Raw genomic sequence first — 121,896 nt, 5'->3', positions numbered from 1 at the left:
AGTTTGAAGCCATTGTTCCGCGTCCTAGTCTCCAGGGAAGCAGAAAACAAGCTTGCTCCCTCCTCCCTGTGGCTTCCTCTCACATATTTATACATGGCTATCATATCTCCTCTCAGCCTTCTCTTCTTCAGGCTAAACATACCCAGCTCTTTAAGCCGCTCCTCATAGGGCTTGTTCCGCAGACCCTTGATCATTTTAGTCGCCCTCATTGTATATTGTTGTTATATTACAATATTATTAGTATTGGGCTTTTGTAGGTTTTTCGGGCCATTAAAGGTAAAGGTAAAGGTAGTCCCCTGACATTAAGTCCAGTCATACTAGCTGTCCCCTGTCATGCGTTGCTGTGTCCCACATGGGGGTTCTGTGTGGGAGGTTTGGCCCAATTCTATCATTGGTGGGGTTCAGAATGCTCTATGATTGTAGGTGAACTACAAATCCCAGCAACTACAACTCCCTAATATCAAGATTCTATTTTCCCCAAACTCCACCAGTGTTCACATTTGGGCGTATTGAGTATTTGTGTAGAGTTGGTCCAGATCCATCATTGTTTGAGTCCACAGTGATCTCTGGATATAGTGATCTCTGAACTACAACTCTAAAATCAAAGGACACTGCCCACCAAACCCTTCCAGTATTTTCTGTTGGTCATGGAAGAACTGTGTACCAAGTTTGGTTCAATTCAATCATTGGCAGGGTTCAGAATGCTCTTTGATTGTAGGTGAACTATAAATCCCAGTAACTACAACTCTCACCTTAAGTATGGGGGTTCTGTGTGGGAAGTTTGCCCCAGTTCTGTCGTTGGTGGGGTTCAGCATGCTCTTTGATTATAGGTGAACTATAAATCCCAGTAACTACAACTCTCAAATGTTAAGGTCTATTTCCCCCAAACTCCATCTGTGTTCATATTTGGGCGTATTGAGTGGTTGTGCCAAGTTTGGTCCAGATTCATCATTGTTTGAGTCAACAGTGCTCTCTGGATGTAGGTGAACTACAACTCCCAAACTCGAGGTCAATGCCCACCAAACTGTTCTAGTGTTTTCTATTGGTCATGGGAGTCCTGTGTGCCAAGTTTGGTTCAATTCCATCGTTGATGGAGTTCAGGATGTTCTTTAATTGTAGGTGAACTATAAATCCCAGCAAATGCAAGTCCCAAATGGCAAAATCATAATTTTTTGAGTGATGGTCACTCCTTGTGTTGTGAGACGTTTTGTTGCCAAATTTGGTGTGATTTCGTTCATTGGTTCTTTTGTTTTTAAGATTAAAGAAAGCCTTTCCTATAACAATTCTTGGAAAAGATCTGCCCAATGCCAAGCTTGAGCTCCAACGTGTAAACACAGGCTGGTCACCTGTTTGCAAGAGAGCCAAAGCCAGCCTGTGCTCTTCTGGCCCTTCTTCTATTCCTTCTGACTCCACAACATGACACGCTGCCTTCTCCTTCCACGTGACCACCCGGGGCCACGCCCCCTTTCCGCTCCTGTAGTCTCAGAACGACACGTCACTCCTCCGCGCTCTCAACCTAGCTTGGCTCTTCCCTCGAGGCAGCCGCAACCACCCTTTGTCGGCGCTCTGCCTTTCTCCCAGCCAATCGGAGGACGGGGCCGGAGAGGCGCTTTCTCTCCCAACTTTCTCCTCGGCTGACAGGCAGGCGCTTCCTCCAGTCACCTCTTGGGAAATGACGTGGCGTCCAATCGGCGTTCGAAGGAGGCGGGGCCGGCGCAGCTGCAGGGAGTGGGTGCAACCGGAGCGGATGGCTGAGGAAGCGGGACGGAGAGCGGCTCCCGGGTTCCAGGTGAGGCCTGGTCGTGTGGGAGTTTGGCAAAGGCTTCACCAAAGCCACAAAGCCTGTGATTTTCATAGCTTAGAGCCAGGGCGGTTGAAGTGGGGTCAAACTGGGTTAAGTCTGCAGTGGAGACGCATCCTTGTCGAAAGTGTGCACATTTCTGCCCGCTGGAAGGCTCAGGACGGCTCAGCTGTGGGTGGAAACCTCGCTTCTCAGGGAGGAAGGCTGTCACTAGGAGCAGGGCTTCTTTAGGGCCCATTCAAGACCAAAGTAGGCCTCCAAAGCGAGATTGGCTGGAGATGTGGAGGTTCCTTCAAAGTAGGAGTCACCTTAAAATCTCTGGCATAGACAGTGAGAACTGGGAAGCCCTGGCCCTTGAGCGCTCCAGCTGGAGGTCAGCTGTGACCAGCAGTGCTGCAGAATTCGAGGAGGCACGAGTGGAGGGTGAAAAAGAGAAACGTGCCAGGAGAAGGCACGTTTTGGGCCTGCAATTCCTACCTTCCACACAGCCCTATACTTACTGGCCATCTGTCAGGGGTGATTTGAATGCAATATTCCAGCTTCTTGGCAGAATGGGGTTGGACTGAATGGCCCATGAGGTCTCTTCCAATTCTTTGATTCTATGATTCTATACTTACTTACTTAGGCGAGCCCTCCTTGGACGAGTAAGATGGTCTTCCATGATGGGTTTCCTTGTGGGTTCGTAGGTGGCTGTGGAGCCCTATTCTTGACCCACGTCTTCTCCCACAGTGAAGGCATTGGCTTCCAGGTGGAAGGGGTTGGCTTGACGTGCCTTCCTCCTGGCACGTTTCTCTCTTTCACCCTCCACTCGTGCCTCCTTGAATTCTGCAGCACTGCTGGTCACAGCTGACCTCCAGCTGGAGCGGTCAAGGGCCAGGGCTTCCCAGTTCTCAGTGTGTATGCCAGAGATTTTAAGGTTGGTTTTGAGGCCATCTTTCAATCTCTTTTCCTGTCCACCGACATTCCGTTTTCCGTTCTTAAGTTCGGAGTAGAGCAACTGCTTTGGGAGACGGTAGTCAGGCATCCGGACAACTCCACCAATGATGGAATTGAACCAGTCTTGGCACACAGTAGAGAGTGTTGCTGTAGTCTATACGGGATGTAAGCAGAGCATGAACCACCGGAGTAGAGCAACTGCTTTGGGAGACGGTGGTCGGGCATCCGGACAACGTGGCCGGCCCAGCAGAGTTGATGTTGGAGGACCATCACTTCAATGCTGGTGGTCTTTGCTTCTTCCAGCATGTTGATATTTGTCCGCTTGTCTTCCCAAGAGATCTGCAGGATTTTCCGGAGGCAGCGCTGATGGAATCGTTCCGGGAGTTGCATTTGACGTCTGTAGACAGTCCACATTTCGCAGGCATAGAGCAGGGTTGGGAGGACAATAGCTTTATTGCAGAGGTCCTGAAACTTTTTAAACAGCACTAAAAAATTCAGTTGAACTCCATCAAAACATATTCAGAGTTAAAGCCACAGCATCCCCTGACTAGATCTTAAACACCTTTTTCTTTAAAAGCCTATTGGAATAAAAAGGTTTTATTCTGCCGCTGGAAAGATAGCAGGGACAGCAGGGAAGGGGGTTCCATAGTTGAGGGGCAGCCACTGAGAAGGATGGCCTACTCTCTCATTCTCACCAACCAAGATGGAGGTGGGACCGAGAGAAGGGTCTCTTCTGAAGATCTCAGGGCCGGGGCAGGTTTGTACAAAGGGATGCGGTCGGACAAATAGCCTGGACCTGAACTGCTTAGGGCAGGGGTCCTCAAACATTTTAAACAGAGGGCCAGGTCACAGTTCCTCCAACTGCTGGAAGGCCGGATTATAATTTGAAGAAAAAAAAAACATGAATGAATTCTTATGCACACTGCACATATCTTATTTATAGTACAAAAACACTTAAATACAATACAGTAATTAAAATGAAGAACAATTTTAACAAATATAAACTTATTAGTATTGAATGGGAAGTGTGGGCCTGCTTTTGGCTTATGAGATAGGATTGTTGTTGTTGTTGTTGTTGTTGTTGTTGTGTGCTTTCAAGTCATTTCAGACTTAGGTTGACCCTGAGCGAGGGCCAGGTAAATGACCTTGGAGGGCCATATCTGGCCCCCGGGCCTTAGTTTGAGGACTCCTGCTTTATAGACAAGCACCTTGGTATCCCTACGGATGTCTCGGTCCTCAAACACTCTCTGCTTCATTCGGGAAAATGCTGCACTCGTAGAGCTCAGGCGGTGTTGTATTTCGGTGTCGACGTTGACTTTGGTGGAGAGGTGGCTGCCAAGGTAGCGGAAATGGTCAACATTTTCTAATGTTACACCATTAAGTTGTATCTCCGGCATTGGAGAGGGGTTGGCTAGTGACTGCTGGAACAGCACTTTGGTTTTGTCGATGTTCAATGACAGGCCAAGCTTTGTGTATGCTTCTGCGAAGGTGTTTAGAGTGGCTTGTAGATCTTCTTCTGAATGCGCACAGACGACATTGTCATCAGCATACTGGAGTTCTATAACAGATGTTGTTGTAACCTTGGTTTTGGCTTTCAGTCTGCTGAGGTTAAACAGTTTGCCATCTGTCCGATAGATGACTTCCACTTCGGTGGGAAGCTTCCCATCAACAAGGTGAAGTATCATGGCAATGAAGATGGAGAATAGAGTTGGGGCAATAACACATCCCTGTTTGACACCCGATTCCACCTTAAATGGGTCACTTTGGGAGCCATTGGTGTCCAAGATTGTTGCCATCATGTTAACATGGAGGAGCCGCAGGATATTCACAAATTTGTTAGGGCACCCGATTTTTTGGAGGATGGTCCTCAGAGCGCTGCGATTCACTGTGTTGAATGTCTTTGCAAGGTCAATGAATGCCATGTACAGAGGTTGATTTTGTTCGCTGGAGATGTGGAGGTTCCTTCAAAGCAGGAGTCACCAATTTGGGCCTGCAATTCCTATCTTTCACACAGCCCTATATCTCAGAATATCAAGGCAGAACATCCCACATTATGTGAGTGTGGGCTCAGATAACACAGTTCAAAGCAGATATTGTGGGATTTCCTGCCTTGATATTCTGGAATATAGGGCTGTGTGGAAGGGCCCAGAGTCCACACTGCCTTATATGTGTGAAAAAGATCTTGGAGTCCTCATGGACAACATGAGCCAACAATGTGATGCGGCGGCAAAAAAAAGCCAATGGGATTTTGGCCTGCATCGATAGGACTCTAGTGTCTAGATCTAGGGAAGTCATGCCACCCCTCTATTCTGCCTTGGTCAGATCACACCTGGAATATCAGGACTGTGGCACAGCTGACTGGGAGTCAGCTGCATAAAGATCACTACTGACTGAAGAGTCATGAGTTCGAAGCCAGCCCGGGTTGGAGGGAGCTGCTGACCAATTTGTGTAGCTTGTTGTTGGACCTTTTGCAGCCCAAAAGACAGTTGCATCTGTCAAGTAGGAAATTAAGGTACCACTTTGTGGGGAGGCCAATTTAACTAATTTATGAGGCCATAAAAATCTCTAGCAAGTATGCAAAGAATGAGGAAGTACTTCATCAGTGTCACAAATGGATGGTGAAGCGACAGCTCCCCTGTTGGCCAGAATATCCTCATCAAAAAGCTGGATTGTTAAATGGCCTTTGAGTGTCTGTCTATATATGTTGTGTGTCTATGGCATTGAATGTTTGCCATGTATATGTACATTGTAATCTACCCTGAGTCCCCTGCAGGGTGAGAAGGGTGAAATATAAATACTGCAAATAAATAAATAAATATTGTGTCCAATTGTGGGCTCCGCAATTGAAGAGAGATATTGACAAACTGGAATGTGTCCAGAGGAGGAGGGCGACTAAAATGATCAAGGGTCTGGAGAACAAGCCCTATGAGGAACGGCTTAAAGAGCTGGGCATGTTTAGCCAGAAGAAGAGAAGGCTGAGAGGAGACATGACAGCCATGTATAAATATGTGAGATGAATCTCCCCCTCAAAAGGAAGGGAAGTTCACTCCTGAAAGAGTTATCATCATGGGGGAAAGCGGTCTCCATTGTATGTCTTCTAAAAAGGCACACACAGCAAAGGAAACCCCACAGGGGTATTAAGCCTTCCCTGTGCTATCCAAAACGTATATCTCTCTCTCTCTCTCTCTCTCTATATATATATATATACTAGCCGTCCCCTGCCACGCGTTGCTGTGGCCCAGTCTGTTTATATGTGTTTAGTGTGTATATATATTTGTATATATGTGTATATATGTGTGTTTCTGTATATATATATCTGTGTGGTTTTGTGCATGCGTTGTAATGTTTTTTTTTGTTTTTTGGCTTTTTAAATCCCTTCCACTGTGTTTTTCAGTGTTTTTATGAGTGATGGCCACTCATTGGCTTGATATGTGTATTGTGTCCAAATTTGGTGTCAATTCGTCCAGTGGTTTTTGAGTTATGTTAATCCCACAAATGAACATTACATTTTTATTTCTATCTGTCTGTCTGTCTGTCTGTCTATATGGGTTGGAGTTACATTTTAAAAATGTACCTGTTGTGACTTGCATACAAACAAACCTATCTTGTTTGTAACTTGGGGATGGCCTGTACTGCTTGTTCTGTCACCACATGGCATGGTTAACTTCTGTTCTTTTGCTTCCTTTAACAAATGGAGGGAAGCACCTCTCTGGGCTGCCTCCTCACAGGTTTTTTAGCCTGAAAGAGTCTGTGATCATATGGCATTCTGTACTGCAAGAACTGCAGTCCTTAACTTGATGTTCTCCAGTTATGTTGGATACCACTCTCAAGTACTGCCAGCCACAAAACCATGCCCCAAGTTTATTTCCCAGGCTAGCTAATTAAAGACCTCTGACAATAGAAGATAAATCCATGTCCTGAGGCTGTGGAATGCTAATGCCAGACAGAATGAATAAGTATAGGGCTGAATGGGAGTGTTGACTTTACTCCGTCAGAAGCAACGTAATTCGCACACAGCAGTATACAGTTTCAACAAAAGTCCTTCCATTTCAAAAAACGTTTTGGCAAATACTTGTAAAATCACAGAACCCACTCAAGAATTTTATTTATTTATTTATTTATTTAGAACTTTTGTATCCCATTTTTCTCTACCTCCGTGGAGGGACTCAGAACGGCTAACAGCAAAATTCAATGCTATACAATAAATAATGTAATAAAACAACATACAATAAATAAGTTCTAAAATACATATAAAAACAATTCATCCCATTAAAAACAACATCCAACTCAGTCCAAAACACTGTGGCCAAATAACTCTTATTTATTTATTTCTTGTGTCAGGGCAGCCAGTCAATTATATTACATTTCTAACAGAACAAAGCAAACAAACAGAGAAAATACAAAATGTGTGAATTTGGTAGTTGATTAAATGTCCTTTGACCAGTATCTGGCTACTTGGAGTGCTTCTGGTGTCTGGCTACTTGGAGTGCTTCTGGTGTTGCTGCATGTGGCTGGGCTCAGGTTGCATTGCAGCAGGTGGTCTGTGGTTTGCTCCTCTCCGCACTCGCATGTTGTGGATTCCACTTTGTAGCCCCATTTCTGAAGGTTGGCTCTGCATCTCGTGGTGCCCGAGCGCAGTCTGTTCAGTGCCTTTCAAGTCGCCCTGTCCTCTGTGTGCCCAGGGGGGAGTCTCTCATTTGGTATCAGCCATTGGTTGAGGTTCTGGGTTTGAGCCTGCCACTTTTGGACTCTCGCTTGCTGAGGCGTTCCAAATAACTCTAAGTCTATATCAAATCATCCGTCAATCTGCAAATGCGTGATTCCAAAGCTAGGATTTTAACTGCTTCCTGAATGTCAGGAGAGAGGGGGCAGACCTAATCTCACCAGGGAGAGAGTTCCATAGCCGGGGGGCCACCACAGATAAGGCCCTGTCTCTCGTCCCCACCAAATGCGCCTGCAAAGATGGTGGGACCGAGAGCAGAATTTTCTTTTTGCACAGAAGCTGCAAACTCACAGATGATTGTGTGTAGATGGTCTCATCCCGCATAGGTTTCTGACAAGTATTCATCTTGGGAATGCTAGTATAGTCTTTTACATAGCACAAAGTGCTTTTCTGGCTGTGTTGCAGTATCTCCCCTCCACCTTATAAAATATTTTATAACTCCATAAAATATGTATCTGAAGTAGATACCTCCAGCACAGAAGAGCTATGGAAAGCATATTTGTCTACTCTTTTTAGGAATTATACTGCTTGAGATTTTTATGAGTGAAACACTGCATTGTAGTTATTTTCTAAAGCGCAGTCTATGACATTAATTCAACTACATGCAGTAAATAGGCACATTGTCTTGCTGTATCATAGTCATTTAAGACACATCTTCAGAAACAGAATACATCCCTAGTCTCCGAAGAGCTTGCTTAATAGGATGAATCGTTTGTATCAGTGAAGACATTGTCTTTTATGTTACTTTCTGCTGAGTCTGTGATGTCATTAAGATGATGAAAATGTGACAAAAAGCATGGAATATATTAAGATATTCTCCATTAATATCTTGGGAATGTATATATCTTTCCTCCAACCCAATGGCAAGAATGAAAAAAAAAACCTGTTGGTGTAGCAAGTGATGCAAGTTGGACATTGACCTGTTTTTGTTTGTTTTTGTCCAGATTGGGAAACTGTGGCTCTTGAGATATTGGATTGCAACTCCCATTAGCATCGTTAGCACAACCTATTATTATTATTATTATTATTATTATTTAAAACTTTTATATCCCGATCTTCTCACCTCCGTAGAGGGGCTCAGACCGGCTTACAGCAAGAACTCAGTGCTACTAATACAAATTAAAACATCATACAACAATACAAGATTAAAATACATATAGATAAAATACGTATAAACCAAATTGCCAAGATAAAATCGTGTTCAACTCAGTCTGCATATGTGGTCACTCACTTTGGTCTGTAACCAGTCTCAGGCATTATTCTGCGAATGCTTCGTTCCATAACCAGGATTTCACTAGCCTCCTGAAGGACAAGGGGGGGGGGGGGCAGAACTGATCTTGCTCGGGAGAGAGTTCCATAGCCGAGGGGCCACCACAGGGAAGGCCCTGTCTCTCATTCCCACCAGATGCGCTTGCGAAGGTGGCGGGACCAAGAGCAGGGCCTCTCCGGAAGATCTTAGTGTCCTTGATGGTTCATAGGGGAGAATACGTTCGGACAGGTAAACTGGGCCGGAACCGTATAGGGATTTATTGTGAATGTTGATGGGAATTGCAATCCCAAAACATCTGGATTAGCTTGGGTTTCCTTAGGCTGGGTTTGGAGAGCAAGAGGATTTGAAAGTGCCCAACGCAATTCTGTACAGTGCTTTGTATATATAAGTCTATGCAATATATCTATGCTCTTAAAGATGTAGCTGTGCCCTGGCATTTCATTGTCCTGATGCATAACGTATATTCAGGGCAAAAGGCTAATGCTAGGACAAAATATGAAAAAGGAATAGTTTGCAGTATTTATTTTGTAAATTTCTGCTTATATATCTTTGTTGTTTCCCTTCCAGGTTTTTAAGTATTGTTTGCTGAATTTACCAAAATGACCAAGTTCGGCTTCCTCCGCTTGTCCTACGAAAAGCAGGACACCCTCCTCAAGCTCCTCATTCTTTCAATGGCAGCTGTGCTGTGTAAGTTTAATGTCATGTCTGTGGAAGATTATGCATAGATATAACCTATTTGATTCATATTGAATCTTGGTGCTTGGCCTTCAGGTTTTTTTCTCCATCTAAATGTTTGTATTATGACTAATATTTTCCATCATATTAGGTTTCTTGACAGTAAAAAAACAAACAAAAACTCAGCATTAAAGTCAGTGAGTTGGTACAAGTTTGTAAATATTCCTTCCTTTTTCTGTTGCAGCTTTTTCCACAAGACTTTTTTCTGTGCTGAGGTTTGAGAGCGTTATCCATGAATTTGATCCGTAAGTCCTCTTGCTTTCTTTCAGTTTATTTTAATTTGCCGTACTCTATGTTACTCTATGTACTCTATGCTCCCCTCAACGCTTCTGTCACTGGAGTACAGCCCCCCCCCCCCCAAGGGAAGTTTAGTTTTACAACACTGTGTATCTTTATGAGCTCCCTGCAAATAACTTGCTCCTATTTTTATCTCATTAGAGTTTTTAACATTTTATGCTGTACATGTGGCCTGCCCACCGTTTACTGCGACTGTGTTTTTTGTTTATTGCAATGCTTTTTTGTTATTGTATTTTCTTTCCATGTAATTTTGATGATGATGCTTGTTGTTTATGTTTTGGTTTTATTTTGATGTAATATGTTGTTTGGGCTTGGCCCCATGTAAGCCGCTTCGAGTCCCCATCGGGGAGATGGTGGCGGGGTATAAATAAAGATTATTATTATTATTTTACTGACACAAAAGCACAGTATGTCACAGCAAACGAAATCTATATGCTGGATTTCGTATCACAAAATCACAAGTCGAATACTTCCCAGGACTGTGTGATTTATTATTATTATTATTATTATTATTATTATTATTATTATGTTAAAATATGACAAAGCAAAATGTTTGCTTCAACAAATACCAGTGAGAATCTTTCCAGATAAATTTTATGGGGTTACTCAATAAATTTGCCTGGTCAGATTTGTCTGAATATAATAGAGAATGGATTTTTTAATTTAAATGTGATAGAAATGGTGTTTTCCAAAGTACCTTTTAAAGTTGTGAGACCAAGTGGAATCACCTTTTGCAAAATTAATTGGCTGGAGAACAGTACATAAGGCAGATATGTAGATGCTCATAGGGAAACTTGTATGATGCAAAACTCTTTATACTGCTGCATGATAAACAATGCACAGTAACCCATTGGAAATGGACAATAGATTTTCTCTGCTCATTCACAGAGCAGAGTGGATCATTAGGCAAATATTTATTTATGACTTCTAGTGCTTGCAAATGGATTAAGTAAGGGCCCCATTTCCTGACTAGAAAAAATGTTTGGCAGACAAATTGGCACCCATTTGTACATTAATTTGGCAGTGATTCCACATAAGCAATTTAGTTGGAAGTTATAAATAGTAGAGCAACTAAATAAGTTGTGTTTCTGTTGATATAATAGGTATTTTAACTACCGCACAACTCGTTTCCTGTCAGAAGAGGGCTTCTACAAATTTCACAACTGGTTTGATGATAGAGCATGGTATCCGTTGGGAAGAATCATTGGTGGAACGATTTATCCAGGTAAAGTAAAAGTGGTTCTTGAATGTTAGTGGCACAGAATGTTGTAACACTATTAAATAAGCTAGATGAGTGGAAGCTTCTGGATGATGACAGAAGTAATTCAAGAATTGTTGCTATGTGCCTTCAGGTTCACCCATTATAGGATTTGCTTGGCAAGATTCATTCAGCAGATGTTTACTATTGTCTTCTACTGAGACTGAGAGAGTATGACTTGCCAAAGATTAACCTGTGGGTTTCCATGAGATTTGATCCCTGATGTCCCAGAATCCTAATGCATCTCTCAAATTGTGTATTGTGTTGGCTATTGGATTGAGGAGTATTTATCTGCATATTATTGTTTGTTGTTGTTCATTCGTTCAGTCATCTCCGACTCTTCGTGACCTCATGGACCAGTCCACGCCAGAGCTCCCTGTCGGCCGTCACCACCCCCAGCATATTATTGTTAGTATTTGACAAATTAGAATGGCTATAGGCTGAGTTCATTTACATAAAACTAGCCGTCCCCTGCCACACGTTGCTGTGGCCCAGTCTGTGTATATGTGTTTTGTATGTGTATCTGTGTGTATTTATATATTTGTGTATATGTGTATTTATGTGGTTATGCGCATGCATTGTAATGGTTTGTTTTTTTGCTTTTTAAGTCTCTTCCGCTGTGTTTTTCAGTGTTTTTATGAGTGACTGTGGCCAAACCTTCCCTCCCTCTTTCTTCCCTTTCTTTCTCTCCTTCCTTCCCTCCCTCTTTCCTTCCTCTCCTCTTTTTCTTTTCCTCCTTCTTTCCCTCTTTCTTTCTTTCTTTCTTTCTTTCTTTCTTTCTTCTCTACCTGTTTCTTTCCTCCCTTCCTTTGCTCTTTGGTTCCATCCTTCCTTCTTTCTTTCTTTCCTTCCTTCCTTCCCTCCCTTCCCCTTTCTCTCTTTTGTTCCTTCTCTCCTTCCTTCCCTCTCTCCTTCCTTTCACTTTTTTATTTCCTTCTCTCCTTCCTTCCTTCACTACCTTTCTTTCCTTCTCTCCTTCTCTCCTTCTTTCTATTCCTCCTTATCTCCTTCCTTCCTTCCCCTACTGTGTACATGTGTTTTGTGTGTGTATATATGCATATATGTGTGTCTATATATTTGTGTATGTGTGTTTGTGTATATATGTGGCATTGTGCATGCGTTGTAATGGGTTTTTTGTTTTGTTTTTTGGCTGAAACACAACAGAAGTCTCTTCTGCTGTGTTTTTCAATATTTTTATGGGTGATGGACACTCGTTGGCCTGATAGGCGTATTGTGTCCAAATTTGGTGTCAATTCATCCAGTGGTTTTTGAGTTATGTTGATCCCACAAACGAACATTACATTTTTATTTACATAAAATATCCTATCAGTATCTGAGAGCCCCTAATTTTTGGATTTTGTGACAAACGTCAACTCCTATCCTTGGTAGATGATATTACCTTATGTTTGTCAAGCCCTATGCCTGTTTCATTTTGCTGTTTTAGTTCTGGAAAATTATTGACACCATAGTAATGGCAACTCCGTTTCTCTTTATCTCAGGTTTAATGATCACATCAGCAGCAATCTATCATGTTCTACATTTCTTCCACATTACGATTGACATCCGAAACGTCTGTGTATTCCTGGCTCCACTTTTTTCCTCTTTCACTACCATAGTAACTTATCATCTCACCAAAGAGCTCAAGGTAAAAAGGATAAAGAATACTTGTGCTTCGCTGCAGAAATGCTTAGAATATTGGTTTTAATTTCTAGTTCTTGGTCTTTATTTAATCTGTCAATTTAATCTTTATTTAATCTGTCTTAAACTGTTCAGGAGACAGTTAATTTCAGGTATACAGACTTTTGTTGAGTATTGTTACGCAACAGTGAAGTTTCATCCTTGCAACAATAAATATTGGATATTGCACAGGGACATTCTTTTACCATGATAGCTTCTTGATCTGTCCAGATCTTACTATAGATAATTTGTTTTGAAACAGAAGGAGAAAGTGAAAAACTTTGTGTTGGTGTGCCTTGAAAAACAGACTTTGGTGATCAGTATAAATGTAAATTCTCAATATTTCAGTGTATTGGAGACACAAAGATCGCCTGACCTCCATGTAATCTACTTGGCGACAGCTCCAATTGTTTTTTGGGGGGTTTTTTTGTCATGTCAGGAGCGACTTGAGAAACTGCAAGTCGCTTCTGGTGTGAGAGAATTGGCCATCTGCAAGGACATTGCCCAGGGAATGCCCGGATGATTTGATGTTTTTACCATCCTTGGGAGGCTTCTCTCATGTCCCCGCATGAGGAGCTGGAGCTGATAGAGGGAGCTCCTCCCCCTCTCCCCGGATTTGAACCTGCGACCTGTCGGTCTTCAGTCCTGCCGGCACAGGGGTTTAACCTACTGCGCCACCAGGGACTCAGGTCCAATTGTTTTGTTTTTTTTAATATAATTTTTATTGTGCATTTTAATATTTACAACAAGACTGAGCGAGTGCCGGTAGCACCCTAAACATAACATCATAGACATTGAAAACATCCAAAACATCTAAAACATCAAAACATCAAAAACATCAAAACATCAAAAACATCCAAACGTCAGAGCATCAAAACTGTGGTCGCACAATCATCCCAAACACCCAAGACATAACATCACCACCACCATCCCCCACCGTTACATTAATAGAGTGAAGGCACTTCCCAAATTCTTCTGTGGATTAATTAACTTTTGGATTATCTTAAATAAGTTCGTTCTAATCTTCTCACGATCACTCAAGATTGTTTTCCTTAGTTCACAGGTTAGACAAATCTATCAAAACTGGAATCTTTCTGGATTTAATAAAGTCTCTGAAGCTTGACCAGTCCGTTTTTTTGCGGGTGTTGTTTAGTTTTTGAGTAAGACTGTCCATTTGTACTAGATCAAATACCTTGATTATCCAGTCTTCCTCTATGGGGACGTCTTCTTGCTTCCACAGTCTTGCAAGTTGTAATCTCGCTGCGGTACTAAGTAGAAAAAGCATCTTATCTTGGTTTTCAGTTAGCATTGCTTCAGATACACCTAATAGATAGGTCTCTGGTTTTAGGAGGAAGCTAGCTTTTAGAATTTTTTGGGTCAGAGAGTGAATTTCCTTCCAATATTTTTTGATTCGTTTGCATGACCACCATGCATGAATGAAGGTTCCTTTTTCTTCCTTACATTTCCAGCAGGTGCTGGATATCCCTTTGTTAAATTTGGCAAGTTTTTCAGGGGTATAATACCAGCGGTATAGCATTTTATACCCATTTTCTTTTAGATCATTGGCTGCTGTGTATTTTAATTTTTTGTTCCAAATTTCTTCCCATTGGTCGGTATGTATACTATGCCCTATATCTTTTGCCCATCGTATTTCGCAGTTTTTAATTCGTTCCTCTTCTGTGGACCAGGTTAGAAGTTTTTGGTATATTATTTTAATCAGTTTTTTATCCTTGTGTAGAATTGAATCCCAAAATCCCTCCTCCTGATTAAAGCTCAGGTCCAATTGTGAAGACATATAAATTGTTTTTCAATTTGTGGTGGAATAATCACCTAGTCATAAGTACCGTATATTCCGGGGTACTAGACGACGAGCTATAAGACGACCCCCCAAATTTTACATACAAAATAGAGAGTTGGTGATATACTCGCCGTTTAAGATGACTCCCCAAACCAGTCAGGTGGTTTCTGTCCTTGGACCTCTGGGCTGCTTCCTGTGCCGCTTCCAGAAGGGCCTCCCGCGCTCCTCAGGCTGCTCTCCTTCTTCCTGGCCAGGCCTCGCGTGAAGCACCTCTTCTCCCATGAGACAACTTTGTCTCGTAGGAGAAGAGGCGCTTCGTGCAAGGCCTGGCCAGGAAGGAGGGTGGCCTGAGCAGCGCGGGAAGCGGCCGCCAACAAAGGAGAGGCCTGGGCCTGAGCAAGGAAGGCAGCCAAGAAGGGAGAAAGGATGGGGAGCCTGCCCGGGAGGCCGCCATGAGCCAAGGCGGAGGAGGAGGAGGGGAGTCCGAGGCCAAGGCAGCCATAGTATGTAATTTTATTATTATTTTAATTTTATACCCGGTGTACTAGACGACCCTTAAAATTTTATAAGGTTTTACATGCCTAAAAGGTTGTCTAGTACCCCGGAATATACGGTACCTTAAGTGCTAAAATAAGGCACATTTATAGGAGATTCAGCTAGAATTTTCTTTTCATTTTATTGGTGGTTTTATACCTTCTGTGCATTTCTCTCCCTTCATATGCAAACATGGTCTTGCAAGATAATCCAGCTGTTGTCAGTTCTATGTATTGGGGATCACAACCAGACACAGTGAAGACATCTGCCCTTGTGCTGTGCTCCTCTGCTGCTGAGTATGCATGCCCAGTGTGGAACACATCTCACCACACTAAAACAGTGGATGTGGCTCTTATTGAGATATGCCGCATTATCACAGGGTGTCTGTGCCCTACACCACTGGAGAAATTACACTGCTTAGCCGGTATTGCACCACCTGACATCCGCCGGGAAGAAGCAGCCAATAGTGAAAGGACCAAGGCAGAGACATCTCCAGCTCATCCCTTGTTTGGGTATCAGCCAGCACGTCAACAACTTAAATCAAGAAATAGTTCTCTTAGATCTACAGAGACACTCGCTGGAACACCTCAGCAAGAGTTCAAAAGTGGCAGGCTCAAACCCAGCACTTCAATCCGTGGGTAATACCAGATGAGAGACTCCCCCCTGGGCACTCAGAAGACTGGGCGACTTGGAAGGCGCTGAACAGACTGCGCTCTGGCACCATGAGATGCAGAGCCAACCTTCAGAAATGGGGCTACAAAGTTGAATCCTCGACATGCGAGTGTGGAGAAGAGCAAACCACTGACCACCTGCTGCAATGCAACCTGAGCCCTGCCACATGCACAATGGAGGACCTTCTTGCAGCAACACCAGAGGCACTCCAAGTGGCCAGATACTGGTCAAAGGACATTTAATCAGCTACCAAGTTTGCAAAATTTGTGTTGTTTTTTTTATCTGTTTGTTTGTTTTGTTTTGTTTTGTTAGAAATGTAACACAATGTTCTGGTTGCGGATGACACGATAAATAAATAAATTATCTCACTGCTTATTTTTACATGTAACAATATACACATCTACTTACTGTTTCTCTTTTATTATAGATACTGTTAACAGTTTGATCATCAATGTGTATGTTTCTTTTTCTGGCTAGGATGCAGGGGCTGGTCTCTTGGCAGCTGCCATGATTGCTGTGGTGCCAGGATACATTTCACGTTCTGTTGCTGGATCCTATGACAATGAAGGTGAGATCATGTTTTTATGTGAACAGCACCAACAGTTCTTTCTTTTATATCATAAAAGACACTTTACTCATCTCTGTTAGGATCACCGTATCAGCCTGGGACTGGCTGCTTCGGTTCTCTGCCATAAAGAAGGGAGGTGGGGAGAAGGGAGGCTGGGTACAATGCGGGAAGGTAGCATAGATAAGACATCTATTTTGTGAGGGAAATTGAAACTGCAGTCAACAGACTGTGGCCATGGTGTTTGGCCACTAGGGGGCGGATGGGAGTTGAGGCTGATATATACAGGAGGTTTGAGTGGGAAAACTTTAGAACAGTCTTTTTAGGATTGTGTAAAGAAGGAATAAACCACTTGTCTCCAACATTTTGTTGTTGGGAGCTTGATTTTAACTCCAAGATCTTCCAGAGTCTGACAATCTCTTAGTACTGTATTCAGAGGACAGGAGCAGAATTCAAAACGATCTTGACAGATTAGAGAGATGGGCCAAAACTAACAAAATGAAGTTCAGCAGTGACAAATGTAAGATGCTCCACTTTGGCAGAAAAAATGAAATGCAAAGATACAGAATGGGTGACGCCTGGCTCGAGAGCAGTACGTGTGAAAAAGATCTTGGAGTCCTCGTGGACAACAAGTTAAACATGAGCCAACAATGTGATGTGGCGGCAAAAAAAGCCAATGGGATTTTGGCCTGCATCAATAGGAGCATAGTGTCTAGATCTAAGGAAGTAATGCTATCCCTCTATTCTGCTTTGGTTAGACCACACCTGGAATATTGTGTCCAGTTCTGGGCACCACAATTCAAGAGAGATATTGACAAGCTGGAATGTGTCCAGAGGAGGGCGACTAAAATGATCAAGGGTCTGGAGAACAAGCCCTATGAGGAGCGGCTTAGGGAACTGGGCATGTTTAGCCTGAAGAAGAGAAGGCTGAGAGGAGATATGATAGCCATGTATAAATATGTGAGAGGAAGCCACAGGGAGGAGGGAGCAAGCTTGTTTACTGCTTCCTTGCAGACTAGGACGTGGAACAATGGCTTCAAACTACAAGAGAGGAGATTCCATCTGAACATTAGGAAGAACTTCCTGACTGAGAGCCGTTCAGCAGTGGAACTCTCTGCCCCGGAGTGTGGTGGAGGCTCCTTCTTTGGAAGCTTTTAAACAGAGGCTGGATTGCCATCTGTCAGGGGTGATTTGAATGCAATATTCCTGCTTCTTGGCAGGGGGTTGGACTGGATGGCCCATGAGGTCTCTTCCAACTCTTTCTATGATTCTATGATTCTGTTTTTTGTTAAACATTTCAAGACCTCTGACAACAATTAATAATAATAATAATAATAGTAATAATAATAACAACAACAACAAACAACTTTATTTATACCCCGCCACCCTCTCCCAGATGGGGACTTGGGCCGGCTTACATGAGGCCAAGCCCAAACAATAAATTACAGCAAAATAAAACCAAAAACGAAAACAATAAACAATATAATGATTACATAAAACATATGAATGCATAACAATATAAAATTACAGTAAACACAATCACAGTGACAATTGGTGCCTCTTGATATAGCAAATTGGCTTGGTCTGTTATTCCTGTAATGTACTTTATATGTATGGAACATGGGATGCAAAACTGGAATAGTCTTGCTTTTGAACTAAATATTATGAAAAAGCAGACTGTCTTTTTCTCAGAAGAAAAAAAATCTTCATGTCTTTTGATATAATACATCTTTTATATCATGATATTCGTTTCTTTATTTTTTGGAAAATTCAGCTTTCAGGGATGTTTTGTTATTGTTTTGCTGTCAGCTTTTCTGTATGTGAAATACACCAAGTTGCATATGAACTTCAAATACAGCCTAGTTTAAAATCGATTACAAAAAAGCCATATATATTGTTTTAAAACCCTTCACATGAAAGTATAATCCTATATATTCCTTGGCATTACTACCACACTACACCAGCTCAAAAAATGTTTGAAAGGAAATCTGTATTTATATCGATTGTGAAGTGCTATAAAAAAGTGAAATAGTAAAACAAACAATGTATAACAAATGTATTAAATCATGATAAAATAATAAAAATATATTTTTTTTAAAAAAGTGAAATTGTCAGAAAGATGTGAACGTGTTATCTTATGATTTACTATGCTAAAAACCTTAAAACAGTGACATTTATTTGGTCCAAAATATACTAAACTTTACTTCTGTAACTAATTTTTCCAGGTATTGCCATATTCTGTATGCTTCTGACTTACTACATGTGGATTAAAGCAGTGAAAACGGGTTCCATTTACTGGGCAGCGATGTGTGCACTTGCATATTTCTACATGGTAAATGATAAATTCTGTCTAAGCGGCACTGTCAAAGTGGTTGTTTACCATTTATCAGTTATTTTAAACAGTTGATTGTTCTTCATGTTCACTACTGGGTTGAATTCATTAAATTTGGGCTATAACAGTTGCTTAAGTTGCATGTTTTGTGCTCTTGTTACCACTGTAACTCAACTTCACAGATACAATTGTTGTGTTAGAGATTAAATACTATAATAACGATTTCTCATGCAAAAATATTGTGCCTAGAGTTTTGATGCAAGAATGTGTTGGTGCCAGGACACTTATTTATAAAGCCAGGGAATCCTCCCAAATCACAAACAAATAAGATGGCCTTAAGTTCTGTGATTTTTGGATTGTTTGAACTGTTTTCTACTGGTCTAGAACAACTTTTGGGTAATCTGTCAGCAATTCTGTAAAGCTGTGTTGTAATATAGATGTTATTTAACATCTATATGCGACCACTTGCTCAGCTGGTTTGAGGTTTTGGGCTTGAGTGTTATCAGTACGCCGATGACACTCAGCTGGTGCTGAAGATGGAAGGCCGACCGGACTCTGTACCCGATTGTTTCCATCAGTGCCTCGAGGCCGTTACTGGATGGTTGTGTGCCAGCAGGTTGAGGGTGAATCCAGCAAAGACGGAGATCCTATGGCTGGGTGGACCGGGCAGTGGGGATATCCAGCTGCCTAACCTGGATGGCGAGGCGCTATGCCCGTCATCATTGGTAAAGAGTCTGGGAGTCCTTTTGGACCCTCTGCTGACGATGGAGGCCCAGGTCCCCGCCGTTAGCAGAACCGCCTTTTTTCATCTGTGGCAGGTTAGACGGCTGGCCCTCTCCCTGTCCAGGGACGACCTAGCTACGGTGATCCAGGCCACGGTCATCTCAAGACTGGACTACTGTAACGCCCTCTACTTTGGCCTTCCTCTGTCGGTGATCCGGAAGCTCAAGTTGGTACAAAACGCAGCTGCTCGGCTTCTTGCGGGAATTCCGATGAGATGCCACATAACACCAATCTTACTGCAGCTGCATTGGTTACCAATTGAGCACCGGATCACTTTCAAAGTGATGGTACTCACCTTTAAGGCCTTGCATGGTCTGGGGCCAATGTATCTGAGGGACCGCCACACCCCCTATCAACCCCAGAGATCCCTCCGTTCTGAGGACCAAGATCTATTGGAAGTCCCCAGTGTCAAGACCTTGCGTCTAACAGCAACCAGACGCAGAGCCTTCACAGCAGTGGCACCATCACTCTGGAATACTCTGCCACCTGAAGTCCGTGCCTTGCGGGACTTATCAGCTTTCCACAGGGCATGTAAGACATACCTGTTTCGACAGGCCTTTGATCTTTGATATTGCTGTTTTGAAATTGTTTTAAATTGTTTTTAAATTGTGTTCCATTTTAGCCTGTTCTTGTAAGCCGCTCTGAGCTTCAGGGGAGTGGCGGCATATAAGTTTAAATAATAAATAAATAAATAGTGCCACTTTGCATCTCAGTCAAATGATAAAAGTAAAATATAAATAAATACGATACAGTGCTACTTTAATGTGATAAGAAAAAGGCTCTTCTGGACTTCTCAGAAACAGCACTACTTTGTTTCATGGGACCAGTAAGCTGTTAAGCTGTTTGTGTTGATTACTGCCAACATTCCCATGCAAGACACATGAATCTTTGTTGTGTTTGGAAATGTACATCTTGTCTCTCATTTATCACCTTTCAGGTTTCTTCATGGGGAGGCTACGTGTTTTTGATTAACCTCATTCCCCTTCATGTCTTGGTTCTGATGTTGACTGGACGGTTTTCCCACCGGATATATGTTGCTTATTGCACGGTGTACTGCTTAGGAACCATCTTGTCGATGCAGATCTCTTTTGTTGGCTTCCAGGTGAGAAATCGGCAGTTCTTGCAGAGACCGGGAGGGGAAAATCAGTTATTTTTAATAGTGTGCATTCATATAATAATAATAATAATAATAATAATAATAATAATAATAATAATATATTTATATTCCGCCCTATCTTTCTGGAGGTACTCAGGTCGGACTCCAAACATAAAAGGGAAACATTCAATCCCTGAACATAATAATAATACACCCATAATAACGAAAATTGACAACCCAACATTTAAAAGCAAATTGCAACTTAACAACTAAAACTAAATGAAAAATGGAACCTATTATTGTTAAAAATAATAATAAACTTTGTTTATATTTTGCCACCATCTCCCAAAAGGGACTCAGACAACCACTATTTATACATCAAATGAAATCGTTTAAAACACAGAACGTCTGTAGTTAAAGCTAGCTGCCTTCAAATCATGACTAAAGTGCCAAAGTATCAACCTCATATGGATCCACTTCAACCTACTTTTATTATTTTAGTCTATTATTATTACATTTATCATTTTACTCTATTATTACTGTTAGTATTACATTTCCATTTTTTTAATCTATTATTATTGTTGTTACATTTATTATTTTACTCTATTATTTGAAGGATACGTGAGCACATTTACATTGAAGAAGGTTAGAATAATGATTTAATCAGAGTTGAATAGTCTGATCTTAAATTACAGTTTTATGAAAATATTCAAAAACATGTAACCTACTGATGCCTCAATTAATGTAATTTTATTGTTATCTACAGTATTTTTATTTTGAAATTTACCAGTAGCTGCCGCGTTTCCCAGTTTGGTTTTTTTTGTGGTAAAATTAGGTACCTCGGCTTATATTTGGGTTGGCTTATACTCGAGTATATACACTATTTGATTGTCAGGCAATCTAACTATGCTTATGTATTATTTTCTGCAGCCTGTCTTGTCATCTGAACACATGGCTGCCTTGGGTGTATTTGGCCTGTGTCAGATCCATGCCTTTGTGGATTATCTGCGCAGCAAACTGAACCCTCAGCAGTTCGAGATTCTCTTCAGGAGTGTGATTTCACTAGTGGGATTTGTCCTTCTATCCATCGGAGCTGTGCTGATGCTGACAGGTGCGGTGATGCTGATGCCAGTAATATTTTCTTGGAAAGGCAGATTTCTTATTACTGTTTTGTAAATGGCAAATACTCAGTCAGGTCCTTTCCACCAAGGGGGATGCTTTGCTTAAGTAACAATAATAATGACAATATACTTTATTTATTACCTGCCTCTCCTTTTATACTCAAGGCAGAATGCAACATAGTTATATACATCTATAAAATCACATATTAAAAAGTTAAAGTTAAAGGTTTCCCCTGACATTAAGTCTAGTTGTGTCCTACTCTGTGGGGTGGTGGTCACCTCCATTTTTAGACCGAAGAGCTGACATTGTCCGTAGACACCTCCAAGGTCATATGGCCAGCATGACTGCATGGAACACCGTTACTATCCTGCAGAAGTGGTACCTATTGATCTGCTCAAGTTTGCATGTTTTTGAACTACAAGGTTGGCAGAAGCTGGGCTAACAGCGGGGGCTCACCCTGCTCCCTGGATATGAACTGCCGACCTTTTGGTCAGCAAGTTCTGCAAATCAGCGGTTTAACCCGCTGTGCAACCAGGGGCCCAATGCAAGCAGCAAAATGCAACCATAAAACCATATAGGTGGATCTGGCCAGGGTGGTCCATGCCTTAGTCACCTCCAGATTGGACTACTGTAATGCACTCTATGTGGGGCTACTTTTGAAAACAGCCCGGAAATTTCAGTTGGTCAGCGAGCGGCAGCCAGGTTGTTAACTGATGCTCCTTACAGGGAGCGGTCAACCCTCCTGTTTAAGGAGCTCCATTGGCTGCCGTTCATTTTCCGGTCCCAATTCAAGGTGCAGGTGCTTACCTACAAAGCCCTAAATATTTTGGGACCCGCCTACCTGCGTGACCGCATCACTGTGTACAAACCCATGCGATCTCTTCGATCATCTGGAGAGGCCCAGCTCGCGCTCCCGCCTCCATTGCAAGCGCGATTGGTGGGGACGAGGGACAGGGCCTTCTCGGTGATGGCCCCTCGACTCTGGAACTCACTCCCCAGGGGCATCAGACATGCCCCAACACTGGCAGTCTTTAGGAGGAGCCTGAAAATGTGGTTGTTCCAGTGTGCCTTCCCAGAGTAAGGAAACTCCCAGCAATATGTCCTTAAACGCACTTTATTAGTGATCTAGTGATCTATTAGTCTGCACACTCTATCCCTCTCCAAAATTTCTATCCTGGTTATATGTCGCCTGGTCACACCCAGCATTATTTTTAAAAATTTTAATTAGTACATTTGGCCCTGCCATAGGTTTTTAAACGTCGTTGTGTTATTGTTAATGTTTATTGCTATTTTCTGTTAATGAGTTTTATTTATTGTTTGTATTATTGTTGCTATTGTTTTTATTGTTGTATTGTGGGCTCGGCCTCATGTAAGCTGCACCGATTCCCTTGGGGAGATGGTAGCGGGGTACAAATAAAGTATTATTATTATTATTATTATTATTATTATTATATATTAACATATACATACTGTATTAAGATACGAGACAAAAGTTAAAACACAATAAACATAGAATGTGATTTAAATGTTATGGCTAAAACAGACTGGGCATATGCCTGACAGGATGGAAAAATGCTTATTTATATGTAAATTTAACTTTTAAATCTTAATTTTGGAAACGTTATAGTGTATTATAAGATTGCTTTAAATGGGACATAATGAAAATGTGGTGCGACAACCCCTAAATATTTCAGTTCTGCTTGTAATATGCCTGTGTGATTTTAGATCGTTTTATTTTGCCAACAGGGAAAATCTCCCCATGGACTGGCCGCTTCTACTCACTCCTTGATCCTTCCTATGCAAAGAATAATATACCTATCATTGCTTCCGTTTCTGAGCATCAACCTACGACATGGTCATCTTATTATTTTGATCTTCAGCTTCTTGTTTTCATGTTCCCAGGTTTGTATGTCAGACTGTGTATAATAGCATAGCTGAGTTCTCCTTTAAAGAAGCAAAAACTTTACTTACCATCTTAAAAGGAGGATTTTTGCCTGGTTGCTAACTCATCTCTCCTTCTTCTACAGTTGGTCTGTATTACTGTTTTAGTAACCTCTCTGATGCCCGAATTTTTATAATCATGTATGGTGTGACCAGCATGTACTTTTCTGCTGTGATGGTGAGTAATTAAATTAGGTCTTGTATGAGATTTATTTATTTATGGTATTTCTATGATCGATTTGGTTTTCTAGCATTTGCTTCACTATATTGGCAAGACTGTTATAAAGAGCAATTTGGGGAGGGGGGGGGAGTATATTCCTGTGATTTCACAGGAATCAAGGAACATGAAAGGCACTGCAGACTACTCCAACCAGAGAAGTCAGCCATAGCAGAGCACCTGATGAACCAGCCTGGACACAGCATATTATTTGAGAACACAGAAATGCTGGACCACACCAACAACCACCATGTCAGACTACACAGAGAAGCCATTGAAATCCACAAGCATGTGGACAATATCAACAGAAAGGAAGAGACCATGAAAATGAACAAAATCTGGCTACCAGTATTAAAAAACTCTAAAATTACAACAGCAAAACAACAGAGAGGAAACAACCAGGCACATCTTAACACCTCTCAACAAAAGATTTTCCCAGGCTCAGCCAGGCCTTCAAATGCTAATGAAGGTGGTCAGTAGAAACATTCACACCTAGCTCCAGCAGAGAAGAGCTCTTTGCCCCACCCCAGCCATTCCACAGATATATAAACCCATTGTCCTAATTCCAACAGACCTCACTACCTCTGAGGATGCTTGCCATAGATGCAGGCGAAACGTCAGGAGAAATGCCTCTAGAACATGGCCCTACAGCCCGAAAAAACCCACAAGAACCTAATATATTCCTGGTTTGAAAGAGTTAAAGTAATGATAATAATAAACTTTATTTATACTCTGCCACCGTGGGGACTCGGGGCGGCTAACATGAGGCCAAGCCCAAAAATGCAATACAACACAATGAAATACAGAATACAGAAAACAAAAATTACGTCAGAAGATCATCACAATAGCAAAATAAAATAATAAAACAAATTCACACAAAATAAAATTGAACAGAGTGGGCAGGCCAAATAGACAAGATAACATGATAAAATAATAATAACACTCTGGGTGAGGTGGGAATACAAATATGTAGGTGGGGGGAAAGTACTTATCCTCCAAAAATGTCAGTTTTTGTGGCTGTCACAAACTGTGTTGTATTGGTTGAGATTCTGTGAAATATTCATTGAAAAACTATAGCAAAGCATGCTGCAAGATGTCCTGAAAAACTAAGTTTAATAAACCTTTTCCCATGCTTTTATGATAGAACCAGTTAGGAAATGACATTTTTAATCCAGGAACAAAATTATATAGAACCTAGTGGCTGCTAGCCTTACCTCTTTAGACCATATGTTCAGAAAGAGCCCAGAAACAGAGAAAAGCCTCCACCCAATCCTCCAAAATCACTATAAAAGAGTAATGCAGACACAGGGAGTGGAAGGGGCCGATAGTATTTAATGCTAACTAACATGGAAATGGCACTTTGTGGCTCCTTGTGTCTCCATGAACTGATTTTTGGGCTCCAGTTGTTATTTGACCAGATTCTCAGCACACCTTTGTCTTGTAGGTTCGTCTCATGCTGGTATTGGCTCCCGTTATGTGTATTCTGTCTGGAATTGGCGTGTCTCAAGTGTTATCCACATATATGAAAAATTTAGATATCAGCCGATCGGACAAGAAGTCGAAAAAGCAACAGGATTCTACTTACCCAATCAAAAATGAAGTGAGTGTCTGTGTAAGATCAGTTGTGAACTATCCAGGACCTTAACATCATCTGGGGAGGCCCTGCTCTCGTTACCGCCTTCGTATGTTTGACGGAGACGAGAGACAGAGCCTTCTTTGTCGTGGCCCCTCGGCTGTGGAACGCCCTCCCTATAGATATTAGATCGGCCACCTGCCTTTTAACATTCCGGAAAAAAGTCAAGACGTGGCTTTTTGAACAAGCGTTTGGAAATGCAGAGTAACTGACACTGGAAAATGGAATGGCTAGACAATGAGTCTGCACAACGTTTTTAACAAGGAGACACTATGGATTTATATTTTATGGGTTTGTTTAGTTTTTATTATAATTTATGTTTTTAATTGTATTTATGACATTGTAAACATTGAATTTTGCCCTGTTAACCTCCTTGAGTCGCCTACAGGCTGAGAAAGGTGGTATACAAATACAGTAAATAAATAAATAAACATTTGTTTGTGTTTATGGGACATGTGGAAGTGTAGATGCAGAGTGCTCCTGGAACTGTGGGGATCCCCGTAACTTGATGTTGGGATCACGAATAATTTGGCAACAGGAAACGGTTTCTGAATGCTACACGTTGATGGAAATCTGTCAGCAACAACATTCAATGTTTACAGTGGACTCTGCTTCAACTGTACTCCATAAAAAGTAATATCGTCCTGTTTAGCACAACTTGCAAATACTGATTTATTATCAATAAATGTTTGCTTTTTATTTTATATATCTGTATACCTGGGTCACAAATGGAAAATTTTAACACAAGATCTTTTGCTGTGTTTTTAGATATGAAACAGGTTCAAGCTTCTTAAATTTCATTTACAGTACTTTTTTTGGACTTCTGGTACCACTTCCGAATGACTGTGCCAGGAATGTGGGAATTAAATTTAATGTGGGAATTAAATTGAGAAAATCCCTGAACCACTTTAGGACCTTGGAAATGGCTGCATTTTAGCTCCTAGCGTTGTTTTCAATCACCATCTTGTGATCGAATGTGTTACAATCTATAACATTCTCCATTAGCTCGCTTTGATTATTATTGTTGTTGCTTTCATAGGTTGCTAGTGGCATGATCCTCGTCATGGCGTTCTTCTTGATCACTTACACTTTCCATTCAACTTGGGTGACAAGTGAAGCGTACTCTTCCCCTTCCATAGTGCTCTCTGCTCGCGGTGGGGATGGCAGTAGAATCATATTCGACGACTTCAGAGAAGCTTACTACTGGCTCCGTCATAATACGCCAGAGGTAAATGGGTGACGCCTGGCTCGAGAGCAGTACGTGTGAAAAAGATCTTGGAGTCCTCGTGGACAACAAGTTAAACATGAGCCAACAATGTGATGTGGCGGCAAAAAAAGCCAATGGGATTTTGGCCTGCATCAATAGGAGCATAGTGTCTAGATCTAGGGAAGTAATGCTACCCCTCTATTCCGCTTTGGTTAGACCACACCTGGAATATTGTGCCCAATTCTGGGCACCACAATTCAAGAGAGATATTGACAAACTGGAATGTGTCCAGAGTAAAATGATCAAGGGTCTGGAGAACAAGCCCTATGAGGAGCGGCTTAAGGAGCTGGGCATGTTTAGCCTGAAGAAGAGAAGGCTGAGAGGAGATATGATAGCCATGTATAAATATGTGAGAGGAAGCCACAGGGAAGAGGGAGCAAGCTTGTTTTCTGCGTCCTTGGAGACTAGGACGCGGAACAATGGCTTCAAACTACAAGAGAGGAGATTCCATCTGAACACGAGGAAGAACTTCCTGACTGTGAGAGCCATTCAGCAGTGGGACTCTCTGCCCCGGAGTGTGGTGGAGGCTCCTTCTTTGGAAGCTTTTAAACAGAGGCTGGATGGCCATCTGTCAGGGGTGATTTGAATGCAATATTCCTGCTTCTTGGCAGGGGCTTGGACTGGATGGCCCATGAGGTCTCTTCCAACTCTTTGATTCTATGATTCTGCAGAGTTGGTTACACTCAGTACAAAGTGATAGAGTGCAATGTCTAATACAAAACCCAGGTCATTATTTATATTTCTTCTCAGTCAATTCTTTTGTGATGAACAACAAAATTGCATTGTCATCTTGACAAAAGTCAGCGATAGTTAGATAAATAAATAAATAAATCTGTTAGCAGATAGAGAAGCTATGGCAAATACCAGGAATAAAATAACCAAAGGAGAATGAAAAGGGGAAATCTCAGAAATGTTCTGCTGGAACCCAAAGAGCTCTTTTTTTCATTGTCACTAGTAGAGCTTCAGAAGGCAGGAGCACAATGTGTAGTTTTTTATATTTAGGGCATCTCCATATATTGGCTTCCTTTAAAACAATGGTTCTCAACCTTCCTAATGCTGCGACCCCTTAATACAGTTCTTCATGTTGTGGTGACCTCCAACCATAACATTATTTTCATTGCTACTTCATAAATGTAATTTTGCTATGTAAATATCTGATATGCAGGATGTATTTTCATTCATTGGACATTTGATACAAATACCCAATACGCCCAAATTTCAATACTGGTGGGGTGGTGGTGGGCAGGGCCGTAGCCAGAGATGGGGGTTTAAGGGTTCTACCCCCCCCCCCCCCGCAAACCTGGTTTACTCAAGAATTTTAATTGGTTAACCAAATTATGAGTTCTTTAAAAATATTATAAATGTTATTTAAAAATTATTATAAATGTTATATGATACATGACCAAGTAAACCAGGTTTCTTTTTTAACCTGGCACATTTCAGGGAAGGTTTAAACTTTTAACCCCCCCACCCCCAAACTATGGGGATGGGGGATTGATTTTGTCATTTGGAAGTTGTAGTTGCTGGGATTTATAGATCACCTACAATCAGAGAGCATTCTGAACTCTACCAACAATGGAATCGAACTTGGCACACAGAACTCCCATGACCAACAGAAAATACTGGAAGGGTTTAGTGGGCATTGATCTTGCGTTCTGGAGTTGTAGTTCGCCTACATCCAGAAAGCACTGTGGACTCAAACAATGATGGATCTGGACCAAATTTGGCATGAATACTCAATATGCCCAAATGTGAACACTGGTGGAGTTTGGGGAACATAGGACTTGACATTTGGGAGTGGTAAGGTAAAGGTTGTCCGCTGACATTAAGTCCAGTCATGTCTGACTCTGGGGTGTGCTGCTCATCTCCATTTCTAAGCCGAAGAGCCGGCGTTGTCCATAGACACCTCCAAGGTCATGTGGCCGGTATGACCGCATGGAGCGCCGTTACCTTCCCGCCAGAGCGGTACCTATTGATCTACTCACATTTGCATGTTTTCGAACTGCTAGGTTGGCAGAAGCTAGGGCTGAGAGCGGAAGCTCACGCCGCTCCCTGGAATCGAACCTGCGACCTTTTGGTCAACAAGCTCAGCAGCTCAGTGCTTTAACCCACTGCGCCACCGGGGGGGCCCTTGGGAGTGGTAGTTGGTGGTATTTATAGTACACCTACACTCAAATTGTAATCTGTTTCCCACCAATGATAGAATTGGGTCAAACTTTCCATACTGTGGATAGGCCAGTGCCATCAAAAATACGTGTATTGTGATGGTCTTTGGTGACCCTTCTAACACCCCCTCATGAGCCCCTATGGGTCCCGACCCCCAGGTTGAGAAACACTGCTTTAAAGCATGTGACTGACTATACATCCACTATGTCCTAATTATTTTGAATTTATAATACCATGATATGAAAGGACTGGTGCCTTTTGAGAATGCTGGCTAATATTCCTGTTTCTGCCTGCTGTATGAATGTATGCTAACTCTTAGCATACCAAACAATTGATGTTGGTATCTCTGGTTACATCCGCTTAGACTACTGCAACGCTCTCTACGTGGGGCTGCCTTTGAAGACTGCTCGGAAGCTTAACTAGTCCAACGCTCGGCAGCCATGATACTAACAGGAGCGGCACTCAGGGAGCACACAACTCCTCTGTTGTACCAGCTCCACTGGCTGCCAATTTGCTACCGGGCACAATTCAAAGTGCTGGCGTTGGCCTATAAAGCCTTAAACGGTTCTGGCCCAAGGTACCTATCTGAACGCATCTCCGCCTATGAACCCACAAGGGCTTTAAGATCTTCTGGGGAGGCCCTGCTCTCGATCCCGCCTGCAACTCAGGCACGGTTGGCGGGGACGAGGGACAGGGCCTTCTCGGTAGTGGCCCCTCGGCTGTGGAACGCCCTACCCACAGACATCAGATCAGCTCCCTCCTTAATGGCATTTCAGAAGAAAGTGAAAACCTGGTTATTCGAACAGGTGTTTGAATAGGCAGTGCAATGAATTACAATGAATTATAGGAAATCGGTACAACGGATGACGAGCTTGGATTATGATTTTAGTTATGAGATGCCAGTGAGTTGTTTATTGATGTTTACTGATGGTTATTGATGTTAATTGCTTATTGTATTATTGTGTTAATTGTCTTTTAAATGGCTGTACGATGTTTGCATTGAATTTTTGCCGCTACTTGTTGTTAACCGCTCTGAGTCGCCTATTTGGCTGAGAAGAGCGGTATACAAATAAAGGAAATAAATAAATATCTCTTCCATAATGGTTCTCTAACTAATATGCTGTTCCTCCATTTTGCTGGCTTTTCCTAGTTAAAACTTCCTTAGTTATAAAATAATTTTCAGCATGTTACATTTTCATTATACTTGGTAAAATCCCCATCCAATTCCTAGGTTTGCACTGCCACTTAACATACAGATTTAGGATACTTGATTAGGAAAAAAAATCCTTAATATTCAGATTTTCCTTCTACCAGCACAATTTAGTTCAAAAATATTTATTGCCTTTTATGCATGTTAATTCTGAGAAAACATGTTAATTGTATTCTTGTGTTTGGTTCAGGATGCAAAGGTTATGTCCTGGTGGGATTATGGGTATCAGATAACAGCTATGGCAAACCGAACGATTCTTGTGGATAACAACACTTGGAACAACACCCACATTTCCCGAGTCGGCCAGGTAGGAAATTGCCTGTTTTCTTTGTCGCATTTGCAGTAAGCTATGAAATCGTGTTGCAATTTCTCGCATAATTAGAAATTCACGTCTTATTCCTTATTAAGTTGACTAAATGGCTTTGGTTCTTAAATTATGTATTGATAATAAATTTAAAGCATGTGATGAATATACAGAGAACTGAAGTTATTTCATTTTCAGGCCATGGCATCCACAGAAGAGCGAGCGTATGAGATTATGAGGGAGCTGGATGTCAGTTATGTGCTGGTAATATTTGGAGGCCTCACTGGATATTCTTCAGATGGTAAACTCAAGCTTATATTGTGTTATTTAAGCTTATGAAATAATTAGGCATACTGTGTTCAAGGGCCCTTAAGCTTTATCTGCCTAAATGATAGAATCATAGAATCATAGAATCAAAGAGTTGGAAGAGACCTCATGGGCCATCCAGTCCAACCCCCTGCCAAGAAGCAGGAATATTGCATTCAAATCACCCCTGACAAATGGCCATCCAGCCTCTGCTTAAAAGCTTCCAAAGAAGGAGCCTCCACCACACTCCGGGGCAGAGAGTTCCACTGCTGAACGGCTCTCACAGTCAGGAAGTTCTTCCTCATGTTCAGATGGAATCTCCTCTCTTGTAGTTTGAAGCCATTGTTCCGCGTCCTAGTCTCCAAGGGAGCAGAAAACAAGCTTGCTCCCTCCTCCCTGTGGCTTCCTCTCACATATTTATACATGGCTATCATATCTCCTCTCAGCCTTCTCTTCTTCAGGCTAAACATGCCCAGTTCCCTAAGCCGCTCCTCATAGGGCTTGTTCTCCAGACCCTTGATCATTTTAGTCGCCCTCCTCTGGACACATTCCAGCTTGTCAATATCTCTCTTGAATTGTGGTGCCCAGAATTGGACACAATATTCCAGATGTGGTCTAACCAAAGCAGAATAGAGGGGTAGCATTGCTTCCCCAGATCTAGACACTATGCTGCTATTGATGCAGGCCAAAATCCCATTGGCTTTTTTTGCCGCCACATCACATGTTGATGTTGATGCTGACTAGAAAAAAAACAATCTTTATTGACATTTGCTATTTTTCTTTGCTTGTGGCATGAGATTATTTATTTATTTATTTATTATTTAAACTTATATGCCGCCACTCCCCTGGGGCTCGGAGCGGCTAAAATCTAAAAAAAATTAAAAGCAATTTAAAACAATTTAAAAACAGCAGTATCAAACATTAAAAGTCTGTTGAAACAGGTATGTCTTACATGCCCTGCGGAAAGCTGGTAAGTCCCGCAAGGCACAGTCTTCAGGTGGCAGAGTATTCCAGAGTGATGGTGCCACTGCTGTGAAGGCTCTGTGTCTGGTTGCTGTTAGACGCGAGGTCTTGGCACTGGGAATTTCCAATCGATCTTGGTCCTCAGAACGGAGGGATCTCTGGATTTGGTAGGGGGTGAGGTGGTCCCTCAGGTACATTGGCTCCTGTTAACTGGAGCTCCTTACAGAGAGAGGTCAACCCTCCTGTTCAAGGAGCTCCACTGGCTGCCATTTATTTTCCTAGCCCAATTCAAGGTGCAGGTGCTTACCTACAAAGCCCTGAACGGTTTGGGACCATCCTACCTGCGTGACCGAATCTCCATCTACGAACCCACGCGTTCACTTCGTTCATCCGGAGAGGCCCTGCTCGTGATTCCACCTGCATCGCAGGCACGTTTGGTGGGGACATGAGACAGGACCTTTTCTGTGGTGGCCCCCCGACTCTGGAACACCCTCCCTAAAGATCTTAGACAGGCCCTTACATTGGCTGTCTTCAGAAAGAACTTGAAAACCTGGCTGTTCTGATGTGCCTTCCCAGAATAGGAAATCTCCAATACCAAGTCCCAGAAGCACTTTATTAGAACTAAGATTGCTACACACTGCACATTGCACCTACCCTATAATCCTTATGTATCACCTGTCACATCAGCACTTTTAATTCTGTACCCTTCACTCTGGCCCGGCCAGTTTTATTGTGTTTTGGTGTATTGTTTATTGCTTGTTGTTTTGTTGTTGCTTTAATTGTTTTAATTGTTTTAATTTGCTTTAGGTTGTATTGTTATGTTGTGTATTGAGGCCTTGGCCTTTGTAAGCCGCATCGAGTCCTTCGGGAGATGCTAGCGGGGTACAAATAAATAATAATAATAATAATAATAATAATAATAGTTTCTAACAGACCTCATGACCTCTGAGGATGCTTGCCATAGATGTAGGTGAAATGTCAGGAGAGAATGCTTCTGGAACATAGCCATACAACGTAGAAAACTCACAGCAACCCAATGAATGCAAATGTTTTCACTGTGCTTTACTCTGTTAGATTGATTTGGAGGAAGACTGCTTCTTCTCTTTACTTTCCTTTCTGTAGATATCAACAAATTTTTATGGATGGTACGAATTGGAGGGAGCACTGATACGGGAAAGCACATAAAGGAGCACGATTACTACACACCAACTGGAGAGTTCCGTGTGGACAGGGAGGGCTCTCCTGTGCTGCTCAACTGCCTTATGTACAAGATGTGCTACTACCGTTTTGGACAAGTCTACACAGAAGCCAGTGAGTGATTTTTAGAATCATAGGGTGGGAAGAGACCCCAGGGAGCATCCAGTCCAAACCTTTGCAATGCAGGAAAAGCACAACCAAAGTACCCCAGACAGATGGCCATCCAGCCTGTGTTTAAAAGCCTTCAAGTAAGGAGCTTCCACCGTACTCTGAGGCAGAGAGTTCCACTGCTCAACAGCTCTTACAGCCAGGAAGTTCTTCCTAGTGTTCAGGTGGAATTTCCTTTCTTGTTATTTGAACCCATGGCTCCATTGAGTCCTCCTAGGGCAGCAGAAAACATGTACTCCCTGATTCTCCCAATTTTTGGTCATTTTGTGATAGCAGTGGTGAACCTTGTCATAAATTTAATCACGTTTTCTTTGCTACTCCTTATTTCCCTTTGCACATTATGCTTACATTGTATTGCTGTGCATTGTTGAGGTGAGTAAAGGTTGAACATCCCTTATCTGGAAATCCGGAGCCCCAGGTGGCGCAGTGGGTTAAACCCCTGTGCCGGCAGGACTGAAGACCGACAGGTCGTAGGTTCGAATCTGGAGAGAGCGCGCATGAGCTCCCTCTATCAGCTCCAGCTCCTCATGCGGGGACATGAGAGAAGCCTCCCACAAGGATGGTAAAAACATCAAAAAATCCGGGCGTCCCGTGGGCAACGTCCTTGCAGACGACCAATTCTCTCACACCAGAAGCGACTTGCAGTATCTCAAGTCACTTCTGACACGACCAAAAAAATAAAAAAAATAAATCTGGAAATCCGAAATACTCCAAAATCTGCAATCAGTTGAGATTAGTGACACCTTAGAGCCCCCGGTGCAGTGGGTTACGCCCTTGTGGCAGCAAGACTGCTGATTGAAAGGCTGGTGGATCAAATCCGGGGGCCCATGCGTCAGCTCCAGCTTCCCATTCGGGCATATGAGAGAAGCCTCCCACAGGGTGGTAAAACATCTGGGCATCCCCTGAGCAATGTCCTTGCAGACAGCCAATTCTCTTACACCAGAAGCGACTTGCAGTTTCTCAGGTTGCTCATGTTGTTTAGTGCTTTTCTGATGGTTCAGTGGACATCCCCTTTGTTTCATATGCAACATTATTTAATATATTGCAAAGTCAGCCCTCTATGCATTCTGTATCAATGTTTTGAATACACAAAAAAACCAAACAAACAAAAAAACAAAAAACCTCCAGCCTTGATTTTGCCATTTCCTATCAGAGACACCAATTTTCAATACCATTGTATAGAATGTTACTTGAGCCTCCACAGTTTTGGTATCTACAGGGGTCCTGGATCCCAAATGTGGAAGATTACCATCAAGCTGTGTGTATGAAACATGAATGAATCTCACGTTTAGACTTAGATGCCATCTCCAAGATACTCCAATATGTAGGTAAAGGTATCATCTGACATTAAGTCAAGTCGTGTCTGACTCTGGGGGGTGGTGCTCATCTCAATTTCTAAGCTGAAGAGCCGGTGTTGTCCATATACACCTCCATGATTTCATGGAGTGTTGTTATCTTCCCACCGAGTTGGTACCTATTGATCTACTCACATTTTCATGTTTTTGAACTGTTCGGTTGGCAGAAGCTGGGGCTAACAGCAGGAGCTCACCCCACTCTCTAGATTCAAACTGTCAGTCTTTAGATTAGCAAGCTCAACAGCTCAGCAGTTTAAACCACTGCGCCACCAGGGTCCCCACTCCATTATATATGTATGCACTAATACTTGTATTCCAAAACAAGGGGGAGGGGGATCCCAAACAGTTCTAATCTCAAGTATTTTGGACATCGGATACTCAACTTGAATAACCTGATGTTTACAGATACTTCCTACAATTTTTTCTCTCCTAGGATGATAATGTTAACATAAAGATGTGAGAGGAGGGCATTAGAAAAGCTTCTTTTAATCATTTTTCTTCCCCCATTATTTCCAGAGCGCCCTCCAGGTTATGACAGAGTGCGAAATGCAGAGATTGGCAACAAAGACTTTGAGCTGGACGTATTGGAGGAGGCATATACTACAGAACATTGGCTAGTCCGAATATACAAAGTAAGCAAAAACTTACGATAGGGAGAGAAAAAAAAAACATTTGGATTCTGTGCAGGCAGTTACCAACCAATATCTTCTTGCAGCCTCTTTGCTCGAGGATGAAGTCCAGGTTATTTAAGTAGGCATTTGCAATGTGTTACATAAGCCGTGACACAATTTATTGGAAATTATATAGAGCTGAAACATTTTTAAACCTATGGGACTGTGGCGCAGCTGGCTGGGAGTCAGCTGCATTAAAATCACTACTGATCGAAAGGTCATGAGTCCGAAGCTAGCCTGGGTCAGAGTGAGCTTCCGACCAATTTGTGTAGCTTGTTGTTGAACTTTGCATCTGAAAGACAGTTGCATCTGTCAATTAGGAAATTTAGGTACCACTTATGTGGGGAGGCTAGTTTAACTAATTTATGAGACCATAAAAATCTCCAACAAGCATGCTGTAATAGATCTAACCTTTGCCGGCTAGGCTGAAGCCTAAGAGTCAGTGGGCTGAGTCTCCATCTTGATAGGGAAGCTTAGAAGAGCTGACATCTTGGGAGAGGCAAGTAGGCAGGGGAGGAGTCAGCCGACTCCTGATTGGTTTAAGCACCAAGGGGAGGAGTTGGGGGTGAGTGAAAAAGGTTGTCACTTCTGACAGGAGAGAAGAAGGGTTCTGAAAGAACAGAGAGAGAAGGGTTTTAACAGCAGAGAGAGAAGTAGGATTTTAGCAGAGAAGGATTTAGACAGGGAGAAGAAAGCTTTTGAGTGAGCCAAGCAGTTAGGGAATAAGAAAGGGACAAGGGCTTCAGTATTACTGTACTTGGAGGGTCAGTGAGGAAGACTTGTCAACTTGTATTAATAGAAAGTACAAGGGAGCTTATTACCCTGAAGAGTAGACTGGAGAAAGTCTGGTTACTCTGTGAGACAGTCAGGGGGACTGATCTCAGGACCACACTGTTTCTAAGAGTTGAATAGTGTGGGGAAGGGAACTCACTTCAAGTTAAAGCTACACCTTTTGTGGAAGTCTTAGATCTAATAAGCCAAAGCCTCAGTAACAGAATTACGCGTGTGTACCACTCATTTTATGAGTTGACATATTCTTGAAGTTCAATAAACCTGTTCCCAGTTTATCTTTAACTGGTGTCTGCCTCAGTCTGTCGTATTCAGTAAAACCAAGCCAGCCTAAAAACCTCTTTACAGTCCAGTCAGCAAATAAAGGAGCTCATAAAGAAGAACCTGAAGCCAAGGTGCATATTACCTAGAATACATTCACACCTTTGTTTCCTCAAACAATACAATTGAGGTGGCGGCGGCAAAATCTACCAGAATCATCGGTCTCTAATATCTTTACTAAAAGTCCTGTCACACAGGAGTGCTAAGGGACACCTCGGTCCTTTAGTCCTCCATACATTGGTGGCAGCGGTGGGATAGAGAGGTTTTCCCCCCTGCCAACAGCGGAACGGTCATTAGTCCTTATTACACATGCAAAGAATGAGGAAGCACTTCATCAGTTTCACAAATGGACTATGAAGCAACAGCTCCCCTGGTGGCCAGAATACCCTCATGAAAAAGCTGGAATGTTAAATAGCCTCTGTGTGTCTGTCTATATATGTTGTGTGTCTATGGCATTGAATGTTTGCTATGTAAATATACATTGTAATCTGCCCTGAGTCCCCTGCAGTATATGGCAGTATTGTTGGATTTTCTGCCTTGATATTCTGGGTTATATGTCTGTGTGGAAGGGGCCTAAGAATGAAAGGAAGAGGCTGTTTATGGCAGGTGAATGAGGCACATTAATAGGAAACGTAGTTCCAATCCCTGTCTGTTAGCTCATATTTCGTATTTGCCTATATTGAGCTATGTTGAGGAAGTAATTGCTGTCAAAACAATAATCTAGAAATCCTGCTTTTTAAACTAATTAGGGACCTTCTCCATGCTGAAACCGAAATGCAGAAAACTAATGTGGTTATTTTTTTCTTAACAGGTGAAGGACCTGGATAATCGTGGATTGTCAAGAACGTAATTTGCCTTCAGGTGTACCATAATAAGCACTGATAGAGCCTTTGCCTGTGAAGCAGATGATTTTTTTTATACTGTTGTCAATAAGGAACTGGGATCTAAACGTCCAGAAATGTCCCGTCCTCATGCATTGAAATCTGTATTAGATTGAATGATTTTTATAAATACAAACCAGCTACCAAAGCCAAGACAGTAGCTTTATGGTAAGATCATTAAAGAAGGAGATGGAAAAAAAATCCTTATTTATGTTGTTTATTTCCTACTGACTTGTCACTTGCAATTAATGGTCACAGTCCTCAATGAGCAAACGTCTTTAAAACAAAAATAGATATCTGTAAACAACTGACTTTCCTGACTACATTTGTTCCATCTGCCTTACTTTTCCTACCTATTCTATGTATTGAAATGGGTCGAGATCTTGTTTTTTGTTGTTATTGTGTGTCTGAGGCATTTATAACTTATGGTGACCCTAAGATAAATCCATCGTGCCATTTTGTTGGCAAAATATATTCAGATATGATATGCCTTTGCTTTTGTCTCGACACTGAAAATGTAACCAAAATGCAAATTTGAATCCTAGTCTTCAAGGTCATAATCTAATTCTCAAACTACTGGCTTTCTTTATTCACCATATCAAGCATGCCGAAGGAATCCAGATCCCCCTATATCACTGTTTCACAATATTCCTAATGCCGCAACCCCTTAATACTGTTCCTCATGTTGTGGTGACCCCCAACCATAAAATTATTTCCATTGCTACTTCATAACTGTAATTTTGTAACTGTTACGTATCGTCATATGAATATCTGATACGCAGGATGTATTTTCATTCACTGGACCAAATTTGGCAAAAATACCCAAATCTGAATACTGGTGGGGTTGGGGGAATTGATTTTATCATTTGGGTGTTGTAGTTGCTGGGTTTTATAGTTCACCTACAATCAAAGAGCATTCTGAACTCCACTTGAACCAAACTTATTAATGACTTAGATGAAGGGTTAGAAGGCAGGATCATCAAGTTTGCAGACGACACCAAATTGGGAGGGAGAGCCAATACTCCAGAGGGCAGGAGCAGGATTCAAAACGATCTTGACAGATTAGAGAGATGGGCCAAAACTAACAAAATGAAGTTCAACAGTGACAAATGCAAGATACTCCACTTTGGCAGGAAAAACGAAATGCAAAGATACAAAATGGGGGACAATGCCTGGCTCGAGAGCAGTACGTGTGAAAAAGATCTTGGAGTCCTCGTGGACAACAAGTTAAACATGAGCCAACAATGTGATGTGACGGCAAAAAAAGCCAATGGGGTTTTGGCCTGCATCAATAGGAGCATAGTGTCTAGATCTAGGGAAGTAATGCTACCCCTCTATTCTGCTCTGGTTAGACCACACCTGGAATATTATGTCCAATTCTGGGCACCACAATTCAAGAGATATTGACAAGCTGGAATGTGTCCAGAGGAGGGCTACTAAAATGATCAAAGGTCTGGAGAACAAGCCCTATGAGGAGCGGCTTAAGGAGCTGGGCATGTTTAGCCTGAAGAAGAGAAGGCTGAGAGGGGATATGATAGCCATGTATAAATATGTGAGAGGAAGCCACAGGGAGGAGGGAGCAAGCTTGTTTTCTGCTTCTCTGGAGACTAGGACGCGGAACAATGGCTTCAAACGACAAGAGAGGAGATTCCATCTGAACACGAGGAAGAACTTCCTGACTGTGAGAGCCGTTCAGAAGTGGAACTCTCTGCCCTGGAGTGTGGTGGAGGCTCCTTCTTTGGAAGCTTTTAAACAGAGGCTGGATGGCCATCTGTCAGGGGTGATTTGAATGCAATATTCCTGCTTCCTGGCAGGGGGTTGGACTGGATGGCCCATGAGGTCTCTTCCAACTCTTTGATTCTATGATTCTATGAAACTTGGCACATAGAACTCCCATGACCAACAGAAAATACTGGAAGGGTTTAATGGGCATTGACCTTGAGTTTTGGAGTTGCAGTTCTCCTACACCTAGAGAGCACTGTGGTCTATGAAACAATGATGGATCCAGACCAGACTTGTCACAAATAATATGTCCAAATGTGAACACTGGTGGAGTTTGGGTGAAAATAGACCTTGACATTTGGAAGTTGTAGTTACTGGGATTTATAGTTCACCTACAGTCAAGAGCATGCTGAACCCTCTAATGATAGAACTGGGCCACACAGAACTCCCATGACCATCAGAAAATACTGTGTTTTCTGATGGTCTTTGATGACCCCTCTGACACCCCTTTTGCAACCTCCCCAGTGTTCATACACTCTGTGCAAAGGGAGTAGCCACAGTTATGCCTCTTGTCAGTCAAATTGTGGGCCATCTACTAATATAAGGAGATTTAGACAGACTGCGCTCTGGCACCACGAGATGCAGAGCCAACCTTCAGAAATGGGGCTACAAAGTGGAATCCTCGACATGTGAGTGTGGAGAGGAGCAAACCACTGACCACCTGCTGCAATGCAACCTGAGCCCTGCCACATGCACGATGGAGGAACTTCTTGCGGCAACACCAGAGGCACTTTAATCTGCTACCAAGTTTGCAAAATTTGTGTTTTTTTTATCTGTTTGTTTTGTTCTGTTAGAAATGTAATACAATGTTCTGGTTGCGGATGACACGATAAATAAATACATCTACTGAACTGGACATGGCTCTCAATAAATGTAAAAATGGCAAAGCAGCTGGCCTGGATGATCTACGGATGGAACAAATCAAGAACTTTGGTCCAAAAGCAAGGCGCTGGCTGCTGGAGCTGATGAACAACTGCACTGCATTCTGTCAGATCCCCAAAATCTGGAGGAAAGCAAGAGTCATTGCCATCCTGAAGCCAGGCAAAGCCCGCAACGACCCAAAAAGCTACAGACCAATCTCCCTGCTGTTCCACCTCTACAAAGTTCTGGAGAGACTTATTTTGCATAGAATTACAGAAAAACTAGACCCCTGTCTGATCCCACAGCAAGCTGGCTTCAGAAAAGGCAAAAGCTGCACATCGCAAGTGCTGAACCTGATTCAGCACATAGAAGATGGCTTTGAAAGGCAGCAGATCACAGGAGCTGTCTTCATAGACTTGTCAGCAGCCTATGATACTGTGAACCACCGCCTCCTCCTGAGAAAAATGTATAATATCACAAAGGACGACCACCTCACCCGCCTCATAGGAAACCTGCTACAAATCTATAATATGATATGATTAGCATAGCACAGGAAACAAGGTCTTCTTATCTGTCTTCTTATCTGAGTCCACACTGTCTGGAAGGGCCCTGAGTTATCTGAGTCCACTCTGCCATATATTCCAGTTCAAAGCAGAAAACGTGGGATTTTACTCAGCTGTGTGGAAGGGGCCATAGTTTCCAGTGGTGTCAAACAAGGTGCGTTTCCCAAACTCTGGCCCTTTAAGAGTTTTGAACTCCAGCTCCCAGAATCCTCGGCCATTACAGAAGGCAGCTGAGGCTTCTGGGAGTTGAAGTCACAAACCAGTGGAGGGTGGCGGTGCGTGAGGCTTCTTCTTTGCCCCGCCTCCAGGGCCTCAGCAGGGGGCGGAGTCGGCGCTGCCGGAGTGACGCCATCGCTTCCTCGCGGCGCCTTCCTCCAATCGCTGCTGCGTTGCGGCTGACGTCAGTGTATGGCGGGAAACGGCTGCGAACTAGGCGAGCAGGTGAGGGCTTGGCTGAATGGCGGCGCGGGCAGGGAGAGTGGGAGCGTTTCTCTACCTGTTTCCCGGAAGGAAGAAAGGAAGGAAGGAAGAAGGGAGGCAGGAAGGAAGGAAGGAAGGAAGGAACTCCTCCTCCTCCACCTCAGGCCTGTCCTTCCACTTATTTTCAGGCAGGACTTGTGCATTCTCATATCATACTATTGCTATGCTGTTCTCTATATTATTGTTGTTGTTATCTATCTATCTCTATCTATCTATCTATCTATCTATCTATCTATATAAATGCTCTGTGCATAATGAGTACCTTAAAAACAAAAGAACCAATGAACGAAATCACACCAAATTTGGCAACAAAATGTCTCACAAAACAAGGAGTGACCATCACTCGAAAAATTATGATTTTGTCATTTGGGAGTTGTAGTTGCTGGGATTTATAGTTTACCTACAATCAAAGAGCATTCTGAACTCCATCAATGATGGAATTGGGCCAAACTTAGCACACTGGGCTCCCACGACCAACATAAAAAACTGGAAGGGTTTGGTGGACATTGACCTTGAGTTTGGGAGTTGTAGTTCACCTACATCCAGAGAACACTGTGGACTCAAACAATGATGGATCTGGAGCAAACTTGGCACAAGCACTTAATACGCCCAAATTTGAACATGGATGGAGTTTGCGAGAAATAGACCTTGACATTTGGGAGTTGGAGTTACTGGGATTCATAGTTCACTTACAATCAAAGCGCATTTTGAACCCCACGAACGACAGATTTGGGGCAAACCTCCCACACAGAACCCCCATGACGAACAGAAAATACTTAAGGCTATTCAATCCAACTCTCTTCATCAGGGCAAGAAAACGTAATCAAAGTCCTCCTCACAAAGAGCCATCCAGCAAATAGATATAAATAGATAGGTAGGTAGGTAGGTAGTTGTAGTTGCTGGGATTTATAGTTCACCTACAATCAAATAGCATGATAGAATTGAACCAACCGGGGCATACAGGACTCCCATGACCAACAGAATACACTAGAAGAGTTTCGTAAGCATTGACCTTGAGTTTGGGAGTTGTAGTTCACCTACATCCAGAGAACTGAAGACTCAAACAATGATGGATCTAGACCAAATTTGGCACAAATATTCAATATGCCCAAATATGAACACAGATGGAGTTTGGGGGAAATAGACCTTGACATTTGGGAGTTGTAGTTAATTGGATTTATAGTTCACCTACAATCAAAGTGCATTCTGAACCCCACAAACGAGAGAATTAGAGCAAACTTCCCACACAGAACACCCATGACCAACAGAAAATACTTAAGGCCATCCAATCCAACTCCATCAGGGCAAGAAAACATAAAGTCCTCCTGACAAAGAGCCATCCAGCCATAAAGATAGATAGATAGATAGATAGATAGATAGATAGATAGATATGATTCACACACAGAGATATAGTATCATAGATTTGAAAGGGACCCCTAAAGAAGGACAATGATATGTTGCATGTTCCAGGGTGGGCAAACCAGACACTCTCCATATCAACACTGACAAAAAAACAGCAAGAAATACTGTTGACTCACAAGCAGAAAGACATTACATATATTAGAAACCAACACTTTCTCATTACTTTATTTTCCAGATCAACAGACTGGGCCACAGCAACGCATGGCAGGGGACATCTAGTATAATATGTTGTATATATGTATAATATTAGAATGTAATGCAATATACTACTACTAATCATAATATGATATTATAATTATATATTTATATTACATGTAATATTACTAATAATATTACAATATAATGGTATAATGGTTTTAATTAGTTTTAATCAGTTTGTCTTATTAATCACTACATGTTTGTCTTATTAATCACTACATGTAGCCTGCCCATTATTACTGTTCCTGTTCATATTGTAATTTTTATATTGTTACTAGCTGTCCCCTGCCATGCGTTGCTGTGGCCCAGTCTGTTGATCTGGAAAATAAAGTAATGAGAAAGTGTTGGTTTCTAATATATATCATGTCTTTATGCTTGTGGGTAAACAGTATTCCTTGCTATTTCTTTGTCAGTGTTGATGTGGAGAGTGTCTGGTTTGCCCACCCTGGAATATGCAACATATCACTGTCCTTCTTTAAGGGTCCCATTCAAATCTATGATACTATATCTCTCTGTGTGTGAATCATATCTATCTATCTATCTATATCTATGGCTGGATGGCTCTTTGTCAGGATGATTTTCATTACGTTTTCTTGCCCTGATGAAAGGAGTTGGATTGGATGGCCTTAAGTATTTTCTGTTGGTCATGGGGTTCTGTGTGGCAAGTTTGCCCCAATTCTGTCGTTGGTGGGGTTCAGAATGCTCTTTGATTGTAGGTGAGCTGTGAATCCGTGACTACAACTCCCAAATGTCAAGGTCTATTTCCCCCAAACTCCATCTGTGTTCATATTTGGGCGTATTAAGTGCTTGTGCCAAGTTTGGTCCAGATCCATCATTGTTTGAGTCCACAGTGTTCTCTGGATGTAGGTGAACTACAACTCCCAAACTCAAGGTCAATGGCCACCAAACCCTTTCAGTATTTTCTCTTGGTCTTGGGAGTTTTGTGTGCCAAGTTTGGTTCAATTCCATCATTGGTGGAATTCAAAATGCTCTTTGAGTGTAGCTTAACTATAAATCCTAGCAACTCCCCCCCCCCCCCCCCCAACCCTACCAGTATTCAAATTTGGATGTATCGGATATTTGTGCCAAATTTGATCCAGTGAATACATCCTGCATATCAGATATTTACAATATGATTCATAACGATAGCAAATTTACAGTTACCAAGTAGCAACAGAAATAATGTTATGGTTGGGGGTCACACAACAGGAGAAACTGCATTATGGGGTCGCGGCATTAGGAAGGTTGAGAACCACTGGGGTAGCGGTTTTAAAAATGGCTTTGTCATACTTTGAGATTCAGATGTTAACAAAATTTGATTGCATGGAATAATTCAAATTCCACTACAGGAGGAAAAATGCTAGAGCAGTATTTGTCAACCAGGGAAACACCAGTTGTGACTGGACTTAATTTTTCAGAATCTCTCATTATTGCTAGTGGTAACTAACTAGCACTTGTGAGAATGGAAGTCTCACTATATCTGTTGTTGAAAGTTTTCATGGCCGGAATCACTGGGTTGCTGTGAGTTTTCTGGGCTGTCTGTCCATAGTCCAGAAGCATTCTCTCCTGACTTTTCACCCACATCTGTGGTAGGCATACTCAGAGGTGGTGAGGTCTGTTGGAAACTAGGCAAGTGAGGTTGATATATCTGTGGAATGTCCTGGGTAGGAGAAAGAACTCATGTCTGCCTGAGGCAGGTGTGAATGTTGCAATTGGCGACCTTGATTAGTATTGAATTGCTTTGCAGCTTCAAAGCCTGGCTGCTTCCTGCCTGAGAGAATCCTTTGTTGAGAGGTGTTAGCTGGCCCTGATTTATTCTTGCCTGGAATTCTCCTGTTTTTTTTAGTGTTGTTCTGTATTTACTGTCCTGATTTTAGAGTTTTTAAATGCCGGTAGCCAGATTTTGTTCATTTTCATGGTTTCCTCCTTTCTGTTGAAATTGTCCACATGCTTGAGGATTTCAATGGCTTCTCTGTGTAGTCTGACATGGTAGTTATTAGAGTGATCCAGCATTTCTGTGTTCTCAAATAATATAATAATATATATTTATAATATAAATAATATAAATAATATACTGTGTCCAGGTTGGTACCAGGTTTGTACCTGGAGACATGGCTGCCTTCCCTCTTTGAAACGTCTGTTGGCCTTCCTCTACAAAACATTACCATTGTTCTACTGTATTAAATACCTACTATGTCTTTGGTAAAATAATTTTTACAAAAAGTAAAAAAGAGATAAAAATAAAGTATGTGTTCTTTGTTGCTTGTTAAGGAGGAAAGGCCATTTCAAAACATATGTTTTGATTTCCATACTTTTGTGCCATGACTTTGCTAACCCCCTTACTTTTCTTAATCTGTAGAGTGTGTGCTGTTCATCATCATGGCAGTGCCTTTTGTAGAAGATTGGGACTTAGTGCAAACCCTTGGAGAAGGTGCTTATGGAGAGTGAGTATGTACGGCTTAGGTAACAACATTTAACACAGGCGTTAAAGTATAGCTTTCAGACTAAAGATGAAATGGATGTGTCTTCGACATAGTCACAAACTTGTCAGTAACAGATTACAAGAATAAATATAGCAAATTATAAAAAACTAAAATATCAAGCAATTGTGTCGGTACTAGGCATTATTAGGTTCGGTCAGAATCTTCGTAATTTGGAATAAATTTGGAAAGATTTCCTTTTTGAAGTGATTTCGAAGTTTTTAAGGAAACCGGAAGTCCCTTTGCCTTTCCAAAGCTTTTTCCACTATTTATTTTACGAACCAGTAAGTGAGTTGGAGCCTTGGTTCAAGCCAGAGAAGCGTTCTAAACCACTGTGGATGGATTCCCTTTCCTTTCCCTTCTGCATCACTTTAAATCAGTGCAATGGACTCCCTTCCTTTCCTTTCCCTCCCGCATCAGTTTAAACTAGTGTGGATGGATTCCCTTTCCTTTCCCTCCCGCGAGAGAACCGGTTTTAACTAGTGTGGATGGATCCGCATCAGTTTAAACCAGTGTGGATGGATTCCCTTTCCTTTCCTTTCCCTCCCACGTCAGTCTTAAGCGGGAGAAGTGGTTTTAACTAGTGAGGATGGATCCGCATCAGTTCAAACCAGTGTGGATGGATTCCCTTTCTTTCCTTTCCCTCCCACGTCAGTCTTAAGCGGGAGAAGTGGTTTTAACCAGAGTGGATGGATCCGCGTCAGTTTAAACCAGTGTGGATGGATTCCCTTCCTTTCCTTTCCCTCCCGCGTCAGTCTTAAACGAGAGAAGCGGTTTTAACCAGTGTGGATGGATCCGTGTCAGTATAACCAGTGTGGATGGATTCCCTTCCTTTCCTTTCCCTCCCGCGTCAGTCTTAAGCGAGAGAAGTGGTTTTAATGAGAGTGGGTGGATCCACGTCAATTTAAACCAGTGTGGATGGATTTCTTTCCTTTCGTTTCCCTCCCGCGTCAGTCTTAAGCGAGAGAAGCAGTTTTACCCAGTGTGGATGGATCCGCGTCAGTATAACCAGTGTGGATGGATCCCCTTCCTTTCCTTTCCCTCCCGCGTCAGTCTAAAGCAAGAGAAGTGGTTTTAACGAGAGTGGATGGATCCGCGTCAGTTTAAACCAGTGTGGATGGATTTCTTTCCTTTCCCTCCCGCGTCAGTCTTAAGCAAGAGAAACGGTTTTAACCAGTGTGGATGGATCCGCGTCAGTTTAACCAGTGTGGATGGATTCCCTTCCTTTCCTTTCCCTCCCACGTCAGTCTTAAGCGAGAGAAGCGGTTTTAACCAGAGTGCCGCATCAGTTTAAACCAGTGTGGATGGATTCCCTTCCTTTCCTTTCCCTCCTGCGTCAGTCTTAAGCAAGAGAATCGGTTTCAACCAGAGTGGATGGATTTCTTCCCTTTGCTTTCCCTCCTTCTGGAGTAAAACAACTACTTTCAAATTAAAGACCACCCAATGAAACAGGAAATGACACTTTGAAATCATTAACGAAAGATTCAGAAGTCTCTGAAGTTTCGCAAAGTTTTGAACTTTTTTTCCTGTGAAAATTGGAATTGACTTTAGATCCAAACCACCAGCGCTCCCTACATCTGAAATGAGTTTTGAACCTTTTTTTTGGATCAAACAAGCCTAGCCAGTACGTGTTACTGTTCTCCGACTGGGAAAGACTGGGATGGAGCAAAATACATTGGCCTTGTGTAGGCAGCTTTGAGTTTTAGAGTGATGAATTATACAATGGACGGCAGATAAGGTTTAGACCAGTGGTTCCCAACATGTGGTCTATGGACCACCAGTGGTCCGCAAGAACAAAAATATGATCTGTGGCCTCACCATTACTACACCATTGCCTCAAAACCACGCAGCAATGAGAGTGACTGGTCTCACAAAACCCTCTTATAGGTCCAAGGCAATGTTGGGAGGGAAGAGACTGACTACCCACGAAACATTACTACTACCACATCAGCTCTAGATTATTAAATATGGTTTTCTGTGGATGAGCAGATGGCGACTACTGGATGACATATGTTCCGTATCAGAAACTAGAGCTGACCTGGTCCATCTAATAAAATTTTCTGAATCAGCACCCCAAAGAACCAAATCGAATCTAAAGTTGACCAAAAACTGATTTGTAACCCTTTTGGTACTAATGTTGGAGAGTGGTCCCTGGTCAAAAAAAGTTTGGGAACCACTGGTTTAGACTAATACATACCTTTAGCAATGATCTGTAAGGAAGAAATGTTTTATGAATCCCTGCTCTCCATTTCCCCGCTCTAGAGTTCAACTGGCAGTGAACCGACGCACCGAAGAAGCAGTTGCAGTGAAAATTGTTGACATGAAGCGTGCCATAGAATGCCCAGAACAGATTAAGAAGGAGATCTGCATCAACAAAATGTTGAGTCATGAGAACATAGTGAAGTTTTATGGCCATCGGCGAGAAGGCACTATTCAGTATCTCTTCCTCGAATACTGCAGTGGAGGGGAGCTGTTTGACCGAATAGGTACTGATGATTGTACATCCTGGAGTGATTTCTAGTAGTGGGAGTTTAATAATGTAGGAACATGAGTTAACTCCCCCCCCCCCCCCAAAGCTAAGAGATCTTCTGATTGGGTGGCAGCCTGTGCTGGACGGGGTTGCTCTCCCCCTGAAATCACAGGTCCGCAGTTTGGGAGTCCTCCTGGATTCAGCGCTGACGCTTGATGCGCAGGAGTCGGCGGTGGCCAGGAGGGCCTTTGCACAATTAAAACTCATGTGCCAACTGTGAAGTCTGACTTGACCATGGTGGTCCATGCCTTAGTTACCTCCAGACTGGACTACTGCAATGCACTCTATGTGGGGCTACCCTTGAAGACGGCCCGGAAACTACAACTTGTCCAATGTTCGGCAGCTAGATTAATAACTGGGGCTAGTTACAGGGAGTGGTCGAACCCCCTGTTTAAGGAGCTCCACTGGCTGCCATTTATTCTCCGGTCCCAATTCAAGGTGCAGGTTATCACCTATAAAGCCCTAAACCAATGATGGGCAATCTTTTGAGCTTGGTGTGTCAATACTTGCCAAAAAAACGACCATAACTTGGGTGGGGTGTCACTTCGAGAAAAAAATAATTTCATATTTATAGTTTAATAACAAAATATATTATTGTAATATATAACTGTATTTAATAAACCAAAAACTAATTATTTAACTTACCTGCTTTTTCTATAATGCCATATATCTCGGCATTATACAAAAATGCTGGTGTAGGAGCCGAGGATGAAAGATTATTTTTTTAAAAAAGAAATGTCCTTCTTGGGATGTGGCCCCATCTTCTCTGTATGCGACCGCATGCGGCTGTGTGTCATCGAAAATGGCTACGCGTGTCAGTGCTGACACACGTGTCATAGGTTCGCCATCATGGGGGGGCCTGCCTACCTTTGTGACCGTATCTCCCTCCGTTAACCAGTCCGTGCCCTTCGATCTTCGGGGGACGCCCTCCTTTCTCCCCTGCCAGTTTCACAAGCTCGTCTTGTGGGCACAAGGGAGAGAGCCTTCTCCTCTGTGGCCCCCCAACTCTGGAACTCATTACCTGGAGAGATCAGGAAAGCCCCTACCCTAGAAACCTTTAAAAAGAACCTTAAAACCTGCCTCCGCTGCGCTTTTGGTGAGTAGGTACACAACTTTACATTACTGCTCCCCTCAATGTTTCTGTCACTGGAGTACATGTCCCCCCCACTTGTGGGAAAGCTTGGTTCCACAATCTCGTTATGATCTCCCCTCTGCAAATAACCTCCTCCTCCTTTTATCTCACCCGAGTTTTTTTAACATTTTATTCTCCACATGTGGCCCTCCAACTATCACTGTGATTATGTTTATTGTAATCTTATATTGCTAATGTATTCATATGTTTTTATGTAATTATGATGTTGTTGCTTGTGTTTTTGGTTTTATTTTGCTGTAATCTGTTGTTTGGGCTTGGCCTCATGTAAGCTGCCCCGAGTCCCCGTTGGGGGAGATGGCGGAGTATAAGTAAATATTATTATTATTAAACTATGTCTCTGGGTTGCTGTGAGTTCGTCGGGCTGTATGGCCATGCTCCAGAAGCATTCTCTCCTGACGTTTCACCCACATCTATGGCAGGCATCCTCAGAGGTTGTGAGGTCTTTTGGAAACTAGACAAGTGATGTTTATATATCTGTGGAATGTCCAGATATATAATGAATGAAACTATGTCTCATTTACATTATGTATAAAACTCATATATTAAAATACTTAATTGCTATTGTTGCTGTTGTTGGCAAATGGGGATTCACATTAAATATCACGTATCAAACTATTACATCTTGAAAATGAACCAATCCTTGAAATGCTGCCTGTACACCACAGAATGGTTCAAAGATACCTGTGGAAGTGTCGTAAGCAGCTATGCTTTCCAAAATCTGACAAAAGCATTTTGTATAATTTAAAGAGCTATTGCAGCATACACTTGCGTTTTAAGTGTTTGAGTTTTAGACTCTTTTAGGGGCTTGTCGGCGTATCCTTACCAGATGTCATTGAAATTCCACTTCAGTGAGAACTAGTTAGAATGGCTAATGGCAAATAACACTGTTCAACAGAGAAAAAGTTGCGGGCCTGAAAATAGTTGTTCTTTTATGATTTTGGGGTGCTGAAAACGAAAATGACATTTAAAAATGTATATTGGCTCTAGTTTTTATGATATAAGCAATCACGTGATCACGTATGGTTGAAAAAAATGCATGTTGCGACTTACACTATGGAAGATTCTAGAATATTCTAGAAAGTTTGATGACGCAGTATTAGTGCCATGTGCAAAAGCCAGAAAGCCCTATATAAGGCCAGACTTTTGAACGGTGAGGGTCAGTCAGTTGAAGACTGAGACAGTATCGTTAAACATCGTTTTACATTGTTCTTTTTACTGTAGTTATGCCTCGCACGTGTGTAAATAAAGCACTATGGAAAAAAGATATCAAGGCAAATGGACTCCGTCAATGCTGTCAGACTACTGCTGGAGCATTGTAAGAGACAATCCTTTCCTTGAATACAAAAGAAAAGTCAAGAGAAGCAAACAGGATATAAACTAAAGTCATGATTAAAGCGACGTTTAAACTTTCAGACTTTTCAACTGCATTAGGCCTACTAATATAGTTTCTTGCTGCACAAACATAAACAATAGACTAATTAAATAAATATTTCTCATGTATAAACTATTGGCAATATAATTTGACTAAAATTTAGTAAATATTCACGGTTTATATACATGCAGTAAGGTTAGGCGCATTATCATAATATTAACAAATTACCTATTGTGGAGAAAATTGAAATAGCTGTTGCATAAAAACCAGAGCCAATTAACACATTTAATTATTATATTTGTATTCAGCGTGTTAAATTTATTAAGAAACGGCACATTTCGTTTCCAAAACTGAGAAAAACTGAAAATTTGTAGAACAGTGTAATCATGGAACTGGAGCCATACATTCACTGGACTTGCCTTCAATTAAAATCACGTTATGCATTTTGTAAGTGAAGCAAATTACTCATAATGTTCATTCTATTAGATACTAAATGATGATACGATGTCTTTCTATAGAGCCTGATATAGGGATGCCTGAAGCAGAAGCACAGCGGTTTTTTCACCAGCTTATAGGTGGTGTGGTAAGTTTCTTTATACTGCTTTTTTTTTCAAAATTCAAAATAACATTTGAAAATATATTGTCCAAGGCTTTCATGGCCGGAATCACTGGTTTGTTGTAGGTTTTTCAAGCTATATGGCTATGTTCTAGAGGCATTCTCTCTTGACGTTTCACCTGCATCTATGGCAGGTATCCTCAGAGGTTGTGACCTCAGAGGTTCTTTCCTTTGTGTGCCCCTGTTCAGAAGATTTCACCCCACTTTCTGTCTCTTTGATAATTGGTTTTTGAAAAATGTGGCTTGTGGAAACAACCATTGGTGAGAAAGCTTCAGTGGAGACCACTTTCCCCCATGATAATATCTCTTCCAGGAGTGAATTTCCCTTCCTAAGGGTTGATTTCTCTCACTTCCTGTTGTCTCAGTTGTGAGTCATTTATAAGTTGGATGTTTGTAACTTGGAAATTGCCTGTATATACTATAATTGTTTATATCATTTTTTAAAAGGTCTACCTACATAGTCTAGGAGTAACACATCGGGATATTAAGCCTGAGAATCTGTTGCTGGATGAAAGAGGTAAGGGAGAAATGATTTCCCGCATGTGTGTTGTGTATTTGTTTGCCTTGGCTTTCAGTGGATGGTTAATCCATGCCTTTTCTAGCATTTTCTTTGGCAAGGATTATTTAGGAGTGTTTTGCTTTGGCAAGGATTGCTAGAGGTGTTTGTAACCTTCCTTGGTTATCTCCCACTGAAGTTCCACAGCTGTGGGGTCATTACTTAGTAAGTTCTGTCTCACTAGTTTGTCCAGCAAGTACAGGAGCATTAGTATTTCTGCATAACTGTGCTTTGAAGCAATTACTATACTTGCTAGCCACCCCCTGTCATGCGTTGCTGTGGCCCAGTCTGGTGATCTGGAAAATAAAGTAATGAGAAAGTGTTGGTTTCTAAGATATGTAATTTCTTTATGCTTGTGGGTAAACAGTACTTCTTATTTCTTTGTCAGTGTTGATGTGGAGATTGTCTGGTTTGCCTACTCTGGAAAATGCAACATATAATTGTCCTTCTCTAGGGGTCCCTTTCAAATCTATGATACTATATCTCTCTGTGTGTGAATCATATATATCTATCTATATCTATGGCTGGATGGCTCTTTGTCAGGAGGGCTTTGATTATGTTTTCTTGCCCTGGTGAAGGGAGTTGGACTGGATGGCCTTAAGGCAGCATTTCTCAACCTGGGGGTTGGAACCCCTAGAGGGGTTGCAAGGGGGTGTCAGAAGGGTTGCCAAAGACTACCAGAAAATACAGTATTTACTGTTGGTCATGGGGGTTCTGTGTGGGCGGTTTGGCCCAATTCTATCGTTGGTGGGGTTCAGAATGCTCTTTGATTGTTGGTGAACTATAATCTCAGCAATTGCAACTCCCAAATGTCAAAGTCTATTTCCCCCAAACTCCACCAGTGTTCACATTTGGGCATATTGAGTATTCATGCCAAGTTTGGTCCAGATCCATCATTGTTTGAGTCCACAGTGCTCTCTGGATGTAGTGCAAAGACTGGTAATGACATAGGAATGGAACAATGGATGACAAATCTGGATCATGTTTTTAGTGACGAAACGCTAGTGAATGGTTATCATAGTAATTGTGTATTAGATTAGGTTATTAACTGTTTTATATTGGTGTTTGAATTCTGCTGTGTCCTGTGTCTTGTGAACCGCTGTGAGTCGCCTTCGGGCTGAGAACAGCGGTATAGAAGCAAAGTAAGTAAATAAATAAATAAATAGGTGAACTACAACTCCCAATCTCAAAGTCAATGTCCACCAAACCCAGAATTTTCTGTTGGTTGTGGGAGTCCTATGTGCCAAGTTTGGTTCAAGTCCATCGTTGGTGGGTTCAGAATGCTCTTTGATTGTAGGTGAACTGTAAATCCTAGCAACTACAAATCCCAAATGATTAAAACCATTTTTGAGTGATGGTCACCCCTTGGAGCAGTACGTGTATTGTGCCCAAATTTGGTGCCAATTCGTCCAGTGGTTTTTGAGTTCTGTTAATCCCACAAACGAACATTACATTTTATTTATATACACGGAGACAGTCTTGTTCCTTTGTTCAACCCTAAAGATGATTCCCCTGTGTTACGATGCCCATGTGTTTTGATCAGTTTTAATTGAATGTGCTTTAAATAAAAATCTTGAAGAGACAGGATGATTGTAATGAATCCTTTACCTTGACATGCTAACTTAGGCCAAAGAGAGTGGGCCTGGCGAAGCCATAGCATCCATTTCAGAGAAGGGAAACAGGGAGAAGCCATCTTAGGTTAGGTTTGCCTTAAGGAGGCGTGTTCTAGTCTTGGAGGGAAAGTTAGAAGGCTAGGATTGGTTAGGAATATGAGGGCGGAGCTTAAGTGGTCTGAAGGAAAAAAGTGACTTTTAAACTGAGGCTTGAGTTCCCAGATTGCCAGTTGGAGCTTGGAAAGGGTAAAGCGAAGACGTTGGGTGTTAGTTTGGGTTTTTGAAGAAGAACTTTGGGTCAGTCTTTTGTGTAGTATTCAGAGTGGCTATAGAGAAATATGGCTAGAAATATGGCTGCCGATCAGCTTCTGGGCACAATTCAAAGTGCTGGTTTTGACCTATAAAGCCCTAAACGGCTCTGGCCCAGTTTACCTGTCCGAACGGATTCTCCCCTATGAACCATCAAGGCTATTAAGATCTTCCGGGGGGGGGGGGGGCTGCTCTCGGTCCCACCAACCTCACAATCACAGTTGGTGGGGACAAGAGACAGGGCCTTCTCGGTGGTGGCTCCCCAGCTTTGGAACTCCCTCCCACTAGAGGTTAGATCTGCCCCCTCCCTCCTGACGTTCAGGAAATCACTAAAAACCTGGCTCTGGAATGTGGCATTCGAGGATTGAACCTAGAACCTTTCCCTGTGATGAATTATGATGAACTGTGACTACGAGCATGACTGTGACTTTGACTGGATTGACAATTTGGCGTAGGAAACTGTAATGATGTAATGATGATGTTTTTATTGTACTGTGTTGTACTATTTTAATATGTAATGATTTGTACCTGTTGTTCTTTTATATGATTGTACTTTTTTGTGGGAGTTACTTTCAGAGATTCATTTCCTGAAGTAATTTTCTGTGTTGGAACTTTTAAGACTTGTAACCCAGAGGTTTTTAGGATCTCTACTCAAATGTAACCACAAGCTTTGTATGCCAGATTTTTACTGAAACCATTAAGCATTTGTACCTGAATATTTCAAGCCTGTTCAATAAACGTTCTTGTTATTATTATTAACTTATACCAGCCAAAGGTGAATACCTTTGTGGTCAAAGCATTAATCAAGACAGGTTTTTAACAGCCTCTAAGAAATCTATGGTGACACAGAGTGTGTTACTGAACAACCTCTCAATTATATCTCAGCCTGTTTATTATTAATATGGTGGCAGCGGATATCTTTTAAAGAAACACTTTAAGTCTCTCAGTTCCAGTGGTTCCCATTTCCTAACTTTTAAATATTCAGTTGGTTCAACAACTATTCTCCCTCTATATTTTGGTGAGCTAACCTGTAGTAGTGGTGTCATCGCTATAATTTTTGGGTGGAGCAGTGAGTGGTTGGGATTGTTTTCATGTATACTTTTCCCCGTATAAGAATTTAAATTTAAAATCTACTCCCTCTCAACTGCTCGGCTGCTGTGTTAGTTATAATGATCATTAGTGTAATTGCTTTCCTGTTGTGTTTGTTTAGATAATCTCAAAATATCTGACTTTGGCCTAGCAACTGTGTTTAAATACAATGGACGTGAGCGGTTGTTGAACAAGATCTGTGGCACACTGCCATACGTTGCCCCCGAGGTCCTTAAAAGAAAGGAATTCCACGCGGAGCCAGTTGATGTTTGGTCTTGTGGAATAGTACTCACTGCCATGTTGGCAGGAGGTAAGAACGTTTACCAAAGTTTGGATTTATTTGTCGCATAAAACTAAGGATTACCAACAGTTGGTTTCTTTTCTGGCAGAATTACCATGGGATCAACCTATTGAAACTTGCCAAGAATATTGTGATTGGAAAGAACAGAAATCATATCTTGCACCATGGAAGAAGATTGATTCCTTGCCACTGGGTATTTCACTGATTTGCTGATCCTGTATCTGCTTTGTGGTTTAATAGCTTTCTGGTGATACTAGAGAGATACCGTATATACTTGAGTATAAGCCTAGTTTTTCAGCCCCTTTTAGGCTGAAAAAGCTCCCCTCGGCTTATACTTGAATCAAGGTTATTTATTATTTTATTCTGTTATTAGTATTATTTTTATTTCATGTATTATTTTATTACATTTACAGTATTTTACTCTATTATTATGATTATTATCACATTTATTATACTTTATTATTATTGCATTTATTATTTTACTCTTATTACATTTATTATTTTACTCTATTATTACTGTTATTATTGCATTTCCATTATTTTACTTTATTATTATTATTATTACATTCATTGTTTTACTCTCTTTCTTATTGTTGGAAGGATACGTAAATAAATTTACACTGAAGAAGGTTAGAATAATGATTTAATCAGAGTTGGGCAGTCTTATCTCAAATTTTATATAAATATACAACACCATTTCAGCTCCTGATGCCTCGATTAATGTAATTTTATTGCTATCTATTTTTATTTTGAAATTTACCAGTAGCGGCTTCATTTCTCACCCTCAGATTATACATCGAGTCAATTTGTTTTCCCAGTTTTCGGTGGTAAAATTAGGTGCCTCGGCTTATATTCGGGTCGGCTTATACTCTAGTATATACGGTACTTCATTTTGGTCCCAATAATTTTTTTTTAAAGGATATCTAATCTCTATTTTCTCAAGGCAGGACATCTCAGTTTAGATAAAAAATATGTTAGTATCACTCCATGGACTATTTCTAAAGTTGTTGGCCTTGTATAACAAATATTTTGTTTTATTTCTTTGCAGCTCTGCTTATCAAAATATTAACTGAAAACCCTGCGTCCAGACTGACCATAGCAGACATTAAAAAAGACAAATGGTACACAAAACCTTTACAAAAAGGTGATTTTTAAAAAAATATTTCTTTTTAAAATATTTTTAGAAGTTTAGGCGATCCCTCATTGCTTGAGTATGATGGCCTTCCAAGTGGAGTGTCTTGGCGGTGGACATGTGGGTGGCTGTGGAGCCCTATTCTTGATCCGCATGTTCTTCCACAGTGAGGGCATTGGTTTCCAGGTGAAAGGCGGTGCCGATCAGGATTGGCTTGATGTGCCTTCCTCTTCGCACATTTCTCCCTTTCATTCTCCATTCCTGCCTCTCTGAATTCCACAGCACTGCTGGTCACAGCTGACTTCCAGTTAGAGTGCTCAAGGGTCAGGGCTTCCCAGTCTTCGGTGTCTATGCCAGAGTTTTTAAGGTTAACTTTAAGCCCATCTTTAAATCTCTTTTCCTGTCTACCAAAATTCCATTTCCCATTCTTGAGTTGGGAATTGAATAACTGCTTTGGGAGATGATGATCGGGCATTTGGACAATGTGTCCGGTCCAGAGAAGTTGATGGCGGAGGACCATCGCTTCAATGCTGGTGGTCTTTGCATCTTCCAGCATGCTGACATTTGTCTGCCTATCTTCCCAAGAGATTTGCAGGATTTTTCAGAGGTAACACTGATGGAATCGTTGTAGGAGTTGAGTGATGTCTGTAGACAGTCCAGGTTTTGCAGACTATATGATAGTTAATATCTAAAAGTTATTTTCAAAATAATGGTGACAATATATCTTTCTCTTCAGGCATAAAACGGTCTCGAATCTCCACAGAACCCTCTGATTCTCCAGGTGTTTTTTCGAAGCACATTCGGTCAGATACTGACTTCTCTCCAGTGAAAGAGACACACAGGTGAAATGCATTTGGCTTTGTTGTTTTCAGCTGATATTTATATCTTTTTTGTTTGTTTAGGTTTTTTTTATAAATATTTTTTTATTTAAAATTTTTAGTTTATACAACAAAAAATGAAAAAAGGAAAACAGGAGAAAGAAAGGAAAAAAGGAAAACAGGAGAAAGAAAGGAAAAAAGTGGGAGATTGAGGAGTTGTTAGTAGATTAAACAGTGACAAATATTAAATACTAGCTTGGGGACCCGGCGGTGCCCGGGTTATTTGAGAAAGGCATTCTTTACCTGTGCTCCAAGTTCAGTCTAGATCCAATGTCATCTGGGTTCAGTGTGTGCGGGTGAACTACAACTCCCGTATGCAAGTACCATCGTCCATCCTCCTCCAAAAGGATGTAGAGTTGGTCATGGGGGCTCTGTGTGTCAAGTTTGGCTTGATCAACCATTGGTGTGGGTCGCAGTGGTCTCAGGAAGTGAGTATCAGTGTTGTGTCTTGATGCAGGGTGAACTACAACTTCCACTCTGTGGAGTCAGTCCCCCAAACTCCTACAGAATGTTCAGTTGCTGATCAATTCCTCTGTTTTGCTGTGTGCCATGGGAAAAGGTTAGGGAAGGAAGAGGCGGTGGCCAGGGTTATGCAAATGAGAGGGAAATGAACCCTGGGAGGTGTCTGGTGGAGGAAAAACAGAAAATCTAGGCTGAAATGGTCCCTGCATGAAAGCCTTCACTTGGGTAATGGGCAGGATGGCGTTTGTGGGGGACATTGGCAGGGCTCTTGGACATGTTCATGGTAACCTGCAATGTCAGTTTTGGAAGGGCCATGGGTATCTCCAGCTCAGTGAGAACTATAGCCTGTTTGTGGAGGTGGGGCTCTTTCTGGGTAAACAGACACCCCTACCCCCTGCCACATACACACATTTTCACTTTTATTATGTGTATAGATGTCACAAAGGAAGAGGGAAGTAAGTAGTAATGCTGATGTTGTTTTCATTGTTGCAGTGAGGAGAGAAGGACCTATTCCAATTCTCAGCCAGAACCTGGCACTGGCCTATCCTTTTGGGACAATAGCCCTGCTAATATTGACAAGCTAGTGCAAGGCTTCAGCTTCTCCCAACCAGCTTGTCCTGAACACATGCTGCTGAACAGCCAACTATTGGGCACTCCAGGCTCCTCCCAGGTAATCTTGTGCAGTTTACTACTGTGGCTTTTCTGTTAGAATAATAGAATCATAGAGTTGGAAGACACCCCAAGGGTCATCCAGTGCAATTCCATTCTACAGGGTGCAGCAGCATAACTTCCATTTTTTCAAAACGTAATAAAACCCATTGTATGAATCAGAATATTTTTCTAATGTAGCCGCATACCTAAAGTTTTGTTTTACATAGTTTTGAAGATCAAATTAGGTAGGTGACGTCCTCCATTCTCCATTCTCCATTCTCCATTCTCCATACACTGAGTAAATCGATTCCTGGCATTCGTCATGACTCTTGCCAGCATAGCAGGTGTTACGTTGGCAATTTCTTCCTGGATGTTGGTCTTCAAATCTTGTAGGATCCTTGGAAGGTTCACATAAACACGGGATTTCAAAAATACCCATAGAAAAAAAATCACAAGGGGCCAAATTTGGAGAGTGGGCCGGCCACTCCAAATCCCCCCTAATTGAGATGAGGCGCTCTGGGAAGTGTTCCCTCAAAGCAGCCATCGATGCTCTTGAAGTGTATGCAGTTGCACCGTCTTGTTGGAACCAAATGTCCCCTAAGTCCAACCCATCTAACGTAAAGGTAGTCCCCTGACATTAAGTCCAGTCATGTCTGACTCTGGGGTGTGGTGCTCATCTCCATTTCTAAGCCGAAGAGGCAGCGTTGTCCGTAGACACCTCCAAGGTCATGTGGCCGGCATGACTGCATGGAGTGCAGTTACCTTCCCACCGGAGCGGTACCTATTGATCTACTCACATTTGCATGTTTTTGAACTGCTAGGTTGGCAGAAGCTAGGGCTGACAGCGGAAGCTCACGCCACTCCCCAGAATCGAACCTGCGACCTTTCGATCAACAAGCTCAGCAGCTCAGTGCTTTAACCCACTGCGCCACCGGGGGCTCCCATCTAGCCATGGGGAAAAAAAATCCTGTAACATGTTTACATACCGGTCCGAATTCACTGTCACTGCGACTTCATTTTCCTCAAAGAAAATGGTTGATTCCAGCTGAGGAAATTGCACACCACACTATGATTTTAGGTGAATGCAAAGGGCTTTGAAGCAATTCTCAAGGATTGTTGTCAGCCCAGTAGCGCATGTTTTGTTTGTTGACGGATCCACACAAATGAAAATGGGCTTCATCACTAAAAAAAAAATAGCTTCCTCAGGAATGACTTCGAGAAGAACCTCACAGGCATTCCTCCGAGAATTGAAGTCACATTCAGAAAGTTCCTGCACAATCGCCATCTTGTAAGGATGGAAATGAAGATCATCATGAAGAATTCTCCTCACAGAATGATCGGAAAGTCCAAGGGCAGACGAATGTTTGCGCACGGAACGCCGTGGTGATTGCAACATTGAAGCTCTCACTACCGCAATGTTCTCAGGTGATCTCATGGGCCAAGGGATTCCAGTTTTTTGTCTTGTCGCACTTACAGTTTGTCTGAATGTAGTGACCCACATCACAATTGATTTCCGGTCCAGGACAGGGGCCAATGGGGCTAAATTAAAGCTATTCTGCAAGGCACGCTGGGTTGCGATCACAGAACATCCGCTTGAAAAGTAGGCCTCAACGGCAAAAGCACGCTCTTAACTGTTCCAACGCGTGATGGCGACTGAACTGTGTCAGGACAAAACTTTATACTCCCGCCTCTCGAACGAGACCACTAGAGCTCCGCTACGTCTTCAACCGACTGAATGGCGCGCATTTTAAAAAAGGAAGTTATGCTGCCGCACCCTGTACATGCAGGAACATACAACCAAAGCACCCCAACAGATGACCATCCAGCCTCTGTTTGAAAACCTCCAGAGAAGGAGACTACTGGACTCCAGGGCAACATAATTCATTGCCAAACAACACTGGATCAGAAATTATTCTTATTCCCCCTTTTTGAGATATTTATATTTCAAAAAGGTGTGCAATTTTCACAAAGAACACAGCATAAAGGTGAATAAAATCAATACAATGTATTTTATATTATCTATAAAGTGTACAACAGTTTCCCAGTTGATTGAGAACTGGGAAATAGAGGGAGAAAATGTGGAGGCCGTGACAGACTTTGTATTTCTAGGTGCAAAGATTACTGTAGATGCAGACTGTGGCCAGGAAATCAGAAGACGCTTCCTTCTTGGGAGGAGAGCAATGTCCAATCTTGATAAAATAGTAAAAAGCAGAGACATCACATTGGCAACAAAGATCCGCCTAGTCAAAGCCATGGTATTCCCTGTAGTAACCTACGGATGTGAGAGCTGGACCTTAGGGAAGGCTGAGCGAAGGAGGATCGATGCTTTTGAGCTGTGGTGTTGGAGGAAAGTGCTGAGAGTGCCTTGGACTGCGAGAAGATCCAACCAGTCCATCCTCCAGGAAATAAAGCCCGGCTGCTCACTGGAGGGAAGGATACTAGAGACAAAGTTGAAGTACTTTGGCCACATCATGAGGAGACAGGAAAGCCTAGAGAAGACCATTATGCTGGGGAAAGTAGAAGGTAAAAGGAAGAGGGGCCGACCAAGGGCAAGATGGATGGATGGCATCCTTGAAGTGACTGGCTTGACCTTGAAGGAGCTGGGGGTGGTGACGGCCGACAGGGAGCTCTGGCCTGGGCTGGTCCATGAGGTCACGAAGAGTCGGAGACGACTGAAGGAATGAACAACAACAACATAAAGCATACATAGACTGAGCCATACTAGTAAGGTTTGCAAATATTCAGCATACACCTCACTACCTCTGAGTATGTTTGCCATAGATGCAGGCGAAACGTCAGGAGGGAATGCCTGAACAGGGGTCCACAAGCTTTTAAAGCAGAGGGCCAGAGGTCCCTCAAACTGCTGGGAGGGCTGGATTATAATTTGAAAAAAAACATGAATGAATTCCTATGCACACTGCACATCACTTATTTGTAGTGCAAAAAACACTTAAAAACAATACAATAATTAAAATAAAGATCAATGTTAACAAATATAAACTTATTAGTATTTCAATGGGAAGTGTGGGCCTGCTTTTGGCTGATGAGATAGGATTGCTGTTGTTGTGTGCTTCCAAGCTGTTTCAGACATAGGTTGACCCTGAACGAGAGCTGGGTAAATGACCTTGGGGGGCCATATCTGGCCCCCAGGCCTTCGTTTGAGGACCTCTGATCTAGGTCATGGTACCCCTTTATTGTGCCTTGGCCAGACCACACCTGGAATCACACTGTTCAATTCTGGACACCTCAACTTAAGGGAGATGTTGACAAGCTGGAATGTGTCCAGAGGAGGGTGGCTCAAATGATCAAGGGTCTGGAGAACAAGCCCTATGAGGAGTGGCTTAAAGAGCTGGGCATATTTAGCCTGCAGAAGAGAATACTGTGATTTTCCTGCTTCTTGGCAGGGGGTTGGACTGGATGGCTCATGAGGTCTCTTCCAACTCTATGATTCTATTATTCTGTTCAGCTCGCATTTTAAAATCATCTTTGTTTGAAGAGAATAGTACTTGTAATTGTTCTTTTCCATCTTTCTTTCTCTTCCCTCAGAATCCATGGCAGCGCTTGGTGAAGAGAATGACCCGGTTCTTTTTGAAGTTGGATGCGGAACAATCATATGAGATCCTGAAGGAGGTTTGCGATAAGATGGGTTATATCTGGAAGAAAGGCTGCACAAACCAGGTATAGCAGAGGAGACGGTTGTGGTGATATTGAGTCGGGGATATTTCAGATTGCGTTGCAAGTCTTTGGAGGAAAATAATTTCCCCCAATAAAGTTGTTGTTTTTCCTTCAAAGGTTACCATATCAACAACTGATAGAAGAAACAACAAACTGATTTTCAAGGCAAACTTAGTGGAAATGGATGAGAAAATTCTTGTGGACTTCCGTCTTTCTAAGGTATACCAAATTAAGGAACACATTTCATTCCAAGAACATTGGAAACACCTTTTTTCTGTCTCAACAGCTTCGCTAACAGTTTGTGTAGTTTATTTCCATGTACATATAGATTTTGTTTTGATTAGAACACTGCACTTAAGTAAGTAAGTTTAAATGTAAGGTTATTTTTAGCATTTTCAATATTGCCTTCTGTTTTTCTGTTTGCTTAAGTAAAAGATGCCTCAGCTTATTTTTCCTTTGAAAAATGTTAACAAAGGTCCTCCACTGTGCATGTGGCAGGGCTCAGGTTGTATTGCAGCAGGTGGTCAGTGGTTTGCTCTTCTCCACACTCGCATGTCGAGGATTCCACTTTGTAGCCCCATTTCTGAAGGTTGGCTCTGCATCTCGTGGTGCCAGAGCGCAGTCTGTTCAGCGCCTTCCAAGTCGCCCAGTCTTCTGTGTGCCCAGGAGGGAGTCTCTCATTTGGTATCAGCCATTGGTTGAGGTTCTGGGTTTGAGCCTGCCACTTTTGGACTCTCGCTTGCTGAGGTGTTCCAGCGAGTGTCTCTGTAGATCTTAGAAAACTATTTCTAGATTTAAGTTGTTGACGTGCTGGCTGATACCCAAACAGGGGATGAGCTGGAGATGTCTCTGCCTTGGTCCTTTCACTATTGGCTGCTACTTCCCGGCGGATGTCAGAAGCGACCAGCATAATAATAATAATAATAATAATAATAATAATAATAATACAATTATTATTATTATTATTATTAATAATAATAATAATACAGAAGCGACCAGCATAATAATAACAACAACAACAACACTTTATTTGTACCCCGCTACCATCTCCCCAAGGGACTCGGTGTGGCTTACATGAGGCCGAGCCCAAACACAACAATACAAGCAATAATAACAACAATACAAGCAATTAAAATAAAAACATAGACAATACAATATGCAACATTATCATAACAGCCTTACAGCCCTGAGGAATTCCGGAGGGAATAACAGCTCTAACCATCAAAGCAGCTAAGTGATTACAGGCCTGTTCGTTCGTCTGCTCGGTTCTGAAACGCAGTTCAGCCGGTAGTGGATTCAAATCAGGTTTAGGTTCACAGTAGCCTGGGAGGAGCTAGAAAGGGGAATTTTCCTTTGCACAAGGTTTTTGAAGATAGTGCCTGTTCCCTGTGAACAAGATTGCAAGAGCTAAAAGACTAAGACAGGGGTCCTCAAACTTTTTAAACAGAGGGCCAGGTCACAGTCCCTCAAACTGTTGAAGGGCCGTATTATAATTTTAAAAAAACATGAATGAATTTCTATGCACACTGCACATATCTTATTTGTAGCGCAAAAGACACTTTAAAACAATACAATAATTAAAATGAAGAGCAATTTTAACAAATATAAACTTATTTGTATTTCAATGAGAAGTGTGGGCCTGCTTTTGGTTGATGAGATAGAATTGTTGTTGTTGTGTGCTTTCAAGTCATTTCAGACTTAGGTTGACACTGAGCAAGGGCCGGGTAAATGACCTTGGAGGGCCGCATCCGGCCTTAGTTTGAGGACCCCTGGACTAAGAGACTGTTTAGAAAACTTTACAATTCTTGTTTGTTCATCAATAAAAGACTGTTATATTTAAGCTCAAGCCTCATAAAGACTGTTTAATAAGGGAAATTTCTCTAAAGGCTTCTTTTCGGGCCCCCTGGCTTCCCGCTGGATCCAAGCCATACATCCTCTCTTAAAGGCACTTCATTTCAGGTCCAGTGGCGACAGAACACTCTGCATTCACTCATTTTGATACATTTTCTTTTCTCTACTCAGGGCGATGGTTTGGAGTTCAAGAGGCATTTCCTGAAGATCAAGGGGAAACTGGTTGACGTTGTCAGTGCGCAGAAGTTGTGGCTCCCAACCACATGATTGCACTGTTTTTTGGGAACGGATCCATCATTATTCTGCCAAGGGACGGTTATTCTAGCCATGCCCTGACTTTTAGATAATTCAGTGGAACTCTCTTTCAGTTTTCAAATGACAGCTGTACAAACAATGTTCATATGTTGCTGGATAGCGACTGGTATGAGTTTGGCAAAGAGAGATGTGCCAGGATACATCACCATCAACAATCATGTTGCATTCTTCTGGGTTTTTGGCTTGATTTTTTTTTTTTTTGGCAATGTGATTATTATTATTTTTTTCTTGAGTCATCTTGACCTCGAGGCTTGACTATTTTTTTTTCCAAAGTGCAAAATCAAACAAACTGAATATCTGGGTGGTTTGGGGAGTCGAGTCTTTTGAAGAGTAACAATCCCAGCGTTTTTTGAAATCTAAACAACCATTTAAAAAAATCTAAATGTGATTGGGACTGAGGAATGGATCCAGACGGAGGTCCTAATCACTTTCTGTCGCTGATGACTTGCTGAATGAAGCAATTCAGTTCTAGTGTTTTGCTTTCGATATTGACTTATTTTCCTCTAAAGAAAACATGAAATAGTGAGCCATTTTAATACTGTTTATGTCTCACTGATATGTTTTCAGGGATTATCTCTTCCCCCCTCACACTCCAAATACACTCATTAAGCCTTTGGAATAGAAACATGCGGTGAAGTGAGATAAACACCCCTTTCCATCCCATCACTTTCTCTTCATTTCCCATACAGGTGTGAAATACAGGTTAATAGTGCCTTAGTTCTTTCTTGAACAGGTAACAACCATGTGTCTTAACTGTGATTACAATTATACGCATCAGTGAAAAATAAGGTGAGTCAGAAGCCTTTATTTTTTTGAGAATGCTTCTGACTGATTTAGTTTTTAAAGTGTTTGTAAAAGAAAATAATAATAAAGTGCAAATAATAAACAAATGACTGTTAGAATATACTGTGTTATAACAATGTGTATCACATCTTATTAACAAATGGGAAATCTTGCCATTCATTGCAAAGTTTGAGACGTAACTCCCTTGCGGACTGAAACACAGCTTTCTTAAAATTTTGATGCATGGAAGACAAGTCCTTTTACAGTAGAGCAAACTGATACATATGAGTAAATAGGTCACATTGAGTTCCATGTAACATATTGCCAAATGCCCACACATGTTAAGATTGCACTATAATTGGATTTTATTTATTTATTTATTTATTTACAGTATTTATATTCCGCCCTTCTCACCCCGCAGGGGACTCAGGGCGGATTACAGTGTACACATATATGGCAAACATTCAATGCCAATTTTTGACATACAACGTATACAGACATACACAGAGGCTATTTAACTTTTTTCTAGCCACCAGGGGAGCTGTCGCTTTCATCGTCCATCTGCGACACTAATGAAGTATTTCCACATTCCCCGCATGCTTTTGCTGGAGTGCTTTGCTGGAGTCTTTTTTATGGCCTCATAAATTAGTTAATTTAGCCTCCCCACACAAGGTGCTACCTAATTTTCCTACTTGACAGATGCAACTGTCTTTCGGGTTGCAAAGGTTGACAACAATTGGTTGGAAGCCCACTCCAACCCGGGCTGGCTTCGAACTCATGACCTTTTTGGTCAGAGTGATCTTAATGCAGCTGACACTCAGCCAGCTGCGCCACAATCCCGGTGGATGACGTGTTTCCTTGGTAATAATAGCATATGTTGAATATATATTAAATATACAAGCGGTCCCCGAGTTGCAGACATCTGACTTCCATTTGATTCATAGTTCAGAACATTTTTTTTTCTTCATGTAAGGAGCGACTTGAGAAACTGCAAGTCGTTTCTGATGTGAGAGAATTTGGCCGTCTGCAAGGACATTGCCCAGGAGACGTCTGGATGTTTTGCCATCCTGTGGGAGGCTTCTCTCATGTCCCCTCATGGGAAGCTGGAGCTGGTGCTCTTTAACCACCACTATTCACTTTTTCACATAATCACCAGACAATTAGATACATTTCTGCCAACAATGGCCACGGTAGTCCACACTCTAGTCACATCCCGTATAGACTATTGCAACACTCTCTACGTGGGGTTGCCTCTGAAGACTGCTCAGAAGCTTCAAATGGTACAACGATTGGCAGCCAGGATGCTAACTAACAGGAGCGGCACTCAGGGAGCACACCACTCCACTGCTGCGCCAGCTCCACTGGCTGCCAATTTGCTACCGGGCACAATTCAAAGTGCTGGCTTTAGCCATTAAAGCCCTAAACGGTTCTGGCCTGATCTACGTGTCCGAACGCATCTCCTCCTATGAACCAGTTAGGACATTAAGATCGTCTGGGGAGGCCCTGCTCTCGGTCCCGCCAGTTTCACAAGCACGCCTGGCGGGGACGAGAGACAGGGCCTTCTCAGTGGTGGCCCCTCGGCTGTGGAACGCCCTTCCTGCAGACATCAGATCGACCCCCTCCTTACTGACATTCCGGAGAAAAGTGAAGACCTGGCTGTTTGAACAGGCATTTGACTAAGCAGTGCAATTGATTGATTAGCGGAACATGGAATAATGGATAACGAGACTGGATTCTGATTCTAGTGATGAGATCTGATGGATTTGTTATATTGATGTATTGATATACTGTTGTATTGATGTTTACTGTTTAAATTAACTTGTTATGTGATTGCTTTTAAATACCTAATCTTGTATTCTGTATACTGAAACCGTTGCTGTTAACCGCTCTGAGTCACCTAAGGGCTGAGAAGAGCGGTATACAAATAAAGTAAATAAATAAATAAACAAGTTTTCTGAAGCCGTCAGGGAAGAAGTAGACACTCTGTTTCCGCAACCCATCATGAACAGACAGAGGTAGCCCTAGGTAATTTTCAACGGTAAGCAAAAAGTATTTTGATGCCCACCCTAACCAATCACTGATATATATTTTCTGTCCATCGTGGGAGTTCTGTGTGCCATATTTGGTTCAATTCCATCATTGGTGGAGTTCGGAATGCTCTTTGATTGTAGGTGAACTATACATCCCAGTAACTACAACTCTCATATGTCAAGGTCTACTTTCCCCCAAGAGCGCCTCAAAAGCGCCCCTGGGCAAAATCAACTATCCTGCGAATGCGAAAGCAATAATGTGACCCACACGTTCTTGTGAAATACTGATTATGCTTGAAATTTCTCTCTTAGTGATACAACGATCATCCTGAATCAACCTGTCAACCTTTTGCTTATGAAACTCAGTGGTTGCTGTCACAGGACATCCAACTCTTTTTTTGTCATGCAAGTATTTATTTATTTATTTATTTCGGTTTCTTCTACCCTGCCCTTCTCACCCCGAAGGGGACTCAGGGCAGCTTACAAAAGCAAAGGCACAATTCGATGCCCGCATCACATAACAATCAAAAACAGAAATAGCATCAATTCACAGTTAGACAACGATTCCTACATGACAACTATAAAAACCAATAAAAACAATACAAACCCAATTCCTCATAAACGGTCAGCGTTCACTATCTCATAGATCCACTTTCAATTCCACATTGTCAGTCCTGGTCATACTCGCCTGATTATCTTATCTAGTTGTCAGATTGCCCAAAGGCCTGGTCCCACAACCACGTCTTTACCTTCCTCCTGAAGGAGAGGAGGGATGTTGATGCCCTAATTTCCCCCGGGAGTGAGTTCCACAGGTGAGGGGCCACCACTGAGAAAGCCCTGCTCCTCGTCTCCACCAGCCTCACTTGTGAAAGTGGTGGGGTCGAGAGCAGGGCTTCCCTAGATGATCTCAAACTCCGGGGTGGGACGTAGAGGGAGATACGTTCGGACAGAAACCAGCACCTTGAATTGAGCTCAGAACTGAACCGGCAGCCAGTGGAGCTGACACAACAGGGGGGTGGTGTGCTCCCTGTATGTCGCTCCGGTGAGCAATGTGGCTGCCGCTCGCTGGACTAGTTGAAGTTTCCGAACAGTCTTCAAGGGCAACCCCATGTAGAGTGCGTTGCAGTAGTCTATTTGGGATGTAACAAGGGCGTGGACCACTGTGGACAGATCAGACTTCCCAAGGTACGGGCGCAACTGGTGCACAAGTTTTAATTGTGCATAAGCTCTCCCGGCCACCGCCGAGACCTGGGGTTCTAGGCTCAGCGATGAGTCCAGGATCACTCCCAAGCTGCGAACCTGCGTCTTCAGGGGGAGTGTAACCTCGTCCAGCACAGGCTGTAACCCTATACCCTGTTCGGCCTTACGACTGACCAGTAGGACCTCTGTCTTGTCTGGATTCAATTTCAATTTGTTGGCTCTCATCCAGTCTGACACAGCAGCTAAACACCGATTCAAGGTCTGGACAGCCTCCTTGGTGACAGGTGAGAAGGAGTGACAGATTTGGACATCATTTGCGTAGAGATAACATCTCAATCCGAAACTCCGAATGATCTCCCCCAGCGGCTTCATGTAGATGTTAAACAACATTGGGGACAGAATCGAACCCTGTGGGACTCCACACGACAACGGCTGTGGGGCCGAACAGGTGTTACCCAGTAACATCTTCTGGGACCGTCCCTCAAGGAAGGATCGGAGCCACTGCAGAGCAGTGCCCCCGAGCCCCATGTCCATGAGGCGCCCCAGAAGGATACTGTGATCGATGGTATCGAAGGCCGCTGAGAGGTCCAGCAGAACTAACAGGGACACACTCCCCCTGTCGAGCTCCCGGCGAAGATCATCTACCAAGGCAACCAAGGCTGTTTCTGTTCCATGTCCCGGTCTGAAGCCAGACTGTGCCGGATCTAGATAATCAGTGTCAAGTCAGATGTTCCCACCTCAACATCTTTAAATTTACCCACTGATGTACAGTACTCACATCCACAAAATCACCATAAACAGCTTGCATTCTCTGATGAATCTCCTTTGGGGTGACAACTTTTGCTGTCAAGAATTCAATGACTACACATTGCTAAAGTCGCATTGACCAACCATCTGCGCAGGGTTCCATACTTTGCACTTTAACAGCACAACCATTCAATGCTTAGGCTTCCCGCCAAAATGGGACTGTAGAGTAGAGTCTACTGAACAAGCCAGTACCTGCTGCATACCATCTGTTGAGTTATGAAGGTGGAGGCATTACTTTTCATTCAACCCTCGTAATAGATTAACTTGCACTTCAACATTACTTGTACATCTGTGGTTAATAGCCATTCTTTCTCACATTGTGTTCCTTGATCAAAGCCTCACTCCTTTGGATAGTTTTGCAGTGTCCAAATCCTAATTATGTGTGGAGGTTCATTTGCTACAGAACAGTAAGAAATCAATGTCTCTGCCAGAACTTTATGAAACTTTCCAAGAGTAATCCTTGATAATATTAAGAAAGCAGCAATGGATGCGTAGTCATCAGCTGCTAGGGAGACATCCTGAATTCCTTTCCATCCAGCAATTGGTGTCCTGGCTCAAGTACTAACTAAAGAAATAGTGTGATTACTAATTATTTTCGAAGATAACAGGCAGGTGAGTGAGAATCGTTACAGCAGAGAAGAATGTACAGGACTGAAGGAGCGTGTTAATAACACTATGCAACACGATTTTTGTTCCTGGGTTATAAATGTCATTTTCTAATTGGTTCTATCAGGAAAAAAAATGGAAAAAGTTTATTAAACTTCAAAAACTTTGGGTTGTAGGTTTTTCGGGCTATATGGCCATGTTCTAGAAGCATTCTATTGTAATTCTAATTGTAATACAATAAGCAATAGAATTCTAGAAGCATTCTATTGCTTATTGTCATCTTAGATTGCAATGTTTTCATTTGTTTTATGTAATCGCATTATTATTGTTCATTATTTGCGTTTTCATTTTTATTTTATGTAATTGTTGTTTTGGGCTTGGCCTCATAGAATCATAGAATCATAGAATCAACGAGTTGGAAGAGACCTCATGGGCCATCCAGTCCAACCCCATTCTGCCAAGAAGCAGGAATATTGCATTCAAATCACCCCTGACAGATGGCCATCCAGCCTCTGTTTAAAAGCTTCCAAAGAAGGAGCCTCTACCACACTCCGGGGCAGAGAGTTCCACTGCTGAACGGCTCTCACAGTCAGGAAGTTCTTCCTCATGTTCAGATGGAATCTCCTTTCTTGTAGTTTGAAGCCATTGTTCCGCGTCCTAGTCTCCAAGGAAGCAGAAAACAAGCTTGCTCCCTCCTCCCTGTGGCTTCCTCTCACATATTTATACATGGCTATCATATCTCCTCTCAGCCTTCTCTTCTTCAGACTAAACATGCCCAGCTCCTTAAGCCGCTCCTCATAGGGCTTGTTCTCCAGACCCTTGATCATTTTAGTCGCCCTCCTCTGGACACATTCCAGCTTGTCTGTATCTCTCTTGAATTGTGGTGCCCAGAATTGGACACAATATTCCAGGTGTGGTCTAACCAAAGCAGAATAGAGGGATAGCATTACTTCCTTAGATCTAGACACTATGCTCCTATTGATGCAGGCCAAAATCCCATTGGCTTTTTTTGCCGCCACATCACATTGTTGGCTCATGTTTAACTTGTTGTCCACGAGGACTCCAAGATCTTTTTCACACGTACTGCTCTCGAGCCAGGCATTGTCCTCCATTCTGTATCTTTGCATTTCGTTTTTCCTGCCAAAGTGGAGTATCTTCCATTTGTCCCTGTTGAACTTCATTTTGTTAGTTTTGGCCCATCTCTCTAATCTGTCAAGATCGTTTTGAATCCTGCTCCTGTCCTCTGGAGTATTGGCTATCCCTCCCAATTTGGTGTCGTCTGCAAATTGTCATGTAAGCTGCACCGAGTCCCCATCGGGGAGATGGTGGCGGGGTACAAATAAATATTATTATTATTATTATTCTCTCCTGATGTTTCGCCTGCATCTATGGCCCGGCCTTTGGTTTTAAATGTTTATATGTTACTGTTCATTGTTTATTGTCTGTTTTGTTTATGTGATTATGATTTATATTATATTGATTGTTTATTTTATTTATTTATTTATTTGTAAATTGTCTTTATTGTGCAGTTTTCCATAATAATAAATATAACATACAATATAGACGGGGGGAGGGGGGAGGAAATTACATTAGTATTGTGGCCAAGGGTGTTGTTGGGGGGTAAGGGGGGAGTGTGATGATAATAAGCGTATGTTGAGATCCATACATTGATTGACTTCCAGTATAGTCCACAGCAGGGTTTCTCAACCCTGAGGGGGTCGTGAGTGGGTGTCAGAGGGGTCGCCAAAGACTATCGGAAAACACAGTATTTTCTGTTGGTCATGGGGCTTCTGTGTGGGAAGTTTGACCCAATTCTATTGTTGATGGGGTTCAGGATGCTTTTTGACTCTAGGTGAACTATACATCCCAGCAACCACAACTCCCAAAGGGTAAGGTCTATTTTCCCCAAACTCCATCTGTGTTCATATTTGGGCATTATGGAATATTCATGCCCACTGTGTTTGAATCCACAGTGCTCTCTGGATGTCGATGAACTACAACTCCCAAACTCAAGGTCAATGTCCACCAAACCCTTCCAGTATTTTCTGTTGGTCATGGAAGGTCTGCGTGCCAAGTTTGGTTCAATTCCGTCCTTAGTGGAGTTCAGAATGCTCCTTGATTGTAGGTGAACTATAAATCCCAGGCACTACAACTCCCAAATGACAACATCAACTTCCCCCAACCCCACCAGTATTCAAATTTGGGCATATCAGGTATTTGTGCCAAATTTGGTCCAGTGAATGAAAATTAATCCAGCATATCAGATATTTGCATTACGATTCATAACAGTAGCAAAATTACAGTTGTGAAGTAGCAATGAAAATAATTTTATGGTTGGGGGTCACCATGACATGAGGAACTGTATTAAGGGGTCGCAGCATGTGGAAGGTTGAGAACCACTGGTCCACAGGGATAAATAGAATTGCATACTTGCTTTTTGTCTCCTTGTTAAGTTCTAAATCACCTTCACTTTTATTCTATCTGGATATTTTTCCTTTCTCTTAAGTACTTCTTTAACGGTTGCCAGTTGATCATTCTTTTCTTACTCTTATCATAAACCATGTTCGCCAGTGTATCCATCTCCATATAATCTCTTATCTTGAGAAACCAAGATTCCAGTGAGGGGAGCTCTTTAGTTTTCCATTTTCTGGCTAGGACAGTTCTTGCAGCTGCTGACAGGCAGGGGCGGCTCGTCCATTACGCGAAGTAAGCGGTCGCAGAACACTTTTTTTTTGTCAGGGGCACAGAAGCGCCTCTGTAAATGCCCCTCGACTGCCACTTGAGGACCACCCTCTCAGCTCACAACAGCCCTAGCAGTCCGGGGGGAGCCTCGGCTTTCTTGCCTCGCTGCCGGGCGATCCTCTTCCCAAAGGGGCCGGGCCCTTGAGCCTCGCCTAGCCCCTCTCGTTCCTGCTCCACCTGGCCACCGGGTGCGCGAGCAGAGCCGGCGCTCAATCGTTCTCCGTGTTCGATCCCTTCCCCATGACCGGCTCCCTTTCCCGATCCCCCAGCGCTCCACCCGCCTCCTCTCCCCAATCTGCGGGTGGGCCAAGGGGTGGAGCCACCGCGTCTGGCCTGCTTCAGGTCCGGAGGCATGTCTGAAGACCCCAGCGTGAGCACCAAAAGTCGCCTCTTCTCCTGACTTTCTCTTCAGCCATTGGGACCAAGAGAGAGAGAGAGAGCCCCTCCGGCTGGAGGTATCTCTCACCTCCGCTCCCTCCTTTGTTTTTGTGCCTACCTTCAGGAAAGGTGGGCATCTCCACCTCTGTCTCTCTTTCTTTCTCTCTCTCTCTCTTGGTCCCAGTGGCTGAGGAGAAAGTCAGGAGAAGAGGTGACTTTTGGTGCACACACCGGGGTCTTCAGGCACGCCTCCGGACCCAAAACAGGCCAGGCAAGTGAGCAAGTACGGCAAGTGTAGTTACTGGGATGTATAGTTAGCCTACAATCAAAGAGCATTCTGAACTCCACCAATGATGGAATTGAACCAAATATGGCATACAGAACTCCCACGACGAACAGAAAATATATATCAATGATTGGTTGGGGGGGGGGGGGGGCGCCAAATTACTGTTTGCTTACCTTTGAAAAATACCTAGGGCCGCCTCTGCTGACAGGTGATATAATAACCTATCATTGTTTAATCCTGGGTCAAAGTCTAATAAGTGTAATAATATTTGGGTTTCAACTCAAATTTAATCTGCAATATTCTTTGTACTTGTAAAGGTATCTCCTTCCAGAATGCGGAGACCAACTAGGCTCCTATTACCATGTTTGGTGGCAGTACAAAAGAGTGAAGAACTTCTAGAAGGATATTGATTGTTTATTGATGTTTTATTTTATTGATGTTCTGTTTATTGATGTATTGTGGGCTTGGTCTCATGTAAGCCGCACCGAGTCCCTTGGGGAGATGGTAGCGGGGTACAAATAAAGTATTATTATTATTATTATTATTATTATTATTATTATTATGGCAAGCATCCTCAGAGGTTGTGAGGTCTAAAAAACTTTGTTTTTGTGGGACATCCTGTAGCACATTTTGCTATAGCTTTTCAATGGATATCTCATAGTCTCAATTCAACATAGTTTGTGGCAGCCATAAAAACAAAATTTCCTGAGTATAACAACTACTTTAAAAATAAGCCCAGTCCTGTTCAACATCTTTATTAATGACTTAGATCAGTGGTTCTCAACCTTCCTAACGCCATGACCCCTTTATATAGTTCCTCATGTTGTGATGACCCCCAACCCTAAAATTATTTTGTTGCTACTTCATAACTGGAATTTTGCTATTGTTATGAATCGTCATGTAAATATCTCATAGACAGGATGGACCTTGGGAGTTGTAGTTGCTGGGATTTATAGTTCACCTACAATCAAAGAACATTCTGAACTCCACCAGAGATGGAATTGACCCAAACTTGGCACATAGAACGCCCATGACCAGCAAAAAATAATGAAAGGGTTAGGTGAGAATTGGCCTTGAGTTTGGGTTGTAGTTCACCTATCTCCAGAAAGCACTGTAGACTGAAACAATGATAGATCTGGACTAAACCTGGCACGGATACTCAATATGCCCAAATGTAGACACTGTTGGGAGTTTGGGGAAAGTAGACCTTGACATTTGGGAGTTGTAATTGCTGGGATTTATAGTTCACCTACAATCAAAGAGCATTCTGAACCCCACCAACCATAGAATTGGGCCAGACTTCCCACACAGAACTCCCATGACCAGCAGAAAATACTGTGTATCCTGATGGTTTTGGCAATCCCTTCAATACCCCATCGTGACCCCCCAGGGGTCCTGACCCCCAGGTTGAGAAACACTGACTTAGATGAAGGGTTAGAAGGCAGGATCAAGTTTGCAGACGACACCAAATTGGGAGGGATAGCCAATACTCCAGAGGACAGGAACAGGATTCAAAACGATCTTGACAGATTAGAGAGATGGGCCAAAACTAACAAAACGAAGTTCAACAGTGACAAATGCAAGATACTCCACTTTGGCAGGAAAAACGAAATGCAAAGATACAAAATGGGGGATGCCTTGCTCGAGAGCAGAACGTCTGAAAAAGATCTTGGAGTCCTCGTGGACAACAAGTTAAACATGAGCCAACAATGTGATGTGGCGGCAAAAAAGCCAATGGGATTTTGGCCTGCATCAATAGGAGCATAGTGTCTAGGTCCAGGGAAATAATGCTACCCCTCTATTCCACTTTGGTTAGACCACATCTGGAATATTGTGTCCAATTCTGGGCACTACAATTCAAGAGAGATATTGACAAGCTGGAATGTGTCCAGAGGAGGGCAATTAAAATGATCAAGGGTCTGGAGAACAAGCCCTATGAGGAGCGGCTTAAGGAGCTGGGCATGTTTAGCCTGAAGAAGAGAAGGCTGAGAGGAGATATGATAGCCATGTATAAATATGTGAGAGGAAGCCACAGGGAGGAGGGAGCAAGCTTGTTTTCTGCTTCCCTGGAGACTAGGACGCAATGGAACAATGGCTTCAAACTACAAGAAAGGAGATTCCATCTGAACATGAGGAAGAACTTCCTGACTGTGAGAGTCGTTCAGCAGTGGAACTCTCTGCCCCAGAGTGTGGTGGAGGCTCCTTCTTTGGAAGCTTTTAAACAGAGGCTGGATGGCCATCTGTCGGGGGTGATTTGAATGCAATATTCCTGCTTCTTGGCAGGGGGTTGGACTGGATGTCCCATGAGGTCTCTTCCAACTCTTTGATTCTATGATTCTAAGCACTGCACAATTAAACAGAAATCACAGTTTCAAACCAGAAACACTTTCTTTTCAAATTTTGTTACATATTGGAATGAATTGAAAGAACAACAAAGATAGGAAAATGAGTCATAAAAAGAGCTGCCCCTGGACTATGTATTGTCGAAGGCTTTCATGGCCGGAATCACTGGGTTGTTGTAGTTTTTTTCAGGCTATATGGCCATGCTCTAGAGGCATTCTCTCCTGACGTTTTGCCTGCATCTATGGCAAGCATCCTCCGAGGTAGTGAGGTCTCTGAGGATGCTTGCCATAGATGCAGGCGAAACGTCAGGAGAGAATGCCTCTAGAACATGGCCATATAGCCTGAAAAAAACCTACAATGCCCCTGGACTATTTTCCATCAAGAACCATCAAAGGAGGGAAGGGGGTTATATTATTTCCATGTTTAGATTTGGCTTCGGGGGTTATTTTTTTATTTCTCTGATTGACCTTTCAGCATGAAGGCTCAGACAAGCAAGATTCTGACTCTTGGCTTTTCACTGATATTCTGCTTTGCCGCAGGTGAGTCTTTACATGGAGTGGGGAATAAGCATGGTGGGGGGGAGGTACGGTAATGCTGCCAATCCAGAGAATTTTGGTTTAGTGCAGTGGTCCCCAGCCCATGGGCCCCAGCCCAAGGAGATGCCAGGACGTTGCCGAGAGAGAGGGCCTTTTCAGTGGTGGCCCCTCGACTCTGGAACTAACTCCCTAAAGACATCAGACAGGCTCCAACCTTGGCAGTCTTCAGGAGGAACTTGGAAGATGTGGCTGTTCCAGTGTGCCTTCCCCTCATAGCACTTTGTCCTCCAAAGCACTTTACATTTCTTTAAGTCTGCTCGTATGCCCTTCCACAAACACCAGTATCACCTTCCATTCATGTCACAGCATTATTTCCAATTTTAACTCTACATTTGGCCTTCCCACTGTTTTTAATTGTGTGTTGTTTTATTGATAATGTTGTGTATCTTATTGTCTATGTGTTTTAATTGCTTGTATTGCTATTATTATTATTATTATTATTATTATTATTATTAAACTTTATTTGTACCCCGCTAGGACTCGATGCGGCTTACACAGGCCGAGGCCTCAACACACAACATAACAATACAATCTAAGCAAATCAAACAATTAAAACAAAATAAACAATCAAACAAATTGTTGTGTTTGGGCTCGGCCTCATGTAAGCCGCACCGAGTCCCTTGGGGAGATGGTAGCGGGGTACAAATAAAGTGTTGTTGTTGTTGTTGTTGTTATTAATATTATTATATAGATATCAGCTGTAGCATCTATTAGACACAACAGAAATGAGAAAAATATCTTTGTGTCTTCGTTTTTAGCCCTGTTCCTGGCGTTATTTGGGGTGCAGACTCAGAAAATTGCATTGGGTAGACCACATCACCTCCAGATTACTAAATATGAGGGCTGGGCGGTTTCGTTCATTAATTTCGTAATTCGTTATTAATTCGTTATTTTTTTTGATAACGAAGCGATATCGAACCATTCAGGAGCAACTAAAAAACGAAACGAATTTTTCCAATTCGTTTCGTAATTGTTTCGTAATTGTTTCGTAATTGTTTTGTAATTGGTTCGAAATTGTTTCGTTATTATTTCGTTATTATTTCCGTATGTCTGGTGCAAGTTTTATAGTTGTTGTTTGTTTTATCAGTGATAAAAAAATAAATTATCACACCAACAGTCAACAACAGAGGGAGAGGGAAGCTTCAGAAGTTCCCCCTGTCCCATTTGGAGGGTTTTTTAGCGTATTGTGCAATCGCGTCCGCCATTAACGAATCCATTCGTTATTGTTTCGAAATTAAATTTCGTAAATATCGAACTTTTTTAAAGAAAAATTTTGGAATTCTTTTAAATAACAAAACGCAAAAACCCCCTAAAAACGAATCGAATTTAGAAACAAATTTTTCCGTGGTTGGACAGCCCTACTAAATATGGTTTTCTGTGACTACTAAATGGCATATGTTCTGTATCAGAAACTAGAGCTGATGTGGTCTACCCAATGCAATTTTCTGAATCAGCATCCCAAATAACCAAACTGAATCTAAAGTTGACCCAAAACCCATTTGTAACCCTTTTGGTACTAATGTTGGAAAGTGGTCCCTGGTCAAGTGGCCCCTGGTTAAAAAAATGGTTGGAAACCACTGGTTTAGCCAAATCGATGAGAGGCAACATTGGCATCTCTTCAAGACCTGGTTTTCAATAACTTGGTGCTAGGGTTGCCAGGTGAAAGAAGAAATGGGGTGTCTGTGCTGGTACGGCTGTGCCAGGAGCTCCAACTTTATTTCTTTCTGTTAAAGTTTGCAGTTATAGGGCAGGCCTCCTGCCCATCTTAATTTAGCTTTGGTTCCGCCCCTTGTTCAAGCTTCTGGGAGAGAAAGCCATTTTTTTGGGCAGTCTCACACAAGGTAGCTAAGTTATAGGACGTAGACCAGCTCGTCCCGTAGAAAAGCTTCCTTTCTTAAGACCGTCAAAGGAAACTGAAGTCCAAGGAAAAAGGAGCAACCAGAGGAACTGAGACCTACTTATCCAGCTGAAATATCTTCAAGCCTTGTCTGGTAGGTCTGCTCGATACCCAGACGCACTTTGATTCGGTAGTAGCACCCGCACCGATGAGGCATAGATAGAAAGCAGCCTGGGAGAGGTAAAAGGGAGTTTTTCCTACAGAGAAGGTTCAGTTGATCAAAGTCAAGTGCCAGTCCATTGAAGACTAGACTAAAAAAGCCTTAAAGTATTGTTGAAGGCTTTCATGGCTGGAATCACTAGGTTCTTGTGGTTTTTTTCGGGCTATAGGGCCATGTTCTAGAGGCATTTCTCCTGACGTTGAAATCCACAAGCATGTGGACAATTTCAACAGAAAGGAAGAGACCATGAAAATGAACAAAATCTGGCTACCAGTATTAAAAAAACTCTAAAATTACAACAGCAAAACAGCAGAGAGGAAACAACCAGGCACATCTTAACACCTCTCAACATAAGATTTTCCCAGGCTCAGCCAGGCCTTCAAATGCTAATGAAGGTGGTCAGTTGAAACATTCACACCTAGCTCCAGCAGACAAGGGTCCTTTGCCCCACCCTGGTCATTCCACAGATATATAAACCCATTGTCCTAATTCCAACAGACCTCACTACCTCTGAGGATGCTTGCCATAGATCAGTGTTTCTCAACCTGGGGGTCGGGACCCCTGAGGTGGTCACGAGGGGGTGTCAGAGGGGTCGCCAAAGACCATCAGAAAACACAGTATTTTCTGGTGGTCATGGGGATTCCATATGGGAAGTTTGAGCCAATTCTATCGTTGGTGGAGTTCAGAATGTTCTTTGATTGTAATGAACTATAAATCCCAGCAGCTACAACTCCCAAAAGTCAAGGTCTATTTTCCCCAAGCTCCACCAGTGTTCACATTTGTTCACATATGGGAAGTTTTAGCCAATTCTATCGTTGGTGGAGTTCAGAATGTTCTTTGATTGTAATGAACTATAAATCCCAGTATAACGAAATTTGAGACTATCTAGGGCAGGGGGGAACAAAGAATCCCACCGCTGCCACCAGTATAACGCAATTTAGAGGCTGACCCTATGTTAAAGATATCAATGACCGATGTTGCTTGGTAGATATAACTGCCACCACCTCAGCTTATATTGGCCTGAGGAACCAAAGGTGTGAATGTGTTGTAGGTAAGGTGTGTTTGAGCTCTTGATTCTTCTATTGCTTCTTCACTGGATGACTGGACTTTAAAGGATTTGACAGACTTAGTTCTGAGGAGATGGATAGACTGAGGCATACACCAGTTAAAAGTGAAGTAAGAAAGGTTTATTAAACTTTAAACAAACATCGTCTCATATAATGAGAGGTACAGAAGCGTAATTCAGATGTTGAGACTTAGTTACTTAAACAAGTAGTTCCACTGACAGTAAAGCTTTTATCAACTGTGAGATTCCTTAACCACACTGCTCTATCTTTAGGAACAGTAACACTTGGAGAACAGATCCCTATCTGTCTCTCCCACAGGGCAAATAAGCACTCTTATACTTTTCCTCAGTATAAACAGACAAGTCTTTCTGTTACTGATCCTACTAATACAGTAACCCTAGCCCTTGTCTGTCTGCTTATTCCCTATTCTAAAGGCTCACTTAAAACTTTCTTTCCCTGTCAGATACCTACTGTAACTTCCTATCTTAACATTTCATCCTTCTGTGTCTGATGTCAAGACACTTCTCCCCCCCTGTCAAAAGCTGACAGCTTATTTCCCTCTCTCAACCGACTCCTCCCCCCATTGCTATACCCAATCAGGAGTCGGCTTGACTCCTCCTCCTGTCTCTGCCTGCCTTCCAAGATGACAGCTACTGTCATGCAGGCTTCGGCCTTGTCGTCTTAAAGGTAGTTTCCACTACACCCAGCACCTACAACTCCCAAAAGTCAAGGTCTATTTTCCCCAAGCTCCACCAGTGTTCACATTTGCGCATATTGAGTATTTGTGCCAAGTTTGGTCCAGATCCACAGTGTTCTCTGGATATAGGTGACCTACAACTCCCAAACTCAAGGTCAATACCCACCAAACCCTTCCAATGTTTTCCGTTGGTCATGGGAGTTCTGTGTGGCAAATTAGGTTCAAATCCATCGCTGATGGAGTTCAGAATGCTTTGTTTATAGGTGAACTATAAATCCCAGCAACTACAACTCCCAAATTACAAAATCAATCCTCCCCTAACCCCACTAGCATTTACATGTGGTTGCATTGGGTATTTGTGCCCAGTTTGGTCCAGTGAATGAAAATACATCTTGCATATCTGATATTTACATGATTTATAACAGTGGTAAAATGACTGTTATGAAGTAGCAACGAAAACAATATTATGGTTGGGGGTCACCACAACATGAATCATAGAATCATAGAATCATAGAATCAAAGAGTTGGAAGAGACCTCATGGGCCATCCAGTCCAACCCCCTGCCAAGAAGCAGGAATATTGCATTCAAATCACCCCTGACAGATGGCCATCCAGCTTCTGCTTAAAAGCTTCCAAAGAAGGAGCCTCCACCACACTCCGGGGCAGAGAGTTCCACTGCTGAACGGCTCTCACAGTCAGGAGGTTCTTCCTAATGTTCAGATGGAATCTCCTCTCTTGTAATTGGAAGCCATTGTTCCGCGTCCTAGTCTCCAAGGAAGCAGAAAACAAGGGGAAACCCTTACCTTTGTAGCTATTATAAATCAAGGGCAAAATCAATCGCTGCACTAACACCACCCAGTCAAAGCAGTGTGTCAAGAGTAGATTAACAAGAGAAGGCATATATATTGCTAGAAGCATTGGAGATCCCATATAAGATCTCAAATGTGATGGAAAATCTTCAGTATGCCTTCTGCTATGATAGAGGAAAGACTGATAATCTTCCAGGTAACAGCACACTTGTCACACCAAGTATTTCCTGCAAATATGAAGTCGAACATGACCCCTCCCCAATAAAATATAGTAACTTATAGTTTTGCTAAGGACTGTTGGGGTTCAGCCTCTGTGTGAACATGAGCCCCAATCTCTGCGTGAACCTGATTCTCTGATTGTATTTCCAACTGAGCAAGTTACTGAACACGTATCTCTCCCTGATAGTGTTGAAACTGATGTTGATGCTGAGGTCAGTGGCGAGGAAAGTGAAACTAAACAGCCGGATGAAAATGTTTTGGAATCCAGCCGTGATAGCTCTCCAGAGGACATCACACCTGGGTTTTTTTAATGAAGACCAAAGGGAAAAGATAGCTAGAAACAGAAGTGATTCACAGTTTCTACGAAGGTCAAATAGATTACAGGAGAGACAGGCCCAGGCTTCAAAGTCAAAGGGCGTTTCAAGGAATAGTTTCTTTGGTTTAAGGGGCCTTCCCCCGGTTGTCTCGTTAGATCAAGCAACGTTTTGGACTGCGGCTGTGCCTTGGCAGAATTCCTGAGTTCCATGGCTGGTAATCCCAGAGGCTTCTGGTTTTCAAGTACACGGTTAGAATCATAGAATCATAGAATCAAAGAGTTGGAAGAGACCTCATGGGCCATCCAGTCCAACCCCCTGCCAAGAAGCAGGAATATTGCATTCAAATCACCCCTGACAGGTGGCCATCCAGCCTCTGTTTAAAAGCTTTCAAAGAAGGAGCCTCCACCACACTCCGGGGCAGAGAGTTCCACTGCTGAACGGCTCTCACAGTCAGGAAGTTCTTCCTCATGTTCAGATGGAATCTCCTCTCTTGTAGTTTGAAGCCATTGTTCCACGTCCTAGTCTCCAGGGAAGCAGAAAACAAGCTTGCTCCCTCCTCCCTGTGGCTTCCTCTCATATATTTATACATGGCTATCATATCTCCTCTCAGCCTTCTCTTCTTCAGGCTAAACATGCCCAGCTCCTTAAGCCGCTCCTCATAGGGCTTGTTCTCCAGACCCTTGATCATTTTAGTCGCTCTCCTCTGGACACATTCCAGCTTGTCAATATCTCTCTTGAATTGTGGTGCCCAGAATTGGACACAATATTCCAGATGTGGTCTAACCAAAGCAGAATAGAGGGGTAGCATTACTTCCTTAGATCTAGACACTATGCTCCTATTGATGCAGGCCAAAATCCCATTGGCTTTTTTTGCCGCCACATCACATTGTTGGCTCATGTTTAACTTGTTGTCCACGAGGACTCCGAGATCTTTTTCACACGTACTGCTCTCGAGCCAGGCATCCCCCATTCTGTATCTTTGCATTTCATTTTTTCTGCCAAAGTGGAGTATCTTGCATTTGTCACTGTTGAACTTCATTTTGTTAGTTTTGGCCCATCTCTCTAATCTGTCAAGATCGTTTTGAATCCTGCTCCTGTCCTCTGGAGTATTGGCTATCCCTCCCAATTTGGTGTCGTCTGCAAACTTGATGATCATGCCTTCTAGCCCTTCATCTAAGTCATTAATAAAGATGTTGAACAGGACCGGGCCCAGGACGGAACCCTGCGGCACTCCACTTGTCACTTCTTTCCAGGATGAAGAGGAAGCATTAGTGAGCACTCTCTGTGTTCTTCCACTTAACCAATTACAGATCCACCTCACCGTAGTTTTGCCTAGCCCACATTGGACTAGTTTCCTTGCCAGAAGGTCATGGGGGACCTTGTCGAAGGCCTTACTGAAATCCAGGTACGCTACATCCACGGCATTCCCCGCATCTACCCAGCTTGTAGCTCTATCGAAGAAAGAGATCAGATTAGTCTGGCATGACTTGTTTTTGATAAATCCATGTTGACTATTAGCGATGACTGCATTTGTTTCTAAGTGTTTGCAGACCGCTTCCTTAACAATCTTTTCCAGAATCTTGCCCGGTATCGACGTGAGGCTGACCGGACGGTAGTTGTTTGGGTCATCCTTTTTTCCCTTCTTGAAGATTGGGACCACATTGGCCCTGGAACTTCTGCTGAAACTTCTGCTGGAACTTCTCCTGTTCTCGAAGAACTCCCAAAGATGGTTGCCAATGGTTCCAAAATGACTTCCGCTAGTTCCTTCAATACTCTTGGGTGTAGTTGATCTGGCCCTGGGGACTTGAACTCATTAAGAGCGGCCAGGTATTCCTGGACGACTTCTTTCCCAATTTGGGGTTGGATGTCCTCCAATCCCTCATCCACTCCATCTTGCTGAGGTTGAAGACTCTCTTTTTGTGAGAAGACCGAGGCAAAGAAGGCATTAAGTAGTTCTGCCTTTTCCCTTTCCCCTGTCAGCATTGCCCCATCTTCTCCTCGAAGAGCTCCTATCGCCTCCTTGTTTTTCCTTTTTCTACTAAGAATAGAGCCCTTTTTATTGTTTTTAATGTCCCTGGCAAGTCTGAGCTCGTTTTTTGCTTTAGCCTTGCGGACCTTTTCCCTACAGGTGTTGGCTATTTGTTTGAATTCTTCTTTGGTGATTTCTCCCTTTTTCCACTTCTTGTACATGTCTCTTTTGTGTCTTAGCACTGTTAGAAGTTCTTTGGACATCCATTCTGGCTTCTTTGCACTTGTCCTATTTTTTCTCTTTGTTGGCACAGTTTGCAATTGCGCCTTGAGTATTTCACTCTTGAGAAATCCCCATCCATCCGTAACTCCCTTGTCTTTTAGTATCTGTGTCCACGGAATGCTGCTCAGAGTTTCCTTCATTTTTTGGAAATCAGCTCTCCTAAAGTCCAAAATGCGGGTTTGACTTGTCTTAGTTTCAGCCTTCCTTTGTACCTCAAATTGCAGGAGCACATGGTCCCTTGCCCCTAAGGATCCTACCACTTCGACCGCATCGATCAGGTCCTCCGCATTTGTTAGGATGAGATCAAGAGTAGCCAATCCCCTTGTTGCCTCTTCTACCTTCTGGACTATGAAATTGTCTGCAAGGCAAGCGAGGAATTTGTTGGACCTTGTACTCTTGGCCGAGTTTGTTTTCCAGCAAATATTGGGATAGTTGAAATCGCCCATGACTACTACATCTCTTCTCTGTGCCTGTTTGGTCAACTGTTGGCAGAAGACTTCATCAAGTTCTTCCTCCTGGCTTGGGGGTCTGTAGTAGACGCCTACAACAACATCTTTTTGAGTCCCAGTTCCCTTGATTCTTATCCAGATGATTTCAAGCTGGCTTCCCAGATTGCTGTCTTGAATCTCTTCTGCAGCATAAGAATTTTTGACATATAAGGCTACTCCGCCTCCTCTCCCCTTTGTTCGGTTTCTGTGAAAGAGGTTATACCCCTCGATATCTACATTCCAGCGATAGGAGTCATCCCACCAGGTTTCAGTGATCCCTATGATATCATATTTGTGGTGTTGTGCTAAAAGTTGGAGTTCGTCTTGTTTATTTCCCATGCTCTGTGCATTAGTGTAAAGACATGTGAGCCCCTGAGATCTTCCCTTGAGCTGTTTAATTGGGATTATTGTGCTTTTGGTCCTTAGTCCTTGTTTAGCCTTCTGGCGATTCCCAGACATTATGGGTAAAGTAGTGTTCGCAAGGCTGTTGTCCCCCTCCCCCGGTGGACCTAATTTAAAGTGCGTCTAATGAGGTTTGCGAGTCTGTGAGCAAAAAGGTGTTTTCCTACTTGTGTGAGATGCACCCCATCCCTTGCCAGTAGGCCATCCTCCTGGAAAAGCAGGCCGTGGTCGAGGAAGCCAAAGCGTTCCTCCTGACACCATTTTCTAAGCCAGTTATTGACCTGTACCCTTTTTCTGGCTCTTGTGGGACTGTATTAAGGGGTCACTGCATTAGGAAGGTTGAGAACCACTGCCATAGATGCAGGCGGAACGTCAGGACAAATGCCTCTAGAACATGGCCCTATAGCCCGAAAAAACCCACAAGAACCAAGCCGTAACATGTTGTTTGAACCTTTGAAGATTTGTTGTTTGTTCCATAATAAAGACTTCGTTGTATCATTAAAGACTCTAAAGACCATCAGTTCAGAAAAATCCCTGAGAACCTCTCTTCGAGGCCCCTTGGCTTCCCACTGGGCTTAAAGTATACGTCCCATAGAAAAGACAGCTATTCCAGGCCCAGCGCGCGACAGAACAGTGTCTGTACCTGAATTGTTATGTACCTTTAATCTATAATGATAAAAGACAGCGAAACATGACAAAGTCTCAGACAGTAAAAACACCTCAGTCTTTCCAGTGGTTTCTTTTTTGACTTCTTCTATTAGTGTTTGAGGCTGTAGAGGTGCGTAAAGGTTTTTCTGAATGAGATGTGATGGTCTTTTCTTTTGTCACACAGCTGGATATCTCAAATGCCTTAACTGTAGAAATGTCCGCGAAGATAACACCTGTGCTTACCCTGAATCAACCTGTGAAACCGAAGACTACTGCTATACCCAAAGAATATACAGAAGTAATTTTAATTTTAGGGATATGCTTCATTTTGGCAAATGACTCTTTGGAGAGCTCACATTGTTTGGTTGCAATCATCTTCATAGGGAAGGGAAGAAATTTGATGGAGACGTGATATTCATAGGTTCTGTTTATCTTAGACAAAATGAATGGGTGGATCTTCTATTTGGTGTTTTAACAGTCAAAGTTGCCCTCAAATACTTGCAGTAGCATGGCACTCTAAGCCATGCAGCTTGGAAAACCATTTCCTTTTCTTTTGGATTATGATTTCCAAATACCCCCACTCAATATGACCAGTTCCTGCAGTGAATATTACCCAGGTGAAGGACATCAAGAGTAACTCTCTGGTTACAACCCATATAGACTACTGCACTACATGGGGTTGCCTTTGAAGACTGTCAGAAGCTTCAAATGGTCCAATGGACGGCAGCCAGATTAATAACAGGAGCAATGCTCAGGGAGCATACAACTCCTCTGTTGTGCCAGCTCCACTGGCTGCCAGTCTGCTACCGGGCACAATTCAAAGTGCTGGATTGCCTCTATAAAGCCCTAAATGCTTCTGGCCCAACTTACCTGTCTGAACACATCGTCCCTTATGAACCTGCTAGGACTTTAAGATCGTCCAGGGCAGCCCTGCTCTCAATCCCACCTGCGTCACAATCATGTTTGATGGGTACGAGAGACAGGACCTTCTCAGTGGTGACCCCTCAGCTGTGGAACGCCTTTCCTGGAAACATTAGCTCGCCACCCTCCCTCTTAACATTTCAGAAAAGAGTTAAGACTTGGTTCCCCCTTGATCAACTGTCACCTTGTTGTTGTGAGGGGCTTGCATGTTCCAATGAACCTGCGGGCACAACAACTGGAGTCGTGCACTCCCAGGAGTGACCACGGGGGAGGTTCCAGACCAAGCACAGTCCGAAGACCCAAAGACCTCAACGGCGGAGCAGGCGGAGGATAACAAGATACATGTTACAACGGCTATGAAGGTGGAAGAAGGCTGCAACAGATTGAGAAGCCACAGTCATCTTGGTAAACTATGCCACCCGAGCAACCTCACTCTGTGAAGACTGTGTGTTGATCAGTGTGCACTGACCACACATTAAAAAAATTCATGCACAGGCATCTTCCAAGGGAAAAAAACCCAACAAAAGTCCCATGGCGATCAGCGAGTGGCAACGGGGGCAGGACTGTGAAATCTGGAAGACCCTAGTCACAGACTGGTACATGGGTGGTGGATATGGACTCAGTTATTCTCCCGCAAGGTCCGAGGCAGTTGAGTAGTTCGGCAGCTGTATCCATGACTGAGCAGCTCTTTTGAGGACCCACTCTGCTCACCCCACAAGGGGAAGGGGCTAGAAAAGGTGCCCTAAACGTAGTCTGCCTCTCTTATCCTTGACTGGACTGCTGTGTCCAGTGGGGTCACCACCCTGCGGCCAAAAAAGAAAAATGAACTTCGGTACATGGAATGTATGGACACTGATGGACAACACTGACAGTGAATGCCCCGAGCGCAGAACTGCCATCATTGCAAGGGAGCTGGGACGCTTCAACATCGACATAGCAGCCCTTCAGGAGACCCAGAGAGCAGGAGACGGACAGCTGAAGGAAGAAAAAGGAGGCTACACCTTCTTCTGGAAGGGACTGCCTGAAGAAGACCAAAGAATGCACGGAGTTGGCTTTGCTATCAGAAATGATCTGGTGAAACATCTGACTGAAGCACCCACTGGCATCAATGAACGACTCTCATCAACATCTTTATTAATGACTTAGATGAAGGGCTAGAAGGCATGATCATCAAGTTTGCAGATGACACCAAATTGGGAGGGATAGCCAATAGTCCAGAGGACAGGAGCAGAATTCAAAACGATCTTGACAGATTAGAGAGATGGGCCAAAACTAACAAAATGAAGTTCAACAGTGACAAATGCAAGATACTCCACTTTGGCAGAAAAAATGAAATGCAAAGATACAGAATGGGGGACGCCTGGCTCGAGAGCAGTACGTGTGAAAAAGATCTTGGAGTCCTCGTGGACAACAAGTTAAACATCAGCCAACAATGTGATGTAGCGGCAAAAAAAGCCAATGGGATTTTGGCCTGCATCAATAGGAGCATAGTGTCTAGATCTAAGGAAGTAATGCTACCCCTCTATTCTGCTTTGGTTAGACCACATCTGGAATACTGTGTCCAATTCTGGGCACCACAATTCAAGAGAGATATTGACAAGCTGGAATGTGTCCAGAGGAGGGCGACTAAAATGATCAAGGGTCTGGAGAACAAGCCCTATGAGGAGCGGCTTAGGGAACTGGGCATGTTTAGCCTGAAGAAGAGAAGGCTGAGAGGAGATATGATAGCCATGTATAAATATGTGAGAGGAAGCCACAGGGAGGAGGGAGCAAGCTTGTTTTCTGCTCCCTTGGAGACTAGGACGCGGAACAATGGCTTCAAACTACAAGAGAGGAGATTCCATCTGAACATTAGGAAGAACTTCCTGACTGTGAGAGCCGTTCAGCAGTGGAACTCTCTGCCCCGGAGTGTGGTGGAGGCTCCTTCTTTGGAAGCTTTTAAGCAGAGGCTGGATGGCCATTTGTCAGGAGTGATTTGAATGCAATATTCCTGCTTCTTGGCAGGGGGTTGGACTGGATGGCCCATGAGGTCTCTTCCAACTCTTTGATTCTATGATTCTATGATTCATCCCTTTGAATTGATCTTGCCAAAAACCAACAGGCGACCATCATAAGTGCCTATGCACCAACACTAGATGCTGATCAAGGAAAATTTTTACTGTCAGCTGGACACCGTCCTATCGGAGATACCTAAGGAGGACAAAATTATCCTCCTCAGGGACTTTAATGCAAGAGTCGGGCGAGACTTCGATCTGTGGCCAGGGACCACAGGAAAAGATGGGGTTGGAAACAGCAACTTGAATGGCATCTTGCTTCTCACCAAATGTGCGGAACACAACCTTGTCATCACCAACATGCTCTTCCACCAGAAAAACAAGTTCAAGACATTATGGAAGCACCCCCAGTCAAAGCATTGGCACCTCTTAGACTACGTAATCACACATGCCAGAGACCACCGTAACATACTTCTCACAAGAGCCATGACAGGTGCTGACGACTTCTGGACAGATCACAGGCTAATCAGATCCACGATGGCTATCAAGATTGCTCCCAAGCGCAGGCTCCAAGGAAGAAAGACAAGGCGCAAAATGAACACCCAAGCCTTTCAGGAGCCCTCCAAATGGGCCCTTCTCCAAACAGCACTCAAGAACCATCTACCCACAGAACACCTCAAAAATATTGAGGAACATTGGAACAAACTGAAGACCTCCATCATCACAGCCTGTGAAGAAACTATTGGATATCAAACCAAGAAACTTCAGGATTGGTTTGATGAAAATGACAACGAGATCCAACAGCTAATTGACAAGAAAAGGAAAGCCAAACATGGCAGAGAGACATCAACTGTGCTGCTAAGAAAAAGATCTATGCCAGCGCAAAAGCTGAGGTCCAAAGAAGGACAAGAGAACTCAAGAACATCTGGTGGACAAAGAAGGCTGAAGAAATCCAACACCTGGCAGATACCCATGATGCTCAGGGATTTTTCAAAGCCACAAAGGTCATCTATGGACCAAGAAACCATGGCATACAGCCTCTACGCTCATCAGATGGAACCAAACTCCTGAAGGACAAAAAATCAATCTTTCAACTACGTTAGAAAGAACACTACCAAAGCCTCCTGAATTGCAGCTCCAATTTGGCTGGAGATGTTCTCTCACAAATCTAACAAAAAAATAACAAAGCCAGTGGACCCTGCTGAAATCTTTAAAGAGGGCTGACACACCAACTCCACCAGCTCATAGAAAAAGTGTGAGTGACCGAGAAAATCCCAGCAGATTTCAAGGATGCCACCATCATCACCCTCTTCAAAAAAGGGGAAAGAACAGACTGCGGAAACGATCGAGGTATCTCCCTCCTAACCTCCGCTGGGAAAATCCTCGCAAGAATCCTTGCAAACCGCCTTCTGCCCCTCTCAGAAGACACTCTTCCAGAATCCCAGAACGGCTTCCGCCCCTCCAGAGGAACCGTGGACATGATCTTCACTGCACGACAACTCCAAGAAAAATGCAGGGAACAAAACCAACCCCTGTACATGGCATTCATCGACCTGGCAAAGGCATTCGACATAGTGAATCGCAGTGCTCTCTGAACCATTCTCCGAAAAATTGGGTGCCCAAACAAATTTGTGAACATCCTGCGGCTCCTCCATGATGACATGATGGCAACAGTTTTGGATAGCAATGGCTCCCAAAGTGAACCATTTAAAGTGGAATCAGGTGTCAAACAGGGATGTGTTATTGCCCCAACCTTATTTTCCATCTTCATCACTATGATACTTCATCTTGTTGATGGGAAGCTTCCCACCGGAGTGGAAATCATCTATCGGACAGATGGCAAGCTATTCAACCTCAGCAAACTAAAAGCCAAAAACAAGGTTACAACAACATCTGATATAGAACTCCAGTATGCTGATGACAATGTCATCTGTGCACATTCAGAAGAAGACCTACAAGCCACTCTAAATACCTTTGCAGAAGCATACGTGAAGCTTGGCCTGTCATTAAACATTGAGAAAACCAAAGTGCTCTTCCAGCAGTCACCGGCCAATCCATCCCCAATGCCAGAAATACAACTTAATGGTGTAACATTAGAAAATGTTGACCATTTCCGCTCCCTTGGCAGCCACCTCGCCACAAAAGTCAGCATTGACACCGAAATTCAACACCACCTGAGTGTTGTCCATCAGCAGTCTCTTAAATTGAAATGACATATTCGTTGGAATCCTAGGAATGCGAGGAATGAGGACATATTCTATTCCAACGCAACGTTACATGAAGCAATTAAATCTAAATGAAACTAAATTGAAATGTATGAAAAATCAATTTAACAATGCATTCAGAAAAATTTTAATGGAACCGTAAAATATGTAGTCTAGCGTGTGTTGCTTTGACGTCCAACAGATGGCGGTGTTTTTCCAAAGAAGCATACTTTAACCTGTCACAGGTGTGACATCTATATAATAGTAGGCATGTAAAAACATAAAAACATGCGCTATTCGAATGCTATGTTGTGTCCAAATTTCAAAGCATTTGGTGAGGTATTTTGGGAGATTTGAGATTTTGAAAAAAACAAACATTTACATTTGAATTTATTTATTATTTATTTATTATTATTTATTTCAAAGTTAGATTTAAGTCGTTGGCGTGCTGGCTGATACCCAAACAAGGGATGAGCTGGAGATGTCTCTGCCTTGGTCCTTTCACTATTGGCTACTACTTCCGGGCGTATGTCAGGTGGTGCAATACCGGCTAAGCAGTGTAATTTCTCCAGTGGTGTAGGGCGCAGACACCCCGTGATAATGCGGCGTGTCTCATTAAGAGCCACATCCACTGTTTTAGTGTGGTGAGATGTGCTCCACACTGGGCATGCATACTCAGCAGCAGAGTAGGATAGCGCAAGGGCAGATGTCTTCGCTGTATCTGGTTGTGATCCCCAGGTTGTGCCAGTCAGCTTTCGTATGATATTGTTTCTAGCACCCACTTTTTGCTTGATGTTCAGGCAGTGCTTCTTGTAGGTAAGAGCACGGTCCAGAGTGACTCCCAGGTATTTGGGTGCGCTGCAATGCTCCAGTGGGATCCAGTGAGCGACTTAAATCTAGACATAGTTTTCTTTAGATCTACAGAGACACTCGCTGGAACACCTCAGCAAGCGAGAGTCCAAAAGTGGCAGGCTCAAACCCAGCACTTCAACCAATGGCTGATACCAAATGAGAGACTCCCCCCCCCCCCCCGGGCACACAGAAGACTGGGCGACTTGGAAGGCATTGAACAGACTGCGCTCTGGCACCACGAGATGCAGAGACAACCTTCAGAAATGGGGCCACAAAGTAGAATCCTCGACATGCGAGTGTGGAGAAGAGCAAACCACTGACCACCTGCTGCAATGCAACCTGAGCCCCGCCACATGCACAATGGGGGACCTTCTTGCAGCAACACCAGAGGCACTCCAAGTGGCCAGATACTGGTCAAAGGACATTTAACCAGCTACCAAACTCACAAGTTGTGTATTTTTCTGTTTGTTTGCTTTGTTCTGTTAGAAATGTAATATAATGGACTGGCTGCTCTGACACGACAAATACAATTTCAAAGTTTTATATACCGAGCTTCTCACCTCATAAGAGGGACTCGGCCCGGTTTCCAACCATAAAAACACATACAATCGGTAAAATATCAAAGTACACATTACAATAAAACATTAAAAAAGCACATATATTTAAAACGACAGTGGTCAGTCGTCATACAAAATCGAATATACACCGTCTTCCATCCAGATCATTGTCTCATTCTTTGAAAGCCTGTCTCCATAACCATGACTTCACCTGTTTCCTGAATGTCAGGATTGTTGGGGCGGTTCTGACCTCTGGTGGGAGAGAGTTCCAGAGTCGCGGGGCCACCACCGAGAAGGCCCTGTCCCTCGCCCCCACCAGCCGCGCTTGTGAGGCCGGTGAGACCGAGAGCAGGGCCTCTCCAGACAATCTTAGTAATCTTGATGGTTCGTAGGGGAGAATACGTTATAAAAGATAGAAGATAGATAAAAGATAGAAGATAGATCAGGGGTTCTCAAACCTTTTAAACAGAGGTCCAGGTCACAGTCCCTCAAAATGTTGGAGGGCCGGATTATAATTTGAAAAAAAAAAATGAATGAATTCCTATGCACACTGAAGATATCTTATTTGTAGTGCAAGAAACACTTTAAAACAATACAATAATTAAAATAAACGACAATTTTAACAAATATAAACTTATTAGTATTTCAATGGGAAGTGTGGGCCTGCTTTTGGCTGATGAGATAGGAATGTTGTTGTTGTTGTGTGCTTTCATGTCGTTTCAGACTTAGGTTGACCCTGAGCAAGGACCAGGTAAATGACCTTGGAGGGCCGTATCCGCCCCCCGGGCCTTAGTCTGAGGACCCCTGAGATAGATGGAATGCGAAGTTTCTGAACTAGAGTCTACATGGCACTGTGTTATTAGATAAACTGTTGAGTTCCGTTTATTATCCATTCATGAAGTTTAGCTTCCGAGCACAATTCAAAGTGCCAGTGTTAACCTATAAAGCCCTAAACGACTCCGGCCCAGTTTACCTGTCCGAATGTATTCTCCCCTATGAACCATCTAGGTCAGGGGTCAGGAACCTTCGGCCCTCCAGGTGTGGTGGACTTCAACTCCCACAATTCCTTGAGGCTCGGCATTCGCCCCAAAGGCTTACCTTGGCCTCAAGGAATTGTGGGAGTTGAAGTCCACCACACCTGGAGGGCCGAAGGTTCCCCATGCCTGATCTAGGTTGTTAAGATCGTCTGGAGGGGTCCTGCTCTCGGTCCCACCAGCCTCTCAGGCGCGTCTGGTGGGGACGAGGGACAGGGCCTTCTCGGTGGTGGCCCCTCGACTCTGGAACTCTCTCCTACTGGAGATCAGAACTGCCCCCTCCATTCTGTCATTCAGAAAACGGGTGAAAACCTGGCTATGGGGTTTGGTTTTCGACGAGTGAATCAATATTTCTGTGACCGGATAGAGGACGATGAATGATGGACAACGAACTCACTATGACGACTGTCCATTGTTATTATGTGATTGCATTTTGCTGTTATAATGTTTTAATTGAATATGTTATATGATGTTTTTAATGATTGTTTTGTGATTTTATTGTTGGAAACCAGCCCGAGTCCCCCGATAGAGAGGAGACCGGTATACAAAATTGCTAAATTAATTAATTAATTAATTAAAGGATTCAATAACATTTCCCTCCAATTCATACTACTAGTTTATTTTATTTTATAAAACGCCTGCTCAAAGAGCCAAGTCTTGGCTTTCTTTTGGAATGTTAAAAGAGAAGGGACCAATCTAATATCCCTAGGGAGGGTGTTCCATAGCCAAGGGGCCACCACTAAGAAGGCCCTGTCTCTTGCCCCCGCCAAACGTATTTGTGACGAAGGCGGGATCGAGAGCAGGGCCTCCCCAGACGATCTGGAAGGTTCATAATGGGAGATGCGTTTGGAGAAGTAAGTTGGGCCAGAACCATTTAGGGCAGTGTTTCTCAACCTGGGGGTCGGGACCCCTGTGGGGGTCGCAAGGGGGTGTCAGAGGGGTCGCCAAAGGCCATCAGAAAACATAGTATTTTCTGTTGATGATGGGGGTTCTGTGTGGGAAGTTTGGTCCAATTCTATCATTGGTGGGGTTCAGAATGCTATTTCATTGTGGGTGAACTATAAATCCCAACAACTACAACTCCGAAATGGCAAGGTCTATTTTCCACAAACTCCACCAGTGTTCACATTTGGGCATATTGAGTATTGGTGCCAAGTTTGGTCCAGATCCGCCATTGTTTGAGTCCACAGTGTTCTCTGGGCGTAGGTGAACTACAACTCCAAAAACTCAAGGTCAATGTCCACCAGGCCCTCCCAGTATTTTCTCTTGGTCATGGGAATTCTGTGTGCCAAGCTTGATTCAATTCCATCATTGGTGGAGTTCAGAAGGCTCTTTGATTTTAGGTGAACTATAAATCACAGCAACTCCAACATTCCCAAATGACAAAATCAATCACTCCCATCCCACCAGTATTCAAATTTGGGCATATCAGGTATTTGGGATTTGAAAATACATCTCGCATATCAGATATTTACATTACAATTCATAACAGTAGCAAAATTACAGTTATGAAGAAGCAATGAAAATAATGTTACGGTTGGGGGTCACCACCACATGAGGAACTGTTTAAGGGGTCGTGGCATTAGGAATCATAGAATCATAGAATCAAAGAGTTGGAAGAGACCTCATGGGCCATCCAGTCCAACCCCCTGCCAAGAAGCAGGAACATTGCATTCAAATCACCCCTGACAAATGGCCATCCAGCCTCTGCTTAAAAGCTTCCAAAGAAGGAGCCTCCACCACACTCCGGGGCAGAGAGTTCCACTGCTGAACGGCTCTCACAGTCAGGAAGTTCTTCCTCATGTTCAGATGGAATCTCCTTTCTTGTAGTTTGAAGCCATTGTTCCGCGTCCTAGTCTCCAAGGAAGCAGAAAACAAGCTTGCTCCCTCCTCCCTGTGGCTTCCTCTCACATATTTATACATGGCTATCATATCTCCTCTCAGCCGTCTCTTCTTCAGGCTAAACATTAGGCCTGGGTAACAACGGAAAAATTTGTTTCTAAAATCGATTTGTATTTGGGGGGGTTTTTTGTTTCGATATTTAAAATAATTACAAAATTTTCCTTTTAAAAAGTTCCATATTTACAAAATTTCGTAAATGGTAAAAATTAACGAATCGATTTCCGAAACAATAACGAATCGATTCGTTAATGGCGGACGCGACCGCGAAATATGCTAAAAAACCTCCAAAACCTTCTGAAGCTTCCCTCTCCCTCTGTTGTTGACTGTTGTTGTGATATTATAATTTTTTTTCACTAATTAAACCATAAAACTGGCCCAGACATGCGGAAATAATAACGAAACGACCTCAAAACAATAACGAAACGAATACAATATTGAAATACGAAGCATTTACAAAACGTTTTTGAAAATTCGTTTTTTTGAATAATTGCTCCAGAATGGTTTGTTATCGTTTTGTAATTGAAAAAATTAACGAATTATTAACGAATTACGAATTAACGAAACGAAACCGCCCAGCCCTACTAAACATGCCCAGTTCCCTAAGCCGCTCCTCATAGGGCTTGTTCTCCAGACCCTTGATCATTTTAGTAGGTTGAGAACCACTGATTTAGGGCTTTATAGGGTAAAACCAGCACTTTGAATTGTTCAAGCAGTTTTAGTTAGCAAAGCCGGCAGTCAGGCATGTAGCCGGGGGGGGGGGGGGGGGCTTGGGGGGCTTCAGCCCCCCCCCCCAAATTCTCATGGTGGTCCGCAAGAAGGCCTTACTGGTACATTATTTAGACTGTTATGTTTATTCATATCATGATCTGATCACCATGCTCAATATATCCCATATGTATGGGGGTATTGGGGTAACGATACAAAAGGTTTGCTAGGGTAGACCCTCTTTCACTCACTCAGCCCCTTCCGAACCAAACTCAGCCCCCCCCCCCAAACAAAATCCTGGTTATGGGCCTGCCGGCAGTGAAGACTTATAGGAACTGTAGTTCCTCAGCATCTGAAGAACTGTGAGATTCTTAGCCCTGCCCTAAAGTTTTAACTCTAGGAACTAGCCTTTTCCTTTTTTGCAGCAATACAAGGTTTTTAGATAGTTTTTCACCTTAGATAACTGAGACAACAACTGCTATCTTCGGAGTGGTTGTGATAAACCAAGGATTGGAAACATGTGACCCTCCAGCCAGCTATTATCAGACTCCAGTTCCTAGGAGCCCTAGCCAGTAGGCCTGGGCGGTTTCGTTCGTTAATTTTGTAATTCGTTAAATATTCGTTAATTTTAGCAATTACAAAACGATTACAAAACTTATTTTTAAACCCGGAAGTGTTTTTAAATATCGAAACGGCAGGCGCCAAAAAAATTTGTATTTCCGTCCATTTCGGAAATACGTAAGATGGCCGCCTGGCGATGCTTGCTGGGAGCTCTCCTCTCTCTCCTCTCTTAGCCAGTCAGAGGCAGAGCCTGAAAGAGGAGGAGGAGGAGGAGGAGGAGGAGGAGGAGAGGGCGGGGAAGGCGCCGGCTGAGCAAGCGAGCGAGAGGGCGAGCGAGAGGGCGAGCGAGAGGGCGAGCGAGAGGGCGAGCGAGAGGGCGAGCGAGAGGGCAAGCGAGAGGGCGAGCGAGAGGGCGAGCGAGAGGGCGAGCGACCCTCAGCGGGAAGGCGGCCCGTCCCTCCTTCCTCACCTTTGCGGTGGGTGTGCTTCATTCTCCCAATTCCTTAGAGGAGGGCTGTGCTTCGTTCTCCCAATTCCTTAGCGGAGGGCTGGGCTAGATGGCCTTTGGGGAGCCCTTCTCCCAATTTCGCATTGCTTCAGAGGAGCCGGGCCCGACTCGGTGGCAGCGCTTGAGGGCCCGCCAGAGTGAGTGCCTGCCTTCCCTCCTTAATAATAATTTCTCCTCCCTATTCTACTAAATTAATAATTAAATTAAAAAAATATTTAAAAAATATTGAAAAAAAAGGGCGCCATCTTTACAAAATGTTTTGTAAATATTAACGAAATTTCGTAAATACCGAACTTTTTTAAGGGAAAATTTTGTAATTATTTTAAATATTGAAACAAAAAAAAAACCCCAAATACAAATCGATTTTAGAAACAAATTTTTGCGTTGTTACCCAGGCCTACTAGCCAGTGAGAGATCGTGGGATTTGTAGTCCAACAAGACCCAGACAACTGGACATTTCTGGTTGGTGGATACTGGGAATTCTCATCCAAGAAAACAACCGTTTCACTTCCTTCTATATAAATAAAAATGTAATGTTATTGTAGGTTTTTCCAGGTTATATGGCCATGTTCTAGAGGCATTTTCTCCTGACGTTTCGCCTGCATCTATGGCAAGCATCCTCAGAGGATGCTTGCCATAGATGCAGGCGAAACGTCAGGAGAAAATGCCTCTAGAACAGTGGTTCTCCACCTTCCTAATGCCGTGACCCATTAATACAGTCCCTCATGTTGTGGTGACCCCCAACCATAACATTGTTTTTGTTGCTACTTCATAACGGTCATTTTCCAACTGTTATAAATCATAATGTAAATATCAGATATGCAAGATGTATTTTCATTCACTGGACCAAACTGGGCACAAATACCCAATGCAACCACATGTAAATGCTAGTGGGGTTGGGGGAGGATTGATTTTGTAATTTGGGAGTTGTAGTTGCTGGGATTTATAGTTCACCTATAATCAAAGAGCATTCTGAACTGCACCAGCAATGGATTTGAACCTAATTTGCCACACAGAACTCTCATGACCAACAGAAAACACTGGAAGGGTTTGGTGGGTATTGACCTTGAGTTTGGGAGTTGTAGTTCACCTATATCCAGAGAGCACTGTGGACTCACACAATGGTGGATCTGTACCAAACTTGGCACCAATAGTCAATATGCACATATGTGAACACTGGTGGAGCCTGGGGAAAATAGACCTTGACTTTTGGGAGTTGTAGTTGCTGGGATTTGTAGTTCATTACAATCAAAGAATATTCTGAACTCCACCAACGATAGTATTGGCTCAAACTTCCCACATGGAATCCCCATGACCATCAGAAAATACTGTGTTTTCAGATGGTCTTTGGTGACCCCTCTGACACCCCTTCGTGACCCCCTCAGGGGTCCCGACCCCCAGGTTGAGAAACACTGCTCTAGAACATGGCAATATAACCCAGAAAAATCTACAACAACCCAGTGATTCCGGCCATGAAAACCTTCGACAATGTAATGTTACTTTGGGATTAACATAACTCAAAAACCACTGGACGAATTGACACCAAATTTGGACACAATACACCTCTTAGGCCAACAAGTGACCATCACTCATAAAAACACTGGAAAACACAGCAGAAGAGACTTAAAAAGCCAGCAAACCAGGATTACATTACAACGCACGGGCAAAACCACACATACATGCGGTATATACACAAACACACATATATACACATATATACAAATATATATACACACACAAAACACATATAAGTAGATTGGGCCACAGCAACGTGTGGCAGGGGACAGCTAGTTCAAAAATAAATATTGAACAATGTGTTCATTTCAAGGCAATCACAGATCTTTCATTTTGATCCCTTTTTTCTCTCTTTTCATTTCCAGGAGGAAAAATTGTATTTGTGTCTCGAGGTTGCACGGATAGATGCCAAAATTTCATAAATCGCAGAAGAAAGTGGTCAAGGTTTGAATTTTGCTGTGAAAAAAAATACTGTAACCTGTATCAAGCTTATATATGAACTTTTTCTCATCTCAGCCTGTAAACACTTAGGATTTGTAGTTGCCTGAGTTGCTTAGAAGCAATGCTTTAATTCAAGGTTGTGTATGTTGGTTCTCACAACTCATACCCCCAAATTCCTACCATCCTATCCCTTGGGAGGATATGTCAACTCCATTCCACTCACTTGCATCCATCACCCAAACAAACTGGATTCTGAAAGATATTTTCTTTGGACCCTCCTTCCGCTTATACTATGAGGGTTATCTGGAAAGCAAGATTACAAAGCACATAGCTCACAAGCAGAGGCGGCCCTGGGTAATTTTCAATGGTAAGCAAACAGTATTTTGGCGCCCCCCCCCCCCCCAACCAATCATATATTTTCTGTTTGTCGTGGGAGTTCTGTGTGCCATATTTGGTTCAATTCCATCATTGGTGGAGTTAAGAATGCTTTTTGATTGTAGGTGAACTATACATCCCAGTAATAGTTCACCTTGCCGCATTTGCTACCTTGCCTGGCCCGCTTTGGGTCCGGAGGCGTGCCTGAAGACCCCGGTGTGTGCACCAAAAGTCACCTCTTCTCCTGACTTTCTCCTCAGCCATTGGGACCGAGAGAGAGAGAGAGACAGAGGTGGAGATGCCCACCTTTCCTGAAGGTAGGCACAAAAACAAAGGAGGGAGCGGAGGTGAGAGATACCTCCAGCCAGTGGGGCTCTCTCTCTCTCTCTTGGTCTCAATGGCTGAAGAGAAAGTCAGGAGAAGAGGCGACTTTTGGTGCACACGCTGGGGTCTACAGACACGCCTTTGGACCCGAAGCGGGCCAGGTGTGGCAGCTCCTCCCCTTGGCCCACCCGTGGATTGGGGAGAGGAGAGGAGGTGGGTGGAGTGCTGGGGGATCGGGAAAGGGAGCCGGTCATGGGGAAGGGATCAAACGCAGAAAATGATTGAGCGCCGGCTCTGCTCGCACACCCATGGCCGGGTGGAGCAGGAACAAGAGGGGCTAGGCGAGGCTCAAGGGCCCAGCCCCTTTGGGAAGAGGATCGCCCGGCAGCAAGGCAAGAAAGCCGAGACTCCCCCTGGACTGCTAGGGCTGTTGTGAGCTGAGGAGGCGCTCCTCAAGTGGCAGTCGAGGGGCATTTACAGAGGTGCCTCTGCGCCCCTGGCAAAAAAAAGTGTTCTGCGACTGCTTACTTCGCATAATGGACGAGCCGCCCCTGCTCACAAGAGGAATTTTCATGGGGGAAGATGGTATCACTGCTGTGTAGTGGGAAGCCAGTGGAAGCAGTGGCTGTCATCAGTAGCTCATCCACTGGCATTGTGCAGTGCCAGTCATCAGTAGCTCATCCACTGGCATTGTTGTGAAGGTTAGAGATAAGTGTCCTCATTCCATCTCCATTTCCCTCTTGTCTGTCTCCTTCATGGTAATGTGTAACCACACACCACTCAAGCAACACAAGAGTTGTTGACTTCATTTGGCTGGGATATTTTAAGCCACCCCTCTTACTGTCCCAATCTCGCACCCTGTGACTATCATCTGTTCACTAAATTGAGGGAACACCTGGGTGGAAAACACTTTTCCAATGACGATGAGGTAAAAATCCAAATGACAAACTGAAAAAAGCGGAGGGAGACTTCTGTGACACAGGCATGAAAAAACTTGTTCCACAAATGACAAAAAGTATTGAACTGAATTGTGATTATGCGGAAAAATAATGTAACATCTATGCTATAATCTGTGTAAAAGGTTTATAGACCACAGTATCCTTCTGGGGCGCCTCGCGGGGATGGGTCTTGGAGGTACTGTTCTGCAGTGGATCCAGTCCTTCCTGGAGGGTCGTACCCAGAAGGTGTTGCTTGGGGACTCCTGCTCGGCTCCACAGCCATTGTCCTGTGGGGTCCTGCAGAGCTCAGTATTGTCCCCCATGTTGTTTAACACCTACATGAAGCCGCTGGGTGAGATCATCCGGAGTTTTGGAGTTCGATGCCATCTGTACACAGATGATGTCCAACTGTATCACTCATTTCCACCAGATGCTAAGGAGGCTGTCCAAGTCCTGAACTGGTGCCTGACCGCTGTGACGGTCTGGATGAGGGTGAGCAAATTGAAGTTGAATCCAGACAAGACAGAAGTCCTCCTGGTCAGTCGCAAGGCCGAACAGGGTATAGGGTCGCAACCTGTGCTGGACGAGGCCACACTCTCCTTGAAGGCACAGGTTCACAGCTTGGGAGTTCTCCTGGATTCATCACTGAGCCTGGAATCCCTGGTTTTAGCGGTGGCCAGGGGAGCGTTTGCACGATTAAAAGTTGTGCGCCAGCTGCGCCCATACCTTGGGAAGTCAGACTTGGCCATGGTGGTCCATGCTCTCGTTACATCTAGAATAGACTACTACAATGCACTCTATGTGGGGTTGCCTTTGAAGACTGCTCGGAAGCTTCAAATAGTCCAACGAGAGGCAGCCAGGTTAATAACTGGGGCTGCATATGGGGAGCATGCAACTCCCTTGTTACGCCAGCTCCACTGGCTGCCAGTTTGCTATCGGGCACAATTCAAAGTGCTGGCTTTGGCCTATAAAGCCCTAAATGGCCCCGGCCTAAATTGAACCATCACGGAGATTGAGATCCTCAGGGGAGGCCCTGCTTTCCATCCCGCCATTGTCACAGGTGCGATTGGTGGGGACGAGAGACAGGGCCTTCTCGGTGATTGCTCTCCGGCTATGGAACTCCTTTCCTGGTGAGATCGGGTCGGCCCCCTCCCTCCTGTCCTTTAGAAGGATGGTCAAAACTTGGCTGTGGGACCAAGCTTTTGGGACAGGGCAATGAAGCGGCAATGGGAAAGATGAAAGGGCCAATTGGATTTGGTGCGGATGGCTAGGACGGTTTTAAATGGTGTCATTTTAAATGGTGTATTTTAATATTTTGATAAATGTTTTTAATGTTTATGTATTGCATCCAGGCATTGAATGTTTGCCATGTATATGCTGTGCTCCGCTCTGAGTCCCCTTCGGGGTGAGAAGGGCGGAATATAAATGTTTTAAATAAATAAATAAATAAATAAAATATACTCATTCTTTGTATTTTTTTAAAAATCTTGCAACCTTGCTTTCTGGATATCCCTCATAATATCAGCTTTCCTGACCATGAGATGAGATGAACCATTACATCCCTTCTACCATTTTTCTAACTTAACAATGGAGGAAACTATTTAAGGAAGAGGCTGAGGAAGAGGTACTCATGTGTTGTTGTTGTTGCTTCACTTAATACTGTAAAGTTCTTTACACTTCAATAAATATTTTGAAATTTAAAAAATGGTTGAAAAGTACATTTTTCAAGTGTTTAGAAACCCCGATGAGAAGAATTCTGGACTGACTGGAATCCTCACAAATTGGGACGTATTTTGTGCAAAATCTGCATATTAGGCCTGGGTAACAACGGAAAAATTTGTTTCTAAAATCGATTTGTATTTGGGGTTTTTTTTTGTTTCGATATTTAAAATAATTACAAAATTTTCCCTTTAAAAAGTTCGATATTTACAAAATTTCGTAAATGGTAAAAAATTAACGAATCGATTTCCGAAACAATAACGAATCGATTCGTTAATGGCGGACGCAACCACGAAATACGCTAAAAAACCTCCAAAAACTTCTGAAGCTTCCCTCTCCCTCTGTTGTTGACTGTTGGTGTGATATTATAATTTTTTTTCACTAATTAAACCATAAAACTGGCCCAGACATGCGGAAATAATAACGAAACGACCTCAAAACAATAACGAAACGAACACAATAACGAAATACGAAGCATTTACAAAACGTATTTAAAAATTCGTTTTTTAAAATAATTGCTCCAGAATGGTTCGTTATCGTTTTGTAATTGAAAAAATTAACGAATTATTAACGAATTACGAATTAACGAAACGAAACCGCCCAGGCCTACTGCATATGGCTATTTTGTGCAGAACACAGACTTTTCTGTTTAGGTGGCCACCAGGGCCGTAGCCAGAAAAAAAATTCGGGAGGGGTTGAAATTTTCGCAGGGGGGGGGGGATGGTTGAAAATTTTGCAGGGAGGGGGGTTGAAACCTGCCTCTTAGTTCACGCTGAAGCAAAGAGCACAGCAGGGGGCAGAGCAGCCTTCAATAGCCTGCAGCTCCGCCCTTGTCAACCACCTCCACCAAGTCTGGCCTCCTTAATGAGAGCATTCAACATCCCCCCCCCCCCCCCCCCACTTGGTTGCATCACTACTGTTCTGTTGTGCGCTGGGCCTGTAAATAATTGTCTTTAGAACAGGATGTGCAACCTTTGCCCAGCGGGAAGCCAGGGGGCCTAAAGAGAAGTTCTCAGAGGTTTCCACCACAAACAGTCTTTAGATGGCTTGAGTAGTACAACAAAGTCTTTTATTAATGAACAATCAAACAGAAACTTCTCTTGTCTTCAGTAAAGTTAAGCAAATGATTCCAAGCTTTTAGGCAACTGGTGAATTCCTAATCTTGCCCACGAAGAACAGGCAACTGTCTTCAATAACTTCTTCTTTAAAGGAAAATCCCCTTTTTAACTTCTCCCAGGCTGACTGTAATCTAACCCTTACTGATGTGGGCTCCGCTACTGGTCGAACTGCTTCTCGAACACTGAGTGGACCTACCAGCAAGGCAGGAGATGTTCTCCAGCTGGAGTCCTTTGGTCTTTAGGGCTGTTTTCCTGGAAATTCTTTGGAGACTCTTAAGACCTTTCTCCCGCGGAAGGTCTTAAGGGTTGAAGCTTTTGTACAGGGGAAGCTTGCACACATCCTATACATAAGCTTACCTTGCTGTTGGGGTTCAGCCTGAGTTTGAACTTGAACTGATTCTCTGTTTGTTCCTCCTGATGCTAATGAAAGTATATTTTCTGATGCTAGTGGAAATGTACCTTTTGATGCCAATGCTCCTGAAATTAGTGAGGAAGAATCTGCTGTAGGTTTGGAAAATGCCAATGTTCCTGAAATTAGTTAGGAAGGAACTTCTGTAGATTTGGAAAATGAAAGTACCAGTGTTAATGAGAATGTTGCAGAGGGAGACCTTGAACTTTTCCTCCCTTCTGCACCTGTTAACTGTAATGACAACAGAAGGAGCCAAATCTGGGAAGACAGAAATAAAACACTCAGTTTGCTTCGATCCTCCCGAATTCAAGAATTAAAAACATTGGCCTCAAGACAGAAGGGCGGTTTACGGAACCGATTCTTGAGTTTTAATTGCAATACGCCAGGCTGATTCCCTCAGTTCAGGCATCGTTTCAGAATTGATGAAGACCTTGGCAGTTCTCCCGGTTCCCTGGCCATAATATGGAAAGATTTCTAGGATATCAAGTACGGTTAGTGGATTGCTAACAGATTCCAGTATTTCTCAGAGAGGCTTTTGGTTTTGCTTTGTCCATTTAAATTCATGTTTGCTGATTTTGCTGTGGCTTTTGACTTGCATTTTTCCTTTATTTTGTAACCATTTTTCTTCAATAAAAAAGGATTGTTTTTCACAGCCAAGTGTGGTGGATAGTTATCTTAGGCCTCGTTCTCTGCTTTGGATTGCAACACTTGCTGAGACTAACTAAAAATGGCTCCTTTCCCTTCCCAATTGCCCTGAGCAAGGGGCGGGACCAAAACGTAACAATGATGGACAGGTGACTTGCCCTATGACTGCAACCAAAGAAGCCACCTATCTGCAGAGTCCCTGAAACCTAGGACTGCAAGCAAACATTTAATACAAAGCAAATAAAGTTGGAGCTCCCAGAACAGCTGTACCAGAACAACTACATCGGCTATTGCTGCAAGTAAGGACAGTGTGAATAAATTGCCAATATTTGTTTGAGATAGTGCTTGCAGTTCTGGAGGGACTCTTAATTTTTTTGCATCTCATAGACTTAGCATGGGGATTTGGTTAACCAGTTAAAATTCATGAGTAAACCAGGTTTTTTTTAAAAAATCTGAAACATTGGGGGGGGGGGGGGTTGAACCCCTAACCCCCCCCCCCCCCTCGCTACAGGCCTGGTGGCCACATATCCTGCATGAAAACAAAATTTCAGTGCCGAAATATTAATCCCTGTGCAGACAAATGCTGTTTTCTGCATAGAAAATGCTGTGATAGGGGATTTGTTCTATTTAAAATATATCCATGGTTGATTTGATCTGCATTTTTTGTGCAGAAAAGTACTTCTCTGTATTGAAATATTATTCTCCATATAAACAGTTTTCTGTGCAAACCCCCGCTATATAAGGCTGCGGTAGCACAGCAGGTTAAACCGCTAGCTGCAAAAAAACCTGCTGACCAGAAGATTGGCAGTTCAAAGCCACAGGTCAGGGTGAGCTCCCACTTTTAGCCCTAGTTTCTGACGTTCGAAAACATATAATGTGAGTAGATCAATAGGTACCATCTTGGCGGGAAGGTAAAAGGCGCCCATGCAGCCATGCCGGCAACACGACCAGGAGGGTCTATGGACAACAGGCTCCTCGGCATGGAAAAATAGAACAAGAGCACCTATGGCCAGAGTTGAGCATCGCCTCCAGACACTTGAGATGGAAAGGGAAATCTTCGTCTTTGTTTGTGTTCACTGTATAAAAGGCAACAAATGCTTGCCTATATATGTGTATAGTGTAATCCACTCTGAGCCTCCTCGGGAAGAAAGAGTGGAATATGAATAAAGTATATTATTATGCAAAGATACAGAATCATAGAATCATAGAATCAAAGAGTTGGAAGAGACCTCATGGGCCATCCAGTCCAACCCCCTGCCAAGAAGCAGGAATATTGCATTCAAATCACCCCTGACAAATGCCCATCCAGCCTCTGCTTAAAAGCTTCCAAAGAAGGAGCCTCCACCACACTCCGGGGCAGAGAGTTCCACTGCTGAACGGCTCTCACAGTCAGGAAGTTCTTCCTAATGTTCAGATGGAATCTGAATGCCTGGCTTGAGAGCAGTACGTGTGAAAAAGATTTTGGAGTCCTCATGGACAACAAGTTAAACATGAGCCAACAATGTGATGTGGCGGCAAAAAAAGCCAATGGGATTTTGGCCTGCATCAATAGGAGCATAGTGTCTAGGTCCAGGGAAGTAATGCTACCTCTCTATTCCGCTTTGGTTAGACCACACCTGGAATATTGTGTCCAATTCTGGGCACCGCAATTCAAGAGAGATATTGACAAGCTGGAATGTGTCCAGAGGAGGGCGACTAAAATGATCAAGGGTCTGGAGAACAAACCCTATGAGGAGCGGCTTAAGGAGCTGTGCATGTTTAGCCTGAAGAAGAGAAGGCTGAGAGGAGATATGATAGCCATGTATAAATATGTGAGAGGAAGCCACAGGGAGGAGGGAGCAAGCTTGTTTTCTGCTTCCTTGAAGACTAGGACGCGGAACAATGGCTTCAAACTACAGGAAAGGAGATTCCATCTGAACACGAGGAAGAACTTTCTGACTGTGAGAGCCGTTCAGCAGTGGAACTCTCTGCCCCGGAGTGTGGTGGAGGCTCCTTCTTTGAAAGCTTTTAAGCAGGGGCTGGATGGCCATCTGTCAGGGGTGATTTGAATGCAATATTCCTGCTTCCTGGCAGGGGGTTGGACTAGATGGCCCATGAGGACTCTTCCAACTCTTTGATTCTATGATTCTATGATGATGATGATTATTATTATTTTTATTCTGACACAAAAACACAGCATGACACAGAAAACGAGATATAGATGCTGGATTTTGTATCACAAAATCACAAGTTGAACACCTCCCAAGGGTATTATTATTATTATTATTATTATTATTATTATTATCATTATTATTATTATTAGAATCATAGAATCTTAGAATCAAAGAATCATAGAATCAAAGAGTTGGAAGAGACCTCATGGGCCATCCAGTCCAACCCCCTGCCAAGAAGCAGGAATATTGCATTCAAATCACCCCTGACAAATGGCCATCCAGCCTCTGATTAAAAGCTTCCAAAGAAGGAGCCTCCACCACACTCCGGGGCAGAGAGTTCCACTGCTGAACGGCTCTCACAGTCAGGAAGTTCTTCCTAATTATTATCGTCGTTATTTATTTACGACATTTATATGCCGCCCTTCTCACCACGAAGGGGACTTGTTGTTGTTGTTGTTGTTGTTGTTATTTTGCTGACTCAAAAACACAGTATGTCACAGCAAATGAGATCTCTATGCTGGATTTCATATCACAAAATAACAAGTAGAACACTTCCCAAGGGTCTAGGACTGTGTGATGTATTTTTGAATGATGTGCGCAGATCCAAATCAGGTGGCCTTTTGCAGTTTACAAATCATGATTTTGTCAATGTTTATTGTTTCCAAATGCCGGTGGAGGTCTTTTGGCACAGCACCCAGTGTGCCAATGAACACTGGGACCACCTGTACTGGTTTATGCCAGAGCATATGCCCCTCCCCCCCAGATGGGTGCCACCTTGTCGTGGTGGGGGGCTTAACTGCTCCAAGGATGCTGAGAGCTGTGCTGGCGGTAGTGTAACTACCAGCAGGTTCAACTAAGTCAGAGAGGTCTCAGCTGAGGAGCGGAACTAAGAGCACCTAACCAATTAGCACTATGGAGAAACAAAGCAAAACAAAGTCTATAGTGGCTCGGTTGATGCCCAGGATAAAAAGGATCGCGGTGGATGCTGCTGTTTCTGGACATCCATCAACAAGTGGGCTACCGAATCAAAATACAAAAGAATCATCACAGAAGCGGCTGAAATATACAATGCCAGAAAACCGCATTATTATTATTATTATTATTATTATTATTATTATTATTATTATTATTATTAGAAAGAAAACAAGATGATTCCACAGCAGACAAGATCACTCTGCTGGCTGTTGTATTGGATCACACGTCAGACACTTCCCAAGTGTCTAGGACTGTGTGATGTATCGGCGAATAATGTGTGCAGATCCCAGCAAGGTGGCCTTCTGCAGCTGGCAGATGGTAATCTTGTCAGCGCCAATTGTGTTTAAGTGCAAGCCAAGGTCTTTAGGCACTGCACCCAGTGTGCCGATCACCACTGGGACCACCTTGACTGGCTTGTGCCACAGTCTTTGCAGTCCGATCTTTAAATCCTCATATCGTGTCAGCTTTTCCAGTTGTTTCTCTTCAATCCTGCTGTCATGTAAGATTGCAACATCGACAATCCATACTTTGTTTTTTAACACAATTGTGAGGCCAGGAGTATTGTGCTCCAAAACTCTTGTCAGTCTGAATTTGGAAGTCCCAGAGTAATTTGACGTGTTCATTTTCTGTAACTTTTCATGGCCTGTGATCCCACCAGTTCTTTTTCGCAGGCAGATGGTGTTTGTGGCACAAGTACCAATGGATCATCTGAGCAATGGTGTTGTGTCTCTGCTTGTAGTCTGTCCGCGTGATCTTCTTGCAGCAGCTGAGGATGTGATCTATTGTTTCATCTGCTTCCTTGCAGAGTCTACATTTGGGATCTGTCGTCGACTTTTCAATTCTGGCATTATTATTATTATTATTATTATTATTATTATTATTATTTGAATTGTGTATATATTAATTCTGAATTGCCAGCTGTCTTTGAAAAATGCATCCTAGCCTTCAGAAGAAAGGTGAAAACTTGGCTGCAGGATCAGGCTTTAGGTCGGAGAATAGTGCAGTGCAATTAACAGATCTGGAATACATGGAATGACTATGGAACGGCTTGGCCTAAGACTATGGATGGCATGATTTTAATACGGGATGGAATGTTTGCAAATGTTTGATATGTTTCTAATTTTGATCTCGTTTAAGTTTAATTTTTTTGGAATTGTATGTGTTTTATTGTATGCCTTCTAATCAAGGTGAAAGAAGAAAGCGCAAAAGCCGGGTTGCAGCTAAACATCAAAAAAACCAAGATTATGGCAGCAAGAATGATTGACAACTGGGAAATAGAGGGAGAAAATGTGGAGGCCGTGACAGACTTTGTATTTCTAGGTGCAAAGATGACTGCAGATGCAGACTGTGGCCAGGAAATCAGAAGATGCTTACTTCTTGGGAGGAGAGCAATGTCCAGTCTCAATAGTAAATAGTAAAGAGTAGAGACATCAGACTGGCAACCAAGATCCATTGCCTAGTCAAAGCCATGGTATTCCCTGTAGTAACCTACGGATGTGAGAGCTGGACCTTAGGGAAGGCTGAGCGAAGGAAGATCGATGCTTTTGAGCTGTGGTGTTGGAGGAAAGTGCTGAGAGTGCCTTGGACTGTGAGAAGATCCAACCAGTCCATCCTCCAGGAAATAAAGCCCGACTGCTCACTGGAGGGAAAGATACTAGAGACAAAGTTGAAGTACTTTGGCCACATCATGAGGAGACAGGAAAGCCTAGAGAAGACAATTATGCTGGGGAAAGTGGAAGGCAAAAGGAAGAGGGGCCGACCAAGGGCAAGATGGATGGATGGCATCCTTGAAGTGACTGGACTGACCTTGAGGGAGCTGGGGGTGGTAACGGCCGACAGGGAGCTCTGGCGTGGGCTGGTCCATGAGGTCACGAAGAGTCGGAGACGACTGAACGAATGAACAACAACAACAACATGTGTTTTAAGGTATTGCCTCTATGTAAGACACCTTGAGTCCCCTTCGGGGTAGAGAAAAGCGGGGTATAAAAAGAGTAAATAAATAATAAGTTTTGACAAGCTTCTCAAAGTGATAAGAGAATGGCTGAAATTACTCATTGCTGTTTTAAAGAAGAAATTTGGTAAATAATTACATCCTAAAATGGTATAATCCGCCCTCAGGATTGCTATAGCACAAATAATTTGTACATTTTGGTTAGATGAAGATGCTTTCACAGAAAGTCGACCTGCTTTGATCACTCACATAATGACCTCTCCATAGATCAACAAGTGATTCTCCATTATTTTTAGAATATGATAACCATTTGAGTCACCAAGCTGAGCAAAAGAGGATGCCAGATCTTGGAAAACATCTTGTACTATTGCTTTACCACCCCCCCCCCCCCCCACACACCCACCCACCCACAACCACTTCATTGTGGGTGGTACTTAGCATGCATCTTATATTGCTACCAGGGAAAGACTTTCAATCCCTTCCCAGCTGGTTCTTCTTCTTCAAGCTCCGCACATTAACTGGAGAGCATTGTCCCAATTTCTCATTCCTTGGACTTAAGCAAGAGGTGCAGTGGTCAAACGTGAGCTGAATAACTCAAATGCAAAGGGGACAATGTTGTGATATGGAAGCAGAATAGAAATAATTTCCATTGAATTTGAAAAAATAGATGTAAACATAACTAAAATATATTATGATGTGTAAATAATAGAGCAGGCATGGGCAAACTTTGGCCCTCCAGGTTTTTTGGACTCCAACTCCCACTATTCCTACCAGCTGGTAGGCTGGTAGGCAGGCCTGTAGCGAGGGGGTGGTTTTAGGGGTTCAACCCCCCCCCGAAATGTTTCAGATTTTTTTAAAAAAAACTGGTTTACTCATGAATTTTAACTGGTTAACCAAATCCCCATGCTAAGTCTATGAGATGCAAAAAATTAAGAGTCCCTCCAGAACTGTAAGCACTATCTCAAGCAAATATTGACAATTTATTCACACTGTCATTACTTGCAGCAATAGCCGATGTAGTGAAGCAACCAAATTGGGGGTGTGTGTGTTGAATGCTATAATTAAGGAGGCCAGACTTGGTGGAGGTGGTTGACAGGTTGCTCTGCCCCCTGCGATGCTCTTTGCTTCGGCATGAGCTAGGAGGCAGGTTTCAACTCCCCCCCCCCTGAAATTTTCAACCCTCCCCAAAATTTTCACCCCCCCCCCCAAATTTCAACACCCCCCCCTGAAATTGTCAACCCTCCCCGAATTTTTTTTCTGGCTACGGCCCTGCTGGTAGGAATGGTGGGAGTTGAAGTCCAAAACACCTGGAGGGCCGAAGTTTGCCCATGCCTGTACTAGAGTATTCTATAGGGTGTTATATGCCAGTAATGGGCAAAACTGAGGCCAGGGTGATGGATGGAGTCAGGACCAAAGGAGAAAAGGCCACCCTTCCTCCTCTTTATTCTGTCTTCCTGACACTTCTTCCCTTCCTGTCTCTGTCTACCTTTCTGCTCGGTTTCTCTAAGGCCGTGATGGTGAACCTATGACATGCGTGTCAGCACTGACACGCGTAGCCATTTTTGATGACACGCAGCTGCATGCCAAAAAAGAAATTTTATGCTCAGCTCCTGCACGGCCAGGTGCAGTAGCTGAGGATGAAACACGTGCTGTAGTGTAGTGTAGACACTAGGGCTGGGCGGTTTCGTTCGTTAATTTCGTAATTTGTTATTAATTCGTTATTTTTTTTGATAACGAAGCGATATTGAACCATTCAGGAGCAACTTAAAATCGAAACGAATTTTTAAAATTTATTTCGTAATTGTTTCGTAATTGTTTCGTTATTATTTCCGTATGTCTGGTGCAAGTTTTATAGTTGTTGTTTGTTTTATCAGTGATTAAAAAAATAAATTATCACACCAACAGTCAACAACAGAGGGAGAGGGAAGCTTCAGAAGTTCCCCCTGTCCCATTTGGAGGGTTTTTTAGCGTATTGCGCAATCGCGTCCGCCATTAACGAATCGATTCGTTATTGTTTCGAAATTGTTTCATTATTTTCCGAAATTTCGTAAATATTGAACTTTTTTTAAAGAAAAAATTCGGAATTCTTTTAAATAACGAAATGCAAAAACCGTCTAAAAACGAATTGAGTTTAGAAACAAATTTTTCCGTGGTTGGACAGCCCTAGTAGACACTCTGTGCCGGAGGTCCGTAGATCAAAACAACAGAACTCCGGCACAGAGTGTCTAGTTCTAGGACTTTTGGTTAAATCGTTAGGGGATCTTTGACCTCACTTCCAGCTAGCGGAGCAGGGAGCAGTGGAATGCCATGGGGGATGCATCTCTGGTAGCCCTGTGACCACCATTATCAGCAACCACATAACCGCAGCAACCTGATGTAGTAGTCTACACTAGTTTTGGAATTAAATGGTTTTCAATTGATGCAAACTGATGATTTGGAGATGCAACTTGGAGAATTTCAAGACAGCATCGGCTTAGGTGTTTGTCAAAACTTGAGAATCTGTAAAGGTGCCACTTGGAGAATCAAGAGGAGTGCCACTACGAGCAGGAAATTTGGAGTGCCCGGAACCGATTAACAAACATTTTTAGCACCTTGAAAAATAAAGCAGTGGCTTTACTCACAATTTTTCCCTCTACGTACTTTTGTGAGACCTTATTCTCAGTGTTAAATAATATCAAAACCAACAAAAGAAACAGACTGACAGATGAAGTTAGTAGTGCTTGCTTGGGCTTGAAGTGTACAAAATGCCAACCTTCAATTGCAGATTTAGCCAATGAAATTCAGCAACAAAAAAGTCACTAATAGGCAGATTAGTTAAAGAATTTCCCTCCCCCTCACTTATCTTAGTTCATGGCACCCCACACAAGTTAAATAATATCAAAACCAACAAAAGAAACTGACTGATGAATGAACAAAGAAGTCACTAAGCACGTAAGTTAAATAATTCATTTTTGGTTTATTAAATACAGTTATATATTACAATTATACATTTTTGTTATTCAAACTATAAATATCGCAAAATTTTGGGTTTTTTCCCTCAAAGTGACACCCTACTTGAGTTATGTTCATTTTTTTTTGGTAAATTTTGACACACCGAGCTCAAAAGGCTGCCCATCACTGCTCTAAGGATTCCTAATCAACACAACCAATTTCCATTCTAGATCATAAACCCGAGTTGGATCCTATCATCTGGCACGACATACAAGAGACTACAGTAGGTTCAGATGAGAGGATATATGTTCCTTCTAGGAGAAATTCCTAAGCTCCTAATTGTGTTCTAAGGCAACTTTTCAAGGTGTTGATATTTTAAGATACACTAGTGATGAAGACATGATGGAAATACATAATGCATATATTTATTGATTTATTTATTTATTTGACTTGTATACCACTACTCCCAATTTGGCTCGGAGCGGTTTACAGCAGTAGATTAAAACAATACAATTAACTTTAAAATACAATAAAAACAAGAACAGACATAGTCCCGAGTTATAGTGGAAAATATTAGGGCTGGGCGGTTTTGTTTCGTTAATTCGTAATTCGTTAAAAATTTGTTATTTTTTTGTTAACGAAGCGATAACGAACCATTCTGGAGCAACCTAAAAATGAAACGAATTTTTCAATTCGTTTCGTAAATGCTTCGTATTTCGTTATGTATTCGTTTCGTTATTGGTTTGAGGTCGTTTCGTTATTATTTCCGCATGTCTGGGGCAAGTTTTATAGTTGTTTTTTGTTTAATTAGTGAAAAAAAATTATAATATCACACCAACAGTCAACAACAGAGGGAGAGGGAAGCTTCAGAAGTTCCCCCTGTCCCATTTGGAGGTTTTTTAGCGTATTGCGCGGTCGCGTCCGCAATTAACGAATCGATTCGTTATTGTTTCGTTATTGTTTCGTTATTGTTTTGTAATTTTTTTACCATTTACGAAATTTCGTAAATATCGAACTTTTTTTTTAAAAAAAATCAGAATTCTTTTAAATATCGAAACACAAAAAAACCCAAAAAACGAATCGATTTTAGAAACAAATTTTTCCGTTGTTACCCAGGCCTAGAAAATATATATTGGGTGTAACTAACGATATTAGAAATAGGAATTAGAAAATATGTATGAAATCACAACATGAATGTTATGCATGAACATTCACTTGGGAAGAGATGCACTTCCTAAAAGCTGCAAATTAGATGCCACAAAGAGGCCAGAAAAAGGCCAGGGTCTATGGAAAGGAATGTCCAAGGCTTCTAGCAAATATCAAGACACCCTTCCATCTCATATCAAGCAGGGCTTATCGTAAGATTAATGATGTAGCCTTGCTATCAAGAAGCCTTGTACCAGGAAAGGACTTGTATCAAGATGGATGGAAGCACTTGCTATAAGTAGCCGGTAGCAGACACTCTGGCGCTATGGGGTACAGGATGGACGTCTAATAGCAATTCTTTAGATAAAGGTGCTTAATGGAAGATTAAAGATCTTGAAGTTAAAAATATGCTATTGAAGACAACGTAAAAGTGGAATTTTGTGACGCACATTGTGATGATTGTATGATGTATGCATATTATTACAAAGGGTATATAAATGAAGGAAATTCCTTTGTTCATCACCTCTTTCCTGGAATACCAGCAGGGTCCATATCCAGTTGGCACCAACTGAGAATAAACCGTGCTTTTACAGACCTCAGGAACTCTCTTTTGTCTCTTTTCCTCAAACCTTCTCCCTGCCATTTCATTAGTACAGTGCTTCTCAGCCTTCCTAATGCCATGACCCCTTAATACAGTTCCTCATGTTACCCAATACGCCCAAATTGTAATACTGATGGGGTGGGGGGAGGGGGGATTGATTTTGTCATTTGGGAGTTGTAGTTGCTGAGATTTATAGTTTACCTACAATCAAAGAGCATTCTGAACTCCACCAACAATGGAGTTGAACCAATCTTGGCTCACAGAACTCCCATGAATAACAGAAAATACTGGAAGGTTTCGGTGGGCATTGACCTTGAATTTTGGAGTTGTAGTTTATTTATACCCAGATAGCACTGTGGACTCAAACTATGATGGATCTGGACCAAACTTGGCATGAATACTCAATACGCCCAAATGTGAACACTGGTGGAGTTTGGGGAAAATAGACCTTGACATTTGGGAGTTGTGGTGGCTGGGATTTATAGTTCACCTACAATCAAAGAGCATTCTGAATCCCACCAATGATAGAATTGGGCCAAACTTCTCATACAGAACCACCATGACCAACAGGAAATACTGGAAGGTTTTGGTGGGCATTGACCTTGAGTTTTGGAGTTGTAGTTCACCTACATCCAGAGAGCACTGTAGACTCAAACAATGATTGATATGGACCAAACTTGGCATGAATACTCAATATGTCCAAATGTGAACACTGGTGGGGTTTGAGAGAAAATATACCTTGACATTTGGGAGTTGTAATGGCTGGGATTTATAGTTCACCTACAGTCAAAGAGAATTCTGAATCCCACCAATGATAGGATTGGGCTAAACTTCCCATACAGAACCACCATGACCAACAGGAAATACTGTGCTTTCTGATGGTCTTTGGTGACCCCTCGACACTCCCCTCACAATCCCCCCCAGGGGTTCCAACCTCCAAGTTGAGAAATGCTGTTCTAGAACTTCCTAAGCTCTGAATTGTGTTCTAAGGCAACTTGTCAAGGTTTTGATACACTAGTATAAGGAACAAGTGTGTTATTGTCGAAGGCTTTCATGGCCGGAATCACTGGGTTGTTGTAGGTTTTTTCAGGCTGTATGGCCATGGTCTACCTCTGAGGATGCTTGCCAAAGTGCAGGCAAAACGTCAGGAGAGAATGCCTCTAGACCATGGCCATACAGCCTGAAAAAACCTACAACAACCCAACAAGTGTGTTGTTTGCATGTTTGTTTAAGCAGAGTTTCAATCCCTGTTCAGCCATAGAAACACATTTGGACAAGGCACACCTGCTCAGTTTTGGAGGAAGGCACCGAGAAAACCTTATCATAGGATTGCACTATGTTGAGACTGACTTGAAGGTATGGAGTAAAAACAACGGACCTGGGGAAAAGATCATAGCCTTGCTTCGGCTAGGAGAGCCAGTGCTCAAGTTTCAAATCCACCACAGAGTATTTTAAGAATGTTAATTCTTCCCAAGAGTTTTGGTTCTGACTTGAAGTCATTCTTCTTTGTTCCTCTGAACGATCTTTTAGAATGAAAACTCAGCTGAATAAGGCTCTGGCAGTTGGCTTTTTGCTGATGCTCTTCTTCCTAACAGGTAAGTCCTAAATACAGGGAGAAACAACAACAACAACAAAACCCCCTTCATAACCATTGTAGCACATATAGGGAGGAATTAGTTCAAGGGGTCCGTAGCGATTGTGAAGGGCAACACTACCACTGGCTTGCGGTCCAGAGCATGCCAGAGGACTTAAGCCTAGATAAACTTGTCAAAAGCTTTATGACGTGTGTTGAAATTAGAGCAATACACAAAATTTAAAAGCCCTTCTTTGGACCCCAATACAAAATTCTAAGGTTAAATTTGATCAGTAGAATCAGTTATGGGTTGCTGTGAGTTTTCTGGGCTGTCTGGCCATGTTCCAGAAGCATTCTCTCCTGACATTTTGCCCACATCTATGGCAGGCATCCTCAGAGCTTGTGAGGTCTGTTAGAAACTAGGCAAGTGAGGTTTATATATCTGTGGAATGTCCATGTCAAAAAAAGGTTGGAACCTCTGATATTATACACACACACACATGAGATCTATATGCTATTTATAATGTTGTTGTTCATTCGTTCAGTTGTCTCCGACTCTTTGTGACCTCATGGACCAGCCCACGCCAGAGCTCCCTGTCGGCCGTCACCACCCCCAGCTCCTTCAAGGTCAGTCCAGTCACTTCAAGGATGCCATCCATCCATCTTGCCCTTGGTCGGCCCCTCTTCCTTTTACCTTCCATTTTCCCCAGCATAATTGTCTTCTCTAGGCTTTCCTGTCTCCTCATGATGTGGCCAAAGTACTTCATCTTTGTCTCTAGTATCCTTCCCTCCAGTGAGCAGTCAGGCTTTATTTCCTGGAGGATGGATTGGTTGGATCTTCTGGCAGTCCAAGGCACTCTCAGCACTTTCCTCCAGCTATTACCTCTAAAATAAATGTTGCCCTGACCTATATGGTATTGAGAGTGAATTAACCAGTCATGGATCTTTTTCAAAACAGGGTCTGATAGTCTCATTTCCTGTTTGTTTCCCACAGATGGAAGACTTTTATGCCACAAATGTAAAATGGTTAATCGACGTAATCGCTGTATATCACCTCAATCGGTCTGTGAAACAAATGGATATTGCCATGTTTCAAGACATTCCAGGGGTATGTCTGTTTTTTTGGTTTGCATGGATTACTCTTGAAAGGGGGCGGGATGGGGTGTGTTTCTCACTGTGGACTCAAACAATGATGGATCTGGATCAAACTTGGCACAAACACTCAATACACCCAAATATGAACACAGATGGAGTTTGGCAGAAATAAACCTTGACGTTTGGGAGTTGTAGTCACTGGGATTCACAGTTCACATACAATCAAAGAGCATTCTGAATCCCACGAATGACAGAATCGGGGCAAACTTCCCACACAGAACCTCCATGACCAACAGAAAATACTCAAGGCCATCCAATCCAACTCCCTTCATAAGGGCAAGAAAACGTAATCAAAGTCCTCCTGACAAAGAGCCATCCAGCCATAGACAGACAGACAGACAGACAGACAGATAGATAGATAGTAGGGCTGGGTGGTTTCGTTTCGTTAATTCGTAATTCGTTAAAAATTCGTTATTTTTTTTATAACGAAGCGATAACGAACCATTCTGGAGCAACTTAAAAACGAAACGAATTTTTAAATTCGTTTCGTAAATGCTTCGGATTCGTTATGTATTCGTTTCGTTATCGGTTTGAGGTCGTTTCGTTATTATTTCCGCATGTCTGGGGCAAGTTTTATAGTTATTTTTTGTTTAATTAGTGAAAAAAAATTATAATATCACACCAACAGTCAACAACAGAGGGAGAGGGAAGCTTCAGAAGTTCCCCCTGTCCCATTTGGAGGTTTTTTAGCGTATTGCGCGGTCGCGTCCGCCATTAACGAATCGATTCGTTATTGTTTCGTATTTGTTTCGTTAATGTTTCGTAATTTTTTTTACATTTACGAAATTTCGTAAATATTGAACTTTTTAAAAGAAAAATTTCGGAATTCTTTTAAATATCGAAACGCAAAACCCCCCAAAAAATGAATCGATTTTAGAAACAAATTTTTCCACTGTTACCCAGGCCTAATAGATAGATATGATTCACACACAGAGATATAGTATCATAGATTTGAAAGGGACCCTTAAAGAAGGACAACTATATGTTCCATGTTCCAGGGTAGGTAAACGAGGCACTCTCCACATCAACACTGACAAAGAAACAGCAAGAAATACTGTTTACTAGGGCTGGGTAACCACGGAAAAAATTGTTTCTAAACTCGATTCGTTTCCAGGGGGCGCTAGCGTTTCCAAATTCTAAATACTTCCGAAATTTTGAGATTTCAAAATTTCGTTATTTACGAAATTTTGTTAATTTCGAATCGATTCGTTAATGGCGGACGCGATTGCGCAATATGCTAAAAAACCCTCCAAATGGGACAGGGGGAACTTCTGAAGCTTCCCTCTCCCTCTGTTGTTGACTGTTGGTGTGATAATTTATTTTTTATCACTGATAAAACAAACAACAACTATAAAAATTGCACCAGACCTACGGAAATAATTTCGAAACAATTTTGAACCAATTACGAAACAATTACGAAACAATTACGAAACAATACGAAATAAATTGGAAAAATTGTTTCGATTTTTAATTACTCCTCACACTATTCCTGCATGGCTCAATATCGGATCGTAAGCTAATTTAAATACGAATTAATAACGCATTACGAAATTAACGAACGAAACTGCCCAGCCCTACTGTTTACCCACAAGCAGAAAGAAATTACATATATTAGAAACCAACACTTTCTCATTACTTTATTTGCCAGATCAACAGACTGGGCCACAGCAACGCGTGGCAGGGGACAGCTAGTTTTTAATAAAAAGGAATAGGGCAGAAGGGTCAGGTATACAGGAAGAAATATAGAAATAGTGTAGAAAATATACCCACTTATCCCTCCCACCAAAGTCCCATAGAGAAATTGATAAGAGCCTCGATCATGGCTCAGTATGTGTCCATGGTTCATAATATTTATAGGAATGTCCATAGAAGAAAATGTGTCCATAATGGGAAAGAGAGTCCTTGATGTGGGGCAAAAGAGTCCTTCAGAAGGAAAAAAGTCCCATAGAAGTTCAAGAGAGTACATAAGTGTAAAGGGAGGTGGTTTCTCAGTAATAAATCTGTTACCTTCGGCTATAAATATATGAAAATAGGGCATAAAAACCTTGATTAAATGATACACACTATCTAATATGGGAAGGGTTGTTGTTGTTGTTGTTGTTGTTGTTGTTGTTGTTGTTGTTGTTAGTGTCTTGGCAAATTGACCAAGGCTTAACCCTTATTATCCAATCTGGTGTCCTTGTCCTTGTTGCATCCCAGATCAGGAAATGAGACCATAAGATTAAATCCACCACACTGGAATGTAGGAAAAACAATGCTTTTTATTGATGAAAAATTGGTTACAGAAGAAAGGTAAATGCAAAGTCAAAAAGCCACAATAGAAACACAGCAGTCAGGAAAATCTCTGAACTTGAGCAAAATTCCAAAAACCACAATACAAAAACCAGGAACCTGTTAGCATCTCACTAAATGTGATGTGGCGGCAAAAAAAAGCCAATGGGATTTTGGCCTGCATCAATAGGAGCATAGTGTCTAGATCTAGGGAAGTAATGCTACCCCTCTATTCTGTTTTGGTTAGACCACATCTGGAATATTGTGTCCAATTCTGGGCACCACAATTCAAGAGAGATATTGACAAGCTGGAATGTGTCCAGAGGAGAGCGACTAAAATGATCAAGGGTCTGTAGAACAAGCCCTATGAGGAGCGGCTTAAGGAGCTGGGCATGTTTAGCCTGAAGAAGAGAAGGCTGAGAGGAGATATGATAGCCGCATCACATTGTTGGACTCCAAGATCTTTTTCACATGTACTGCTCTCATGCAAAATTTATTGCCCAGTTTCGACTATTACATGTCTATCATAACGACTGTTTTCCCCCTCTCCCTTGTTGTAGGAGGAAAACATATCATTTCAAGAGGTTGCAGCAAGTCGTGCTTAAATATGATAAACTTAAGGCGTGCAAGAATAATAAATATGTGGTGCTGTGAAGAGAATTTTTGTAATACCTATCATGCTTGGTCCTGGATGTATGATGAATAAACTCATCTTGGTTTTGGATTCATTCCTACAATATCTGGAAGCATGATGGCCACGAGATTTTCTGTTAGTTGGAAATATGAAGAAAGCTGTACATCTTTGACAACCGAGAATGGAATTGTGGACCTTTTCTTTTTTCTTTTTTATTATACACGAGGTTTACAGACACACTTAGGACACATGATCAGTCAAACCAGCTATTTGTTGTTCATTTCATTATTTTGGGGGGCAGGTTGGCAAGATATTTCCACTTATTTCCATTTTTAATTTTTTTTCTTTACATAAGTATTAGGCCTGGGTAACAACAGAAAAATTTGTTTCTAAAATCGATTCGTTTTTGGGGGTTTTTTTGCGTTTCGATATTTAAAAGAATTCCGATTTTTTTTGAAAAAAAGTTCGATATTTACGAAATTTCGTAAATGGTAAAAAAATTACAAAACAATAATGAAACAATAACGAAACAATAACAAATCGATTCGTTAATGGCGGACGCGACCGCGCAATACGCTAAAAAACCTCCAAATGGGACAGGGGGAACTTTTGAAGCTTCCCTCTCCCTCTGTTGTTGACTGTTGGTGTGATATTATAATTTTTTTTAACTAATTAAACAAAAAACAACTATAAAACTTGCCCCAGACATGCGGAAATAATAACGAAACGACCTCAAACCAATAACGAAACGAATACATAACGAAATACGAAGCGTTTACGAAACGAATTGAAAAATTCGTTTCGTTTTTAGGTTGCTCCAGAATGGTTAGTTATCGCTTCGTTAACAAAAAAAATAACAAATTTTTAACGAATTACGAATTAACGAAACGAAACCGCCCAGCTCTAATAAGTATGTATGTGTATTAGGCATGGTTAGGTACCATCGGAATCTTCGAAATCTATATAAATAAAAATGTAATGTTTGTAATATATAATACTGATATTATACTATGCTAATAATATAAATGTTGGAAATGTGGGAAAGATGTTGGCACCTTCATCCATGTATGGTGGAAGTGCAAAAAAAACCAAATCCTTCTGGCGATCGATTCATAAAAAGATGGAACTAATTCTACAAATAAAATTTGATCTCAAGCTGGAGTACTTCCTACTAGGTATAACCGATTTTGAAATGGAAATATTATTATTATTATTATTATTATTAAACTTTATTGTACCCCGCTAGCATCTCCCGAAGGACTCGATGCGGCTTACAAAGGCCAAGGCCTCAACATAACAACAACAAACAATAACAATGCAAGCAAATTAAAAACATAAGCAATAACACAACAAAACATTACACTATTACACAATAAAACCAGGGCCGGGCCAATGATGGGTACAGGTTAAAAGTGCTGGGTGTGTGAGGTGGCATGTTGGAGTTCTGGGCAAGTGCAATGTGCAGAGAGTATTAAACTCTAATAAAGTGCTTCCGGGACGTAGTGCTGGAGGTTATCTTATTCTGGAAAGGCACATCGGAATAGCCAAGTCTTCAAGTTCTCCCTAAAGACTGCCAACGTGGGTGCCAACTTTGGGGAGGGTGTTCCAAAGTCGGGGGGCAACCACAGAGAAGGCCCTGTCCCTCGTCCCCACCAAACGCGCGTGCGACACAGGTGGGATCGCGAGCAGGGCCTCTCCGGATGAACGAAGTGAGCGAGTGGGTTCGTAGATGGAGATGCGGTCACGCAGGTAGGCAGGTCCCAAACCGTTTAGGGCTTTGTAGGTAAGCACCTGCACCTTGAATTGGGCTCGGTAGGTAAACACAAATAGAATCTTCATCTACCTTATAACAGCAGCCAGGATTAAACTAGCACAATTATGGAAAACAAACACAATGGCTGTGCTGGTACAACCGCACCAGGAGCTCCAATTTTGTTTGCTTTGCATTTAATGTTTGTTGCAGTCCTAAGTTTCAGGGACTCTGCAGATAGGTGGCTTCTTTTGGCTGCAATCATAGGGCAAGCCACCTGTCAATTATAGTTAGGTTCCCTGGTCCCGCCCCCCTTTTGAGTTTTGGAGGGAATAAGAGCCATTTTGAGTACAGTCCACACAGAGCAGCTTTCCATGCAGGGCATAATACCAAGAGCTCCTGTAGAAAGCTTTGTCTTCTACAGCTTGGCCGTGGTTATACAGCCCTACAGCTTGGCCGGGGAGAAAAGGCCCCATAGCTTGGCTGGGGTTATACAGCCCAGAGCTTGGCCGAGGATCATACAGCCTTACAGCTCCTTTGCTGAGGGACTCCAGCCAGCCATCACCAAAATCTGAACTCCTTTTTCCCTGGAAGTCTACAAAGCTCTGCTTGGTAAGGGTCGCTCGCGGAAACCAAACGCAGTTGGTACCGGGTACAGGAGCTCCACGCCAACAGAGGCAAGTACAGACTGCCCAGATTAGCTACGTGCTAGCAGACTGAAGGTGAACCCGGCTTAGACTGAGATTCTCTGGCATGGCCGCCCGGCAGGTCTGACTCCTCCATTACTCACCTTCGAGAGTGCTGCCCTATCTCCATCGACCACTGTTAAGAGCTTAGGTGTCGTCCTGGATTCACAGCTGACATTGGAAGCTCAGGTCGCTGCTGCCAGCAAACAGGCCTTTTTCCATCTACGACAAGCAAGGCAACTGGCACCCTACCCAGGCATGTAGCCAGGGGGGGGGGGCTCGGGGGGCTTCAGCCCCCCCCGAAATTTTCATGGTGGTTCGCGAAAAGGCCTTACTGGTGCATTATTTAAACTGTTATGTTTATTCATATCATGATCTGATCACCATACTCAATATATCCCATATGCATGGGGGTATTGGGGTAACGATACAAAAGGTTTGCTAGGCTAGCCCCTCTTTCACTCAGACTCAGCCCCCCCCCCGAAACTCAGCCCCCCCCCGAAACCCCCCCTGAAAAAAATCAGCCCCCCCCAAAACGAAATCCTGGCTACGGGCCTGACCCTACCTATCTGACGAGGCTCTGGAAACTGTCATCCATGCCACGGTCACATCTAGGCTGGACTATTGCAACGCCCTGTATGTGGGCCTTCCTATGTCTACCACCTGAAAGCTCCGTATTGTTCAGAATGCGGCAGCCAGGTTACTCACAAGAACGCCCATGAAATGCCATATAACACCAGTGCTGCAACATTTACATTGGCTTCCAACTGAGTACCGTGGCCTGTATAAGATGCTAGTTCTGACCTTTAAAACTCTTTACGGCCAGGGTCCATCGTACCTTAGGGACCGCCTCTCCTTCTCCCATCATCGGAGGTCGCAACGACCAGCCCAACGTGACTTACTCCATATACCGGGTCCTAGAGAAGTGCACTTGGAAAGGACCAGGCGCAGATGGGCTTTTTCTATTTCTGCCCCTGCCTTGTGGAATTCCTTGCCGCCCTACATGAGAGCCATGCGTGACTTTGGGCCTTTTACTCTCACACTTAAGACCTGGCTTTTTACTAGAGCATTCGATCTCTGTTAATTTTTAATTTTTGTATGTATGTATTTTATCTTTTATAATTTAGCTGTAAATCGCCTAAAGAACTTTGTTGGACTTGAGTAATCGCCGCTTACCCTTCCTTACAGTGTTTGCTTTGGTTGCCTACACAATGTCCTTTTCTTTAGTGAGTCCTCAGGGAGTGAATCTTCTGGACCATGACAAGTATCCAGGACATTACCACATAGCACTTCTGCCTGGAGTGGGAGGTGCTCAGCGAAGGATACCGGTGATTTCTATCTGTCT

At 42.8% G+C, this 121,896-nt stretch overlaps 2 protein-coding genes across 3 annotated transcripts; both read left to right on the top strand.

Annotated features, from left to right (window-relative positions):
- The first annotated feature begins 1,687 nt into the window (after positions 1–1,687).
- Positions 1,688–37,189, top strand: STT3A (STT3 oligosaccharyltransferase complex catalytic subunit A). Its single transcript, XM_060787039.2, has 18 exons — positions 1,688–1,789; positions 9,298–9,417; positions 9,650–9,710; positions 10,866–10,987; positions 12,520–12,665; positions 16,179–16,269; positions 18,492–18,598; positions 20,319–20,483; positions 21,408–21,588; positions 23,346–23,501; positions 23,627–23,718; positions 25,202–25,357; positions 26,430–26,618; positions 30,224–30,340; positions 30,536–30,638; positions 32,729–32,917; positions 34,843–34,958; positions 36,919–37,189. Exons 2-18 carry the CDS (start codon positions 9,330–9,332, stop codon positions 36,955–36,957), a joined length of 2,118 nt encoding a protein of 705 aa, XP_060643022.1. The 5' UTR covers positions 1,688–1,789; positions 9,298–9,329; the 3' UTR covers positions 36,958–37,189.
- A 3,349-nt stretch (positions 37,190–40,538) lies between these two features.
- Positions 40,539–64,170, top strand: CHEK1 (checkpoint kinase 1). Of its 2 annotated transcripts, none has more exons than XM_060787513.2 (13): positions 40,539–40,635; positions 44,654–44,738; positions 47,037–47,260; positions 50,348–50,412; positions 50,893–50,962; positions 54,134–54,322; positions 54,402–54,506; positions 55,362–55,457; positions 56,182–56,287; positions 57,278–57,455; positions 60,983–61,114; positions 61,229–61,330; positions 63,134–64,170. In XM_060787513.2, exons 2-13 carry the CDS (start codon positions 44,674–44,676, stop codon positions 63,227–63,229), a joined length of 1,428 nt encoding a protein of 475 aa, XP_060643496.2. In that variant the 5' UTR covers positions 40,539–40,635; positions 44,654–44,673; the 3' UTR covers positions 63,230–64,170. The 2 variants fall into 2 exon arrangements, with proteins under 2 accessions (XP_060643496.2, XP_067326805.1); XM_067470704.1 differs by lacking the exon at positions 40,539–40,635 and adding an exon at positions 40,642–40,802.
- The last annotated feature ends 57,726 nt before the right edge of the window (positions 64,171–121,896 follow it).

The sequence above is a fragment of the Anolis sagrei genome, chromosome 7 (genome assembly GCF_037176765.1).
Source record: "Anolis sagrei isolate rAnoSag1 chromosome 7, rAnoSag1.mat, whole genome shotgun sequence".
NCBI lineage: Eukaryota > Metazoa > Chordata > Lepidosauria > Squamata > Dactyloidae > Anolis > Anolis sagrei.
The sequence above is the reverse complement of the archived record's forward strand: the minus strand, read 5'-3'. Positions and strand labels throughout refer to the sequence as shown.

Coding starts and splice junctions, on each gene's coding strand:
- STT3A (XM_060787039.2), top strand. CDS start 9,330: ATGACCAAGTTCGGCTTCCTCCGCTTGTCCTACGAAAAGCAGGACACC. Junction 18,599..20,318: donor CACTTGCATATTTCTACATG/GTAAATGATAAA, acceptor ATCACCTTTCAG/GTTTCTTCATGGGGAGGCTA. Junction 20,484..21,407: donor TCTCTTTTGTTGGCTTCCAG/GTGAGAAATCGG, acceptor TATTTTCTGCAG/CCTGTCTTGTCATCTGAACA.
- CHEK1 (XM_067470704.1), top strand. CDS start 40,652: ATGGCGGCGCGGGCAGGGAGAGTGGGAGCGTTTCTCTACCTGTTTCCC. Junction 50,963..54,133: donor TCTGTTGCTGGATGAAAGAG/GTAAGGGAGAAA, acceptor GTGTTTGTTTAG/ATAATCTCAAAATATCTGAC. Junction 61,331..63,133: donor TGGACTTCCGTCTTTCTAAG/GTATACCAAATT, acceptor TTCTCTACTCAG/GGCGATGGTTTGGAGTTCAA.